Source organism: Xenopus laevis, chromosome 1S (assembly GCF_017654675.1).
Source record: "Xenopus laevis strain J_2021 chromosome 1S, Xenopus_laevis_v10.1, whole genome shotgun sequence".
Lineage (NCBI taxonomy): Eukaryota > Metazoa > Chordata > Amphibia > Anura > Pipidae > Xenopus > Xenopus laevis.
This window is the reverse complement of record NC_054372.1, coordinates 68,786,847-68,931,025: the sequence shown is the minus strand read 5'-3', so window position 1 is coordinate 68,931,025 and position 144,179 is coordinate 68,786,847. Positions and strand designations below refer to the sequence as shown.

Genomic DNA, 144,179 nt, shown 5'->3' with positions numbered 1-144,179 from the left:
GTAATGAAATTCAGTTGGTCTGCTGTCAAAAAAGTCCTGCAGTTAATGCTGGATTCATGCCGCAGCACATATGACAAACATCATTACTGATAAGCAGAATGCTATTCTGAGTCCTCTGCCAAAATAAATACTGCATTTCTTTCCTTCTATTGTGTACACATGGGCTTCTGTATCCGACTTCCTGCCTTCAGCTTAAATCTCCTTGCCCTGGGCATGAGCATGCTTAGTTTGTTCCCCCCCCCTTCTCTGCTGTAATCTGAGTACAGAGCTATAAGTGAGCAGGAAGCGATGTCACACCAAACTAATACTGCAGCTGCTATTCTAAACAAACAGAGAGCTTCTAGAGCTTTTTACTCTCTAGGTATGGTAAAACATTCTACAGTATAAAAATAGCATTCTAGCTTGCACTATTGCAGCTAATCTATTGGCAATAAAGGGGACCCGTCACCCAAAAAAAATTATTTCAAATCCTATTTTATCATGTTAGTCAAGCAAAATGAACTTTAATTACACGATATAAATTATGTTTCCATCAGTCTGGGACTCATAATTATAACAAGCAGGCAGGAGCCATTTTGTGGACACTGTTATTAAGACAAGCCTTGCATCCTCTCAGAGTCTTGTTTGTGCACCAGAATGGGGGACCCAATGTCCATTCCCATGCCCTGGCTACACAATTAAATGGTTAAGAGAACTGGGGGAATGTAGGGAGAGCAGTGACACCTAGGAAGTGCTGAATGGAAAGTGAAAGTAATTGCTTGCCCCGCCTCTATGCCTAGGCATAGAGGAGGGGCAGACAATATTTGATTGATAGCTGAGATTTTTAAATTAGTTTACAACAGCTATGAATGCTTTAATTAAAAAAAAGAAATTGGATTTCATATTTAATTTGAAAAGGACTTGTATTATACAGATTTTTAGGTCTGGGTGACAGGTCCACTTTAAAATGACTCTGTAGATTTCCTTCTCCTTTAAGGTGGGTTGAGCCACCAGGTAGAAATTCAAATAGGCTATTCTAAGTCACTCTCTGCTTCACTTCTTATAATTATGCATAATAGCCTAATAGTACATTGGTTTGGGATCTAAATTACCTATAAATACCTTTTATACCTTCTTCTGTGTGTATTGTGTATGCTTATGTGCGCCCATATATCTTTGTGTAAAAGTGGTTGTTCACCTTTAAATTAACATTTTTAATAATGCATGGCTTTTTAGTTATTTAGCTTTTAACTTAGCCACTCTCCAGTTTGTAATTTCAGCAACCTGGTTGCTATGGCCCAAATTACCAAAGCAACCGTGCATTGTTTTTACTGAGAGACTGGAATATTAACTGGAGAGGGTCTGAAAAGAAAGAGAGTAATAAAACATAGCAACAACAACAAATTTGTACCCTTACAGAGCTTTTGTTTTTTTAGAGCGGGCAGTTACCATTTGAAATCTGGAAAGAATCAGAAATAGAAGGCAAATCATTCAAAACATATAAAAAAAGAAAAACATGAAGGTCAATAGAAAAGTTGCCTAGAATTAGTCATTCTATAACATATTAAAAATTATGTGAAACACCCATGTAATCTGAGTTTGGCTGGATTAACCCTGTAATGTGAAATTGTATCATTCCAGTTTTTGGCTCTCCATATTTAGTTTGTATAGATTAAGATATATTAGTCTTCTTATTCTGGCTGCTTCTAGCATGCAGTTGAAAATGCTCTCTGCTTATTGGGGTCATTGCTATGGTTCACACAAACTTGATCTAATATGTTTATACAGCCTGTGTATACCATGCTATACAGGGATTACAGCTTTCTACCATATATGGCCATCTACTTAAAGAGGCACAGTACATTGTTTTATATGCCTAAAGACTATTGAGTGCATGCACCCAGAACGTTCATCTACTCTTGAGAACATGGGGAACGGTGGAAGCTGCTGGAGCCTAGGAAGCTATAAAGGTCGCAAATAGGACAGTGCTGCTTATACAGGTCTTTCATGTGCATAGGCATGAACACTGGCACTAGTGACGAGTCTCAGATGATTCATGCAAACCTCTGCTGCTCTACTAGGAACGTGACTGCTAAAATAAGCTGCACTCAGGAAAGCAAATAAATAACAATACAAGAAAGAAAAGTGACATGCTGCTAAGATAAAAGCACTACTAATCTGTTTTTATTTTTCTAATACTTTTTCTTGTTGATCACAGTTAATCTACTACTTGTATGCTTGAGATACATACATTGACACCTGCTTCCTGTGGGGAGCATTGTTTCTATCCTGAAAGTCATTATAGCACAACCAGAAGTGCTCAAATTTGACAGATCAGGTTGCATATTGCAAAAGATTGATTTAAAAAAAAGTGTTTGCAGGCCCAGATTTGTGGAAAGGCCACCAAGGCCTGGTCCTAGGGCGGCAGGATTTTAGGGGGCGACATGCCTCCCAACCACACCCACATTGGTTCAGAAACAATGGGGATGCGCAAGAGATAAAACAGTTTTTTAAGTTTCCCTTGTACCAATCACCATTGCTGGAGTCCCGATGATGAAAAGTTGCACAAATACAAAGGAGGGGAGGGGCGACTAACGTCAGTGGGCCTAGGGGTGCCCACTATGTAAATCCAGCCCTGGGTGTTTGCATTTGGGGGCTTTGCTGCTGTCATGAATAGGTACTGCCACATCTTTTTTTCTCTCATACAAATAATGCCCATGGGGAAATCAAGTGGCAAGGAGGACTACCACATACCATTTATACCAGGTTTAATTGGTATGTAAACACCAAAGAAATAAAATGCCAGTACATCACAGAAAATAATGCAGTCACTTACTGTATCATGTAATTTCAGGAGATGCTCCTTTCCTCTAGGCCAGAAACTGGCAGGGAAATGTCTGAGCCGAAATGGTACATAGGAAAAAAGTGAAATACGGAATACTGCATTTTCTCTGCTTGGCAGGATTCCCTAGGACAATGGCAGAAACTGATGCACATGCATCTTTTTTCAACATAACTTACTGTCTATGCAACTATGTATGTGTCACCTAGCCCAAGAACTGATAATTAATAAAAGGCAAAATCACATTCAACTCCTTTTAGATGCATGCTTTAATCTTGGCCTTGCTTTCCCCTCACATATTGTATCTCTTCTTCTCAGTCCAGCCGTCACCACTCCATTCACCAAGCACTTCACATGACAGGATATTTGCTAATGCATTATAAGAGAGTGTAAAAATACAAGCTCTCTGTTTACAAAAGAGAAACTAGAACAAAAGATCAAGTTGAATATTGAATAGGTAAAATGCAGGTCTCAGGGCAGTGTAAAATCACAACAGGACATGACAGAGTTAGTTCTATTGACAAGTGTCACAGAGCCAGACAGCACGGAGCCTCTGAGCTGAAAGAATATGAGAATTTAGCCTCCTGTCAATGTAAATTGTAATTTGAATATAAATATGAACACACACATTCATATAAACATAAATATAAAAAAAAGTTCAACTCAAAGCTATACATGTGCACTTTGCGCAGAGCCCTGCATATAACAGAATTGCCATGGAGTGCAGAGGTAAAACACTGACAAGCAACACAGACTAAACTAAGTGCCCCATAATTGTCATACAGAGTTATGGGAAATGCAATATCTATAATAGGCATAGGTGTCGACTGGCAGACATTACACCTGTCAGACCAGGTGTTTCACAATTGGACTGATTTGTCACTGCCAGTGGCTACAATAGTGGAACATTTCACAAGCCTCTGTATGGAAAGTTCTAATTCTTTTATTGCAAAAGAAAAAAATGCACCCAGCAAACAAATAATGAAACCTGTAATGAAAAATGTTCCACCATTAAAGGCATTGATCAGCTACAAAAATATGTTTTCAAAAGATGCAAAATGTAATTTATAAAGAATTAAAATGTAGTATACAGCATCTGAGGTGCAATAGAGAAAGACTATGCTGCTTTGGAAACAACAAACAAAATAATAACCCCTATAAAACTGCCTTGAAACACCCCTTGCTTATCTATGGGGGACAGATGCAGACCCTGAATCAGATTCGGGGGGTCTAGAAATGTAGAGAGTGGTGTCCTGTGTGTGGTTTTACTATATGTTTGTGAAACTGATAGGGTTGCCACCCAAGGCCGGGGCCGGTATTACAAATTTACCGGCAATATAGCTGCCGGTAAATTTGTAATACGATTAAAAAGAGCCCTCGGCCTGCCCCCAATCCCCTGGAACTTATCTTTTCTATTGCTTCTTTTAGCCTGGCCCCGCCCCTTTTGACATCACGGCACGCCCCTTTTGACATCACGGCCCACCCCTTTGTGTCCTCGCCCCCCACCAGCCGGTAAAGAATTTTTAAAAAGGTGGCAACCCTAGAAACTGACCATCTTCATTGTGAGTTTTGTGTAAGAATATTTTGCTGCAAGGCCAATTCCTTCTAATTGCTCTTCTCCTTGCTCACAGCTTTTGAGGAAGCAAGGATGTCCAAGACCACCACCAGAAGTGGACCTCTTCACCAAAATGTTGGTGGAACACTTCTCATTATCAGCGATATGCTGGCTTCAATGATCCTACAGAACAAAGATGTCCAAAGTACTACTTGTGTATCCAGTTTAAGCTTCAAATTGAATAAACAATAATACACTTATTTCAAAAAATGAAAAAACTATTTGGTTTTAATACCACTAATTACATAATAAAAATATCATAGAACATCAGCTCAATCATTAAGCTCATATAACTAAAGGATTAAAAAAAAAGACAATGTAGTTAAATATTCATAAAATTGATTGCAGCTCAGGTTGAACTGGTCTAGATCTTGGCAACAAAGTCCATCCGTCCATGGGAACCAGACAACACCCAAATATATTTCTTGCTTAACTGGATCATCTTTGACTTACCGTAGATGGATGAATTCATGAGAACTGTAGACATAAAATAGCACATTAATGTATTGGTGACTTATTTGCACATGAATTACTTAAAGTGATACTGGCACTAAAAAATTATTATTCAAAATATTAATGTACATCCAAAGTTACCTATATATCATGTTGATGGTTTTTCACCTATAGGGCTGCTTTTGTAAGTAAATGTTACTTGAAGTTCCTTAACCTGACTGTTTTGCCAACCTGACTGTCCGTTAGAGTTTCTAATGCTAACAGACTGCTGAATATCAAATATGGCAGTTCCAAAGGAACATGGGTAATGTAAGAGCATCTGTTAATACATTTACAGCAAAATTATGATAGATCTGACAAAAAAATATATATTTTCCTTTAAATTACATATATACAATATTTGATAAATAAATGAATTTAATTAATTAATTTAATTAATTAATTAATATTTGACAAAGGGCCTGAGAGAAATTTGGCATGATGCACAAAAAAAAGTCACACAGTTGACTCCAGGTCCAAGATGACCGAGATCAGCAATCTCCAAATTTGGTTGAATCCCCAACCTGTCCCAGTTTACCCCTTTACTTGTCCAGAGACATGGGCTTCTGTGTTCTCCTACACTGTAAATTCCTGTAAAAAATATTCCCAAAACACCATAGACAATCCTTAGGTGTGTCTGATCAACATAAGGAAAATGATACATTATGTACAAGCACAGGATGTGTAGCCGAGACACAGCACTGACAAAGAGGCTGCAACACCATTGCATTATGTTCCGCTTACATTATCTTGAGGATGCATACCGTATGTTGACAGGTCAGAATATTTATGGCTCTCCATCTGTCACTTTTAAAGATGTCTGAAATCTCCTTTCTGATGCAATAATGGAAAGGACCATGATGATGACATTCCTTTACATGGATTTTAAAGAGCGTCAGTCCTCATGCTCTTCTTCTTCTTCACTGTTTCCTGTTACACAATATTGGAACTACAAATGGATCTTTAGTGATAACTTGGAAATAAGCATGCAAGGCTCTGTCATATTTATTTACATTTGTAATTTCATAGACAAACATTAAAGAAAGAAACTGTGCATGCATGGGTGAGTCACTTAGACGGTACAGATAATTTTCAGTGCAATATTTGTGTAGCGCTACTGTAAATTGAATACACAGTTCTCTACTATGAGCTTCAATACTGTGCTCCGGGTGAGACCTTAAATATTCAGGGGTAAGCCCTCGCAATGGTCTGGAGGCAGGGTGCAGTATAACTGACACTTGGTGCAGGGTACAATAATTGGGCGCCAGTGGTTCCTATAAATTAACCAGAGAATATATTTATTGAACAGGATAGTCCACAAAGGAGTGTGCATATAGAGCAAGCAGGATCATACAGCAACAGTGAATAGGCATATACTCACAGCACCTTTGGTCAGTATCAGTCCCCACAGGGAAAAGAACATGTAGCCTTTTCCCTAAGTGCACCCTGAGGAGAATCTCTACATCCCTAGCTCTGTACACTTAGTCCCTACTTCTGGGCAATTAGTACCCAGGATCATAATCCCACTCAACTCCTCAAAGGAGCCTCAAGCTGCTCGGCTAAATAGCTTAACTATCTGTCACTCGTAGAGTAGCCTATCCTTACTAGACCTGACCTTTCTAGGTTCCACTTTACCCTGCCTGCCTGCTGCTCAGGCCTGGGCTTGTACAAAATGGACCCCGAGCACCCGGCTGCCCAGGAATAATACTTTAGCACAGTGCCATCTACTGGGTACTTTGTTGAACACCAAGGGCATAGCTTTAAGCAGGATAAGGAAACAGGTTCCTCTCCTAACTGTATTTTAGGACCCAGTTAGGCATCTATAACACGAGGGGACTGTCTGCTAAATAATACTGGAAGACATGTAGTCAGTTTCCCAAGTGCCTCCAGTCATTTGACTTCTGCTCTGATAAACTTTAGTCATTCTTTACTGCTGTACTGCAAGTTGAAGTGATATCGCCCCCCTCCCTTCTCCCCCCAGTAGCCCATTAGCAGAACAAAGGGAAGGTAACTAGATAACAGCTCCCTGGAACTAGAACAGCACTCAAAAGTAAAAATCGATGTCCCACTGCGACACCTTCAGTTACATTGAGTAGGAGAAACAATAGCCTGCCTGAAAGCAGTTTCATTGTGAAGTGCTGGTTCTTTCTGAAAGCACATGACCAGTCAATATGACCTGAAATGTCTGCCTACACACCAATATTCAAACTTAAAAAAATACACTAGTTGAGTTAGGAATTCAATTTTACACAGTAGAGTGAATTATTTGCAGTGTAATTTAGAAATTAAAAACAACACCATAAAAACCATGACAGAATCCCTTTGAGCTGCAGAGCGATATGGGAGATGTAATTCTCTAACCATTTGTTGCCACCATTTACTTATTGTGTAACATGGGGTCAGTTCCATGAGAAAATGTTAGCCGTTTCTTTGCTGAATTAAACACATTTTTATTGATCATAAGTCCTGTGAGTGTGTGCCTCTCTCCAGTCATTTTATATATATATATATATATATATATATATATATATATATATATATATATATATATATATATATATGTATGTCTATATATAAATACACACACACAAATACACAGTAGGGGGCACATTTACAAAGCTCGAGTGAAGGATTCGAATTAAAAAAACTTCGAATTTCGAAGTGTTTTTTTGGCTACTTCGACCTTCGACTACTACTTCGACTTCGAATCGAATGATTCGAACTAAAAATCGTTAGAGTATTCGACCATTCGATAATCGAAGTACTGTCTGTTTAAGAAAAACTTCGACCCCCTACTTCGGCAGCTAAAAGCTACCAAAGTCAATGTTAGCCTATGGGGAAGGTCCCCATAGGCTTGCCTGCGTTTTTTTGATCGAAGGATATTCCTTCGATCGTTGTATTAAAATCCTTCGAATCGTTCGATTCGAAGGATTTAATCGTTCGATCGAACGAATAATCCTTCGATCGTACGATCGTAGGATTAGCGCTAAATCGTTCGACTTCGATATTCGAAGTCGAACGATTTTAGTTCCTAGTCGAATATCGAGGGTTAATTAACCCTCGATATTCGACCCTTAGTAAATCTGCCCCAGGTGTATATATATATATATATTTTTAGGTGGGAACTGAAACATTTGAGTGAAGCCAGTAGTGCAGCTACAACTCAACTAAAGAAGACCCATTGTGCTAGGGGCAATTTAAAGCCTTGTTACCAGGGTTACTGATGAGGCAACCAAAAATTTTTTTCTAATGGCTTATCTTTCTGTCCAAACAGGAGAACCTACAGAACCAAAATTTACATAATTAAATTATGGATTGTCTCAAAATACCTTTTTCTAAATAATGTAATACATTTTCAAGGAGAACTACTTAAATAGAAATTCGGACAGGTGTTTAAAGGGCACCTGTTGCCAAAATATATTATCTCTAACCAAAGGAGAGGGCCTAAAGAGCCCACACTCCAGTTAGGGTTTTTTTTAAATATCCCCCTGCCAGCACTAGGCCACCCACACCCAGAGGGAGCTCCCATTCGAGCAGCGTTGTTGGGGCACATGCATGATGAGCGAATGCTGCAACTTGCTCCTTATTCACGTGATGTCAGAAGCGTGTTTTGGGCATGTGCTCTGATTGACATGGCGGGAGTTTCCTAACGCTGGCTACGGTTACCACCTGTCCGGTTTTGACCCGGACAGCCCGGTATTTTGAAGGGCCGCCCTAGATTGACACTGCGATCGGCCAGCACCTTTGGTTTGGGATAACATATTTTGGCAACAGTTGCCCTTTAAGGGCAGTTGTACACAACTGGTCCAGAAAATTAGCTTTGCAATAAATACAAAGCGGTTCTCTGTGTTTCTAAACCTTAAGGCGACAAAATCCTCCTAAATTGAATCTCAGTCATAAATTTTCACGTGATAAAGCATAAAGCAATGTTTTCTCATTGACTTGAATCTGGATTATAACATGTAATAACATAAAATTAATTGAAAAGAGGTGCAAAGTACCAAGGATATTTCATAGCTTATGTTTCTTGCTATATTTAGCCTCTATTTTACTCTATTTTTGTTTATTTTGCTATTGCCATTCAGAATTCCTTCAGAATGGTAACTAAGCATGTAAAACAGGTACATTAGTACCATCTGACCAATACTTACCTTATGTAAGTAATGCTTCAGTGATCATGTTTAAACATAGCCTATTGTTTGTATACCCTAAAGAACATAATCTATCGAAGCACATTCCTTTACAGTTTGGCTTACAGGTATATCTGTTTTCAGGGCCGCCATTAGAAATCACGGGGCCCCGTACAACAAAATTTGTGGGCCCCGCCCACACTGACGACCAAGCTCCACCCCATATCCCGCCCACTCCACATCGCAGTTAAAAGACCACACAGACATCAGCGCTAAAAAAGTAACCCCCCCCACACAAGTTGTAAAAAGCTATTGATGGTCAGGGCCCCCTTATAAAAAATTGGGGCCCCCAAAAAAAAAAAATTAAAAAATTTTGTTTTTAAAAAAAAAACATTGGTGGCAGGGGCCCCCTTATAAGTTAAAAAAAACTTGGGGCCCCAACAAAAAAAAATGTAAAAAAAACTAAAAAATAAACAAACATTGGTGGCAGGGGCCCCCTTATAAGTTAAAAACAAATTGGGGCCCCAAAAAAAAATTTGAAAAAAAAATTTTTTTTTGAAAAAAAACTGGTGGCAGGGCCCCCCTTACAAGTTAAAAACAAATTGGGGCCCCAAAAAAAAATTTAAAAAAAAAAAACTGGTGACAGGGGCCCCTTTACAAGTTAAAAAAATTTGGGGCCACCAAGAAGAAAATTAATTATTTTTTTAAAAAAAAAAAAAAAAAAAAAAACAATGGTGGCAAGGGGCCCCTTACGAGTTAAAAAAAAAATTGGGGCCCCAAAAAAAAAGTTTTAAAAAAAAGATTGGTGGCAGGGGCCTATAGAATATTAAAATAATACATTGGTGGCCAGGGGATTAAAAAAAAAAAACCACAAACTGGTGTTCAGTAGGATTGAACTCATGGCTTCAGTACTTCAACTTCGCCTCCTTTCGTGACTTCGGGTCTTTTCACCGCTTCAGGACATCAATTTCGGCTCTTTTCGTGACTTCGGGTCTTTGCGCTGCTTCAGGACTTCGGCTTCGGCTGTTTTCGTGACTTCGGGTCTTTTCGGCGCTTCGTGACTTCGGCTTTTTCCGTGACTTCGGGTCTTTTCGGCGCATCGGCTTCGGCTTTTCGGCACTTCCGCATTCGGCACGCAAGAGGCAAGACGTACGGCTCGGGCGCTCGTAAGGGGGGCCCGGATCTTCAAAAAATGCAGCGCTGCCGGGCCCCCCTTCATGCCGGGGCCCGGTACGCTTGTCCCCCCTGTCCCCCCCTGATGGCGGCCCTGTCTGTTTTATTCACAGATCTCCATCTGATTATTAGCCCCTTCTCTACAGTTAGGGGCAGATTTATCAAGGGTCGAATTTCGAAGTACAAAAAACGTCAAAATTCGACCATCGAATTAAAAATATCGAATCAAAGTTTTTTCAAACAAATTGGCAATCCTGCGGTCGAATAAAAATCGTTCGATTCAAACAATTTTAACAATCGATCGAAGGATTTTTATTCAATGTGTAAAGACTTAGAAAAATGTTGTATAAGGTCCCCATAGGCTAACATAGCACTTCGGCAGGTTTAATTTGGCAAAGTATTGAAGTCAAAGTTTCTTTAACGAGACAGTACTTAGATTATCGAATGGTCGAATGGTCGAATATTCAAAGATTTTTACTTCAAATCAAAGTTGAAGTAAATTCGAAGTCGTAGTATCCTATTCAATGGTCGAAGTATCCAAAAAATTACTTTGAATTTGAAATTTTTTACTTCTTAAATTCCCCCGAATTCACTTCGACTAAGTAAATCTGCCTCTTATTGTGTACCCATGCAGTTAACAAAACAGTGTGCTTCTGGGATTCTGTCATGATTTATATAGTGTAGTTTTAATTTCTAAATTACACTGGTTACATTACAATTAATTCACTCTACCATTTAAAATTTTAATCCTGAGCAAACAAATGTATTTTTTTTGTTGTAATATTGGTGTGCAGGTAACCATATCAGGTCATTGTGACTGATGCTGTGCTTTTAGAATGAGCTAGGAACTAACTAGGAACTGCTTTCAGTCAGGCTATTGTTTCTTCTACTCAATCTAACTGGAGGAGTCACAGTGGGCCTTGGATTTTTACTATTGAGTGCTATTCTCATATCTACCAGGGAGCTGCTATCTTGTGTCAAGGGGCTGTTATTTGTTATTTGTATTCCTATTGTTCTGCTGATAGGCTGCTGGGGGAAAGGAAGTGGGGTGATATCACTCCAACTTGCAGTGCAGAAGTAAGTCACGTGACTGAAGACATCTTGGAAACTAACAACATGTCTAGCTCCAAGTCAGATTTTAAAATAAAATGTAAAAATATCTGTTTGCTCTTTTGAAAAACGGATTAAAAATAAATATCATAACACACATCATCATGTACTACTAGTGCACTATAAAGAATACATTATGCATTAATATAATAGTGATAACAGCATTACACACACAAGTCCTTGTTGATGTTTCCATGAGAGATATGGAGAACACCCCAATGGTTGAGACATAAATCCTATACCTTACTGGATAACAGGTTTCCAGATAATTGAAATGATAATTCAGCAATAATTTATTTTTAATTAAAGGGAAACTATATCTGCATAAGTACAACGAATAGGACTTGTACTGAACTTCATTTTTTGCCTATTGATTTTATCACAAAACATCGATGGTTTGTGTTGTGTTCTTGAGCTGAAACAACTCTATACACACTGATTTTGATAATCCAATAACCACTATACAACCCCCTTCCCTTCACTCTTTGTTGTGACTGTTATGTGCTTCTGCCCTCAGTACGAATGACAGTTAAGAGGGGTTGGAACAGGCAGTTTATAAAACTGAAAAGGCCATGCAAACCAGGGTTTAAAAAAAAAGAAAAAAATTTCCTTCAAAAGTGCGCCCTCCCCATGATTGCTCTGCCTACCCCTAGCTTCAGCCCTGCACAACAGAATACTTCCATATAGTTGATATTAATTCTATGATTTGTAAAGTCTCTGGAATCCCATCAGTAACCAGAAGGACATAAGTAGAATGATGCATATAACATTGTGGGGGTTATTTATAAAAATCCGTTTTTTTTTTCTTTTAAAGGTGAAAGCACCCTTTTTTTGGATAAAAAATAAACTAAATCTTTTGTGATTTATTATACCTCGATGGTGTTAAATGTCCGAATGAAAAAGTACTCCAACTCAGACCTGCCGAGTTCATGTAGAAGTCAATGGCAGATGTCCCGCTTGATATCCTGATCTGCCCTGGGTTTTGTTCAATAATCCAAAGATTTCGGGGTTTCAGGTGACAAATCGGAAAAAGTTGAAGGATTCGGGATGTCAAATACAAAAAGTTGCCGTTTACGGCCACAAATCCGAAAATTTATTGATTAATAGAGAGAAAAAGTCTGTGCCGATTTGGTCGGAGTGGATTTTGAAAAATAAACCCCTAAATGTGATTATGTTGAACATCTAGAAGGATAACAACCCACTTCTTAAAGGAGAACGAAAGGCAAAACATAAGCATATTTCTACAATAAGACTGGTAGACTCATAACTTACAGAACGTTTTTAAAGTTGTCTCCCTGGTGTCTAGTAGAAGCAGCAGCGCTCTGCGGATATTATAGCGTTGAACTTAGGTGACGTCACCAAATTTTCAGGCAGCTTCCTCCCTGCTGCCCGAGGCAGCCTTGAGACGCGTTGGGCTCAATTGTAGCATAATGCGCATGTCTCAGATGACGCGCATGCAAATCTAGTAATGCGCGCATCATCAGTGACCCTGTAAACACGCCCCAGCCAGAAGCATCTCATAGCTATGGAGAAGCACGAGATGCGCAGCCAGGGGACAAAATAATTTTGCAGAGCAGTCTACATTGAGGCACAAATCCATGTATTTTTCAGTTGCTTTTTACACAAGTGGATTATTTATGAATTTCTCCTGATACGCACCACTAATTTTTAACTCACTTGTGCTGCTCGTGCTGTTAGTAATGAGTGCAATGTCATATGTGACGCTCTCCTGGTGTCAGGGATTTATTTTTTCCGCGCATGCGCAATACGGATTGAGAGGCAAAGGAAGCACCCAATACCTAAGCAAGATGGCTGCCGCATGAATGTGAATGAGAGCAAAACATGAAGATGGAATTTATGCGATTGGATTTGCTTAGGTGAGCTACAGCTATAGCGATTCAGGACATCTTTATGAGTACATCAGAGGAAGATAGCTCATGAATTTTGCCTTTCCTTCTCCTTTAAGGACAATCTTTATCAAGTTCTCATTTGAGCATTATTTAAGGCATATGCTCTTGATATTGCAAATGTGCACAATGTTTTAACTCAGTCAGCATGAAATAATGACTAACTATGGGATATATACTCCATTACACAGCACATAACAGACTTAAGTAACAGTACGTCAAGTGACAAAAATCTCATTTAGCCTGAAAAGGTTCCTTCTCCCACACATTCACTAATATTTTCTTTCTTTCATTCAACCACTGCACCTCTTCCTTTACTATATTTCTTTCTATATTTAGCACAAGTGGTTCACATTCTCCTGTTTCGCCTTTTAAAATCCATCTTTGTATCTTCCTGGCCTAGTTTAGCACAAGGGCTTATGTCACCAGCCTTTTTGATGGGTTTATATAGTTGTCAATGTGCAACATAAACATTAAAACAGGAAGCACAAAATGGAAAAAAAACACATGGGGGTATATTTATCAAAGAGTGAAGTTAATAGTGAAGTTCCGCCACTAGAGTGAAATTTCGCCACTTCCCATTCATTTCTATGGGGTTTTTAAAGGCGTATTTATCAAAGGGTGAAATTTCACTTTCACCGATTGATAAATACGCCTTTTAAAATCCCATAGAAATGAATGGAGAGCTGAGGAATTTCACTCTAGTGGCGGAACTTCACTCTTTGATAAATTTACCCCATGGAACCAACAAGTGTGGTTGTTTTTGTAGGTATTCAGAAATGGTTCCAGAGAGTGAGATTTGGGGGCCGATTCACTAAGGGTCGAATTTCGAAGTTAAAAATACTTCGAAATTCGACCCTCGGATTGAAATCCTTCGACTTCGAATATCGAAGTCGAAGGATTTAGCGCTAATCCTGCGATCGATCGATCGAAGGATTTTCCGTTCGATCGAACGATTAAATCCTTCGAATCGAACGATTCGAAGGATTTTAACCCAACGATCGAAGGAAAATCCTTCGATCAAAAAATCACAGGCAAGCCTATGGGGACCTTCCCCATAGGCTAACATTGACTTCGGTAGCTTTTAGCTGCCGAAGTAGGGGGTCGAAGTTTTTTTTAAAGGGGAAGTACTTCGACTATCGAATGGTCGAATAGTCGAACGATTTTTCGTTCGATTCGTTCGATTTCGTTCGAATTCGAACGAATTTAACCAATTCGATGGTCGAAGTACCCAAAAAATACTTCGAAATTCGAAGTATTTTTCATTCGAATCCTTCACTCGAGCTTAGTGAATCAGCCCCATAATGTCACAGTTGTTGTCACCTAAGTTCACAACAAAGATATAGCTATCCTGCTATTGCCGGTATAGGTGCTAAAAATATAGCGATTGTGTTTAAAAATGTTGACTTTCATTTGTTGTACAACAATATTTTCCCAAAACCTTTGGTACCAGACACCAAAGCAAATGTATTGCAAATCTGCATTTATGTTCTTTTTGAACAGGTGGATGGCTCTCTAATAGAAGGAACTAATATAACCACTGTGTGAACAGGTGTTTAAAACTTACATTTTTTAATTAAAGGCAAACTATATCTGCTTGTCCAACATAAGAACAACGAGTATGACTTGTACTGAACATATGCTTTTGTCTATTGTTTCAATCACAAAACATCTATGGTTTGTGTTGTGTTCTTGAGCTGAAATGACTCTATACACACTGATTTTGATAATCCTATAACCACTATACAACCCCTTCCCTTCAACCTTTATTGTGACTGGTATTTTTTTTAGCAGATGTCCATAATGCAGGGGGATTATCTGTATTATTATAATTTAATAATCTACCTTTCAAGGGACATGCAGTAGTTTGAGTTTCCCTGTTTGTCCTTTTTAGCTCAAGAAATTACAAATCCCATAGTTTTTTATCATTAAAGTACTGTATGTTTGGCACAAGCACTATTCCATAGACTCATTTTGAACATGGGTTGTTCATTTAAAGGATATATGAAACCCTTATCTAAAATGCTGCCATTTCATCCCACAGTATCCCTAAATATGTTTCCAAAATCAAATTACAGATGCAAAAGCTTGCTATTATTAAATAGGTTTAAATTTTTTGACAAAATGATATCCTAATTCTGTTAGAATTCAGTGGAGGTTGAAAAGCCATGAGATTAATTTTTTACATTGAACTGATTCTAGCCCTTAGGGGCATATTTATCAAGGGTCGAATTTTGAATTGAAAAAACTTCGAAATTTGAATTCAAAAACACCAACTGGAATTCAGTCAAAGTTTTTTTTATGGTCGATTCCCAAAAAAAACTTTTTCAAAGTCCACCAATTGACTACAAATAGGTTCTAGGAGGTCCCCCATAGGCTAAAACAGCAATTCGACAGGTTTTAGATGGCGAATGGTCAAAGTCAATTTTTAAAGAGACATGATAAATGATAAAGTACATGATAAATTTCGATATTAGAATTTTCGATTTTTTTTCAAATCGAATTTGGACTATTCCTTAGTTGAAGTACACAAAAAAATAGCTTGAAATTAGATTTTTTTTAATTCGAAAATTCACCTCGACCTTTGATAAATCTGCCCCTTAGTGAAATAGCTGCACACTTATAGCCAAATATAAAGCATAAAGTGAACATGAGAATGATGTCCTATGTTAGGGGCAGATGTACAAAATTCGAGTGAAGAATTCGAATGTAAAAAACTTCGAATTTCGAAGTATTTTTTGGGTACTTCGACCATCGAATTGGTTAAATTCGATCGAATTCGAACGATTCGAACGATTCGAAGTAAAAACCGTTCGACTATTCGACCATTCGATAATCGAAGTACTGTCTCTTTAAAAAATACTTCGACCACCTACTTCGGTAGATAAAACCTACCGAAGTCAATGTTAGCCTATGGGGAAGGTCCCCATAGGCTTGCCTGTGATTTTTTGATCGAAGGATTTTCCTTCGATCGTTGGATTAAAATCCTTTGAATCGTTCGATTTGAAGGATTTAATCGATCGATCGCAGGATTTGCGCAAAATCGTTCGACTTCGATATTCAAAGTCGAACGATTTTAGTTCCCAGTCGAATATCGAGGGTTAAGTAACCCTCGATATTCGACTCTTGATGAATCGGCCCCTTAGTGTTCACTGCTAGAGAAAAAATGCCTTGTGCAACTAATGCATAAAACATAGAATTCTCATTACATCCTTTGTAGACAGGGGCGATCCTACCCAATTTGCCACCCGAGGCAGCCATCGTTTTTGCCGCCCCCGCCTCCCCACAGCACTCACCTTCAGCACCAGATGGGGGTCGGCTGGGTGGTCCACGTTGCTAGTTCAGAGAGCGCAATTGCACTCTCTGCACTAGAAGAGCAGAATTTCCGGGTTTAAAACCGAAAATTCGGCTCTTAGTTATAAGGAGCGACATTTTTGCCGCCCCTGGCAACCAGGAGGGCGCTGCCGTCTGAGGCGAGTGCCTCAACTCGCCTCATTGGCGGAGCGCCCCTGTTTTTAGACTATAGATCCCAGCGTGTGTACCACTTTATAATATGTAGTAGCATACTGAAGTTGTAATACAGTAACATTGTTTATGTTCCCTTTACTAGCTTTTAAGATATCAGTTAAAGGTGATTTACTGAGTTTGTTCTGTTTGTTATTTCAGCATCTTAGAAATGTAAAGCAGTTTGGGATGCCTGGGTGGGTGTTGCCTGCTACTTTAGGTATGAGACACATTAATAATAACAGCTCCAATGGGGAATCCCTGAGAGCCGGAAATTTCTCTCTCAGAATTCCTTTTGGCCTAGGTAGATGTGCTGGCAAAACATATGAATAATACACAAATAAAGAAGAGCTGGTTTCCAAGTGTCACTTTCGGCCACTCCTTTATATATAGCATTCCTGAGAATTCACAGGTAGTTAATGATATTGTAAATACCACCATTTACTTGCATTCCATAGGTATATTATTACTGTTTTTGCATCCAGCTCCAATTTAAAAATGTCTTTTGATTATTGCTGAATACCCAGTGGATCATAACTCAGCTACAACAATTTCAAACACCATGGTCCTCTGATGCTCCAAGATGCTGCAAACATGTAGTAATGGTTTTATACTTTTATTCACCTTTGTAAAAACAGAGACCATTACAGAGAGGAAGAATTAACTGCAAGAAAATATCATTATTCCACACTGGTCCATCTCCTAAATCGATATCATTATAATTATTATTCTGACTCCAATTGCTGAGATAATGGCTGAATCCCCGTGAGACCTCCCTGCTGGGCCTGTATGGAGCTGTAACAACCACTGAGGGCAACCTTTGCCAGATAGCTGAACTCACCAGACACTTGTAGTCCACAAAGCTGCTTTATTTGAGGTGGATAAACAATGTAGCAGTGGATGTATAAGTGCTGCAGGTCAAAAAGAATATTTCCTTCCTAACCTCTGAGCTGTAGCTCCTCACTCATGGAAGGCAGGAACACAAGAGGATGATGGGAGGAACTGATGTCACACATAAGGAAGGAATAGGAGGAGGGTTTACAAACAAGGAAATACAGAGCTTGCAATACAGCCTTGGTCAGCAGGTGGCAGCATAACAATAGGTATGCATAAACATAAGCAATTAAACGTATATATTTTAACCCTGATAACTTTAACTGCTGAGGCAGCACACTCCCCGTCTGGTATTTTTAGATACCACTATATTATAATAAACATAACGACAGTTATGAAAAGGCAAAATAAACATTGAGCGGTTTTGCTTGAAGATCTTTCCTGTCATCTGAAAAACAAAGAGGAAAACAGGCATGCAATGCAATAAACATGGCATTGTAAAATAACCAATGTCCTTAGTAGGTTCTTAGTGGAAATTGGTGGGAGTCTCTTGCTTTAAGTGTTGAAGCAAATAAGAGTTCAATCCCCAAAGGGTAAGATGAGTACAAGTTCAGTGATAGGCCGACTGAAAGTCTTTGTGGTGCCATCTTTAACAATTTTGACTTCCACCTTACGTACCTTACCATCCTCACTAGGAAGGCACTTTGTGATGAGTCCCATTGGCCAATCAATTCGCTGGGCTTGTTGGTCTTTCAGTAGGATGAGGTCTCCTACCTTCAGATTAGGAGTCGGTCTTTGCCACTTTCTGCGTCCTTGCAAAAGAGTGAGGTATTCCCTCTTCCATCTGTTCCAGAAGCAGTTAGCCATATGCTGCACACGCTTCCACTGGCTTTGGTAGAGGTTCCCTGCTGCAAAGTCACCAGGTGGAATGGGGGCATTTCCAATTTTCTGGGTGAGAAGAGTGGCTGGGGTGAGGATGACCGGAGATTCTGGGTCTGCAGACACTGGAACCAGAGGCCTTGAGTTGATTATAGCAGACACTTCTGCAAGGAATGTGGAAAGAATCTCATGAGTGAGCCTTGTAGAATTCAAGTCCAGTAACATAGAGTCAAGTATTCTACGTGTTATGCCTATCATTCTCTCCCAGGATCCACCCATGTGGGAAGAATGGGGAGGGTTGAAAATCCATGAGCAACCATTACTGGATAAGTAGTCCTTGACAGGCTTGATGTCAAACTGCAACTCTCTGCAGGCTCCAGTGAAGTTAGTTCCACAGTCTGATCGTAACAGTTTCACTGGTCCTCTGATTGCAACAAATCGCCTAAGGGCATTGATGAAGCTTGAGGTATCCATAGACTCTATGACCTCAATGTGTACTGCACGTACACTCATGCAGGTGAACAATACTGCCCACCGTTTGTTGTGTGCTTCGCCACCCCTAGTCTTACGTGCCATAACTGTCCATGGCCCAAACACATCCAGGCCAACATGAGTGAAAGGAGGATCAGTGCTTAATCTGTCAGGAGGCAAGTCCGACATCTGTTGCTGTTGATACTTCCCCCTTAATTTTCGGCACTGAACACACTTGTGGATGATGTTATTTATCTGTCTTTTTGCCCCAATAATCCACAGTCCTGCAGCCCTTACAGCACCCTCAGTGAAATGTCTGCCTTGGTGCTTGACTTGCTCATGGTAATGGCGAATAAGCAACATGGCAATGTGATGGTTACCAGGTATTATCAAAGGGTTTTGTTCATTCTGTTGTATTGTGGCCATGTTCAAGCGGCCTCCAACCCTTAACATACTATCACTGTCAATTACTGGGTTCAGGTTGGCAATAGGACTATTTTTGGAAATGTTGTCCTTATTAAGAATGCACTTTAATTCTGAAGGAAAGGCATGTTGCTGTACACTGCGTATTATGATTAACTCACTTTGGGCAATATCTGCTACAGTAGTAAATTTATGACATAAGTGCCAGCCACGGCAGCCCATAGCATCATTGGATTTTGTGTGATAACAGCGTGCAATGTGGACTAACCTTGTAATGGTGAGCACTAGTCTTGTCCACTTGGAGAAATGTTCAAAGCGTTGGCAACCCAGATTGGACCCTTGGTTAACTCTTGTGACAAGGGTTGAAACTTCAGGACGAATCTCAGAGTCTTTGTCAGGATCTAAGAGCCGGAAGGCATCTGCAGTTGTTGTAGCCTCTGAGCAATCCAGCAAGAATTCAGGACCTGCTAACCATGTGGTACCTGCAAAAATAGCTGTGGACACAGGCCTGGTTGCATGATCTGCAGGGTTAAGTTCAGATGGAACATAATGCCACTGTTCTGGTTTAGTGGATTTTCTGATTCTCTCAATGCGGTTGCTAACATACACATAAAAACGTCTTGTCTGATTATATATGTAGCCTAGAACAACTTTACTATCTGTGTAGAATTTGACGGCATCAATTTGAATATCTAGCTCACACAATATAAAGTCTGCGATTTCTACTGCTAGTACAGCTCCACAAAGTTCAAGCCTTGGGATAGTGTGCTCAGGCTTTGGTGCTAACTTAGCCTTGCCAAACAGAAAACCTACATGAGGTTGGCCACAAGTGTCTCTTACCTTGAGGTAGGCCACAACCGCTATGGCTTCAGTAGATGCATCTGAGAAAATATGGATCTCTCTCTCCTGGTTGGCAGCAAGAGAATTTGAAGTATAGCACCTAGGTATGTGAAGCTCTTCCAGGGCCTTTAAAGAATGCTTCCATGACTCCCATTTTGACTGCTTATCAATTGGTAAAGGAGTATCCCAGTCCTTAACAGTCTCTGATAGCTGTCTTAGCAAGGATTTACCTTGTATGGTGATGGGTGCTACAAACCCCAGAGGGTCATACAGGCTGTTCACTATTGATAAGACACCACGTCTGGTAAATGGCTTATCTGCCACGGTAACCTGGAAGCCAAATGTGTCATGCAATAAGTCCCATCTTAAGCCAAGGCTTCTCTGAATGGGTGGCTCATCTGTTCCCAAATTTAAGTCTTTAAATTCTGTGGCATGATCATCAGAATGGAAGGCTTTCATTACAGCTGTACTGTTTGAAGCAATCTTGTGGAGTCTGAGGTTAGCCTCAGAAAGCATACACTGTGTCCTTCTGAGTAAGTCAATAGCCTCTTGGTCTGTTGGTAAAGATTTAAGGCCGTCATCCACGTAGAAGTCTCTCTCCACAAAGTGTTGAGCATCTGCACCATACTCACATTTACCTTCACAAGCAGTCCTTCTTAGACCATATGTAGCAACAGCAGGTGATGGACTGTTACCGAAGACATGCACTTTCATGCGGTATTCCATTACTTCGCTGTTGATGTCATTGTTACGGTGCCAGAGGAATCTGAGAAAGTTTCTGTGGTCCTCTCGTACGATAAAACAATGGAACATCTGCTGGATATCTGCTGTGATTGCAACTGGCTCCCTTCTGAACCTCATAAGTACTCCTACAAGGTTGTTAGTTAGGTTGGGACCAGTGAGAAGAACATCATTGAGAGAAGTACCTTGATATTTGGCACTGGAGTCGAATACCACCCTGATTTGTTTTGGTTTGCGTGGGTGATACACTCCAAAGGAAGGTAGGTACCAGCATTCATCGTGTTCTTGTAGTGGTGGGGCTGGTTCAGCATGATCATTGTCAAATATTTTCTTCATAAAGGCAATAAAATGTTCTTTCATTTCAGGCTTGCTTTTAAGGGTTCTCTGCAATGAGGCAAATCTGGACATGGCTTGCTCATGATTGTTTGGAAGTTTGATTCTTGTAGAGCGGAATGGCAAGGGTGCAACCCAACTGTTAGAGTTGTCTTTAAAGAATTCAGTGTCCATAATTTTTATGAACTCCTTGTCCTCAATGGAAGGTGCAATTTTGTTATCATCACTTGTAGTATGAAACACTGTATCCCCAAAGTTGTCATCACAGAAGATGGGAGTGACACTGGATACTGGGATCATATACTTAGGATTCTCCTTTACCTCAAAATGATGTGGGCATGGTGTGAAGTGAGTTGCTTGTCCACTTTGCAATACATGAGTTTTAAAGGAGTCAACTTCAGATGGCCTGTGCATTTTGTCTAGACAAACATCGCCCACTATTACCCAGCCTAGGTCAAGTCTTTGCGCATAGGGAGCATCATGAGGACCATTGCACTGTTGCCGTACCTTATGGACTCTAAGAATGTCTCTTCCCAACAAGAGCAGGATTTCAGCATCCTTTTCAATGGCAGGAATCTGACTGGCGAGGTGCCTTAAGTGGGGTTGGTGGCATGCAGCTTCTGGTGTGGGAATCTCTTCCCTGTTATTAGGTATCTCATCACATTCAATTAGTGTAGGTAAAGGCAGATGAATGTTACCTTTAATTGAGGAGATAATGTACCCAGTAGCCCTCCTGCCCAGAGTCTCTATATGACCAGCACAGGTATTGAGTGTATAGGGTTCTGCATCTCCCTTGATGTTGAAAATCTCAAAGAACTGCGGTCTTGCCAAAGATCTGTTGCTTTGGTCATCAAGCATAGCATAAGTCTTTATTGCTTTCTCTGGTCGACCTTCAGGATATACCCGGACTAGGCATACCTTGGCACAGCATTTGGGACTATAGCCTTCTCCACAGACTTCGGTACATGAAGTTGAAATCTTTGTTGAAGCAGGAACACATCCTTGTTCCTCCCCGCCATGATTTGAGATGGGGGTTGGAGACTGTGGACTATCAGGAAGAGGTGTTGGATGCATTGCCGCAATATGCTTGTCACTGCTGCACTCAGTGCACTTAATAACAGTCTTGCAATCCTTAGCAAAATGATCTGAGGAGGCACAGCACTTATAGCAGACCCCAAACTTCTGGAGAAGCTCCTTGCGCTCCTCTAAAGACCTTGCCCTGAACCCACGACATTTCTTAAGTGGATGTGGTTTCCTGTGAATTGGACACTGACGGTTAGGATCCTCGGTTTTCCCAGCAGAAGTTTTGTCAGCTAAAGAATTTGTAGCAGGAGGGATGTCTGTCTTTCTCACAGACACAGTGCCACGCAAGTCTCTGTGTTTAGTAGCTGTGTTGTCATGCCGTGCAGATGATGAGGCAGAAAGGTTGGGTTCACTAAAGCTGAAGCTTGGATCATTTTTGACCCAGGCATAGTCGCTGATGAATTTGCAGAAGTATGAAAATGGAGGGAAGGATACATTATATTGTTTCTTGTACTTTGAGCCCACTGTGGCCCACTTCTCTTGCAGCCCATATGGTAGCTTCAATACTACTGGGTTCACCCCATGAGCAGTATCCAAGTAGCTGAGTCCTGAGAGACGAGGGTCTGCCTTAGCTAACTCCAGCTCCATCAGAAGGTCACTGAGTTCTTGCAGCTTGTGATTGTCTTTGTTGGTTATTTTTGGGAAAGATTGTAGTCTCTTAAACAAGGCACTTTCTATGGCTTCAGAGCTACCATAGGTTTGTTCAAGTCTTCCCCAAGCAGCAGCAAGACCTGCATCTGGGTAGTCAACATGCACAGCTCTTAGTCTCTTAACACGATCTGCAGACTCTGGACCTAGCCATTTGATGAGTAAATCAAGTTCCTCTTTGGCTGTGAGGTTGAGGTCAGCAATTGCAGCTTTAAACGTAGATCTCCAGGCTCTATAATTCTCAGGACAGCCATCAAACCTTGAGAGACTAACGTTAATGAGCTCACGACGTATCATATACCTGGCAAAGTCAGACAGGTCTGATCTCTCACTCTTTGGTGCCTGGGTAACTTGTGGAACCTGGGGGTTGTATAAGCTTCCCGGTGTATAAAGGTGAGATGAACCAGGATAAAATGAAGTGGCGTAAGCATTCAGCAGTGGTTTGGTCTCTAAGGCACTTGCTGGCTCTAGTTTAAACTGAGGTTTGTCACTGGAATTCACCTGAGAGATGGTAGGGGGTATCATCTCATGCTGAGTGACTACGTCTGTGTAGTTGGTCTGTCGCTGTGTCAGCAGTGGCAGCTCCATGGTTTGGGTACTGTAAGGAACAGCAGTGTTAGTAGTAACAGGTAAAAGAGGCTGACCTGTGTTATGAGTTGCAGGAGTTATCCTTGGATTTTGTAAGATTGATTGGTTGTCATTAGATGAGTCCTGGTTTAGTACATATTTACTTGTGCGTTCAACAGGATCTTCAGACTCTGCTGGGATAGGGCAGTCTGGTTCATGCCATTCTCCCAGTGCTTGCTCAAAGACCTTTAACCTTGCAATAGCTGCTGCTTTTTCCTTTTCCATTTGAAGAATTTCTAATTCGGCTTCCATTTCTGCCCTTTTTCGTGCAGCTTCTGCTTGCTTTCTTGCAACTTCTGCTGCTGCCTCTGATTGCTGGCGTGCAGCTTCTGCCGCTGCTTCTGCTTGGTGGCGTGCAACTTCTGCTTGCTGCTTTGCAACTTCTGCTGCTGCCTCTGATTGCTGGCGTGCAACTTCTGCTTGCTGCTTTGCAACTTCTGCTTTAAGTTTAACCTCTCTTTTAGCATAGGAAATTTGCACCTTAACTGCTTCTGCATTAGCACGGGCTTCTATAAGCTTGTCACTTAGTGTGGATTTCCTAGAATGAGAGGTCTTGGAAGATCTTGATGTGAGCCGTGATGATGTGGATCTGTGAGACCTAGTCTCTTGCAGGTGTGTAATCTTGAGCTCTGCCTTATCCTTAGTGCTTTGCACCAAAAGGACTCTTTCTTGGTCTAAGGCTTCGGATCTGGTTAGCTCTGCTGAGGATTCCTCTATATTAGTGTCCTTTAAGAAGGTAGTATATTTAGCAGACAGCCGCTGATAACTTTCATAGTTAGCAGATAAGCGATTTATACAGTCTCTTAAATCGGCTGCGTCATTGTTAGAATGTGAAAGAACAGACATGCATTGCACAGTTCTATCCCATAGTTCTGATAAATTGCTTGAAAACTCATCCCTTGTAATCTCATAATTTTCTCTGGATTTTTGAGATGGTTTTATTATGCGCTTGGGCCTGACGCTTTGCTCTGCAGTATATATGGGGTTTTCTCCCTGGATGTCTGTGAGCTCTGGTGCATGGTGCACTTGCTTAGCTTCAGTTGAAAATGAATGCACAGAGCCTTGCTGAGACATTTTGCACTTTTGCTGAAAATGGTTACTGTCTCTTTAAGAAAGTTACAGCAGTGGCAGGAGTGTGGGGCAAACTGCAGCAGTGTTATAGCAGGACCCTGAGAGCAGTATATACAGCAGCTTGAGCAGCACAATAACACAATCCAATTGCATAAAACAGTCCTGAACATTCACTGGGAACAGCATGTGCTTGTAGAACCATGTGCTTGCAGGGAGTTGTTAGACTGCATTAATCTTGGCTGCAGATTGAATATAAATGACTTGCCAGTGAGTGGAGACTTGATGGAACATACAGTGTGACATCAGGTTATAGAATTACTATTCTTTTTGACTATTCTGACTCCAATTGCTGAGATAATGGCTGAATCCCCGTGAGACCTCCCTGCTGGGCCTGTATGGAGCTGTAACAACCACTGAGGGCAACCTTTGCCAGATAGCTGAACTCACCAGACACTTGTAGTCCACAAAGCTGCTTTATTTGAGGTGGATAAACAATGTAGCAGTGGATGTATAAGTGCTGCAGGTCAAAAAGAATATTTCCTTCCTAACCTCTGAGCTGTAGCTCCTCACTCATGGAAGGCAGGAACACAAGAGGATGATGGGAGGAACTGATGTCACACATAAGGAAGGAATAGGAGGAGGGTTTACAAACAAGGAAATACAGAGCTTGCAATACAGCCTTGGTCAGCAGGTGGCAGCATAACAATAGGTATGCATAAACATAAGCAATTAAACGTATATATTTTAACCCTGATAACTTTAACTGCTGAGGCAGCACAATTATTATTCTCTAAAACTGTACCATCAAACAGATATACAGTGCAGTTTTTAATTCTTACCAAAGATTTTATCAAATATATTGAATATTTTAAATAGAGATCCTCAGGAAAACTAAGGAACAGGGTTGGGACTCAGATGCAGTTAATGGTGGGACAAGAAAAATGGATTGATTGACAGGGAGAAAGAGTGAGTGGTGAGGAGCATGTGTATGTACCAAGTGGTGGGCATAGCTGTGCAGTCTGAATGTGCAAGTAGAGGGTGATCAGCGTATGGTGAAAGGGGGTTGTAGTTGGGGAGGACAAGAGGCCAAGTAGTATTACTTTTAGTAACAATGCATCTTGGCCCGTTTCTGCCAAAGAATATGCAATTCGAAATTTATACATTTTCTATCTTAATTATTGTATTCAATTCAATTATTCAATTCAACTAATTGATTAAAACATAAACAGGAAGCTTTGCTTTTATATCCTGTATTTGCCTTCTAGCACTTTGTGATTGTAAATGCAAATTATCTGAAATGCCCAAAAATGCCTTAACAAGAGCCAAAATAATTACACAAATCTTAAAACGACATCAATATTTGCTTTAGACCTTTCTGTAGCAATAAGAGCTGCTACATATCAGGGTACCTAGGAACTGTTCAGGACAGTGCATGTTTTACTTATTTTGTCAGAAGATCAAGTTCTTTAAAAATTTGCTGGGGATACCTGTTATCTGCAGTGTTCAACTATTGGATTCATGGTGGACCTTAACTGGGCAACTGGAGAACATTCAAATCCATTCCTTCTGATTTGGACTCAGGATAATTTCCTTGCAGAAAGGTGACTCTTCCCTTCTCTCTCTCTGCTCTTGTGGAACTGTAATTGTTCAGGTGCAGGGAGGGTGCAGGGAATACAAAGCTGCAGATGTTGTAGAACAGTATATGTTCAGGTGCAGGGAGTTGCAGAACAAACCAAGCTGCAGCTGCTTTTATGGAACAGTTCATCCTCAGGTGCAGGGAGTTACGTGACAAACAAATCTGCAGCTGCTGTTGTGGAACAGTATTTTATCAGGAGCAGGGAGTTACAGGAAAAACAAAGCTGGAGCTGCTGTTGTGGAACAGTATTTTATCAGGAGCAGGCAGTTACAGGGAAAACAAAGCTGCAGTTGTAGTTTGCTGGAAAGGACTGAGCAGCAACAGCATGAATAGTGCTGCCCACCTCTGCATGCCCAGTCCTCCCGCAGTGGATGCGGCTCTGTTACTGAAGTGGACAGTGCCAGCGGCATCGTAGCCATATGCTGAAGGCTCATAATCTGGAAACTCACAAAAGGGAGGGTCAAGCACAGTTTTCTAGCTGATACAGACTTACTGACCTACAAATAGTATGAGAATGGCAGTATTTTAAATTGAAACCAAAATAATTCAGTAGGTGAAATCTGGTTGGCTGTTGTTGGCTCCACCCAGTTTTTCTAACCTTGGACCCCAGTCAAATAGTAAAAACACTGCACAAACTTTGGGGACCTTGTTTTTAATTGTGTCAGAATGGAAGCAATTTCAATTTCCTATTTGAAAGTCAATGAGTGACATCTGATTGATGGTTGGTGGCTCTATCTTATCTAAACTGAAGCCTTATTCACCCAGCGACAAACTGCAAAGTTTGGGGACCCTGGCATCAAGCATGTAAAAATGGCAGCATTTTCCCTATTAAAATCAAAGAGTGAAATTGTCCCATGGCCCCCAAGTTTGCAGTGTGGGGGCCATGCCATTAATGCTGTGAGAAAAGCAACAGTTTAAATATAAACCAATGAAAATTTAAAAGGGTCAACTGATTGGCTGCTGGTGGCTCTTCTCATTTTTTCAAATCCTTAACCGTAGTCCCCCAGTGAAAGGTTTGGGGTGCTGTTGGTGGCTCCACTATACACCTTGAAATATTGTCAACCAGTGACTAACTCACTGCAATGTTTGGGGACCCTGGTGTAAATAGTATGAGAATGGCAGCATTGTAAACTTAAGCCAATAAAATTCAATAGGTGAAAGCTGATTGGCAGCTGTTGGCCCTGCCCACTTCCCGGCATCCAACAAATATCATCTTTTCATTCAGATTGACTGATTCAATTGATGTGATTCAAGTTTGCTGAGTGTAGCCTCAAAGCTGTAAGAATGGCAGCGGTTGAAATTTTTCCCCCATTACACCCATGACTACAGACCATTGGACCAACACTGTGGATGTGAATGTAACTGACCCTTAAATAGTTACTAATAGAGTGATATGAAATTTTGAGAAACTACTTACGGTGATATTTTATAAAGGGTGGCTGTGCAATTTATTGCATATTCTGAGAATCTACTTAGTCAGCAAAAGCTGGCGGTGCATGAGATGATGATAGTAACCAATTTCAAAACCAATAAAAAGAATCTTACCCCGCACACATGCGCAGTGATAGCATTTGGTAGATTGTAACTCCTACAAGGCATACTCTACCGCACCGCTCCTTGGGATCCATCTGTGTGTCCTCAAAATGCTTCAATAGTGCCCTTCGATCCAAATCTCAGTAAAGTATTTTCCAAGCGGTTCCTCCTCACGACTGTATTTAATCCGGGTGTAACAACCACGTTATCAGGAACCCTGTTCATCGAACGTACCCAAGGATGCACAGGTGGTCACCGACACCCTTTTGGGACCTGGGCTTTCTGCTGCGGAAGCCAACAAGGAAATGCGTAGCAGGAACATAAGTGAGGTACCAGCAGGGATGAAGAGAAGGCGTAATCAGAGTCAGGCCAATAGTTCAATAAACGTAGTCAATAATCAGGCAGAAGTCAAAACCAGGAAATCAAGAAGAAATAATGCTTGAGCAGGTACAGGTAAACTGAAGCCTACCTGTAGCTTGGGCACTTACCAAATCAGGCACATTAAAGAGGATTTGGCGCCAGGTTTGAATTTCACGCCTTCGGATGACGTCATGATGCCCATCGTCAATACGCCAGCGTCAAGGATTCCTAATGTGTGACAGCCGGAAGTGCACGCCTGCACACATGGAGCCGAGAGGAGACGTGCCGGGAGGTAAGGGAATGCAGCGATCTCCCGGTGCGTCTTACACCGGGATGTTCAATTGCTTCCTCCCACCATCGCCTACACGTGTTTCTCCATGACTAGCTTCCTCAGAGCGCGCTGAGGAAGCTAGTCATGGCGAAACACGTGTAAGTTACAATCTACCAAATGCTATCCCTGCGCATGTAACACAGGGACTGAGTCCTAAGTTGTCCGGTCAAATAGAAATTTGCCCATAAACATCTATTTCTCCAAAGAGGTTGAAATCTCACATAAAATGCTTAATATTAACTCTTAATTCTTTAATAGCGCTGTAGCAATTCCTCTGTAAGGGACAAAAACTGGGATGCTGCTATATATATATTTAAGCTATAATTTCCCACACAGGACGAAGCAATTGGAGTTTGAAACCTCTGAAATTCTCCATTGAATTTGGATCATTTTCAATATATTGGGAATCCTCAGTAGTTCAAATTCCGAGACATATTAACTCTTTTGTCTTCCTCCAGCATTTTTTAACAGGTTTTTTTATGGTATATGGAAATTATTAACTCCACAATGGATTTTAACTGAGCTCTAATATAAATTTACCTATTTATAGAATGAATTGATAATGAACTTGTAATTAATTGACTTGAATAATTTATTATATGTGAATTCATATATCGATTACAACAGTATTTAAAATGATATTTACATGAAATTGATGGTTGGTGATTAACCAAGTAAACCCTGATTGAATAAAATTGAATGAATTCAGTTATACCTACAGAGTGCAGGATGAGATTCTTTTTATTGGTTTTTAAATAAACTACTTTAGTGACAAATATACTGTTAGTATTAAAGGAGAACAAAGCCTAACTAAAGAAGTAGCTAGAAATGCTGTACATTATGTTTTGGGGTTCTGAACCAGTCCAAAGCAATGTCTATGATTAAGGGAGTGATTCCCGAAACGCGTATGGCGTTGGATCCTTACAGGAGTACAGAATAAATCTGTATTCTTTTGATTGGAGTGCCGTCCATTTTCTTGGTGTTCTTTTGGATTTCAGCAGTGGGGACGCTGCGGACAGAGCACCCGACTGGAGCAGCAAAAGGGAGGGTGAACTTTGAGCGGTCCTTTTTCTTTGAGCAAAGCAACCACATCCCTTTAGCAGGAAAGATCTGTGTCTCCAAAGATGCCCCAGTAGCTCCCGATCTTATTTTCTGCTGATTCACTGCACATACTGTGTACTGCTCAGTTACTCAGCTTAGGGACCCACTCACAATATATAGTTCACATAGAATATAAATGTCACAATACAAAGCTGATTAGTATTTAATACCGATAATTTCTACATGGCAGCACAAAAACCAGTGCAACTAGAATCAGAATTTAATAATCAGCCTTGTAGCATCAGCTTATATTACAGGCCAACCTCATTTTCTGCTTGATAATTTGCAACAACCCCTAAGCTTAGCTTCTCAACAGCTGCTCAGAGCCCACTGAGCATGTGAGTGTTCAGTGGGCTGAACAGATGGTGACCCCCTGTAACAAATTTGAAATCCTGGATCATTGCTGCTATGGAGAAGCTGAAACTTTAGGCTGGTGCAATAAGGTCAGTATCTAAAATATGGCTTTTTCTCCTTTAAGAGTATAGTTTAGGCTTCCTGGGTGCACAATTAATACAGTTATGATGTGGCAACAAAATAGGAAAGGCAGGAAAAACACATGAATGCATCAAGAGCAAATTTTGCTCAAAAAAATCCCCATTGGGCCTAACTGTTTGATAAAGCTCACACAAATGCATGGGTGTGTGTTGTTATGCACAATTAATACAGTAATGGTATATACAAATACAAAGTAGGTAAGGCTAAAATAACATATTCATACATTAGGTTCAAATGTTTGCTCAGATTGGGCCCAACAAATTCATGGGTGGAGGTGTTATTGTGCAAGTGTGTTTACATTGATAGACACATGCTGGTGATGGTAGTAGTGCCTAAAATCTACCTCTTTAAACTGCACAAAATGATAATATATCCATATGAATTTGTCATCCTCTGCCCATATTTGAAAGATGCAGAGTACTCTTGGATGTAGTGGAAGAATTCAATTTTCTTTGGAAAGGAAAAAAGGCTGGCTATGACGTATGTCCTTCTTATAGTGGTGCATGCTTAATCCTTTACTACTGTGAAAAAAAACATTATGGTTCTTTAGCAGAGCTGTATTTACACTTGGAGGAGATGGTATTTCCTGTCATGCTTTGACATTATGCAATCTCCCTAGAATTTACCATTGGAATCCCACAGAGCTCATTTTAAACAGCAATTGGAAGAAAGTTTGCAACAAATGCATTTGTGTACTTATATGGAATCATATCCAGAGATGAATACAGCATATGATAACTATGGTTAATTATCTTAATTTGTATAAATCATACAATTGTTTGTAGCTACACAGGTATGGGATCCTTTATACGGAAACCCATTAAACTACAGGAAGGTCATCTCCCATAGACTCCATTTTAATGAAATAATTCAAATTGTTACAATTATTTCCTCTTTCTTTGTATTAATAAAACAACACCTTGTAATCCATACTAAGATATAATTAATCCTTATTGGAGGCAAAATAAGCCTGTTGGATTTATTTAACATGTAAATGATTTTATAGGAGACTTAAGACATGGAGACGTAATAATTAATCCAGCACACGAAGTTTGCTCAAGGGTTATTACCCGTGTTTAATGTCAAGCCAAACAGGTTACAACGTTTCGGGGGCGTACCCCTTCGTCAGGTGATCTGTGCCTCCCACTTCCACCATTAAATAGGTAAAAAAAAAATTTTAAACAACACCCCCATATTAAGAAAAAATTTACATATCAATCTAGAACAATCAACAGGAATCCTTGGATTATAATAAAAGTCCAGAGTCCATCCAATATTCACAATAAAGTCCAAACCCCTGAAAAGTTTGAAAACATTTGTTCACACATTATTTTGTTATAAGTAGATCGTATCAAAAAAGAAAAAAATACTCAAAAGGATTCTTTAAACAATATAGGAAAGAATTAATCATACCTTTCCTTTTCTAACGAAAAAATTATCAATTTAGGAGAATCTGTAGAAAAATAGAAACAAATTAGCAACATAATCTCAAACCAAATGGTACATTGTTACAAGTAAGATCTCAGGCTAAATTCCTCATTTAACCCCCTCGGTGTCTGAGTTTGCAGCAGTGTCTGGGCGCCCTATTGTAAGTAATGTGGGCTCTTTGTTACAGCCTCTTGCTATTTATATTGACATAGCACTACAAGAAATAATCCCAATGTTGAAACATTGTGTACAAGACACAGGTGATTTCCTGTTACGTTTGGATGAGATTGTTGTACCTTTAGAGGATTACCTCCTATGTTCCCTTGACGTATGTGATTTGTTTACGTCCATCCCGCATAATGAAGGCATTGAGTGCGTTCGTTCTTATCTGGGCCTTACTAAAACACCTACACATCAGATTAATTTTTTATGCACTTTATTGGAGATGGTGCTTACGAAAAATGTTTTTTCTTTTCAGAACAATTTTTTCTTACAGACACAAGGCTGCGCCATGGGTGCTAATATGTCACCGGCTTACGCAAACATTTTTATGGATTATTTTGAAAACACTTTTATCTTTGCCAGCTCTGAATTTTCTCCTCATATTTTGTCATATTGGCGCTATGTGGACGATACTTTTTTTCTTTGGAAAGGTGGCAAAGATAAATTGTTGGAATTCCTTGGATATCTAAACACTGCACATAGCACTTTAAAATTTACTCTAGAGTACCATCCTACCAACATTCACTTTTTAGATGTTGATATTTGTAGATCTAACAATGGTTTTAAAACTACAGTTTTTACAAAACCCACTGATCGTAATAATTTATTAAGTCCTGCCAGTTTCCATGCCCCTAGCCTTTTTAATGGCTTACCTAAAAGCCAATTAATGAGGGTTAGGAGAATTACATCGGATGATGAATTGTATGCTTGTGAATCTGATAAGATGATTGAAAAATTTCACACAAGGGGTTATGACAAAAATAACCTATTAAAAATTCGTGAAGAGGTTAGTAAGATACCTCGAACTAAACTCTTACAAAAACAGATTAGAACTACTAATAAGGATAAACGCATACCTTTTATTTCCACATATGATATTAATGCGAAATATATAAGGAAAACAATTTTGAAACATTGGAAGGTCTTAAAAGGTGATGTTTCATTTGGTAAATTGTTCACATTGCCCCCTGTGTTTTCGTATAAACGTGGCAGGAATGTTGGTGACATTATTAAAAAGAAGGAGCAGAATCCCCATAAAGTACACACTGATAGGATAGGCACTTTTCCCTGTCTTTGTTGCGGCCATTGTACTGGTATTATTAAGGGAGATTATGTGGTACATCCCCAAAAAGGTACAAAACATAACACGAAAGGTTTCCATACCTGTAACTCTCAGGGTGTAATTTACTGCTTAAAATGCCCGTGTGGTTTGGCATATATTGGCCAAACGAGTAGACAGGTTAAAATAAGGTTAAACGAACATAAGGCTGCTATAAGAAATTTTAAACCACAAAAGGATGACATTAAGGGAGTTGGTGATAAAAAGAAAAAGCAGGAAACTTTTTTATACCAACATTTTTTTGAAGCAGGCCATAGGACATCACAACTACGATGGCAGGTGCTAGAAAAAATATATTCATCGAACCAAAATCTAAAGATAAGATTAGCACAACGTGAGGCTTACTGGATATGGCTGCTGCAAACTCAGACACCGAGGGGGTTAAATGAGGAATTTAGCCTGAGATCTTACTTGTAACAATGTACCATTTGGTTTGAGATTATGTTGCTAATTTGTTTCTATTTTTCTACAGATTCTCCTAAGTTGATAATTTTTTCGTTAGAAAAGGAAAGGTATGATTAATTCTTTCCTATATTGTTTAAAGAATCCTTTTGAGTATTTTTTTCTTTTTTGATACGATCTACTTATAACAAAATAATGTGTGAACAAATGTTTTCAAACTTTTCAGGGGTTTGGACTTTATTGTGAATATTGGATGGACTCTGGACTTTTATTATAATCCAAGGATTCCTGTTGATTGTTCTAGATTGATATGTAAATTTTTTCTTAATATGGGGGTGTTGTTTAAAATTTTTTTTACCTATTTAATGGTGGAAGTGGGAGGCACAGATCACCTGACGAAGGGGTACGCCCCCGAAACGTTGTAACCTGTTTGGCTTGACATTAAACACGGGTAATAACCCTTGAGCAAACTTCGTGTGCTGGATTAATTATTACGTACCTTTCGTTGGGGGTGCCGTCCTCCTATGATCCATGCACCGTGAACGTTGAAAGAGGGACCAGGTGTGCATCTGCATTTCGTTTGGCTTAAGACATGGAGATCCATATTACAGAAAGACCCCTTATCCAGAAAACCCCAAGCATTTTGGATAACAGGTCCCATACTGGGTCAAGTGCTAGAGCCCTAAGGGTACAAATTTGCATCCCTTAGTACCCATGTATGGAGCACTTGTTCACCTGAGATTTCAGTGTGGTTTGCTCTTTGCACCTTGGGTCCATTTTAGCACTTTGCAAAAATATGTAACACCAGCTCTGGCCATGGCTGCTGTTTCACCAGCTAGGCCTTCATGAAGGTCAAGGGGTGCAAAAAATAACTGGCAAAACCCCAGAGAAATTCACTGCTTTCATTAATATTCTGTGCCATATTCCACCATGGATGTGTTCCTCAACAGCAGTGAATATACAGTACTTGATAAGAAAGTTCCTCCTTACTCACTAAGTGTAAATTATTTAGCAATATTATCTTCAATATTCTGACCCCTTACCTTAAATTGTGCTGACTCACAATGAGATTTATTTTAACCAGTTAACATTCCATGGATGAATTAGTTCCGCATCAGTATAAACTAGGGCAAAGTCTTACCAAGGTACTTTGTGTTTTGTCATTCTAAAAAAATCTCAATTTATTATTTAGCAAGAAGCAATGTTTAAGTATTTGTGTCATCTGCTTCATATTACATTGCTTTAAGACTGAAAATAGCAAATAGCAAATGGGTGGGAGAAAAAGTCAGGAAGTTTATAACTTAAGGATGTAAATTTATTGTACTTATTACATGAATTACATGATCAATCAAAATGGCCTTATTACGGCATTGTGTGCATAACCTTTGCTACTGGAGGATGAGCGTGCACTAGAATGATGACATTGTAAGCAATTACATATTACAAGACTATGCTTCTAGTGAAGGTGGATGAGAATATTATTACATCTTTAGATGTCTTTGTCAGTCACATGTTTAATAAACATCACTCGAAATGACAGCTTATGGGAAAAACATGCAGTGATAAATAAATGTAATAGTCAATTTTACATTTGCCAAGGGGCCGGGTCAAAATGGCATAACATTCTGGGAAACATTTAATCTGGGACCACAAAAAATGGCATAAATTCCAGAAATATATAAAATCTGGGGACATATAATCAGGGTCCTGCTGTAGCAGATTCTATACCAGTTTATAATGACAAAAACAGCATTTATAAAATGAAGGTAATGAAACATGTTGTTAGGTGAAACTTAAAGGCGTTGTTCTGAAACCAACTTAAAAAAGTGTTTGAAGGTGAACAATCCCTTTAACACTATAAAAATTAGTAATTGACATAAAGAAATCTTGTCACCCCTGGGAACAAAAGATAGGAAAGATTTGTTCACTGGTTATTTTTTTTCCCCTGGTTATTTCACAGACCTTGAATGGGATGTTTTTCACAGACCTTTTCCTGCTTACCTAAAAATGCAATTTTTAAATCTGTAATTTAGACTTTGCTGGCGCAAGATGGAAATAATTTATCATTTTAAAATCCTAATTTGTAATGGAGTCCATCATGTTTTATTATATTTAGGGCCTCTTTTGTATTATATAACAAAGTAAGGAGAAAGCCTATATTATATGTATCCTAACAGGTGCAACAAGCATTTCCATAGCTTAAGGTACAGTAGCATAACTTTCAGGGTGTAAAGGTTCCCATCTTTTGCCTAGTCCTGCTGGTAAATAATCTACAAATTTATTTTGTGAGTATATTTTAAAGCAGACCTTTCTTATTTGTATGGGGGTGTGGGTAAAAGGGTTTTCAACATCTCCCTATATGCTGATGATGTATTATTATACTTGAGTGATCCTGAACCCTCGCTACAGTCAACGTTAGCAATTATAAATGAGTTCAGAGGATACTTGAGGTTACGCATAAACTGGGAGAAATCCAGTATCTTTCCGGTAGATGAAGGCATAGACCCTAATAGCTACCCCCCTTCCCCCCTAAGCTGGGTAAGCTCCTTCAAGTATTTGGGCATTACAATCACGAGGGATAGCACTAAATACACAGAGTTAAACCTTACCCCGGTCACAGAAAGCATGTCAATCAAACTCAAGCAATGGGGGAATTTACCCCTGACAATATGGGGTAGGATCAACATGATTTATCTGCCCAATTCTCCTATGTACATCTCCAAAACAGTATTCCAATATATTGAACAAATGCTGTCCTCGTTCATATGGGGTAATAAATCCCAGAGATTTGCCAAGTCCAAACTAAAGGCCCTAATTAACGAAGGCGGACTGGGCTTCCCAGACCAAAAATACTACTTCTTAGCCTCTCAATTGTACTATGTGGACTGGTGGCTAATGCCAGACCCCAACAACCCTAACTTCCAATTGTAGGCTACTCTGGCATGCTCAGCAGAAACCCTAAAACATATACCATATTGGAAAATAGCAGACCTGCAAGTGAGACACCCGATTGTCACCACCCCACACAAGGTTTGGACGGTGGTTCTGCAGATCACTCGCCTTAAAAACCCGTTACTCACAATTGATCTACCTATTTGGGGCAACTCACACCTTCCTCATTTCCAACAACTCCTGACATATATGAGGTGGCCAAGGGCCGGGATCAGGACTTTGGGCGATGCAGCGCCGAAAGGGCAGTTGCATACCAGAGAACAATTGTTACAGTCTCATCCTGGAGTCCAAATCAACCAACTAGTGTACCAACAATTTAGGCACGCCTTCATAGCACAATTCACATCAACCAGAGTGGAACTGGTTACACCCCCTTCTTAGAGGCCCTTAAGTCGCCAACCTCCCAAAAAATGGTTACCAACCTATATGGGAACTTACTCTACACAATTCCCTCACCATTCACCAAAGCATATGAGGCTTGGCATGCGGATATCCCCTCTTTAACAGCAGAAGAATGGGAAGAGAGTAAAGACAAAGAGTACCAGTACCTCATTGCTACTAGAGATAGGCTTATCCAGTTTAAGCTATTACATCAGATTCACATCACACCACTGCGCCTAAGCCAAATGGGTGAGATAGATAAAGCGTACTGCCCAAAGTGTCGACAGCAGGCGGCTGGTTATATTCATATGATGTGGAACTGCCCCCAAATCAGTTAATACTGGGATAGAGTTATGTCCCACATCCAGGACAAAACTACCTTCTCCACAAGTCTGTATTCTGGGGGTGATAGATGAGATTGTACCGCTAAATGCAAAGAGAGACCTATGGTGATCCCTACTGTTCTACGCCAGGAAAGCATTGCTAATTAAATGGATGGACCTGAAGCCACCTTCCCTCCGGTTTTGGCTAGACTTAATAAATAAAAATCTCCCACTCATACAGCTGACATACCTAGCTAGAGGGAGCCTGAACAAATATGGGAAAAAATGGGATGAGTAGACTGAGGCCAACTCATAGCAAATGCCAAGGTACAGTATACTAGGGCATCACTAGATGAACCCAAGCCCACCTCTAATGTACTGGTGTGAATTGCAACTTGAAATGTTGAATGTCGTGTCAGTTATTGAGAACTAATTGTACCTGAACCCCCCCTTCTCTTCTGTACCCCCCAAGTTTTGAAAATTAAAAATAAATACTTAAAAAAAAGGGGGGTTTCAAATGGATGAATATATGATTAGTTTTCTCTGGCTGAAGGTTTTTTTAGGCAGTGGTTTAAGTTGAGCTTAAACTTCCATTGGCCACAACTTGCACTATGACATCCTACATATGACATATGAGCAATATTATCGATATTATTAAGAATTCTAAACAGAAAGGGACTTTTATGTTTACTAATCAGATAGAAGTACATCTTTGTTTTTAGATGAAGTTTGTTGACCACATCTGCTAATTGACTGGTAGAGCATAAACAGGTTTCCCAAACAATATGTAGGCACCAGTATTGGAAGTAGCCGTTGCTCAAGTATTTTTTTCATGCAAAGTGCATTCAAATAAGTGAAAAATGTCAAGAAATGACTCAGGGCATGAGCTCAAATGACTGACAATGCTGAAGAACAAAAGTGAAAAAGATGAGTCGATGGTGACAGCCTAGGAGAGATGTCACTAGACTATAAAGAAACTATTCTATCATATATTCAAAACACCCAAAAGTCCCATGTGAATGATCAAACAACATGGACATCCCAGCATTCTATATGCAGGCTAAAAGGAAATGGGGTATTTAGCCAATGCTTGAATTAATTTGCTGGATGTCTCGGCTGCACCATTTTTAGTTGGAGTTTGCTGGTTTGCTATGATGCAAAACAAGAATAGTGTGACGAGAATGCTCATTGTGTGGAGATGCATTTAAGACAAAAAGAATGAGCTTCTTTTTGTCTTAAACTGCATCTCAATACAAAGCTTTTTGATTCAGGTTTATATTGTATTTAGAAGCAGGTTGGTAATCCTGACAAAAAACGAGTTATTATTATTTAACTGAATTTTACGTCAAAGGTTCTTATTATAGCCATTGGGAATTATCTAGGTAGTGACAAGGATTTACTCTTAACCCAAGTGAAAGAATAATGTCTTTAGGGTCAGAGTCAGTCTGGACACTGTCACTCTACCAACCTACTATTTAAGGCTATCACAGGATAAGGTTCATGTTAAAGATACTGTACACTCTACTTTAAATGATGCAGTGCTGGGTAAGAATAATTACTAATTATTTGTGGAGGCGTGTCAACTATACTCACTTTCTCTAAAACCACATCATAATTTTTTTTATAATAAAAAAAATTTAAAAAAACACTGAACGGTGCACTAAAAAATATGAATACCACTAAAACCTTCTAAGAACTTCTAAAATTCGAGTTTTTCTGACAATTCCTAGCCAAAAAAATAAATAAATCTGAAAACCTATAATTGATTAAAAACTGTCCAATAGAATCAGCACAGCCCCCACTGACTTCTTTAGGATCTCGACAACATTTTTTTTTTTTTTAACAATTCAAGTTTATTAAGTATATCAGAATAACGTCAGTATGTTTTACCTGGTGAATTTTTGTATTGGAATTTTTTGTGGTTTTTATACATAATGAATCTCGCATTTTTAGAGCTTTTAAAAAATGTAGAAAAACCGTGAGTTTGTGGAGATTTGTAGAAAAAATAGGAATTTGATTGTTAGTTGATAGGCCCCATAGATTGCAGTTCAGGGGTGAAAGAGAATAGACTAAAGTAATGCACACGGTATATTTGCATGTATTAATAATTATGAAATGTACTCATTATGTTTCATTTGGTGCCACCTGTTGATATTAAAAGGAATATGGCTACTGTTATAAAACCACACACGCACTACAACACTCTGTTTATGTATGCATGACTCTTATTATATCTAATGGAGTAATATTATCATGTATCGATGAAATTCTATATTTATTCAGTCTTACCAGCAAGAGAAAGAAGTACAGATCCTTAAGTACATTTTCTTGTGAAAAATACCCCAGAAAGTAATCTAGAATGACATCCAAACAATTTTCTTGAATTTTTATAGCTTTAGCCAAGTGACTGTTATAACCATACAGTATGTTCATATACCACCGCAGCACATGCTTAATGGAACAGTAACACCAAAAAATTAAAGCGTTTTAAAGTAATGACAATATAATGTATTGTTGCCCTGCATTGGTAAAACTGGTGTGTTTGCTTCAGAAACACTTCTATAGTTTATGTAAAATGCAAAAAGGAAAGGTTGTGGGAACATTCCATGGCTTAATAAAAATATACTAAAATACAATGGAAGTGCTACTGATCTGGCCAAATTAACTACAGACATAGAGAAAAAGAAGAAAAATTGATCAATGCACATTCCCTGGTCCCCTGTCATATTGGTAATCTATGCAGATGCATGTATTTACAAAGACAGGGTTTTTTTAGTTACAAAATTATGATCATAAGATTAATAAGCCACCATACCACTTCAAGGTAAAACCCATATGGCAGTCCCTATCTATTTACCTCTGGTCATAATTTCAAATGCTAAAGCCTCCCGGCATAAGAGCATTACCTGAAATAAAGGTCTCCCGACCTGGGCATTTTCATCATAGGGCTTAGTCCTCCCCCGCCATTAGCTTTCAAAGGGGAGTGATAACCTAGACCCCAGCATTGGTTCCATGAGATTAATCCTCCCCCACTTGCTACTCCCCTGGTTCTTCACATCTTTATCGTCATAATTAGAATGCTGTCCAATTTTGATGAATTTAGAATTTCAAAAATGTTTTACATTTTGACTATTTTCATATAACAGTAAATAGTAAACATTTGTTCTCTACTTCATACCTGTTAAAATCTATTTTTTATTGTAGACATCACAAAAGTATAAAAAAATAATTGCTTATTTTCTTTAAAGTGTAGACTACTCTTTCACTTTTCATTTATTATAACAGAGAATTTTCAACAATTTATAGAATGCAATGGAGAATGGTGGCTCTGTGGTTGGAATTATATGTTATATGTGCATCTGGTCATGCATCAGTGCATAAATGAAACTCCTCATTGTACTTCATGCCATACTCCAAATATTTCAAACATATAGTTAGTATAATTAGCTAGTTTATCTGCATATAACATAATCATTATTATTATTATTTTATAAAAAAAAGTATATTTTTATTTGTACCATTTTTCAGACACAAATATAGCAGTATTTTTTACATATCTGAAAGTACAAGTAACCATACGCAAACCATGTGTATATTTGGCTTATATAAAGTAGGAGATGGTCCCCTGATAACTTGTAGTAACAGTTCACAGTAAAATAAAATTATGCTGTTCAGTCCAGTGGTGTCACGGTTGGAACCCTAAATTCAGAACCGATGCTAAGCACCCTGTTCTCAGCTCTTGCTTCCGCCTTTAAAAGCCGCCTTTCACCTCGGGAGGAGCCCTCGGCTAGTCGGATGCCGCCAGGTCTTATTAAGAGAGGTGCAAAGCGAGGGGTTCTGAACAAGCAAAGGGGCACAACGTTAATGCAAAGTCTTTTGGGCAGAAGGTTGTGGTACAAGGCGTAAACAGAAAACAAAGTCAGATCAGGCCGGGTCGGGGCAGGCAGAGTACAAACGAAGTCAGGCAGGCAAGGGTCAAACCAGGAGCTCAATCAGAAGGAATACAGGATAAGTGAAGTCGGTTACCAGACAAGAGTCAGGATACATAAGTCAGAATCGTCCAAAAACAGGCAGGGATCACAACAGGATATCAGATCACAGAATAACAGAAGCTATATAGCACAGAAGCACCAGGAACTCACAATGCAGTCAGAATGCTCCTTTTATACCCCTTTAAATTTCGCACCATTGAGCGCTGACGTCATACGCCAGCGCAAATGTGCCTATAACAGATGCACAAAAAAGACACAGTTTTAGAGGCACCAGGATGTCCCGCCATTTTTGAATTATGAAACTCACCCAGAACCTGTTCCCTTAAGCCCTCAGGTACAAATAATCTCCCAGAAGGAGTATCTACAGGGGCAGACGATTGAGCTGAGGATAATAGTGTAGCAAGGTCTGATCCCAGAGCTGCCACAATCAACTCACTCGGAATGATGGGAACACACTCACTAGGTTCAGACAGGTTAGACTCAAAACTCCTAGAGAGTGCATTGGCCTTAGTGTTTTTGGAACCAGACCTATAAGTGAGAGAGAAATTAAACCGGGTAAAAAATAAAGCCCAGCTAGCCTGCCTAGGATTCAACCGTTTAGCAGATTCGATTGCCCATTTGATAGCCAACATTTCTCTATTACCAATGTCATAATTGGCTTTGGCTTGTTGTTTATCGAATGACTTTGAGAAAGGACTGCCCCTGCCCCAGCTTCTGAGGCATCAACCTCTACAATAAAAGGAAGAGTAGTATCAGGGTGACGGAGAATGGGAGCAGACACAAATGCCTTCTTAAGAAATTCAAAGGCTTGAATAGCCTCTGGAGGCCACATACTTGGATCCACACCCTTTTTGGTTAGATCCGTAATTGTAGACACCACCAAAGAAAAGTTTTTATAAACTGACGATAATAGTTAGCAAAATCTAAGAACCTTTGGGTTGCACCTAAGGAAAGAGGCTGAGCCCATTCCAATATGGCCTTAACCTTCCCGGGATCCATTTCTAGACCCTTACCGGAGATATTGAACCCCAAAAATTGTACAGAAGAAACCTTAAAGGTGCATTTTTCCAGTTTTGCAAATAAATTATTCTTTCTTAACCTAAGCAAAATCTGCCGGACATGTTTCTGATGATCATCCAAGTTAGAGGAAAAAATTAGAATATCATCAAGATATACCACAATGAATAACCCCAGCAGATCCCAGAAGATGTCATTGACAAATTCCTGAAACACTGCGGAGGCATTGCAAAGGCCGAATGGCATAACTAAATATTGGTAGTGGCCATCCCTGGTGTTAAAGGCCATTTTCCACTCATCCCCTTCCCTGAAATGAATGAGGTTATATGCACCCCTAAGGTCAAGTTTAGAATAGATGGTAGCATTCTTGACCTGATCAAATAACTCAGAAATCAGCGGAAGGGGATAGCGATTTTTGATGGTAATTTTATTAAGGCCCCTATAATCAATACATGGGCAAAGACCTCCATCCTTCTTACCCATGAAAAAGAACCCAGCGCCAGCAGGGGAACTAGAGGGCCTAATAAAAGCTCTTTCGAGATTTTCTTTGATGTACTCCTTAATTGCTTGGGCTTCGGGCAACGAAAGAGGATAAGTTCTCCCTCTAGGTTGAGTAGACCCAGGGATGAGATCAATTGGGCTATCATAACGCCTATGTGTTGGTAAAGATCCTGCGGCTTTTTTAGAGAAAACATCAGAGAATTTAGCATAAGCCGCAGGTAAACCCTCTAAGGATGTGACTGCCACCAATTGAGGAACACTTATGCAAGAGCCCTTACATTTTAAACCCCAATGAAGAATATCAGTCAATATGTGGGTTATGTACCTGTAACCAAGGTAAACCTAAAATTAGAGGAGAAGATGAAGAACCTTCGATAACATAGAAGGAAAACTCCTCAAGTTGTTGCAAGTTGTTGGTGCACATATACAATGCCACAGTTTTCTTAGTTACCAAACCTGACCCCAAAGGGCGTTTGTCTACGGCTAAGATTCTCATGGGATGAATAACGGGTATTAGAAGAATATTAAACCTTACTGCGAAGGCAGCATCCACAAAATTCCCCGCCGCCCCAGAATCCACAAAAGCAGAAACCTTAACAGAACCCATAGGCAAGGTTAACTTAACAGGTACAATGATCCTAGAGGAAAATTGGGGAGAGGAAACTTTTCGACCCAAATGGAACTCCCCATCTCCATTTAGGCTTTGAAGTTTCCCGGCCTCTTAGGACATTGGTTAAGAAAATGACCCTTTTCCCCACAGTAAATACACATACCCTGAGACCGTCTGCGGGCCTTTTCCTCAGGAGTTAAATGAGTGATACCCAATTGCATGGGTTCCTTCTGAGGTAGAGGCACTGACGGGTTAGATGACTTAACATTAGTAAACCCCGTAGGAAAGGAAGAACCCTTTTCACCTCTTCTCTCCCTCTGTCTTCTATCTACTTGGATGGTAAGAGACATCAGATCATCCAGATTGGTAGATAGAGGGTAGTTTACTAAACTGTCTTTTACAGCATCAGAGAGCCCTAACCGGAATAGACTCCGAAGAGCCATGTCATTCCAACCAGTTTCACAGCCCACCGGTGGAACTCAGTGCAATACACCTCTGCATCCCATTTTCCCTGGCATAATTTACGAATCGCAGTATCGGCTGAAGAAGCACGATCCGGGTCATTGTAAAGTATCACCATACTGTGAAAGATGGTTTCTAGGGAAAGCGGGCAGGGTCAGAGGAGGGTAATCTTAGAGCCCAAATTTGTGGGTCACCCTGTAACAGGGTCATTACAAACCTCACTTTTTCCTCACCAGTAGCGAAGGATTGAGGGAAAAAGCTAAGGTATAATTTGGAGATAGAAGACAAAGAAAGGGGCCGCTACTGCTCACCGCCACTCCTAGCCAGGTGCTCTGTCGAACAGTGTCCCAACTGCATACATCCAATGAACTCAGTACAAGCAGACGGCACTTCTGGGATAGGATTTATTGGGGTTACTGCTGTAGAACCTTACGCGTTTCGGGAGTAAATCCCTATGATTAAGGGATTTACTCCCGAAACGCGTAAGGTTCTACAGCAGTAACCCCAATAAATCCTATCCCAGAAGTGCCGTCTGCTTGTACTGAGTTCATAAGGTATAATTTGCATGCCTCCTGAAAGACAAAGAATGTTGTTCTGTCCCCACTAAATTTTTTGGGGAAAGAAATTTTGGGTTCATGGGATTTAGGAATATTACCCATCACGGCAGAAGAAGAACCCACTTGGACGGTAACTGGAGGAGAGGCTACTGGACTTGGCGACTATTGCGAAGTATCCAGTCTACGAGTCAGGTTATGGAAGCCTTGCATCAGGTAATCTTGCTTCCGCTCATGATCCTCCAAGCGCTGTAGCAGAGTAGTAAGGAGCGCTTCAGTGGTGGAAGGAGCAGCAGCAACGTGACCTTCTTCATCCATTTTCTGGCCTGTTATAATGTCATGGTTGGAACCCTAAATTCAGAACTGATGCTAAGCACCCTGTTCTCAGCTCTTGCTTCCACCTTTAACAGCCGCCTTTCACCTCCGGAGGAGCCCTCGGCTAGTCGGTTGCCGTCAGGTCTTATTAAGAGAGGTGCAAAGCGAGGGGTTCTGAACAAGCAAAGGGGCACAACGGTAATGCAAAGTCTTTTGGGCAGAAGTTCGCGGTACAAGGCGTAGACAGAAAACGAAGTCAGATCAGGCCGGGTCGGGGCAGGCAGAGTACAAACGAAGTCAGGCATGCCAGGGTCAAACCAGGAGATCAATCAGAAGGGATACAGGATAAGTGAAGTCTGTTACCAGGCAAGAGTCAGGATACAGAAGTCAGAATTGTCCAAAAACAGGCAGAGGTCACAACAGGATACCAGATCACAGAATAACAGAAGCTATATAGCACAGAAGCACCAGGAACTCGCAATGAGATTACCTATAACCGGCAATGATCTTATACCCCCTTAAATTTCGCGCCATTGCATGCTGACGTCATACGCCAGCGCAAATGCGCCTATAATAGAAGCAGAGACGCGCCACGCGCGCCCTAAGAACCGGCAGCAATGAAGGAAGAAGGACCATGTGTCATGCGTCCCCACGGAGGAGGCGGCATGCGTCCCTGCCGACCCCCTCCCACTAGACCACGAGGGTGAGTTGTTACAGATGGCATATCATAAATTCAGGATTGATTGTTTTACTAGAATGTAATACAATTGTAGATTGTGCTATGAGGGTTATTAATAAGACTTGAGAATGAAATATACGTTGAAAATTTTTTTTGGAACAACAACAATATGATACCAGAAAAAAAAGAAAATAAGCTTTAACTAAAACAGCCAAATAGAGACATTGTGGCCATCTTTTGTCTTCTGTTAATCATTGTTAGGCCTGGAGTGGAATGTTGTCATCACTGTTATATAGTTAGGAGTCTCGTAGGGAGTGTGGCATTAAATCTATAAGTGACCCAAGGATGCCATGTTTTTTGGACTGATTGAAGCCTGTCCGTAGCTAACCCAGTTAATTTCTCATTTATAAAAATCCAGTCAATTTTATTTTTAAACATATTGTAGTGTATATTTGGGGATTTCCAACATTTTGCTATAGTTTGTCTGGCCTCTAGGAATATATGGTTCAACAATTTACATTTTATTTTAGGGACTTCATTGGGTGGTGATCCCACTAGGGCTTCCTTACGTTTTTTTTCGTAGGTTCAGTTGTAGGACTGAAAAGGTCAAATTGCAAACTCTCACCCAAAACCTGATCATCCTAGGACATGTCAACCATATATGTCCCATAGAGCCAGGAGTTTCATAGCCCCAGAAACAAAGGTTTTTGGGAGTGTGGTATATCTTCGCTAATCCTACAGGAGTTAAATACCACCGCATAGGAACCTTATAACCTGCTTCTATTAGGATCAGGTTAGACCATACTTTCAACTATTCCTCTTCCGTTAGAGCACTTCCTAGCTTTTTTTCCCATATTTTGATATATATGAGGTCTGTGGCGACCTTTGGCGATATCAAGTTACGATTTATGGCTTTCAGAGGTATTGATTCATTCGAGCACCACCTTTCAAAGTAAGTTTGGGAAGCTGTGCCTGCATTTATCAGTTTCCAGCTCTCTTTAACCCAATGCTCTTAATAGTTCTGTCTCAGGAATGCCATGAGTGTCAGTTAAGTAGGCTATTGTACAAGGACCTCTAACTGTAAGTAGGTTAGCTAGTCTGATTAATGTCCTGGATATTCACCATGTAAAGGACTGGGCTTGAATCCCTGGTGAAAAAAGGGGGTTACGGTGATTGGTGCAGCTGGAATATGTGGGGATATTAAGGCAAATTTTTGGCATTCAAATCAAAAAAGTGTAAGTGTGTGGAGCAAGCTTGGGCTTTGTACCTGGGGTCGATCTTTCTGTGAGGTTTACACTAGAGCTTCAGCAGAGTGTGGATGGGTCAAGAAATGTTCTTTTTCAACACACGGTGGGGATAGGTGTTATATGTGTTGCATAGGGATCTGAGCAATTTGGGATGCTATAAAATATTGTTTTATTAATTTTACATGAGTCATGGGCATTTTGGATATTTTACATGAGAAAGGCAGAGGGAGGCAGACAGATAGAGAGAAAAATAGTGTGCAAGTGTAGGTGAGGGAAAGCTTTCAGTCTATTTCTGCATTCATTTTACTGGAATGTCTGGAGTTACTGGAATACTCAATGGCCATTTCTACAATCATTATACTGGCTGGTCTGGAGTTAATATGCTTCTTATTAATTTTTTGTAGTAATTAATATACTGGCAAGTCTGGGGTATGTTTTGGAATAAATGGGTGCAACATTTAGGGGTGTGTTTACAAAGTGCATGTAGCCAAAAATGTTTTTGTAGTGATGCACATGGCAGATTTTTATCTTTTATATAAATAGCCTTGGCACCTAGTTATTGTATGCAGGTTTAGTCTTAGAAAAACAGGTTGTTTTTGCTAAATTACTTTGGCCCCCACTGCAAAATGTTCTGCACACACCAATACTGGTTACATTAGAGATCCTCTGTATTGCACTTTTTTATTATAACTGTTTTATTATACAACGGTCTGGGCCAGACAGCTGGAAATTGTAACTGAAATGAGTAATAGGATAAGTCAATATGCACAAGGTTGGGGGCCATAAATTACTTTTCAGTTGATTTTGAATTTACCTTGCAGTCATTTGCAAGAAGGATATCCTGCTTTAAAAATCTATATCAAGAAACATAATTAAACCACTGACACAAAGTTAACACAAATACTGCAAAGTCCATCACTCAAGTCACCATGCATCCATGGGATTTTTAACATTGCTTTTTACACCAAACGGTAAAATGGTTTAACATTGCATTTTATGCCAAATGGTAAAGCACAGTGTCTAGTACCCTATTTTAGGTGGTAAATTAAAAAGTGACCTTGTGAAAGCAATCAAGCAACAGTGATTACAGGTATGGGACCTGTTATCCAGAATGCTTGGGACCCAGCGATTTCCAGATAACAGATCTTTCCATAGTTTGAACCTTCACACCTTAAAGGGGAACTATTGCGATAATGAAAATTTATATTTAATTTAAATATAATCAAGTTTATCTTCACTATTCCTCACTCAGGATCTGTCTCTCTTCATTCTGTTTCATGCAGCAGTAGGGTGTCAGATGAATGATCCAATAGATCTTATAGGGGGACTCCCTTTCCGATGTATTAGAGCTCACTCAAATAACTGATTCCAGCACAAACAAAATCTAACAAAATAAATTACTTTTGCACAAATTCTGCATTTAGAGAGACATTGGGCAAATTCACTAAACGACGAAGCGCCTAACGCTAGCGTGAATGCATTAGCGTGAATGCACCAGCGTAGCGCATTTTCGTTAATTCACCGATTCACTAATGGACGCTGGCGTAAATTCGCTAGTGTTACTTCGCACCCTTACGCCTGATGAATTTGCCCAACGGACGTAACTACGCAAATTCACTGACGCGCAAATTATTCTGAACGCTACATTTTATGCCAGACTTCCTTCGCCACCTCAGACCAGGCGAAGTGGGCAGAAACCCAAAAACTGGGGTGACCAAAACATTTGATTCAATATTTTTTTTTTATTTTTGTTTTGAAAATCCTGAAGAAGAGTGGTGATTTTTTTTTAAACTGAAATTTTTATTGAGCATTTGTCATATATAACATCATACACCTCGCTGTATAAATTATAAGAAAAGGATGAAAGGGAAGGGAGGAAAAGAAAGTAGGGGGGCAGGGGAGAGGGGTGAAATAAAGATTCATCAAAGTAACATTAGCAGAAAAACACAAGTGTTTTAGAAGTAAATTTTCCAAAAAGTGTGTCCATAGGTGAATACGTCCATTATACTGTATCTTTATGATGAGGGCATTGTTGAGGTTTTACCCCTCTTTACCTTGAGGTTTGCACAAAGGTTTAAGTTCCCGAGTGGTGATTTTTTTAAGAAAAGGCAATCCCTTATCCAGAAAGCTCTGAATTACAGGAAGGCCATCTCCCATAGAGTCCTTTTAAATCAAATAATTCTGATTTTAAAAAATGATTTCCTTTTTCTCTGTAACAACAGTGCGCCCCCCCCCCCAACCACTGCTCCACAGACTTGCACCGTAAAAAGTTAGGATGCAGCTAGGGAGAGGGGAATTCTTAGAACTGTAGAAGAAGCTGACCCTACGTAAAAATAATACAGTACTTGATCCTAGCTAAGCTTCATGAATACATATTGGTGGAAAAACAATCCTATTAGTTTTGTTTACTGTTTAAATTATTCTTAGCAGACTTAAGAAATGGTGACCTAAATTAAGAAAGATCCCTTATGTGGAAAACCAAAGGTCCTGGGCATTCTGGATAATAGATCCTGTACTTGTATATATGTATGTATATATAGCCACTGGAGGTGGTACAAGGCAAAACAAACTGCATAAGCATCTTTACTGATATTCAAATTATATAGCTAGATATAAATTTCCCCACCATACTTCCTCTTGTTATAAGATTATGCCAATAAAATATACCAGTGCCTAGCTCCTCAACATTCTTATGTGGCATCATCTTTCACATCATTCCATCCTCATTACAGCCTGGCATTATAAACAGAAAGCATCATAACCAAGTAATTTTTCCTTATAATTTACCTCTGGAATTTACATTTTTCTTAAGAAAGTATACAAGTGAGTGAGCCGGAGGAACGCTTACGTAGTCATGAGCCAAAACTAAACAAGTTTTGAAAGAAAATCTGCAAATTTCACTGCACTCAGAAAGATAAAACAATTTCATACATGCCTTTATAGACATGCTAAATGGCACATGACAATGTTATAGCAACAATGCTGCAACGTGTAATATATGTAATGAATTTGCCACCACGTTTGTACCTTCTGCATCACTATAATAATACAATATTCAGAAAATGCTTACCTCCCACAAGAAGATAAGATTAAGATGTGATTATTCTCTGGAAATGTAAATATTTGGAACTATTACTCAGATCATTTGCAAATAAGTAGGGAGTTATTTATAGGTTATATTGGTGGGTGGGTGGGTCAGCAGAAGAGAGCAGAAGCCGCAGCCAGTGAATTTTTTCTGTACAAGTTAACTGAGCGGATTGTGGGGGAATACATTGACAGGCAAGGTAACGAATATTACAGCATCAAAACCAGTGAAAAAAATGCATTTGCAATTACGAATAGCATTATAATCATTCCCAAAGCCTAGGAAAGATTATAGATTTTGACCATCGGTCCCCTTTAATACCCCTCTGAATTGTATCTGTAAGTTACCCTCCCATTTAGACTGTAAGCCCTAATGTAATTTTACTTTATATTTATGTAAATTGTATTTCTAATAATGCACTTATTGTTACTTTTTATTGCAATGACCCCTTGTTTGTTACTACTAATTTATTTTTTTGCTGTACAGTGCTGTGCCCTCAAGGAACGCTATTCAAATATACATACATATATACAAAAGAGCTAAAGGGAGTGTCCTCTATACCAAAGAGTGGTACAGAGCTACTAATTTGATCATATACCAAGCTCAGATGGTGGCAACAGTGGGTTAGTACAGTGTGCATCCTACGGTACAAACCATTTCGAGTATTTACTTAAAAAAATTCAAGGCACTGTAGGCGGTCATTTATCAACACTGGGCAAATTTGCCCATGGGCAGAAACCCATGGAAACCAATCAAATTGCTGCATTCATTGTTCTCCTTGCAGTTGGCTTTAAAAAGCTTTTCACTGATTGGTTGCTATGGGTAACTGCCCATGGGCAAATTTGCCCAGTGTTGATAAATGAGCCCCACTCTATGGGGAAAAGCCCCAACACCAATGAGAGGTCGGTCTAAATCATTGTTTTATTCATTTGATTTAATACTTTCCCTGGAAGTAAATAAGGTTCATTGAGGTTGCATTCTCCCTGTGTCTATGATTTATTGTGAATATTAACACACCAGACTAGATATTTTGCACTATTGCACTATTCTATTTCATAGTTAAATAGTTAAATCGGGTTGAAAAAAGACAAAGTCCGTCAAGTTCAACCCCTCCAAATGAAAACCCAGCATCCATACACACACCCCTCCCTACTTTCACACAAATTCTATATACCCATACCTATACTAACTATAGAGTTTAGTATCATAATAGCCTTTGATATTATGTCTGTTGGCACTGGTAATCTCTTTGAGTAAAAGTGTGACATTGCAGGTTCCCTTGGCTCTGACAACCCAATAAATCAAATCCTTGCCAACTTCCTGTTACTCATGTCTTTGACCCATTTGCCGCATGTAAAATATTATTCAGGAGATCATTGGAAGTAGATAAGGAGGAAAAGAAAATGACTACTATAGACAAGGCAAAATCTTTAAGCAGGGTTTAAAATAACATTCCAAAACCAAGGTAAAACTCACCAGTTTAGTATTATCATCACACAAACATTAGAATAATTAAAAAATGTGCGTCTGCCCCGCTGAATATTTTTTTGGCGGGGGGCCAAAGGCAATGTTGTTACGCCACTGACATATATGATGCATTATTATAATTACACATACCACCTCTTTGACATCGTCATTGAAATGTTCCTGTACTCTGACTATAGCATGCCAGACTTAAGATTCATTTTCATGCAATGCCTTTTGTGGCTATGGATTTCACATGAAGAAATCACATGGTGTAGGATTTTGCAAATAGACCCCATAAAAGTATGACAAAATACAAAACCATGAAAGTGAATGAGGCAGGTGTGGACTTGCTTAACTTGGCAAAGGTGTGCTAGAGTAAATGAAAATGCTTGTAGTTTTCATGTCTCCGGCTGACTAATGTGCAGTGTTATCTCTCAGTTACAAAATGAACAATAAAGGTAAGTGTTAAACAAACAGGTGAAAGGCACAGGCTTCCCACAACCTGCAAACATTGGCTCACATTCACACCACAAAAATGCAGGAAGAACCTTATATGGAATTTTGCTACTGACAGCTATCCTACTCAGTAATGTATCCATGGAATATTGGAAGCAGCCAGCTGTCGTGCAAAGTGTTTTTTTTAAGCTAAACATCTATTTTGTAATAGGAAATATACAATCTTCCCCTAATAAGGTAATGGATTTTCTTTTTTCTTGAATAAGGCATTGAACTGCGGTGACTAAAAGCGAACAAAGTTTGCCATTACCAAATACTGTATGTAATGTAGAGATATTCAATTTTCACATTTTTTTCAAATCGAGTTTGGACTATTCGCTAGTCGAAGTAAACTAAAATTAGCTCGAAATTCAAATTTAAAATTTTTTCCATTCGACCCTTGATAAATCTGCCCCGTTGTGTACCCTTTGTGTATCCATGATATAATCAAATAAATATCTCTTTCAAAGAGTTCCTGTATGAAGCCATAGACAAGATAAAAGGAGAACTGGTTAAAGGAGAACGAAAGGCAAATTACACTTGGGATGCCAAAAGTTAGGCACCACCAAGTGATTAAATACTCCTCCTATCAGCAGAAATCTGCAGCGACCAGGTTTCTCCCAGTAAGCACCACGGATCAATCGTCTTCTTGCTTCCTCTGTCTTCTCGCGGCTGCACATGTGCAGTAGAGTAAAAAGCCGAACTTTAACGAAAAAGCAGGCTATTTCATTCTACTGCGCATGCATCTGCCCCGGGAAATTTAAAAACCGAAGAAGAAGGAAGAGGATTGCTCTGTGGTGCTCACCAGAAGAACCCCCGGGCCGGTGCTCACTGGAGGGGGTCCCTATTTTGATAGCTGCTTGTTAGCCCAATAAACAAGTATCACTTGAGTGCACAGAAGTCAGGATTCTTGAGTGATACTCTATTGCAATACAGTGCGATAGGACTGCATGTTTCTGATTATTTGGAAAGGGAACAGTATCATACCAATGCAATTGACTTTACAATTGGACAGATAATGATGGCATATTTAGATGACTAGTTTCCTTTAATACCTTAAAAACATGCATAACCGCTGTCAGGAAGACATGGTTTGCTCTTCTTTACTTTAACTGGAGAATATTCACATTCATGAATATTCACATTTATGCTCAAACATAAAGTGCTCTAGAGGGCAATTATAACTTCTTGACAATATCTGAGGGATAGGGATTTCCAGAACTCATGAATAGCTGCATAAGAAATTTTCCAGATGTGTAAACATATCTCTTACATAAAACTTGTTTATACGTGTCGTCTATTCAGCTGGAGGTCTGACCTCTTTGCATTTCAGCAGCTGGAATTTTCCAGTTATTATATGTGTCTCGATTCAGTCACATACGTAATAGAAGCCCCTGGCACATTACTACATGAATGCTTGATCCGTGCATTAACTCCCTGACTTTGTAATAGTTCAAATGTTTAATGAGTTACGTCACTACACATTAAAACATAGGCCAGCTTGGAGGCTTTTTGGCTAAACACTATCCTCCAGGACATATTAATGGCCCACCATTTGTAGTCTGACTTCTTAATATGAAATTATTTTATTATTAATTGAGGGTTGTATGACTTTTTTGGTTCAAGGGTCCCTTGGAGGTCTAATATTTGGTAAGGATGGGACCCCTCTTAGTTCAACATAAATGGGAACACTCTGGTTTATCAGCCATATTTCCAAGAACATCCAGGACAGTGGGAAAATGTATGTCCTCACCAAAATGAATCTAATGAATCTTCAAGCTGGGTTCATATAGGAATAGAAGATCAATTATAAGCCTTCAGGCTGAACTACCCTCTGCCACTGCTTTAGGTTTCAACCAACATGATGTTATTGCAACTTCCTTTTTCCAGAATTGAATTTGCTTAGATATTGATGACTAAAATGCATGTGGTTTACATAATACTTACCTTTGATTATTGTGGTATGTGTGGGCTTATAACATGAAAGAGATTACTTCTGTATAATTGAACTTGTCATGTTATTAAGCTGTTTACATTTGCTGATAAGCCATTCATATATAACCAAGCTTTGCACACACAGACGTCTTTTGTGCTATCTCAGTGTGATTATATTTGATATCCTATGATATCCTGACATCCCTCCTTACACACATATAGGCATCACCAAAACAAAGCTTTGTTTATATCCATGCCCTGTTGCTTAGGAATAGATTTGCCAACTGTACAATATACAAACAGAAAAAAAGATTTCTGGTGACTATATCAAGCCCTGTAAGAACATTTAATTACTATAGTCCAATGATATGCACAATGACACAAGAATATATATTAGTAAGTATATTAGCATATAGTTAAAAATAAAGAATTACTTGTAAAAAAATAAAATAGAATTCATTTTATTATAAAAGAAAAAACAAAACTATGATACAGGTTTGGGATCCCTTAGCTGGAAACCCATTATCCAGAAATCTCCAAATTATGGAAAGGACGTCTCCCATAGACTGCATTTTATCTAAATAATCCATTTTTTTTTTAAATTATTTCCTTTTTCTCTGTAGTAATAAAACAGTACCATTTACTTGAGCCAAACTAAGATATAATTAATCCTTATTGGAAGCATAAGCAGCCTATTGGGTCTATTTAATGTTTAAATGATTTTCTAGCAAACATGTTATGAAGATCAGAATTATGGAAAGATCCGTTATCCAGAAAACCTCAGGTCCTGAACATTGGGTCCCATACCTGTATATGGACTAACTTAGAAGACTTCTTTTATTTTAATGGAGTACAACAAATCAAAAACAAAGAGCTTTATCATATATACAAAGTATCAGTGTAGGGCTGAACAACCTCTTTAGGGTGTTGATTGCAATTCTCTGTGTTGTGCATGATTTTTCCTAATGCCTTTACTACTATAAAGATATTAGCAGAGCATGGCTATATTTATAGATCAGCAAAGTAGTGCAAAATAAGCAGCCATGCTAAACAAACATCCTACCAACATAGAAATGTGAGATAACATCTCAATTCCAACTCAGTGGGAACCATTAAGGCTAATGTCTTTAGCCAGCCTAATTCTACCTTTGGAAAAATTCCAGAATCTGTCCATGGCACTTTCTATTGAGTATATGTTACCAGTGGTATATGGTTTTGGTCAAGCTATGCAGTAGGACATCACTGGCTGAAAAAAACTACCTGTATCAGCTGCACAAGGCAATTTTTGCTATTGAAGTTGGTGCAGGCAGTTCAGTGCATTTCTCAATCAGTGGTACATTTTAGTCTAATTCAAGCTTGAACAATGAATATTGGCCTTGAACATAATATTTGTACCTGGATAAAAAAAAAAAACTTGCATAAAGATTATAAAGAGTCGTGGTATAAGCAGAGTTCTGAAGGGGCCTTGCCTTTGGTCCTTTTTAATTTATTAATGACCTTGAGGTGGGCATTGCAACAGCTGTCTCTGTCACTGTATAATTGCTGATTATACTTAATTGTGTAAAAATTCCCAGCAGAATTTTTCCTTTTTGCAGAGAGGTTTGACTAAACTGGAAAGTTGGGGGAGCAAATTGGCAGATGAGGTTTATATGTTAATAAATCAAGGTTATAGAATTTGGTACAATTGAGGGTTGAGGGTCTCCTTAACTGAGAGAGTTTTGTGAACAGACTGTGCAACTCTAGACAGTGTCAGTCAGCATCTTCGAAAGTCTTTACTTTTCCTTTTTTTCTTTTTTTTACTGAACGTTTATTCCACAAGATGGAAAGTCTAAAAAGTTCTTGTTTTGTCTCACTTTGCATGGTGTACCTTGAAGTCTTCATTGAGAGCTAGTCTAGAAACTTTCTCTTCTGTAGAAAATACTAGTGGATTATCCAAAAAATTAGCCATACCAATAGGACAGAGGTACATCAGTGCTTCAATGCTCCATGGTCCCACAGCTCCACCCTCCTAATGTATTTTGATCCAATGGATACTTCATCAGAAGTTAAATTTTTAGAATTTTGGATAAATCCATGATTGTTTTATGCAACAATTAAATATTTCATTGTGAGACTTCGTTCTACGTATGTACTTTATTGTTTATTCAGGGTCTAGGGCAGTATTGAAATGTATCAGGTGGTTTACACATAAGTACTTGCTATAATTTATTGATATGTAGCTATGATTGCCACCTTAGTCCTCTGCAAAACCAGAACAAGAGGGTGGAGTAGTGGCATATGGGGATGGAGGCATATTTGTGCCATGTGTTGACTGGGTTGTGACATCGGAGGTGGTTTTTGGCCAGATTTTTGTTCCAGTTTCACAAGACTGAAACCAGAACAAGCTGTTGTGACCTGAACCTGAAAAATGAACTGTTTGGATCAAAACCAAACAGCTTGCAACCCTATATGTAACCCTATATGTAACTAATCCAGTATTTAAATTGTATGTGCATGCAGAAAAGCTACCTGTATGCTGTAAATACTGAAACATTTGTGTTTATGTTGGCTGGAAAATTTGGCCATATCAAGAGCACACTAGTGCCAATAGGGGTCTCTATAACAGACCAAGTAAATCTTTAGCTGTGCAAATTAAGGGTGGTAAAAAGTTACTGAAAAACACAGGCGTCTAAACTATTGAGAAAGTGAATTAAAAAGTATGGTTGACTACCAGCATTGCATGAGGACTGCCTTATTATTCAAATACTTTTAGTATCTAGCATTTGACCATAAGATCTTTTAGATCTTATTAAAATAACCTGTCATTATGTTCATGTTTATTGTTAGACTTTTTTTAAATGGCAAAGGAAGGAACATTTGTGATATGCTTGAATGTGTAGAAAAACAGTTGCAAAGAGTATGTCAAATTAACAGCTTCAAAATCAGTTAAATTGTTTTTTGTTGAATCTGGTGAAGCCTAATAAAACACTAACAAAATTAATTCATCCACTTAGGTAATTTCATCTGCTCACTTGAATCTTCTGTAAAATAAATCAATGTTGAACTTAAGTTTAGAATTTTTGTTGACTAATTATTGGCAAAAGAAAATGCATTTTATTATTGGCCTAAGTACCTCATGAATAATGTTTATAAATAAGCAATGCTGAATATGAGAATTTATGTTATAGCCTGTGACATGCATAATCTTTTGTAGATTTTGAAACATGTCATGGTTGTTACATTGAAAAAAAATAGGTGTAGGGACCCTGAGGTTTAGGTATGTTTGCCCTGTATTTGGACACCTAAGTGGTCCTTTGATTCACCCAGGCAGCTTTTCCTGGGTCCATTGTAGATCAAGGGTTTGCCCAGTAGGCGCCAGGGTGTAAAAGTTTAAAAGGAAGAGCAGACGTGCTCAGGGCTCTTTACCTGGATCCCACCTTGCAGGGAGGTGAGTACAGGAGTGGGTCTGAATATTGTCAGGCTAAAAAGCAGAGACAGTATTTAGTACCAGAAGTTTATGTAATAGTTGCTCTAGGAGCAAGAGATAGTGGAAAATCACCAAGACAAGCTGCACAACCTGAGAGGGATCTACTTGCAATATCAGAAAGTGTGAACGTTTTCTACTGAGTGTCTTGAATGTGCAGCAGGAGACACCCAGGGTCTGAGACCCAGAGAACTGAGGGGTAAGGTTCTTAAAGGGGCCAATAAACACTGCAGGGAGTTGCCCATAGCGTCAGGGTGCACACTTCTCAAGCACACCCATGGGTGGGGCTCATCCGAAATCGATTTGAACTGAAGTATACTGATAGAAAGTGTGTCAGGCACTGCAGTGACAGACTCCTGGGTCTCTTTTCTACTGAGTCTACACTGCAGCGCCTACTTCCTACTGAGTCCGGCACACTGCAGAAAAAAACATTTGTTTGTAATTGCTATGAAAGAATGTAGGTAAAAGAAATGTAAAATCTACTTAAAAAGGTAGTTCACATTTACATTCATTTTAGTGTGATTTAGACAGTGATATTCTAAGAACATTTGCAGTTGGTCTTTATTTAGCTTTTTGTTTAACAGTTCTTCAATAATTATTTGGTTGCTACGGTTCAATGTGTCCTAGAAACCAGGCAGTGGTTTAAAAGAGAGACAGGTAGATGCATAGGCGAGGCCTTATTAGTAAGTAACAATATTAATAAAAGTGTTGCCACATAGAGCAATAATTTATTGACTGCTGGGGTCAGTGACCCCTCCATTTAAAATTTGGAAAGAAGCAAAAGAAGAAGGCAAATGATTAAAAAACTATAGGAAATTGATAATTAACACCAGTTATAAAGTTGCTAAGAATAGGGCATTCTAAAACATACTGAGTGTTAACTTGAAGGTGAACTACCTCTTAAACACCTTAATGTCAGAAGAAATTTCTGCAAGAAGCTCCTGGTAAGTGCAATAACAGATATAACAACTAAAGAGATTGTACGATTGTAGGCCATATGTGAATACAGGCTTGGAATGCATGTACTCTTCACAAGTAAAAAAGATACTTAAGTAAAATGCATACAGTATAAATACAGTATAAATACAGTGGACACTGACAGGTTTATTGTCATGTCAGGTGTATTCATTTCAAAGAGGACATGTTAGTGGGAATAATGCTTTGTTCTTGCCAAATTATCTGCCATAAAATTGATATAAAATGCATGCACCTTGATTCCACTGGCAGTCTACTGAGTCTGTATTTACTAAACTAGCAAAACCAAAGAAAAGTAATTGGTAAGCAGGTGGACAAAAGCCCTGAAATAGATATTGCATAAAACTGACTCCACCAAGAGTTTTTTCCCTCTGCATTTATATAATAACCATAGGGGACTAATACAGTACATAAGTATATTTACATATTTCAAAAATGATATTTCGATATATATATATATAAAACAAGGCTAGTGAGTCAATATTTTAAAAGATAGTTGTTTTTATACTTGCAGAACCCTTGTGTAAACACTTCAAAAAAACATGCATTAGCATCACAAATTGAACTGGGGCCTAACTCTTCATTCTATGCATCTCCAGCTACACATAACGAGAACAGTTTGTGTTATTCAAAACTAGAGGTCGTTAGGTGCCAGAGAGCATAACTAAAATGTCAGCGGGATAAAGCTTTGATCTTTGACGTCACCACCCTTTCAACACACTACAAAAGAAGCTAATGTGCTATAAATAAGTCTTAAAGGTTTAGTACTGAAGGAATAAATTAAATAATTGGTGTCTGAAGATTAGGTGCCTGCAAATACGTGCATCCTTTATTATTTCTTATCCTACAAGATTTAATGTAAGACTTGTGATATCATGAAACTCATTTGTGAGGTCATATGATGGTCTTGAGGCATGTTCCCATTTTTCTGCAACAAACAGCTTTCATGTTGTCATGGCAGTAAAGCAGATTAAGCAGTTTATCTTTGTTACTCATTCATAAAACAGCAACAAAAATGTTGTGCTTTGCACACACAAGATAATAATAACACTGTAACACCATGGAATAGATATTTGCTTATTGCCATATTTTAGATTTTTCTGCAGTATCAGTGGTGTGGTTAAGGGATTGGTGGAAAGCAGTTTTTTGGGTTCAAAACCAATGTCTTTCAGCAAACTAAGATGTATTAAAAGGGTTTTTCAACTTTGAGTTACATTTTAGTATGATGTAGAGAGAGATATTTTGAGGCAATTTGCTCTTTGTTTTCATTTTTTATCACTTGTGGATTTCAAGTTTTTTAGCTTTCTATTCAGCAGCTCTTCAGTCTTAGCAGTCTGGTTGCTATTTTTTCAATTACCCTAGCAACCATGCATTGATCTGAAGAAGAGATTGGAGTGTGAATAAGAGAGGACCTGAATATAAAGTTGAATAATAAAAAGTAGCAATACCAATTAATTTGTAGCCGTACAGAGCATTTGTTTTATAAATGGTGTCAGTGACCCCTATTTGAAAGCTGGAAAGAATCAGAAGAAGACAAATAATTTAAAAGCTATAAAAAATAAATAATGAAGACCATTTGAAAAATTGCTAAGAATTAGCCATTCTATGATATAGTAAAAGTTAACTTAAAGGCGAACCACCTCTGGGTTGTCAATGAAATGTTTTTTAAATGGGCTTGTTTTGTACATAATTATATCTGCTATGGGCACTAAAAATACAGTTTTTTGCAGTTTATGCTTGTGCTGCCCCCTCTTTATTCAGAAATCACCATTTATTGTATTACCCTTAGATTTCTTACTGCTGCCATTACTTGCAGATGATATGCTTTACCATGTGTTTACAGTACAGGAGGGGGCACATTTACTTACCTCGAGTGAAGGATTAGAATAAAAAATACTTCAAATTTCGAAGTATTTTTTTGGCTACTTCGACCATCGAATTGGCTACTTCGACCCTCAACTACGAATTCGAATAGAACGACTCAAACTAAAAATCATTCGACTATTCGACCATTCGATAGTCGAAGTACTGTCTCTTTAAAAAAAACTTAGACCATCTACTTCGCCATCTAAAACCTACCGAACATCAATGTTAGCCTATGAGGAAGGTCCCCATAGGCTTTCTAGCCAATTTGTGATCGAAGGAAAATCGTTTGATCGATGGATTAAAATCCTTCGAATCGTTCGATCGTACTAAATGCGGTAAATCCTTCAACTTTGATATTCGAAGTCGAAGGATTTTACTTCGAAGGTCGAATATCGAGGGTTAATTAACCCTCGATATTCGACCCTAAGTAAATGTGCCCCTATGTGTGTTACTACCATGGATCGGAGCTACAAAGAGATTTAATTTGTTAGCGATGGACATCATCCCTTCTATCTGATTATTCACAGCCTTGGAAGCAGATACATGAGGATGAGGGAAAGGGTGGTAACCCAAAAAACACTTTGATCAGCAGGATAAAAAAAAAACTAAAACTGGAATTTCATCACTTTCAAAACACAGTCATTACTTGTCATGATTAAGGTGCCAAGGCATCATTTCCTTTAAGGAAAATTATTAATTGTCAAGCAAAGGGTGGGGATTGTGCACCTTCCGTGCCACTGTGGGGTACATTCCTTTGCTTTCAGGCATCATAGGTAAGCATTCCAGGGCACAGGAGACATAGGCACATCTACCAGCTAAAGGAATGAAATCAAATTCCAATTTGCTTTTTCTTGTTCCGTTTAAAAACTCCACCTGAATTAGTATCACGCTGTTCACTTTAGTATTCTCATTAAACAGGGAGAGGCTGCCTCCAGCCATACTTACAGATCTCAAGTGAGATTATAGGGCTTTTCATCCATTTCAGGAAGTTTACAAATGAAGAGCAGTTAGCAGGGACAGGATATTGGGCCTGTCAAAATATTAATGGAAGCTATAAAAACATTAAACGGGAAGTTTGCCTTAACTATCTGATATCAGAGCATGGCCACGGAGCTTTGGCATCAGAGGAAAAGTACACTATATATATGCACCCATGACCCCACCACAACATGACTTTGGCTGGAATAACTAACAGTGAGCACAAACCAGATGACAAAGGAAGAGTGAGGAGAGAGAAAGAGATGGTTTAATGACGTGAAGCTTATATAGTGTGCCTAAATTATGTGTATAGATTATTAAATATTTTTCTGGAATTGAACACCCATTTTCCAAATATATGAACTTAGACAGGTGCCTCTGCTACTTACCTAGTTCTTCTGGCTCTTGCTGATATGATGAACATTTGAATGCTGTTCATTTAGGTGTAGAATTTATCATTACATCTTCTTAGCATCTTGACCCCATGCTTTCAAAAGTATTAGCTTATGCATAATACCATTACACCATTAACTCAGCACTCAAGAGCCCAGGAAATATACAAGCATTAATCACCTTAAAGGGGGGGGTTCAACTTTAAGCTTACTTTTAGTATGTTGTAGAATGGCTAACTCTAAGCAAATTTCCAGTTGACCTTAATTTTTTCTTTTTTTACAAGTTTTTAATTATTTGCATTCTTCTTCTGACTTTTCCAGCTTTTAAAGGGGGGTCGCTGACCCCCATCTGAAAAGCAAATGCTCTGTAATGCTCTGTAAGGCTACACATTTATTGTTATTGCTTTTGTTATTATACTCATATTTCTATCCAGGCCCTCTCATTTCCATATTCCAGACTCTTATTCAAATCAATACATTTAAACTCTTAAACACTCCAAATAATAAAAAATGAAAGACAACTGCAAATTGTCTCTGAATATCACTCCCTACATCATACTAAACATCCATTTAAAGATGAGCAACCCCTTTAACAGGATGGGATGTTAACTGCTTAAGTATAGCTGATAATACTTATTAAGATGCTTAATACTGTTCTAAGATTATCACATTCCCATGCATTATTAATATAATTAAATCCAGCAATCCCTGTAACTAATGAACTAAGACTAAACCCTTCCCTCTCCACTCCTTAGGCTTTCTCATATTGGGACTATAATATATCAAGTATTATCTTGGGAACTTCCATTTACTAGGTGAAGAATCAGCTATTGAAGTTCAAATCTACAATATGAATCAGTAAGGTAGCGTTCTTATTAGGTGATTCAACCTACAGTATAACTTCCTCAACCTGTTAAAGCCTGAAAGAAAGGGAAGCGGGTATAATTATAATGAGTCACTGGGTAAATACACCTTTCAGAGTTACTTATAGATGAAGAATCTGTAATACATGCCACCCATTTTACAATTTTACCTGACACGAAGAAATCAATTTGAAGATCTTATTAAATGGTTTGATTAAAAAATTATCAGTATATCTTGTTAAGACATTTATTTTATTGGTTCCAAAATGCTCTTTCAAGTAATTATTTTGTCTGGGTTTTTTAACCTCTAATGAAAATAGTTAGAAAAATATTTTTCAAGACTAATACTATAGTGGGTGTAAGAGTTCATATAAATACTTAAGCGTCATTAAATAACCCTGTAAAATTATATTGCTTAATTATAGAAAATGTAAGTGCTAGTGTTGCTCAGTTGGGCATACCCTTATACATATATTAGATCTGAAGTGTACAGGGTTGCCACATGGGTGCTCTTGGCAGACAAAGAGTGTGTGGTGGTGTTTGGTTTCCCAGGTTGGCAGGCAGGTGAGGGGGCAGCATTGTTGCAGTTGGCCAAGGGAAACCCAGTTTAGAAATCCGGTATTGGTTGGATATTCCTTAGGTAGGAAAAGTCAGAAAATCATATTAAAGGGAAGTTTTATTTCAGAGACTGCAGAGTAAAAGAAACCAGATATAAATATAATTGCACTGAGAATTCCATTCTAATTGAAACGGAACCACAGTCATCCTTTGCAGAAGTTATTACACCTGACTTAAATTAAAAAATTTAAAAAGAATGACATTGTGCCAATACTAATGGCACACAATGAATTTTCCCTTCTGTCCAGTGGGAGCAGATACTGAGCAGAGGAGAAAATACATGTGCAACATTACGCTAAGGGGCATTTATTAACATTAGAGACAAATATGGTGTGATATTGCCCATGGCACCCAATTAAAGGAAAACGAAACCCTAACAATGAATATGGCTTAACATGCCATATTTTATATAATGAACTTACTGCACCAGGCTAACGTTTAAGCTTCTCTATAGTATTAATGATCCAGTTGTCCCAGAATTCTCTGCAACACTTGCTCTGTGTTTAAAAGCTAAGCTTAGGGGTTGTCACAAATTATCAAGCAGAAAATGAAGCTGGCCTGTCATGTAATCTGATGCTGATTGTTAGGGGTGATTATTACATTTTCATGCTAATTGCACTGGCCATGTAATGTGAACTAGAATAAATTACTAATTAGCCTTATCTTGTTATATTTATGCAATATATTTTCAGTATATTGTGTGTCAGCTCCTAAGCTCAGTAAGTGACAGCTGTACAGAGCATGTGCAGTGATTCAGCAGAAAAGTAGATAGGGGACCAACTGGGGCATCTTTGTAGGTACATATCTTCCCTGCTAAATGGCTATGGTTGGCTTGGAAGCTCAAAACATAATGTGCAACATTTCTACCTACTTCTTTAGTTCAGTTTTAATTCTCTGTTAAATTTGAACAGTCAACTACAAGTTAGGAAACAAAAGCAAAGATCTGCTTTAGGCAACATAACTGATGATGTTTGTGTACAATGTTAATAAATACCCCCCCCCCCTTAGATGGGCACTATACCCCCTTGATTGACATGAGTTCCATAGATATGTCTTGTGATGAACATACTTCTTTTGTCGCTTGTTTAAATCACAAAAAACAATGAAACAATGTTTTGGTTAATTTGTGAGCTGGAAGTTAACGGATCAAACATGCATGTTTTTTCCTTGCAAGGTAGATAAATCCTCCAGCATAATGAACTTTATTTATCTATGCATTGGTAATCTGAGCCCTTTCCTGTGAAAAAAATGACTTTCCCTCTGCATAAAACTGCTTCTCTGTTGGGTTCTCTGAAAGAGTAGTTTGGCAACACTTGCAGCTTTTAAAAGGCCTGGTCTGCTGGTAGTTTGAATTATTCTGATTTAACAGAAGGAACATTGAACACAGTCTGTTGGCAGCTTTTTAAAATAGACCAGGCACACCTTGTGGTATCACCTATGCAGTACAAGCTTTACAACCTCTGGCACACTCCTGTGTTAGAAAAACAAACAAAAGGCTTTCCGCATAATCTATTCTACCGGAATTCCTTGCTATCAGTTATTGAGTGACTGCACCTACTTTTGGGCAATGTTTAATACTTGAAATGTGATCCTACCCTTAGTTATTTGAACAGATTACAAAAAATGTTTCTGCTTTCACTTCCCAAAACATATTCCATGGTTTAATGAGGAAATTACAGGCGCTGTTCCCCCTTTAGATTAATTCCTCAGGTGTCCCGTTGTCTGCAGGGCCCATGAAAGCCGGGCCCTCTGTTTTTTTCCCAGTGTCCCGTTGTCTGCAGGGCCCATGAAGGTCAGGCCCTCAGGTTTTTTCCCTGTGTCCCGTTGGCCCAGTCCGACACTAGGCAACTAGGCTGTTCTATAAGCAGTCTTGCAAAACAATCTTACGTTGCATGGAGATACAATGCACCCTCTTGAGGCCAAAACAATGCACCCTCTTGAGGCCAAAACATCTTTGTCAACAGAAAGGTAAAATCCAAAATCAAACAAAGCAAGTAAAGAAAAAGTTTATAATTAAAAACCTAACTACAATTAGTTTTTTCAGTGTCTTCCTTATTACCAACCCACAAAAAAAACACCTTCTGTTCATTTCAGCTGACTAGATAATCAGTAGAATATAAAATAAAATATAAGTCCTCTAAACAAATGAATGTCAATGTTTGTGGTGCATGCCCCCACCCCCCTGGAATATTTCATATCTTCCAAATTTCCCTCTCAGATGTTTATCTCACAGCCCTCTGTCCTGGCTTTATGTTGAAATGTCCCTGTTTTTTTTCTGCTCTGCTCCATGAGGAAAATCCAAGATGGTTGTGTTAACAACAAACGGCCATCTTGGATTTTTGGAGAGATGCAAGCATCATGGGAGCAGCAGGAAAGAACTGTGCTGTTGGTATTCTGCCTGTGCAAGTTTAGAAGCGGTTATGCTTTCAATCTTTCCATTTCTTCATTGATGTTACTGGCATGTCTGGAGCTAAAGGAGTAATAATTTGACATTTCTACAGCGATTATACTGGCTTGTCTGTAGTTAATGGAGTGCTCACTGGGCATTTCTACAGTGAATTTCAGCATTTCACTGGCATGTCTTAGGTTTAATATGCTGTTTTTTTCCATTTCCAGTAGTAATTAAACATGTTTGAAGGTTATATGCTGATTATCCATTCTCTGTAGTAATTATACTGACACATCTGGTGTTACTAGGTTGATTATCCATTTTCAGTATTAATACTGACACGTATGTGGTTCATATGCTGATTTTAGAATTTTTATAAGTAATTATACTGGTACATCTGGGGGATGAGATGCTAATTATCCATTTTCTATAGTATATACTGCCACGTTTAAGGTTAATATGACTATTATCTATTTTAAGGATTTATACTACTGTATGGGTTGGGTACGTCTATCCGTGGCTGCTGCACCAAAGAAACCCACCACATCCCAGTCAGAGCGCATTCTGGTTAGTGATTTGCCGATTGATGTGGGTACATAAGTGACTGCTTTCAGTGAAATGTTGTCCAATTAGACTTTTACCTATTATTGTGTTATGTATAGTGTAGTGCATTCTAGTGAAACAGTCCAGGTCTGTGGAATCCATGGTTGCCCTAGAAACTCTTGGAACAATGTTACCATTTCTTTGTTATGCATTTGTTTCGTGTTTAAAAATTAAGGGAGGCCCTGACTGAAAATTGCATGTTAAAATGAGGCTTGGGCCAGAACACGAAGAATGGCTCTGCTCTGCTTTAAGGTTCTTTCCATTATACTCTGCTGCTGTGAGGTTGCTGAGAATGGCTTTCCTTTATAAGCTGCACATGTTGAATTTAGTAAAACAGATTCTGCTCTATATGGCATGCAACACAATTCTTTGACAGACATTGTACAGTTCCTAGTACATACCTATTCTTCAGCCTAAATAGCTATCTGTTTATCTTCATCTGCTAAGTACAAGGAATGTTGAGATGTTGGCTCAGCAACAGCCTGAGTGTCGTATGTTGTAAATCCCCATTATAAAACATAAAATTCTAATTTGTAGAGAGATGTATGAATATTTTTTATTTTATTATTGTTCCATTTCTGCATACAGCTCTAAATTGTAGTATAATAATTTTACAGATACTTGGGGTAGTGTATTTAAAGTGTATTTACATTTTTTTATAGGATAGGCATTCCAACTTCATGACGGCACTGCCATCTACTGTAGCAAAATGAAACTGCCACTTAAAGGGCTATCTAGAAAAAAAAATGTAAGGTTGTAGACCAGTGATCTCCAACCAGTGGATCATGAGCAACATGTTGCTCCCCAAATCCTTGGATGTTGCTCCCAGTGGCCTTAAAGCAGGTGTTTAGTTTTGAATTCTTGACTTGGGAGCAAGTTTTGGTTGCATAAAAAGCAGGTGTACTGCCAAACAGAGCCTCCTATAGGCTGCTACTCCACAAAGGGGTTACATAAATGGCCAACCACAGCCATTATTTAGCACCCCCGGAACTATTTTCACGCTTGTGTTGCTCATCGACCCTATTTAAATTTGCATGTGGCTCAAGGGTAAAAAAAGGTTGGGGACCCCCGATACAGACCTTAAAAACTTGTACTTTTCCACTTTAATGTTGCTAGACTACACTCAGAATTTTCAGCTATTATCAAGGATTAGAGTATTATAACTTTAAATTAGCAACTGTATGCTTACAGTAGATTCTTGAAGCAATGCTCCATGTTAAAAATGTTTCCAAGTTCTCCAGCTACTCTTCCTCTGGGATACGAGGATTGCTAAAGATTGTCGAGTTTGTAGGAATGATTCTTACCAAATTATTATAAATTTGGGAATGCTTTCTTGGAAAACCAAGGTTTCAAGAAAGTCGGTGTCAGGGAAGGTTTACAAATCAATATAACTGTCTCTCAAGCATATTTTGACCAAGTGTTTCTGGACTCCAAACCACAGCCTACTCAAACATCTTTATAAAGGAATTGTAAACCATCTAAACAAATGTAAAACTGCTCTTCTAATCACTGTTGCAATTTCAATAAAATGCATTTAAAAGTTCCATGATATAAGCAAATATACGGTATGTACTGGTAATATAATGAAGTTTGAACGCAACCTGCTGCTCAGATTCTCAACCATGATCCAGCTGGAAGCCCATGTCGGAAGATAGTAAGAGAACTATTCAAATGTTTCTCTGCTTATGAAAGACACTAGGAACTGCATATCTTATGTATTTATCAAAGGACTGCATTTTGTTTAACATAGAACCTATTTACACAAACTTGGTCCCATGCCTTTCAGCCTCCTCCCATAGACCAGGAAATTCACCCCAATATAGTCCTGCTTTCTTTACATTTTACAGTAGCCCCTCTGGCATTTACCAGAATTCCCAGATTACCTGTCCTTGTGTAGTGGAATAAGTGGTTCCCATCTCTGGCCACTTGACTTTCTCTTCCAGACTCAAGTGTAAATGATCCTAGCTGGCAGTCTCTGCAAAAGCTGGTGAGAGACAAAATCAAGAGACCAGAGATAGTGACCTCTCATGCCAGTGGTGCAGTATGGGATTTATGTAAATGGATTTTGTTCTCCTTCAATATATAAAAAATAGAAGTACCCCAGGAAGGTGCAGTTTTCAATTAACAGAAGCACTGACCTGGGGTCTCAGGTAACCTATTATAACCTATGGGGGATAATAGTATTTTGCCCCCCCCCCAATGATTATACATTTCCTTCTCAATTAACAGCTAGGGGCCGATTCACTAAGGGTCGAATATCGAGGGTTAATTAACCCTCGATATTCGACTAGGAATTAAAATCCTTCGTCTTCGAATATCGAAGTCGAAGGATTTAGCGCAGATAGTTAGATCAAAGGATAATTCCTTAGATCGAACGATAAAATCCTTCGAATCGAACAATTCGAAGGACTTTAATCCAACGATCGAAGGAATATCCTTCGATCAAAAAAAGTTAGCCAAGCCTATGGGGACCTTCCCCATAGGCTAACATTGACTTCGGTAGCTTTTAGATGGCGAACTAGGGGGTCGAAGTTTTTTTTAAAGAGACAGTACTTCGACTATCGAATGGTCGATTAGTCTAACGATTTTTACTTCGCATCCTTCGATTCAAAGTTTTTTACCTTCGAATCCTTCACTCGAAGTTAGTGAATCGGCCCCCTAAAGTATGCTGGGAGCTCTAGTCCAGCAAATTCATACATATAACTTCTAGGAGAGGTGTGATTCTCTGACTTGTTTTATTGTATGTACAGTATTAGTAAATGCGCACCCACATTGCTTTAGTGAGATGGAAAATAGAACATGATTGCAAACAAATCTTCTTCTTCACCAGCTAAAGCATGGTGAAAGCTACACTATTTCTTCATGTTGCAGATATTTATATAGCACTAATATAATCCACAGCGTATTATACATATTATAGATCAATCCCTGTGGAGCACCAGAGGAGCTTACAATGTAAAGTCACCATGGCACACACACACATTATGGTAATTTATATACTTACATATTTTTGCTATGGGTATCCTTGTGTAGATTAGTTTGAAATCAATTTCACCTTCATTAGCAACGCTGTTAAAACACATTAAAAATGGCCCTAAAACTACCAGAAATGTGTTCAAACTTTCATGACCTGCACAATTTGTAAACTGGATATGGTAATTGGAGAGTGTGGCCATAAAATAGGAGTTGTCAAAAAATGTTGCCTTGAATAGCACAGCAGATCTTTTTTTCCCCTCTTTAAATTTTTCAAATATTGCAAGGTATGTACTGTATATGCTATACATAAACTGGGGTGATATTTTGACAGATCCTTTTGGGCCTAATGATGTTTGTGTTATAACTCACATATCTCGATTTGCTTTTAGTGGTATGTGCAAGAATTAGTAGCAACGGTTTCCTGGCAATTCTGTGTTACAGGAAATAACTTTGAAAAATGCAAAAATGTATGTACTTTGAATTGAAAAACTCCTTTCTAATGTGTGACTAGAGAGTTCTGTCTTCCATCTACAGAGTGCAGCTAATGAGTAGAGTTGGCAAAAGAAGCACCAGCTTAGGACCCTATTATTATTATATTTCTCTTAAATAAATCTAGCTTTCTTAGCTCAAGGTCCATTATTCCAGATATCCCCCAAACAAATTTGAAGATATTTAAAATATTGTCAGTTGGACCAATATTTATTATTTCAGTGCCTCATTCTTGGCACAGAATTCTGTTAGCTGCTATGTATACTGTAGATGGCGCTGCTTATCTATGTGTTTAAAGATTGAAAGTTCATCAATAAAACTACAAAACTGCATATTTAAACAAAATAAAGAATAATTACATTCACAGAATATTTTTTGTAAATAAAATGTTTAATAAAATATTTTTAGAATATGTACTACAAAAATATCTCACTGAAATACACATTAAACAGTGTAACAAATAGTAATTTTAGACCTCATAAACATCTGGGAGTTTGGTTCTATTTTGACCAGACAGACTAGAATTGGATTAAATTGGAACCGCACAATCAGCATTGCATAGTCAGAACTCACATGAGACAGCATTGCATATTAGTGCTACTAGTTTGATCCAATGTCACTTAACATTGGAATGAAATCACATGAAACTAGTGGCCTATGGGTAGAATTACAGAGGGGGGGGGGGTTTGTTGAATGCTAAAAGATCTCATCCAACAAATTGAATTTAGTAGCACATTGCTTACCATAATGTAATCGATATCGAAATCTCATCAGTAGACAGACCTTTGCTATTGTGTTCAAACTTTTAGGTGACTGCTCAAATCTAATTGCTGACTGGTTGTGATGTTTGTTATTAATATACCCCCTAGTCTCCCATGTAGTTCACACCTTATCCTTACAATAGAGGTTATAAATGAAGAAGGCACATTGTGTTAATGTAGTTGATCATTTTAAACCATCTTGGGTCCTCTTAAAATTTTTCATAGTTAAGTCCCAGCAGAGTCAACTTAAAGGGGTGGTTCACCTTTAAGTTAACTTTTAGTTTGTTATAGAATGGCCATTTCTAAGCAATTTTTTAATTGGTCTTCATTTTTTCTTTTCTTTAGTTTTTGAATTATTTGTCTTTTTCTTCTGACTCTCTCCAGCTTTCAAATGGGCCACTGACCCTATATAAAAAACAAATTCTCTGTACAGCTACAAATGTATTGTTATTGCTACTTTTTATTACTCATCTTTATATTCAGGTCCTCTCCTATTCATATTCCAGTCTCTCATTCAAGTCAATGCATGCTTGCTAGGTTAATTGAAAAAATAGCAACCAGACTGCTAAAACTGTAAAGCTGTTGAATAAAAAGCTACAAATAATAAACAATGAAAACTAATTGCAAATTGTCTCAGAATATCACTCCCTACTACTAAAAGTTAACTCAAAGGTGAACAACCCCTTTAAGTGAGCCATGTATAAGTGAGCCATGTACTTTACATAAGACTAACAAAACCCATTTTGTCATTGGTTTAGCACACAATGGCATCACTGGGAATGATGATACTGTGGCTGATATATGGTCACAGCAATCACATGACTTTTTCCCCATGCTAAATTAAGCTGCTCTAAATTTAGCTCTGTGTTACCATTGCTATGGATTGCCAATAACAACACTGAGGTTCAGGTAATTTATTCTTCAATAATAATTGATGTATACCTCATTTCTATGTAATTACATGAAACCAAACACAAAGAATGTATAAAGAACTACAGTAGCTTATAAAAACACACAATCTGTAGTGTTTGAAGAACACAGAACTTTCCCTATGATGAACAAACCAAGACTACACTGGTCTGTGCAAGACAAAGAGAATAAAAAATGAATTTTTTTAAGGCAGAGAAGCAAAGTTTTTTACTTTCAAGAGAAGCTTAAAGGCCCACTACACCTTTAGATTTTCCAATGTATCTGTCTATTGGCACTATTAAGAGGAAAAGCTTTCTTTTGTGCTGACAGTTTAGACTTGTGTAACCAGCCCCATAGACAAAAAGAGAAAGCTCTTTCTCCACAGATGAAATAGCTGTAGTATGGATAGGCCAATGCACAATTCCTCAAGCTGCAGTTGAATCACAGTTCCCTACATCTCTATCCCATTGCTGATAAACAGTAACTGTGGTGCTACAGGTTTCTTGCACGTGTATTTGGCAACACAAGCTAGTGACAATCTTTTGCAATGCAGTACGTCAAAATATATATTTTAAAAACGACATTCTACAAATTGCTAAGCTCTTGTAATGTAATTGATAATGTATGGACCTATTTGCCAATATATCTCTAGATATATAAAGCGTGGCGTGCACAAATTCCATACCTCTTTGCACATGCCTGTAGGCTGTAGTCTGGCAGCCACAGAGATGGATTAGACGTATTCCAAGTCTTCCTGTGCCAGCAGATCAGTTGATGCAAGAGAATGCTTTAATAGGAATTCTCCCTGCTCTGTTTTACACTTGACTCTCTTCCTTCTTTGTTTCAAATGATCTTTTGAAGGTATGGGATCTAATATCCAGAATTCTGGGGACCACGGCTTTTCCTGATAATGGATCTTTCTGTAATTTGAATCTTTATACCTCAAGTCTACTAGAAGATCATGTAAACATGAAATAAACCCAGTAGGCTGGGTTTGCTTCCAATAAGGATTAATTATATCTTAGTTTGGATCAAGTATAATGTACTGTTTTATTATTACTGAGAGAAAGGAAATAATTTTTAAAAATTTGGATTAGTTGGATACAATGGAGTCTATGGGGCAAATTCACTAACCTGCGGAGTTGTGCTAGCGCAGGCTTCGCCGCACTTCGCCGCACTTCGCCAGGGGAAGTTTCGTCAGGGCGCCGTTAATTCACTAAAATCCGAAGTTGCGCTCAGGGAGGTGAACGGTAGCGAAGTTGCGCTAGCGTTAATTCGTCAAGGAAAGCGAAGTTATGCTAGCGATGCCTAATTTGCATACGGCGCCAAGTTTAAGTACAATGGACGTATATGTAGCAGCAAATACATTACACTACACAAGCCTGGAAAAGCTTCATAAGATAAAAAAGAGTTGTTATATTGCCCTACACATGTGCCCACTGTATAGTTTAGGTGCTATATGTTAGGAAATGTAGGGGGGAAGGAGGGTACTCCCAAAAAAATTTACGATCTTTTTCAGCCTATAACCCTTAAAAAAGGAAAAGATGCCAGCGTTTTTTGGGACTTAGAAAAAATGTAAACTTTTTTTGAAGCAATCCCTATCTACTCTATTGCACTTCACCTGGTCTGAGGTGGCGAAGGCAAGTCTGGCGCAAGAGGTAACCGTTCAGTAAAATGCGCAAGTTAGTGAATTAGCGTAGTTACGTCCCTTCACCATATCGCAACTTCGCCTGGCGTAAGGGTGCGATGTAGTGCTAGAGTAGGTCCACTTCGTTAGCGAATTTACGTCAGTACCTGTTAGTAAATCGGCGAAATAACGAAATGACGTCACGCTGGCGAATTTGCGCTAGCATTAGGTGCTTGCCCTTTAGTGAATTTGCCCCTATGGGAGAGGGCATTTCCGGAATTCGGATAATGGGTTTCCGGATAACAGATCCCATACCTGTACTACCATTTTCATGAAAAAATGTTATGCTATAGGCAGCTGTTTTTGCTGATTAAACAAAGGTTCTTCCATATTTGGTTCGGGGGTATGTAATAAAAGATGCAAGGTTTGCACCTGGTCTAGTAACCCTTTGCAGATGTGTGTTGTCAAACAGGGAACCAGTAAATATCATCTAGTATTGCTACTAACATGCTTTTTTTGTAACCCAAGTTTTCCATAATTTTTAACGGCAAAATCACTGAATGAAAAGGAACTTGAAAACAGCAAATACTTTGTTTTAATCAGCTTAAGTGCTGAGCAATAAGTAAATTGCTATATAACTTTATAAGCAAACCTCACACTTTCAGCTAATGTGTGGTAATTCATGAGCCTATTACAAGAGCTGATTTATGGCCCATCAGCCGTTTCCAAACTCCATATTCTAAAATGCTAATTTTGGCAAATGAAGTATTGCTCCTCTAAACAGATTTGTAAAAAAACATTTGCATGCTGTTTCCTGGTAAATGAAAAAAGTTAATGGTTATGGCTGTTTTCTTTAATAATACCCTCTTTTAGAGACAAGAAAGAATTCTGGCTATGACAAAGATATTTATACAAAATTAATAATTTTCTATTTATCATATCTGATGTATACCAATGTCATCATTAATACTGTTTTTCTGCATATAATTTACAAGTTGGGGCTTATACATAGTGTTAAAAAGCCTTGTACACAAACACATACACAAACATTTACAGACAGACATGACTGGAAGAAGCTGTATCACTCATTGATGAAACAAACTCTCTGATAGCCCATTCATTTTTCATCCTGAAAGTACAGCATCACTGATCGCCACTGGCCTTAACAATGTATAGCATTCAGCAAGCTTCACTGGGATTTGCTCTCCTTATGGTGAAACAGCTTATCATTTACTCTATAGCAGCAGCATAAAACCTGCCCGCAGGTACCTTCTTTGTGACCTGTGTAAGTAAAAAGAATATATGTTTGTTTCATTGATATGCCAAACCAGTGAGGAAAGAGGTTCCATAATGATTAAAATGTAATTTCGGGGCACAGAAACATTAACCTGCTCAAGGAATGGCTCAGAGATTACATTGATAGACTCGGTGTGACTAAGTTTAGATGTCTGTAAAGCAATAAATCAAGCAGCACTCCGATATGTGAATCAATTATTTATTCATGCCATTAGCAGATGTCTGTGACAACTCCTGTACTAACACCTTGTGTTCCTGGGAAGGTCAGTTCATCTGTCAGCATCAAACACTCACAACTAGATTGCAAGCCTCACTTTTACTATATCTCTATAAAGGTGCCCATGCATGGGTAGGCATTAACTTCTGGGTCAGCCATCCTTGACTGCCAATAATTGTATGGGCACCTTTATTTAAGCCCTCCTTAAAGTGGCTTGTTTATCTATGATGGGAGACCAGCAGCAGGCTATGGATACAGTCCAAGTCTTCACAGGACATCCTAAAACGATCAAAACATTGGTTTTATATTGGTTTTAGGGATGAATCATGGACATGGCCATACTAAGCAATAATCCGCTTACTTAGCCAACAAAGTGGATCTTACTATGTATATCCACACTAGTGATGTGCGTGTCAAGAAAAACCCAACCTTCACCATAACCCGCACCCAACTCTAACCCACAAAATGTTTCCACTGTAGGAGCTGTACCTGCAGATCAGTGGTGTGAGACAGAAAAACCCATATCTCGGAAAACACAGCCACCACTAAAAGAATTGTAGTACCCAAGTGTGATCCAAAACCCACCCAACCCACGGGTAAGCTGTTTGTCAGCCCGTACATCCACGCACTCTGTGTACATGTATTTCATTGAGCTATACTAGAATAAAAATACTTTCAAAAAATGCCACATCACATATGCTTAAAATTAACATTTGTTAAAACAGCACAGAACATTGCCTTCTTGGTGTCACTGTTTGGCTACATTTATTTACATAGTTAATTTGTGTTGAAAAAGACAATAGCGTATTAGGTTCCATCATCTTAAAGCCCTCCAAATGAACCCCGGTGCATATATACACATACATCTAGAGCCTATTGAAATACTTGCCTACATATATAAATATAGAAAACTAACTGTAGATCTTGAAATTACTATAGCCCTGGATACTGGATGTGCTGGTCCAATAAGTCAACCAGCAAATGTAAGTTTTGAGACCATGTGTTACATAAAAGAATTTGAAGAGTCTGCCTTTTCCTTGGCACCGTTATGTATATCACTTAGTATAATGTGTCATGCTAGTACACAGATGAAATACATCTACCTGTTATTCAGCTCATTGTATAGATAGTTTGTATCGCTATTGTAAAACCCCTATTGCAAAATTAATCATCTTAGCAACGTTATTTAGACAATAGCTTTCTTTTCTACTGCAGTATAAAATACGAAAACCTTTCAGTTGACTTTTAGTATGTTATTTTCAACTCTACTTCATTATTTAAATCTCTTTCAACCTTTCCAATGGGGGTCACTGACCCAATCTAAAAACAAATGTTTTGTAAAGCTACAAATGTATTGTTATTACTCAACCTTTTATTCAGGCCTCTCCTATTTATATACTGGTCTCTTGTTCAAATTAGAGCAAGGTTGCTGGGTTAATTTGGACCCTAGCAACCAGATTGCTTGAATAGCAATTGGGAGAGCTGTTGAAAAAACAGCTAAATAACAAAAAATACAAATAAAAAATGAAAACCAATTGCAAATTGTCACAGAATATCACTCTCTACATCATACGAAATGTTAACTCAAGGGTGAACAACCCCTTTAAGGGTCAGATTTAAAACGATTAGAACTCACCACAGAAAAACTCACCCACTTTCTATTCATTCTATTCATTTTTAAAATTGTACTAGTCAAATGCTGAACTTTAACTTTTATCCACTGATACATATGATTCTTAAAATCCCACAGGAATTAAAAAGAAAGTGGGTGAGTTTGTAGTAGAGCTCTAATCTCCCATTTTGATAAATCTTTCCATTTCATCACACTACTATTTGCTATATGGACCAATTTCTTCATGTGTTCCATCATGTACAGTATTTATTTACCTATACCAATTGAGTTTCTTCCATTTTGGTTGTGAAATTGTTATTCCGTCCTTCACCTTCTTTTTCTTTCCTTTTCTTCCTTTGAGTTTTTTTCCAAAAACTGTCAATTTAAGAATGCACAATAGATCAAGATTTCTTATAAAGACACAGTATAGACATATTTTCTACATTAGTTCAATGACTAGGGCTTCAACATACTTTTTATTTATGGTTTTAAATAAAAAAATCTACCTCAACAGCTACAATAAGAATGACTCATGTACAGCAATGCAAAAATGCTCCTTCTAATAAGAAATGGTTACACACAAAGCAATCCTCTGTTTCTTTTGTGCCAGTTAGTAGTTTGACTTAGATAATGATTAGCTAATGGTACCAGAACTATAAGAGTTGCCCAGCAGATAACGCAGGAGAAGTTGCAAGAGAATAACAATGAAACTTACTGTGTACAGATGCATATACCAACAATAAGAATGATGAGAGCCATCAAAGCAACAATCAGGCCAATCACTATATAGTGCCGTCTATCCCCTTTCAAGTAAAATAAGTCAAAGTATTCGCATCTTGCTCCTGTATAACCTAAGTCACATCTGCAAAGGAAAGATAACAAACGAAAAGTAGTCAGTACAACAGCACTTCAATTTCTCATACTGCAGGTTCCCCAATGGACACTTTCCACCAGTATAAACACAGAATTACAACATGGAACAGCACCACTTGTCATTTGAAATAGTAAAAAGCCTTTATTGCATTATTTTGTAGGGCATTACAGCAACGTTTCAGGCCGCACTTGTCCCTTTATCAAGCTTTTTCATAGCTTGATAAAGTGCAATGCCCTACAAAATTATGCAATAAAGGCCTTTTACTATTTCAAAAGACAAGTGGTGCTGTTCCATATTCTAATCCAAGGAAAAATAACAAGAAACATTAGATACCTTGGGATTCACATGCACTATAAGAGGACAAAGCACTAAAGATTATAGCAACCCAGCAAACACCTTTCCCCCATGAGTAACGTTATTTATTATGCAAAATCTACTGTACTGAGCATGCTTCCCATAAGCCCAGAAGTATTGACTTTGACTGGCCCTATAGATATTCAGAGCCTGATATTTAACTTTCATGATCTCCTTGATTGTAACCTGATTGGTCGCTACTGGAAAGTCTTCACTTCGCCTGGTGGAAGATTGTGTGTGGAAGATTTGAGAGCCTGCTCAACAGATATTTTGTTTCAATAACAATATAATGTAGTGTTACCATGCAAATGATTACTTCAGAAACACTTCTATAACACTACTATATACTACTATGTTAACAAGCTGCTGTGTAGCTATGGGGGCAGCAATTCAAGCACGATACACAATAGATACATTCAGAAGAATCACATTGTATATACAGAGTCTGTTATCTACTATGCATTCTGTGCCTTTTCTCCTTTTTCAACTTTGAATGGCTTGCCCCATGGCTACACAACTCTACTATGTACAGTTTCTGAGCAAACACCCCAACTTTACCAGTGCAGCACTACAGTACATTATATTTTCACTAAAACCCAAATATAGAGTAAGGTGAGTTGATTGCTAAGCTGAGTGAATTGACAGCAGTCCAGGGCATGCTGGGAATCAGTAGCATTTTCCGTTATGCAGATCACTAGCAGAGGGCAGTGATGGCCATAGGCTGAAACAGAAACCCATAACATAAGGTATATTAGCTTCATATTTTGTTGCATGTTAGATCTACTTTAAGGAGAATCAAATGCTTAATCTTAGCCTTTGGTAGCTCTGCAACACATTTGCTGTCCCATACTGTTCTGTCCCAACTGCTTGAGCCTCTCTGTTAGTCCAGTCCAACCTTGTTTGGTTTAGTGTAAAATTATTGCTGTCTTTAAAAGCAGAAGCATACCACTTTAATCAACATAAGTTCAATGAACAGGGCTTGTGCTGAAGTTACTACATTTGGTCCTTGCAACATAAATAATTTGATTACCAGTATACATCTTCTCTCCCCCTTTGTTGTGACTGTTTTGTTAGCAGGATTTGGTAATACAGGAGGATTATCTGTGCACTTGCAATCTGTTATCCACCGCCCAAGGACCAAACATGGAGTAGTTTCAGTTACCCAATGTGCCCTGTTAATCTCAAAATATAACAAATCCCACATATTTAACAAAACCCAAAGATTAAGTTATTAGGCAAAATGATGCTCACAACTAGCTCTATTCATTGAACTCATGCTGAACAAGGTGGTAAATTGTCACTTTAACAGATATTTAGTTTAAATGTAATTATGGGAAACAAACATATATATACTTTTTTAATATACAGTAATTCCACAAGTGAAATCTTTCACCTTTCCTTTAATTCCACAAGTAAACCAAGGAACTATTGGAAAAGGGCTGTGGCTTGGGTAGATTAAAAAGAGAGACAAGCAGATTAGGGGTATGGCCAGGATTTTGTCATTCAAAACGTTCTTGAAATACTGTAAATGCACAAACAAATCGGTGTATCCATTGAGTGGCAAATATCGTTATGGACACTCTACCTATGTTAGATGCTAGTATGTTAGATCTTAGTCTTTCATTTGTGTTTGATGTGGCTTTGGGCGGATGAAAGAATAGAGCTTTTAATATAGGCGTTTTCAGTGGCTGTGCTGTGCAGTTGCATATATAGCAAGCTGTTCTGTTTAAGTAGCTTTTCATTCATTTAACATTACAAAATAGAATAATATGACTGTATTTAATAAAAACATCTTGTTTTATTTATTTTACTTGATTAAATGCCGATATGAATCATTCATATCAATTTCCGCCCTAGTAGAGCTTACTAACTATTTAGTATCACCATCCTTTACAAAAGTTAAGTATCTAGGTCTTAGGTTAGCAAACCTAAGACCTAGTTAGGTCTTAGGTTAGCAAACTATATGGCTATAATCTAATAGGAAGCCCAAGAAATTCAATAGGGGACTTCACTCTGGGTGGAATTTCCCCCACGGTATCAAACAAGGAACATACATGTCCCCATTTCCTTGTTAAATGTAATGGGGCAAACAAACCGAATTATAGGATTTTTTTTTGCTAGGAATTGTCCAAAACACATGGATTTGTTAGAGGTTTAGAGGTATTGTATTTTAGCGCATTGTTCAGCTCTTTTTTTTTTGTGTTTTTTATTTTCAGATCTTTAATAATTTCCAATTAGTTTTTAGAGAATTGGTTTTAGAGAATGTGAGTTTAGTCATGGTTTCAAAAACCACTAAAACCACTAAGATGAGAATATTGATAAATTAGCCACTAAATGTCTGTACTAGCCCCATTTTCATTAAAATAGGTTTCTGTTGGAATGGAAGCCGTTCACTTACATACATGCAGGTATATTTTCCTCAGTAACAAATCGGCACTTCCCTTTAATGCAGTAGTGTCTGTAAGTCTTGGGGCATCGAGAAAAATGACCACTCCATTTTGATTGTGGAGACAGTTCTACAATGCAAAATCCAATATGTATTATCAGATATTTTAAATGCAAATCAATGGTATACTCTCACCATATAACTCTTCTTTCCCAGCCATATTTCCAAATTTGCAGACAACCTGTTTCGATCTTGTTAGATCTCATCAGTGCAAGATATTGGAACATGTCTTTCATGTGGGTAGAACTTGTGGCGTAGCGAAGCAAAGAACCTAGCCTGGTTAGGGTGAGATGGGCTAAAAGGAGCCAAAAGGCCATTCACGTGCAAAACTAAGAGCTTTCCAAGAAATGTCAGTGGGGAGGTGAGATGCGTATGAAGGTTAAATAGAATACAGAAAGCCTAGGTTGTAGCCCCAAAGAATGCCTCCTAATGGACACTATACATACTGTATAATATGATTATATTTCTCTAATTCCTTATGATAGGTGGTTATCACAGCCTTCAGCTACACTCAGCAGTTGCATAACGACATTTAGCGCATGCATGTTACATCAATTTTATGTAAGCAGCATGTGCCAATGACAGTGTAAAAAAAATTAATACAATCATATAATTTGTATATGTATATCAGGGCTAATACTCCACAGATCAGACTATTGTAACACAGCTATGGAACCTGTTATCCAGAATGCTCGGGACAAAAGGATAAAAGGTCTTTCTGTAATTTTAATCACCATACCTTAAGTCTGCTAAAATTAAATCATTTTATAAAATGTGAATTAGTTTATTAAAATCAAGTCTATGGGACATGGTCATCCAGTTTTCTGGATAACAGGTTTCCCATACCTGTATTAGGTGCAAGTTTCACCCTACCAGATTTGTGGAGGTTACCCTCCACAAATCTGGTAGGGTGAAACTTGCACCTAATACAGGTAACTCTCTCCATTAATAACGGAAAAGAGTTACAGGTGTATCTGCATGAGCTCACATTAAATAAATAGTGTCACCAGGAGAGGATGATATAACTTAGCTGAGCACATGAAGCTTCAAAAAATTGCTGCTGTTTTCTCAGTGTGTAATAGAAGAATTGGCCATGCATGCTTATGTTAATTTTCACCTTTTAAGATTCTTATACTCATCCTGTTAGCATGCACAATGCATCCAGGATCAGACTGGGCCGATCCTTCCCCAGTTCGTAGATCTCCCTCATCTGATGCGCTGATGGTACTTTAAATTTATGCGCACTCAGGGGAGGGCGGGTGGCGACAGCCCTATAGGGTGCAGGTGGAGCAGTGGGGGCCCCAAGGGGGTGGGGCAGCACAGTGGGGGCCATGGGGGGTGCGGTGGCCCTGGGATGGCAGCCCCAGTGGGCCCTGCACCCACCAGTCTGACCCTGAATGCATACATAGCCATTTAAGAACATTTGTCCTGTATTACACTACCATGTCTGTTTTACCTGTGCAGTCTTCTGTATACTGAGGACAAGGTGGGCTTGTTGTTTCAGGATGTGCAGTGGAATTTCCATCTGTATTCGCAAATGGCAACACAGTAAAACCTAAAACCAAACCAATGTTGAGAGCATATATGAGTTTTCCTTATTTTTTAATGCTTTTTCAATGCTTTGACTTCCTATCCAGAATGCAATTAGTCCAGGATAACCACACACACAACACAATTCACTGTATTGCTCACTTAGCTATGGGTGATATGCATAAACAACATGACACGTTGTTACCTTACAGACCTATCTGGGGCAGAAAAATGTAATCATGTTATTATTATTTATATTATAAATATGACTGAATGTAGATGCATTAATGAACTCAGAGTTATATATATATATATCTATAAGTATACAATACTGTGGTGTATAATTAGCCCCTTGCCAATCATTAAATTGGCACTGCATACAATACATCAAATATGTTATTTTTTCCTGTCATTACAATATGTTTGGAATAATAAAATCAAATTTTTAAAATTCTTATCATGGTTTAACAATCAATGATCCAGTCACTTACACTTCTAACCCTTTAGAGGCATCTTTTGGCTCACATGATGCAACATGTAACTCTTTGCCTCATTACCTTTTCACCAAGGAGGTGTGTACTGTTGGCTTAAGACAACAAGATGTGCGTTTCAACAGATGACCAGTGAATGCAAAGCACTGATTGGTTACTCAACTAGACAAAGTTTGAACCAATTATTACATAACCCAAATCAAAACAAATCTTTGTAGTATGATAACTATTAAATTGTTGTTTCTAATAACTTGAATGAACAATATACTAATGAATTATGATTATGAAGCATGTCTGTTGTAAAAATATGCATTGTTCTGCAACATACTCATAGTGGCAGATTTATCAAGGGTCAAAGTGAATTCGAGGGAATTTTTGAAGTAAAAAAATTCAAAGTAATTTTTTGGATACTCCGACCATCGAATAGGATACTACCACTTCGATTCAAAGTAAAATAGTTTGAATATTCGACCATTCGATAATCAAAGTACTGTCTCTTTAAAAAATACTTTGCAAATTAAACCTGCCGAAGTGCTATGTTAGCCTACGGGGACCTTCTAGAACAGTTTTCTAAGTTTTTTGAAGTCGAAGAAAAACCGCTCGATCGATCGCTGAAATCCTTAGAATTCAAAAGGATTTAATCGTTAGATCGAACGATTTTACTTCGACGGCAGGATAACGAAATTCGATAAAAAAAACTTCGACTTCAATATTTGAAGTCGAAGTAATTCAATTCGTTTCGAATTTTGAAGTATTTTCAACTTCAAAATTTGACCCATGATAAATCTGCCCCATACTGTACACTCCCAAAATCTGAATTGGGTAAGGCAAGCAGCCAACCTTTACGTAAGGAAGGATATGTCTGAGAGATAAATATCCTTTCATTTTCACACATGACACTAGTTTCCCACAACAGACTTTGTTTTAATGCTGGTAGCAGGTAGCTAGATAGAGTAGATGAATACTGAGAATTTTAGCTCTACAAAGGTTTGGAGAGCTGTTGAATAAAAAGCTAAATAACTTAAAAATAAAATTTGAAAAACAATTGCAAATTGTCTCAGAATATCCCTTTCTACACCATACTAAAAGGTAGATTTATCAAATGTTGAGTGATTACCTCAAATGACCTCAAAACACAAATGGTATATTAATTAATAAAAGCTTGAACGTCTAAATCTTGACAGACTGAAAATCGAATCTGAACGGAACCCGATTCAAGTTTTTTTCTCCGAAAAAACCCTGAATGTCAGGAAGGCATCAACATCTTCAAATGGGTCACTGGACCACTACCATTCACTTTTACATGAACTCGGCAGATTTTAGGGGGCGTTGTTCCCAGGGTCGAGGTATGATAAATTTCGAGTTTGGATTTTTCCCAACTTGAATTTATGAGTTTTGACCAAAAATCCAACTCAAAAATTCGAATTCACCATTCGAACCTTACTAAATCTGGCCCTAAACATTAACTAAAAGGTGAACAACCCCTTTAACGCACAGGATGTGCATTGAATCTTGGCATTCTGCATGAAAGAGTGTGATGTGTCTCATTTACCATATGCAGAGGAGAGTGCTGGTATAAAGTAAATCCTATTACAAATGTAACATGATTTGTACATTCAGAACTGCACAGAGTATTATTTCAACATATGCAGTACTGCAGTTTTTAAGCACGTCAATTATGTTTTCATCAGCTTTCAAGTAATGCCATTTTGTTGAGCATATTATTTAAAAAAACATTTTAAGGGTGAGATCTAAGCAGTTCATAAAATATAAATATGTAAGGAGAGGTAAGAAGGGTGTGGGGCCTGCACTGCGTTCACAGTATATTAACTTCATGGCATGGTTGCTTGTTATTGTCTGTAATGTTTCAGCTCCATGACTGCACAGAATGAGGTAACTTGATATAAGCATGAAATATCATTCCCCACGGAATCTATCTCACTATATTTTACAGTGTTTCTTAAGTGACATTACAACTGATGCATTAATATAAATGTCATATAGTTTATTAAGGAAGTTTTATTGATAATTATACATGCATGGTAAGTATTAATTAGCTAGCATGACAGAGCAGAAATAACTTCAGTCATATAATAATATAAGAACACTATATGGCATAGAGTTTGTAGCTGTTAGCACCAAAGGTACTAAAAGATGAAATAAAAATGCACTCCCAAGCACTTTTAGGGGGTTATTTACTAAAATCCCAAAATTTCCCATTATTTTCTTAAAACCACTTCAACCAAACTCCTGTCCACATTTTTTCCACTTATTTATCAATAAATTACCTCGAAAAAAATCTGGTGTGGGAAAAGACCTGATAAAATCATGAAAAAAACCCCGAATCCTACCATTTTTTTTATTTGACTCTCGAAAACCACAAATTCTGCAAATTATTGTACAAAGCCCAGCGCAGGTCATGATATCTTCCAACTGTAAATGGGGTATCTGCCATTGACTTCTACATGACCTTGGCAGGTTTGAGAGGTTTTTTCAGACTTTTAGCAGCCTATAGGTGTAATAAATGTTGAAAAATTATGTTTTTTTCTACCACTAAATTACGTATGTTTTTCCCTTTAAAACTCTAACCAGAAAAAAGTCTGATAAATAACCCCCTTAGATTTTTCTGTGTGACAATATAGTATTGATGAATGTCAGGCATTTTGCTATAAACCCCTTCTTTGTCTTGCTAAATGCAGAACCATCTGCCTATAACTCTTATAATCATAATGTAACTTTTTCATAACTGAATAGTGTATGAATTACTATATATTTATAGATTGAAATTGATAAATATGCACATTTGTAGATTAGTAATACAATGTACTTTGATAATACCATATACTGACACTAGGTATATATTCTACAGGAAAAGCCAGATGCCACTTTGACCATTGAGCTTCTCACTAAAAGATTATTATTCAAACTCAGGTAAAGCTCCATAATTTCTTTCAGCTTCCTTTGAGACCCTCAAAATGTATGCTCTAATAGGCCCTCTTAAAATGTAGTATTGCTCCACCTACAGCTTTGAAAATACCTTGTTTTGCCTTTACTGCATCTGCCAGTCTGAAACATGTAAACTATGGGAAATCAAATTTAAACTAGGAAGAAATGCTGAATGTTCTCATAATCATAAAGCAACATGTATTTTTAGTGGGGTTATATATATAAGGGGTCTCAGTCAGGCAATACTAGTACTGTACTAGGTTGTGACCTCTACAGCAATGCAATCTGCCTAGCTCATGCTTAGCAAAGTTGTGAAGTCAGAGAGCTAAAAATATACGGTACACATGCCTGTATTTGTTGCCAATTTTGTATTATAGGATATAACTGAATACATAGAATTGAAACCCCTACCTACCTGTAACTTCAGACTGTATAACTGATTAAAATTTTTATAAAAATAGTACATGATATTAGTTACAGTGACTCACTTGAAGTGCTACAGGGTAGGGTAGCAAAAATATTTTCATTTATCCTAGTTTGGACCATGATATATAGCCAAACAAAATAGTTTGACAGAAAGTGTTAAGAATCCCTCTACATTTTTACCTGCATTTGCCAGGCAGTGCATGTTTTATACAGAATTAATTAATTAAACTTTCTAAAAATTGCACAACACTTAGTGGCACAGGGTCAAATTTCGAAGTGCTAAAACTTCGAATTTCGACCATCGGATTGAAAAAATTTGATAGTCTAAGTTTTTCTTTTGATTAAATTTAGCAGTTATCGATCGAATTAAAATCATTCGATCGATCGAACGATTTTCAAAAAAAAAATTTGACTTCTAAAAACTTAGCCAAATGTTGGCTATAGGTTCTAGGAGGTCCCCATAGGCCAGGGGTGTCCAAACTACGGCCCGCGGGCCAACTGCGGCCCGCGATCCAGTTTTAATCGGCCCGCAGCCAGGGCCGGATTACCCACAAGGCACCCTAGACAGGGCCTCCCCATCCGCCCCCTACCGTGGCGCGTCGCTCTGCACGCACACTTCTAGGAGCACTCGGCGTGCACGCTGCAGAACAGCTCAACAGCACCTCTACTGCTGCGCATGCTTGTTGGCTATTGGGATATCGCATCACTCCAGGATGAGAGCGAGGTTACGTGCATGTCAGAGCCAGCCGCCCGTCAGCATCCACTTCCTGGTCCACGCTGCTCTAAATACAGTCTGGCTGGGCTGCCACAGTACTCCTTCAAGCATCGCATTTCGTGAGTGTAGAGCGATGCGGCAGAAGGGCTGGGCAAGCGGGCTGGGCAAGCGACAAGTGGGCTGGGCAAGCGGCAAGTGGGCTGGGCAAGCGGCAAGTGGGCCGGGCAAGCGGCAAATGGGCTGGGCAGGCGGCAAGTGGGCCCATTGGTACAGAGCAGCTGGTTCCTCTGGCACATAATGCAATTATGCAACTAGAGGGCCTAGGGCCCACCAATGCAGGGGCCCACTTGGTATTAACAGCTGTCAGGCTCGCAGGTTGGGCATCCCTGCTTCAATCCTATGCCCGGGCATAAAACTATGGCAGCATATATCAGTATGCTGTCCCAGCTGCTGTGTGTCTGGCCAATTGGGAATGCTGGGAATTGTGGTTGCACTGCTTTAGACTGGTACTTGTCGTTGTGTTACAGCTGCTGCTGGTTCAGTCCCAGTGTCTATAGTGGCTTCCCATTTCATATTGCCTGGGATCCAGCATGTCAGGCTGAATGGTCGGCCCTCACACATTTTCACCTCACCAAATCTGGCCCTCTTTGTAAAAAGTTTGGACATCCTGCCATAGGCTAACATAGCAATTCAGCAGGTTTAAGGTGGTGAAGTGTCAAAGTCAAAGTTTTTTAAAGAGACAGTACTTCAATTTTCGAATAGTCGAATATTCAAAGTTTTTCCAATTCGAAACGAAGTCGAATTTGGCCTATTCAATGGTCGAAGTACCCAAAAATGACTTGGAAATTAGACGTTTTTGAATTTGAAAATTCACTTCGGATTCACTTCGACCCTTAGTAAATGTACCCCTTAAACTGGCCAGACTCACAGATATAATCCGACGGCACTGAATTATCGTCCCAACAATCTTTGTACCATGTCGATCTTAATGTGAATGTTAGTTCCGAAGAATTGCATCAAATTGTACAAACGATATCTGAACCTTAGCTGTAAGGCAAAATCTGCAAGTCTATGGCCAGCTTTAGGTGTTCAGTTTACCACACAGATAGGGCCTTATTTATCAAAATCTTTACTCAAAAAGTCAGAATCCACAATTTGACCTTATTTATTATTATTAATCGGATCTGGGACAAACACAAAAAAAATGACAGAAAATCCAAATTGTACGAGTTTTTCCCCTGAATCGCCTTTTCTGCCTTTTTCCCGAAAAGCCCAAATTTTATTGATTTTTGCCCAAAAAGTCAGAGATTCAGTCAGAATTTCGGGGCTAATTACAGCACAGACCAAAGAAACTTCCAATAGGATAGGGACCTCTGCCACTGACTTATATACAACCTCAGCAGGTCTGAGAGGGAGGATTTTTGGATTAAAAATACAGATTTTCACGTTTTTTGCATTCAGACTTTAATAAATAACACCCCAAGGCTTTGGGCGCACAGGTTGTTGTCAGCAACTGTTCAGCGGCTGTTGTCAGTGGCTGTTGTCAGCCTGCATAATTTTGCAGGCTAAGAGAAGCAGATCTGTTCAGTGCACGAAATATTTTACATTTTGGATATTTGATTATAATGGAATCTAAGGAAGGCAGCCTTTCAGTAATTTAGAGTTTTCTGCACAACAGGTTTCATAATAGCGGATACCATACCTATAAAGGAAAAACTCTATGCATTCTATATTTATCAAATATTGAATTTGAACTTTCCCCCATTGATAAATACACTTCTAAAAATCCCACAGGAATTAAGAGAATGTGGGCAAGTTTTTCTGTGGTGTGCTGTATCTCACATTTTGGTAAATCTGTGATGAGCCTAGTGCATAAAAAGACCAGATCCGATAGAAAGCAAATGTAGATGAATATATTCATCTTAAAATCTCCTCTAGTGTGGGCAACATAACATCCAAAACTTTGAAAGTGATTATGTGAAGGCAAAAAAAGTTTCGCCTACCAGTAGGCTACAGTCACACTGGGCTGTTTCTTGGCCTGCATAAAGTGCAAGTCAACAAACAGATTCTCTGCTTTCACCTGAGGTCTTGTGTGTCAGCACCCGAGACACTCAGGGAAAGCACCATGCAGAGATCAGCCCAGAAAACATAAAATCATGTATTTTTATCCTTGTAGCGGCAGTCAAGCCGATGTTGTGTCTGTCAGCAACTATAAACAAAGGAGCAGAGCTAGGCCAAGCCAGCTGGGCACCTGAGACAACCCAGCAACATTGGTTCCCTCCTGCGTCCATGTACCAGAGTGCATGCTACTATCTTCAATGGGGGCAATGAGAGCCTGGAACAGGGTTAGGTACATACCCAGCACCCCCCTCACATTTGCACCCTAGGCATGTGCCAGTTCTGCCTACCCCTAGTTACGGCCCTGCACAGGAGCTCATAGGAGTGGATCTGCCTCTCTCCACTTGTCTACAAAACACAGGTGGAGATGCTACATGTGACTGTGCCCTTATACGCAGACCGAGAATTAGCCTTGTGTGAGAGCAACTATCTCCTCATGATCACAAGGTAACAGAAAGAATTAAGGTGGCAAAAGACCTTTTTCCGGCCAGCCTGAACGATGAGCTGACCGAAATCCAAGTCTTCTGCTGATATCGGTCGGGTGTCTCCCACCAGTTTTGTATAATATTATTGGTGGTCTATGGCCACCTTTAATTCTCTACTAAACAATAACCCAATAAACACTTCAGACAAATGATCAATACAATTCTGTAAGTTAGAATAAAACAATAGACACTGCAGACATATGCAGTCATTCAATGTATTCTTATTTATTAGGGACAAACCTCAGATAACATTGATGGTTCTGTTTAAAAATAAGGAGTAAAGTAATATCAGATGAAAAACCTTCTCCAGAGCTTAGTAGTAGTAGTAGTAAATCGTACCTCCTAATAGTTAACAGAGCTAAAAGTAAACTGATCTTCTGTTATTGCTTTGTCCCTTTGCAAGAATGCCTGTGGTTATATATAGATTATATATCACATTATAAATAACTTATTTATATATTTTTACATAGATATTTGCAATTAAAACAACTAGTAAAAAGCATGTTCAGCTGAAACTAGAAAAGGCCCTCTTTAAATAACAAGGAAAATGCAATAAAGCATTTAACTAATTTGAAAGGCATACCTCCAGTGTGTACTGCATTGCTATTAAATCTCCTCTATTTTCATTCATTTATCTGTTCAAATGCTGCATTTTTAAACAAAATCCCATGTTGCAGCTCTTCTTCACCAAGACTGGATCATTCTATTCTTGCCTCATTCCCTGGCTTTCCTGCAGCCTTCTGCACATCATAACATTGTGTATCATTACCAGCTCTGTGGAAGGAGGAATTTTCACACATGCGCATATCTTTTACGGCAGCCATTTTAATAAAGTAATGTGAGAAAACATGGCGTCCGTGACAGATCGGTATTACATTCTATTATCAGAAGGCACCACAGGAGATATAAGAGCAAGAGTTTGAAAAACCAAGTTAGCAATCAGGCACAATATATTAGATACTAGGGACTGGGGGCACAGCTTTCCTTGTCATTTAATGCAACATTTAAATGATGTTAAGACTAATTACTCAATTCATAGGCACATTGTTTTGTTGAAATTTCAACAATGGCAACATTTCAATTGTTGCCATTATCAGTCAATTATTTACAATACTACATATTCAAAGCCAAATTATAATAAAATGACAATTTCATCCAAAGATGTAAGTGAAGCTCTCGAGCAGTCTGGAGGGCATAAAAAATCCCTTGAAGGTTAACATCCAGACCACAGGCCACTACCTGGGTAGCCATTCTGTAACAGAATGCCCTGTACCAAATCTTTTGTCGTGGATTTGGTGTTCTTCATGTCAGGGTGAGTGTAAATCTATGCAGGATCTACAATATTGTATGGGAACTACTACAAGGGGCAGTGTAACATTTATTCAGATTTGTGTTTTCACAATTTTATTTTTGTTTTGAGCCCTCTTCAGACTTTTTGTATAGCTTTATACATCATTACAGTTTACAACAGCCTTTGATTTAAGGGATTCCTGCAATTTCACACATCTGTAATAAAAGCCTTTACATATGTAGGTTTTCTATTGGCCTCTTGAGAAATATTGGTAAAAGTGAATTTTTCCACTGGGTTTGTTCCACCATAATTTCTAAGGACTGCGCTTAGGCAGCAGCTCACAGGTTACCAGAGATGGCGAAAAGCCACCACTGGTAACTTATAGAGCCCAAATTCTGATTCTTAAATCAGTATTTTGGCTCTTCTAGTGCAGAGAGTCCCAATTTCCACAGGCTCATGGCAAGTCGGTGGGGTTTGGACAGAACAAACATCTTTAAATGTCAGCATGAATGCTCAATGAATGCTCAATGTAGGGAACCAAGCAGGAAGGCTTTTTAAAATTATGAAAATGTCAAAATTGTTATCATTGTTAAAAGTATTCTAATAAAGGTACTACAGTGTAATTTCCAAAATACTTGAAATTGTAAAGTAGAAAGTATCTTGGATCTTGTAAATAGTACTGGTATTTCTCTGAATGCCAAACCAAAGCCAAGTATTGGTGCATGCCTGCTAAGCACTGATAGTATCACTTAACTATTTATATTTGGATGTCCAGTTAATGGAGTGCTGTTCCTTTCATGACAGCATAGGAATATACACTGATAGATAATGATCTTGACAAAGAAGCTTAAAGGAAAACTATACCCCCAAAATGAACACTTAAGCAACAGATAGTTCATATCATATTAAGTGGCATATTAAAGAATCTTACCAAACTGGAATATATATTTAAGTAAATCTTGCCTTTTTACATCTCTTGCCTTGAGCCACCATTTCGTGATGGTCTGTGTGCTGTCTCAGAGATCACCTGACCAGAAATACTTCAACTCTAACTGTAACAGGAAGAAGTGTGGAAGCAAAAGACACAACTCTGTCTGTTAATTGGCTCATGTGACCTAACATGTATGGTTTGTTGGTATGTTTGTGAGTACAGTGAATCCTACGATCCCAGGGGGCGGCCCTTATTTTTTAAAATGGCAATTTTCTATTTATGATTACCCAATGGCACATACTACTAGAAAAGTATATTATTATGAAAATGGTTTATTTACATGAAGCAGGATTTTACATATGAGCTGTTTTATGCAATATCTTTTTATAGAGACCTACATTGTTTGGGGGGTATAGTTTTCCTTTAAGATATAGGTTCCACACAAATTAAAAAAACAGTAGTCAGAAACACAAACCCCATAGTATAACATGTTATAGCTATTGCAGTAAAATGCCAATGAAACATAAGGTATAGCCTGTATCGTGCATGTCTGACACAGAAGCAACATTCTTACTTACCTGAAATAGTCAGAATAATATAAACAGGCTTGAAAATATTGGCTTTATTATTAATATGCTAGACCCACTATGAACAATGAAGTTTACTTTGGGCTGCCATGCTTTTTTCAATTTAAAGTTTAACCCCCTGGCACAGACAATAGGCAAACTAGAGGTTTATCTACCAGATAGCTTTATGTATTTTGTAAAATAATAATAAATACATGTAACTACCACTGTACAATGCAGTGGTATATTATATTTGTGAAAATATCACACAAACACACACATTTATATTAGATAATTCTTCTGTTGACAAAACATGGATGCAAATATATGATAGATTTTGTTTTATCTTCTATTTACAGAGGCATATTACCATAATGTGGCAGCATTCAATTGTCACTCCGATACATGGTTGAAAAAAATGTAGTTTAAAAATTCCGAAAGGGAATTTATTGACAAAAAATATATTTAAAAAAAATGCTTCTCTGAAAAGCACATTAGAGGATTTAGTTTAATGTGACCAGTAATTACAAAAAAATTATAATTCAGTATAAATATTTTCCGGTTTATATGATTTTTATATGAAAATTGAGCAAGCATGGAAGTCAATATTCAAAGATGATTTATGTATCCCGGAAATTAATTCATTAATTCATTCCTAGTTGAAATAAATGTATAACCGCCTCCTTTTTTACTGCTCTTTTCCACATTTGTAAAAAGAGTTATATTGCAGAGACTGATCCCATAACAAACACCCTATGACAGAATTAAAGCACATGGGTTTATGTAAAGATTTCCAACTCTTTCCAGTTTAGGCCCTTGTGATTTAAGGCAGCGATGAAAGATTGCAAACCTCCGCCTAGCATCTAGCACTTAGTAATAAATAACATAATAGCTTGGATCATTAACAGTATGCCCTGCTATGCCTTCCAAGTACACAGAAAAACCCTCAGAAGAATGTCACAAAAGACCCATGATTATAAACAAAAGTATATCTATAAAAATGAAGCAAGCATGCAAAATAAAAATTGTATTAATTGTCATATTAAGGATTTTTATAATTTACATTTGGAATGTTGCCTCACTTGTGGCAAAGGTCTACATTCTGACACAATGCAGAACGATGACATATTTAATGAAGTCAAGATGTTTATTGGAGGTGCCCAAGAGAAAATATCTATTTCACTTTTAGGATTGTAAATTAAACTAAACTAAACATATTGTCTAATAAACAACATTTAAAACAAGGCAAACCTTTAGTATTTATTAAATTTTATATACCTGTTGTTAAATAAAACACATACATAATAGCCTTCTAGACAGGTTGTGGCCTTGCTCCATGTCAGGCAACTTAAAGTGGATTTCTGAATTTAAGACTTTAAAGGGCACCTGTCAAATTAAATAGACTTTCCCACCAGAGGTGCAGGCTAATAAAGCCCACACTCTGGTTGAAAGTATTGCACCCTCTAGCGCTAGGCCACCCACACTGGGAGATAGCTCCCAGTGCAAGTGGCCATGTTGTATAGCGCTTATGCACATAATTGGCATCTGATGTAGGCGCTCACTATCTGATGTCACATGTATGCAAATAATGAGCTATTTGCAGCATTTGCTCAGTATGCGCATGGGTGTGTCCGAACATGGCTGTTCAGATGTCCCCTCTCTGTGTGTGAAGCCAGGCACTGACGGGGGCAATTTTTCTTTACAAAGAAAGCAACCTGTTATTGTCACTTGCACCAAATGCAGGTGGAATGCCTCAGGTTTACAGTTGCCACTTGGCTGATATTTCACCGGGCTAGCCGGTAAAATACCAGCCAAGGCCGGGGCCGGTATTACAAATTTACAAGCAATGTAGCTGCTGGGAAATTTGTGATCACCAGTCAAAATGCTCCCAGCCTATCTCTGATCCACCCCCTTTCTTCCCTCTCTATCTACAATACTTACGGATGTCATTGCTCGGCTCCACCCATTGATCTCATGGCCCAGCCCCTCTGACATCACTGGCCCGCCCATTTATGTAATGAAACTCCCCCTCATGGACCCACCCCCCACCCTGGCCAGTTTTCCCAAAAAGATGGGTTGCATTCCTCCCCAGTTCAGCACTTAACTGCAGCACTGTGATTACAAGGTGATGGAGAAGAACAGGTTTCATTAGGATGGGACAGCAAGGATTATATGAATTAAGGAAAGTAAAGTAAAGTAAAGTAAGTAAAGAGGACAGAGAAATAAAGACATCAATGAGTTGGTAATATAACAGGTAAAGGATCGATTATCTGAAAACCTGTAATCCAGAAAGCTCTGAATTACGGGATCTCAAATAAAATAATTCCAATTTTAAAATATATACCATTCTTTTCTGTAACATTAAAGTAGTAGTTTGTACTTGATCCTAACTAAGATATAATTAATCCTATTGGGTTTAATTAATGTTTTAATAATTTTTAGTAGACTTAGAGGGATATTAACTAACACTCAACTCTTTCTCACTATAATAAAAAAAATTGACCAAACTCCCAAACCCGAATCCAAAATAGTGTATATAATAATTTTTTGAGTTGTTGCCTGAAAAACTTTTTTGGATTACCAAACAAAAACCAGCCAAAAACTCATAAAGATAAAAGAAACATTAAGTTGACCCTTGAATATCATGAAGGCAAGAAACATCTTTAAATTGTTAAAGGGACATCTGCCATTGACTTTTACATGATTTAGACAGGATGCTGTCTGAGTATTTTCAGATTCAGATTTTTAGCAGCTTTGGAGCTTAATAAAAAAAATCAATTTTTTTGTTGTTCCTTCTAAAAATTCCCGGTTTTCCCTCAACCAGAAAAAATTGAGGTTTAATAAATAGGCCCCCTAAAGTATGGTAATCCAAATTATGCAAAGTCCCCTTATCCTGAATACCCCAAATCCTGAGCAATCTTGATGACAATTCCCATACATCCCATACTTATGGCCAGCTTTGGTTATTTATTGGAAAACAAAATAAGTTACTTTCCAGACCTAAGAAAAGGTGCTTTGAAATAAGTTTTGCAAGCTTCACTAGTAGAGCAGATCCATACTGTAGCATACATTGTCCTCTTTATTGTTTGCGTCAAACACTGTTATTGTACTTTTTAATAAATAGCAAACAAACAAATATAGGGAGGAATAACAAATTAAATTTGGCAATAAGAGTGTTGAAGACAGGGAAACTGAAGCAACTCCATGTTTGGTTCTTGCAAGGGAGATAATTAACAGTGCACAGAAAATTGCCACTAATAAGACAGAGGGGAGAGGTTTCTATAAAGGTAATGTAAATACCCACCTTACATAGACCAATCAGTTTCATCCATATATTTTACATGATCAAAACAATAGCAGAAGCCCAGCTTATTTACTGAACCGATACTGAACAACATTAACAGGACTGTAAAACACTAATACAGGTAAGGGACCTGTTATCTAGAATACTTGGGACCTGGTGTTTTTCGGATAAAGGATCTTTCTGTAATTTGGATCTTCATACAGTCTACTAGAAAATCATGTAAATATTAAATAAACCCAATAGGCTGGTTTTGCTTCCAAAAAGTATTAATTATATCATAGTTTGGAGAAAGTACAAGGTATTGTTTTATCACTACAGAGAAAAAGTTAAAAGTTAAAAATTTGGATCATTTGGATAAAATGGAGCCTATGGGAGACAGCATTTTCATAATTCAGAGCTTTCTGGATAACGGGTTTCTGGATAACGCATCCCAAACCTATAGTACCAACATAAGCTCATATCATAGATACAGCATAGGAAAATCTGTGAATTCAGGCCACGTTTCTCAGTGGTTTATTACACACAAAAATGGAGGTCACAGACCTGGATAATGTGGTTTTCTAGAAAATTACAGTGTTATTTTGCAGGTAAACTGTGTTGTTTATTGTGATTTATTGTGCCCTCCTAAGAGATTATGAAATTAAGATTCAACTTTATGTACATGTAGGCAGAAGGAAAGATGTATGTGTACAAAATCATGATTTCCTATAAGTGAAATACACTATTTTTACTTTCCTCATTTCTACCAGGGAAGCAGAGAATATTTTTTTAAGAAATAAAAATCCAACTTCAGGAATTTATTTCTGTTTCCAAACAGCACATGCGGTTTGAATCTTTAGAAATAAATGAGAAGGCTGCTGCATACATGTACAGTCAGAGAATGGGTTAATTGAAAAAAATGACACTTTTTTTTTGACCAGCCATGCATTGCTTCAACTTGGCAAAGGCAAAAACAGGTTCTCAGCTGTTCAGCATGTAATAGAAGGGCAGGCACTGTGTCTGCTGCACCTTAGCATTCTAACATTAGAAGTAACAAACAGCAATAGAATGCACCCCACCCCCCAAACAATGGCATACATCTGCATACATGACTGAGTACAACACAGCAAAACAGCAGCACATTCTTATACACTTAAATATTGTCAGTCACTGTTAACTGTTTATTCTTTAATAGAGCTCTGCAATGAACTTTTAATATCCATGCCATTGCCTCTGTTTCTATATCTATTTTATGTTAGGCACACTACCTAGGAAGGCATTCGGTGCAGTGAATTCTCATCCTTCTGCTTCAGCAGCTCTGTGTAGTATGTGTTAAGCAATCATGAATATGGATGCAGCAGGGAGAATAAAACAGAGAAAATAAAAATTTCAGTGTGCACATAAATTTTGATTAAGAATAAAAATATATATATAGTGGGGCTTTACCAAAAAATTCCAATAAGCAAAGTATATTTAAAAGTGTATAGTAATTTATGAGGACAAAAAAAATGGCCTAACGCATTTCATGCCTGTTGGGAACTTACCTAATGCGTAAGTGCTCCAACAGGCACGAAATGCATTAGGCCATTTTTTGTCCTTATAAATTACCGTACTTTACACTTTTAAATATACTTTGCTATATATTTTTTTCTCAATTGTGATAAACATCCATAGATTGGGGTAAATTGTGGGAGATTTCTACTTTAAAACTAACTAACATACAAGGTGTGGTGCCCTAGCTGTAATTATTTTTGTTATGGGCCCATATGCACCATTTGTTTGCTTGCTGTTTTGCCTGCAGATATATTTTCCTATAGACACTGATAAAGTTATGCCCAAAAATCTGGGCACCTTTGCACTTTAATGATGCATCAGTACTATTGAAAATACAAATGCTATGGCACATTTATTGGTATTTGGTATGGCACATGGTATTTATTTTGTTTGCAGTAATGGAAGCCCTTTAAAACAGTTAAGGTTGGTCACCAACTTCTGCGCAAGTCTGCATTTAGGGTTAAGGTACTGAGGAACAGAGACCCTTAGGGCATTGGCATACGGGAAAATTTGTTGCCCGCAATTTTTTAGACGTGGCTGCAGGCGACACAACTCCCGAAAATGCCTCTCCATTGGCGGTAACTTAAATCACTGGTGGTGTGCCCGACTCATCGCTAAATTGACCAAAGATGCCTTTTTTTTGTTCTGCTTTGATGCATTTAGCATAGCTGCACAGAAACTAATCTATATTCCGCATCTAAATGAACTGCAAATTAGGTATACAGAATGTGGATTGAATATACAATTTTTTGTAAGTTTAAAAGGGATAAAGTGTAAACTTTTACATGAAAACTCAATAGCACTCTGTATCACCAGACTTGATAAAAGATGGTCTGAAACATTGCTGAGTGTTTAGGTCAGAGCCCATGTTCCAATAAAGGCATTTTAAAGAAAAGAAAGTCACAAATGGTGCTGTCTATGATAATACTGACGCCAACCTTGTTGACCAAAATGACCCTATTCCATCACTGAAGGCAATAACCTTCCATGTAAATGACAGGATTTAGTAAAAGTTACTTTTCCCTTCCCATCATTTTGCCCCTTTTGTCAATCACCCTCTGATGCCCCAATATAAAATTGAGGGGCCAAAATGGGATGTTGATTCAGCCTGCATTTATCTGGGTCATCAGGGACCCAGAACTGCAGTTGCTATTACTCTGTGTAATGTTGTTGATCATACAAACCAGTTTCCAAACCAACACAATTGATGAATCCAAATACATGAATGAAATCCTATCATATATTGGGCCTATGCTTGGCCAGCATTAAGAAAGCTATGCAATTATTCTCTATTCTTTTCAGGACTTCACCCACTCGAGACTCTGTTTATTCTGGGTTCATTAACCCTATTAAAGTAAAATTCATGGTTTCTAATATTAATATACCTGTAAATACAATATGTGTACCAAATAGGAAGGTGATTCTTAAAAACAGATGAATGGGTTCAACAGAGCAGTTTAAAGAGGGCTGTTTATCAACCACATGGCACAACAGTCATTGAAATAAATGGCAATCCCTCGTCACAAACAATTTTCTGCATACAATGCAATATTTTTAAAATAAATGGTAACACATGACCCTGACCCACACTGACCAGTACCTAATTTATGCCATAACTCCAACCATTATTCACCTCTATGGCCAGCTTAACTCAACTGAATGCCTTTGGCTACCTGATGGAACTGTAGTTGAAAACTAGCTTGGATGCTGCTGGTTGAATTCAGGAAACAGATGATGAAGTGGAGCCAGGATGGATGTAAAGCACAGTTAGAGCAATAAGCAATGGAATAGTATTCCTTCACATAATTGGAACCATTGTTCAATCCACAGTGAGTGTGGTCTGACACTTTGGGGCAAATTCACTAAGATTCGAAGTTGCGCCAGGCTCAACTTCGCCGCACTTCGCCAGGCGTAGTTTCGCCAGCGCTCCACAAATTCACTAAAATCCGAAGTTGCGCACAGGGGTAGCGTAAGGTTGCGAAGTTGCGCTAGCGCTGATTCGCTATGTAAAGCGAAGTTACGCTAGCGAAGGCTAATTTGCATGCGGCGCGAAATTCAAATTTCAATGGAGGAATACGTATCAGCACTACAAATGCCTAGAAAACCTTCTAATCATCAAATAAAATTTTTATTTTGCCCTACACATGTGCCCACTGTCTAGGTAAGTTGCCATGAGTCAGGAAATGTAGGGGGGAAGGAGGGGAGCCCCAAAAAAATTTTCGATCTTTTTCAGCCTATCACCCATAATGTAGAAAACACGCCAGCGTTTTTTTGGGAAAAAATTTTGACTTTTTTTGAAACAATCCCTATCTACTCTATTGCGCTTCGCCAGGTCTGAGGTGGCGAAGGAAGTCTAGCGTAAAAGGTAGCGTTCAGTACACTGCGCAAGTTAGTGAATTTGCGTAGTTACATCGCTAACGAAAATTCGCCTGGCGTAAGGGTGCGAAGTAACACTAGCGAAACTACGCCAGCGTTCGTTAGTGAATTTGCGCAGTAACGAAAATGCCAAACGCTAGCGAATTAACGCTAGTGTTCGGCGCTTCGGTGCTTAGTGAATTTGCCCCCTTGTTACTGCTGTAGGAAAATCACCAGAACCAAAGCCAGAGTAATGGCACCTGTGCATTTGTTGCACTCCTGGCACACATTGGTAGCCTTGTTTGTTTCATAGGACCCTGCACACTGTAGACTAACAAGCAGTAACAACTGCGCAGGCTTCTCTCATGATGTCCCCCTATTCTACTCTCCCAAATAATACCCCTTGCTTATATTTCCCTTTGACTCTTTCCATTACTCTCCTGCCCGTACCTGTTTTTTGCTCTCCGTTTATAATTTATATTCTGCCTTCCCATCAGCCACGCATTCCTGTTTTTTTGTTTTTTTTACCCTTTTTTGTTTCTCATAATTAACCCCATTCACTTTCACTTCTTCTGTCACTTTTCAATTTCCCTTCCGTCACCTCATTTCTGTGCAAAATGACATCAAATGTTCCTCTTGGACACCATGCTCTATTGTTGTCTTATTGCCCCTTTCCTCTTTAAATTCCATTGCGCCAGCATGTATGTAATGTTTTAGATCTCCCGCTTTCAGACCTGAAAGGAATACTTTGATAAGAGGCAATAAGCCCCTACTGTCTTGCACCTAAACAACAGAACCATGCTGAATTGCAATGTACTGTGATTTCAAACATTCTTATGGCAGCTCTCCTGTTGTTAAAGGCACTGCCTACAACAGAGAACAATAATTAACCATTTTATATACCAGCAGGGAGGATTGCAAAGGAAGAGGAAACAATGAAGGGAGGGTGCAGAACTGAGAGGCACCTGGATGCTGCAAAAATGCACCACAGACCACACTCTAAATAACCTGGGGCCTTTTAGCTACCCTTTCTGAGATCAAAGCCTACATATAGTTTTTTTTCTTTTGCATTCAAATCCAAGCCTTGGGCAATTCCAAATGAATGAGATGCGACATTCAAACAGAAAACACTTGTTATATGAATGAACTGCAGATAGGAAGGTAATCAAAGACTGCATGTGCAGTCTAGTTATGCCATGAGTTAACAAGAGGTCAAATGTTAGTAAACATGCCCCCAAACCTCTTAAAAGTCTTCACTGTTAAGATGTCCATAGACGTTATAATTTTTAAAAGATCTTTTCCTTATTGTAAGACCAAGCTCATCTTGGAACATCATTTAAATACATGATTGGTCCATCAACTAAAAAGACCATTTCAAGTGATATAGTCTAGCTGAAGCTGGCAAAACTGTGGGTAGCTGCCTGCTTGGCCCTGAAAACAATTGGACAATAGATACATTTCACTGTCATGAAAATTTTCTAACCTGCCCAATCGATTTTCTGATGAAAAATCTTAAGACGCATGATTGTTCTGTGCCCACTAACCTCACAATAACTTTTTGTGCTAAAATTGGTTGTTAAGGAGGAGAAAATCTTAATGTCTATGGTGAGCTTTAGTACAGGTATGGGATATGTTACCCAGAATGCTTGGGACCTCGGGTTTTCTGGATAAGGGATCTTTCTGTATTTGGGTCTTTACACCTTAAGTCTTCTAGAAAATCATGAAAACCAGTTGGCTGATTTTGCTTCCAATAAGGATTAATTATATCTAAGTTTGGATTAAGCACAAGTTACTTATTATTACAGAGATAAATGTAATAATTTTTAAAAATCTGGATTATTTGGATAAAATGGAGTACATTGGAGACGGCCTTTCCATAATTCTAAGCTTTCTAGATAACAGGTTTCCTGATAACAGATCCCATACTTGTGCTGAGCTCATTTTGTGTTAAAACAATCAGAAAAGGGCATTTCACATTCACACTTATTATAGAATGTTAAAAACAACAAGCAATCAAAAGGTAAAACTACCTGTAATAGTCTTATTTTTTAATAATAATCACATTTTCGAAAATATTAGTGATTACATAATCCTGGGAAGAAAATATCTGACAGAATAACGTCATGACTGCTTTATTACAAGAGTCAAAGTCCCCTCTCCCTGTAACTGTGACAATCCATGGCTCAGGCAGTTTTGTCTGCTCATTTGTTAGTTCCATTGCCAGACACCAACCAGTGCCGACCTCTCTCCCTTAACCCTTTTCTAGCAGGTTGGATCTCCCCATTGCACTCGTGTTTCTTACCTACAAAAAGAGGCAGCAGCAGCAGGTACTTGCCGAGTGTGAGCGAGTCCATCAATCAGTTTGCATCAGTCCCCCGACAGACTGTTAAATTGGTCCCCTACCTTCGCAAAACACATCAGGATCCCCCTGTCAGGATAATTGGTACTGTCCCCAGACCTGTTACACGTTGCTGACCGTCACTGTGTGCACTGAATGTTTTGGGATTGATGGGCTGGGCTATTTGGAGAAGCAGGGGTGGAGCCATTCTGGAGCTATATTAAACTGTGAGCTAAGTTAATATCTTAAAGTGGAGTACAATTCATCACATCCTTCCCCTTACTAATATTAATCATGCTGCCGCCCTCTTGTCTTGTCGATTGCCGAAGCTGCTCAATTCCAAATATGACAGACACTTCGTAGAGTTAGAAATTAGAATAGAAGCGACTCAGAAATATTCAGGCTGTTTGCTATTCTGCTGCCTGGACTTAGAGATAGAATCTTTGTGGCATGATGTATTTATTATTACAAGAGCTATTCGGTGTGTATTAAAAATACTGATCTTGGTGGCCCTTTAATTCTTCCTCCACTCGCCTCGCTTTTCTATGCTCCACGCCCATCATGAATCACACGCCCCTATTTTTACATGCGTCTTTAATCTTCCACTTCTCCCGTCTGACGCGCACCGCCGACTTCACAAGAGAGAGAGACCTCGGAAGGACGGACCAAACGATAATTATAAGGATGTGCTTTGTGTAAATACTTGTGCATGACTGCACTCCAGCCTACTCCACATCCCTACATATAGAGCTGGAAATAAGACTGTAATTGCAGAGACTAAACTGTAGGTGGCACTGCTGTAAAACTCGGCTAAATATAAATAAAACCATAATGCGTATGGGCGAGCTCAAGAATCACCTGAGAAGAGTTTATAAATGAAACTAAAATGCTTTTGAGTTATGCAATAGTAAAATGGAAGTTGATGTATTACTTGACATGTCTCCTTTTGTAGGATGCCATTGTACTAGGGTAGCGGCTAGTTCCTATCCTAGGAAAGGACCTGACGTCACGGTCATGTGATCCTACCACTAGAGCGCTCCCCTGCGGCTTACCTATTCGTGAGCGGCAAATTCAAACATGGAAAAGTGGTAATGGGTTCTAGTGGCGGGCTGCAGACTCTTGACAGAACCTGCAACTAAATTCCCAGGGTTGCCAACTTGTATTGTAGGTTTAGTACAGGTTGCAACCTCTACCTCAGGTTTTGGGGCAGTTCATTGTGTCGCTGGATGCAGGGCCGGGCCAGGCAACTCAGCTAGCCGTGACGCCCCCTCTGCCGCACATGCGCACTGACCATACACATAGGGAGTCTGTGCGCATGCGCACTGCCCGCACGAATAGGAGACGCGCACATGCGCACTAACCGGCTGCGTCTACTTCTCCAGGTACGCTCTCCCCTCATGTACGCGCATGTGCACAAACAGGCGCATGGACTGGAGAAGAGCGGCACTTACTCAGCCGGACTAGGGGTAGGTAGCAGTGAAAAGTACGTGCCTGGCGCCCCTCAAGCTTTGCGCCCTAGGCACATGCCTACTCGGCCTACCCCTAGTTCCAGCCCTGGCTGGATGTTTGTAGGGATTGAAGGGATCACTGCCTCTGAATTTCTGTGGGTTGAGGGGGGATCACAGTGAATTAATGTCAGGTAGACTGTATTCAATATTTAGACACCCAAATGCAGCTACAATATTGTTGTTGGAGCTGGGTGTTTTTTTTACCGTTACTCTCGCACAATTACGGTGCAAAAATGGCAAGATGAAAATGAAAGGCAAGACATACTGGCACAGCTATAATAATATTATATTCATTAACCATAAGCAGGTTTGCTTTTCTGCCATGCACTGAAAGTCTCCCAGAATAATGTAATGGACAACTTCGGAACAATAAATTGTATAGAAACTGTTGCCTTGGTGTTTCATGAGCTGACGAAAAATGTGGAGCGCCCAGTCAAGTAATAGAACATGGGATAACGGTCATGAGAGGGACTTGTATTTAAGGAGAGGATCATTGCCCCTAAACCTTTTTAAAGGACCAGTAACACCAAGTTAGCTTAACACTTAATTCCCCCAAACTTCTATATAAGTCAGGCTTACTCTCCCCTTTGGTTTTTGTTTTAAATCTTGAGCTTCAATCTGACTTCCAAAGTGCTTCATAACAGAATATGAAAAGGTGACGGCTGCTTGAATTCCTCTGTGTGCTGAACCAGAAGTCAGCTTCACATGGATGACCTAAAGCACCTAAGCTTTTTTTTTTTTTTAAGCATCTGCAGTTCAAATGTCTGTTTCTTTTCCTTCAGACAGCTTTCGGGTTAATATTGTGAGCATATATATTAAAGGAACAGTTCAGTGTAAAATTAAAACTGGGTAAATAGATAGACTGTGCAAAATAAAAAAATGTTTTCAATATCGTTAGCCAAAAATGTAATGTATAAAGGCTGGAGTGATTGGATGTCGAACAGAATAGAACAGAACCCAACTTCCTGCTTTTCAGCTCTCCAACTCTGAGTTAAGGTGGCCAAACACGGGCGGATTAAAGCTGCTGATATGGGCCCTTTAGACCGTTTCGGCTGCTTATCTGCACGTGTGTGGGGACTCCCAACGGGTATCCCCAATCGATATCAGGCCAAAAATCGGGCAGATACAGATCGAGCAAGTTTGATTTTTTTTCTTTGATACAGGATCGCATCGGCTAGTCGATGCGGTCCTGTGACATGTCGGCACCCATTCACAGCATTGTAATCTGATCGTTCAGCCCCAGGGCCGAATGTTTGGATTAACCTGATATCGCCCAGCCGTTAGTGGGCATATCGGGTTAAGATTCACTCGTTTGGTGACCTCTAATAGTGTATGGCCACCTTTAGTTAGTGACTCTCTCTGGACATGAGTAAAGGTGGCCATACACGGATAGATCCGCTCGTTTGGCGATGTCGCCAAACGAGCGGATCTCCCTCCGATATGCCCACCTTGAGGTGGGCAATATCGGGCTGATCCGATCGTGGGCCCTAGGGCCCAACGATCGGATCCTAGCGTTCGCCAAACGGGCGGTCGGATCGCGGGACCGCATCAACGAACAGATGCGGCCGCGATCCGACGGGATTTTTAACCCCATCCGATCGAGATCTGGCCGACTTTCGGCCAGATCTCGATCGGGGAAGCCCGTCGGGGGCCCCCATACACGGGCCAATAAGCTGCCGACTTGGTCTGTCGGCAGCTTTTATCGGCCCGTGTATGGCCACCTTAAGTGAGTGCTTCAGAACAGACCCCTGCAGCTTTCACTGTGAGCAGAAAAACCTCTGTACCTATGTGTCTCTCAAAAACTCACTAACAGCTGCTAACACTGGGGGTGGGGTAGGGCAGGGCCCTGAGACAGTAATCCCGGTGGGCCTGACCCTGACAACATAGCCTGCCACTAGAAATGTAAAGTCAAATGTGGTAATAACTAAACTGGTATGCAGGAATATGTGGAAGTGCCACAACAGGATCAAACTTTTTGTTTTATATGTGACATTTGGTACTAAAGTTACACTTCCTACGCTAAATGCAGCACCCCCTGTACCCCCTCAGTGGGGGCCCCCGTTACTGCCTTAGAGATCTCTGTATGTCTCTAGCCATTTGCTAAACTACCCAGCTGTCCCTGTGATAACTAGTAGCTGAGCTGTAGTTCAGTTACAAACAGAGATCTAAGCCATCATTAAATGGGGCCAGGGGGGGTCCAGTCAGGGGTCCCAGGAGATCGAATGGGGGACCTGGTTCTAAAGCTGCTGTTTATAGTTTATTAGTGTTGTTTCAGAATTTGCAAGTTTGATATGTATGCGATTGGCTGTCAGTTACTGGGATATCATGCCTTATCTCTGTGACATTACTCCCAGCTCAGCTCTGATTGGCTGAAAGCTGCAAGGAAGGTGATATAACGGCTCAGGTAGAGATGACCATTATTTCATTTCTGGATTCAGAGGTAAGTGCAGCAGATCCATACACAGGGAACAGGGGGGCATATTTAGAAGATACAAAGGGCAATTTTCGGTGTTTTGTCACCCATCATTTATAGTAGCTTGGGTAGTGGGGCCATCGCTCCCAAAATTGCCCCACTGCCTACCAATCTAATTGGGGAGCTGCTTGTCATGAAGCTGTTCCAAATGGCATCTGTGTGACAAGTAGGAATGGGGGGGGGGGTAATTTAAGGCAACTTGGCATTACATTCCTGCAATAAATACACTATGATTGTATAAGATACATTGTGCTCTCTGGGTATTACTTTCTAAACATGTGAAATTTCTGCAATTGTACATGGGAACTGCAGCACTGAACATATATTCAAATAAACTCAGCATTAATTGGATACAGATACCTAGATATTACACTTATACAGAGTATCACCAGAAAATGGGTTTCTGATGGCAGCCCTGACCCCCAATCAACTAACATGTGGGTGTCAAAGTGCCTAAAATCTCCCCATATGCCATCTCTAATGGGAGTGAGACCATAAAAACATATAGTTCTAAGGCAATGGGTGTTTGGTTTACTTGTTGTTGCATTTGAAGCATTAGACAATTTTTTCTGCCTCTGCTGTACATGGCAACGGTCATTTGCCAACTGTCATTTTCCAAGGGTCGCACTCATCCTAGCAACAGTCAGTGGCCTCAGCACTAGAGTGGGTGACAATTCAGAGAGGCTTAAGTAGAAATACAAGTAGCACAAATCAGAAGAATAAATGTCTGTAGTGCTGTTACAAGCCCACCCTGATCATGACATTATAAGCAATACAAATGCTACCTACCTCTTATGGCCACCCTTATTTTGCATCATGGGAGATGATGAAGGCCTTCCCACATGCCAGTGATAAAGAGCTGACTGCCATTTAGGGCATCTGGGGGCTCTAGAAGTGTCAGGGTCCAAATCCCCCATTATGCTCCTGCTCACAATCTCTTATTATTTCTCCCCAAAATAGTGTATATAATAATTGTTTGAGTTGTTGCCTGAAAAACTTTTTTGGATTACCAAACAAAAACCAGCCAAAAACTCTTAAAGATGAAAGAAACATTAAGTTGACCCTTGAATATCATGAAGGCAAGAAACATCTTTAAATTGTTAAAGGGACATCTGCCATTGACTTTTACATGATTTAGACAGGATGATGTCTGAGTATTTTCAGATTCAGATTTTTAGCGGCTTTGGAGCTTAATAAAAAAATCAATTTTTTTGTTGTTCCTTCTAAAAATTCCCGGTTTTCCCTCAACCAGAAAAAATTGAGGTTTAATAAATAGGCCCCCTAAAGTATGGTAATCCAAATTACGCAAAGTCCCCTTATCCTGAATACCCCAAATCCTGAGCAATCTTGATGACAATTCCCATACATCCCATACTTATGGCCAGCTTTGATTATTTATTGGAAAACAAAATAAGTTACTTTCCAGACATAAGAAAAGGTGCTTTGAAATAAGTTTTGCAAGCTTCACTAGTAGAGCAGATCCATACTGTAGCATACATTGTCCTCTTTATTGTTTGCGTCAAACACTGTTATTGTACTTTTTAATAAATAGCAAACAAACAAATATAGGGAGGAATAACAAATTAAATTTGGCAATAAGAGTGTTGAAGACAGGGAAACTGAAGCAACTCCATGTTTAGTTCTTGCAAGGGAGATAATTATCAGTGCACAGAAAATTGCCACTAATAAGACAGAGGGGAGAGGTTTCTATAAAGGTAATGTAAATACCCACCTTACATAGACCAATCAGTTTCATCCATATATTTTACATGATCAAAACAATAGCAGAAGCCCAGCTTATTTACTGAACCGATACTGAACAACATTAACAGGACTGTGAAACACTAATACAGGTAAGGGATCTGTTATCCAGAATACTTGGGACCTGGTGTTTTTCGGATAAAGGATCTTTCTGTAATTTGGATCTTCATACAGTCTACTAGAAAATCATGTAAATATTAAATAAACCCAATAGGCTGGTTTTGCTTCCAAAAAGTATTAATTATATCATAGTTTGGAGAAAGTACAAGGTATTGTTTTATCACTACAGAGAAAAAGTTAAAAGTTAAAAATTTGGATCTTTTGGATAAAATGGAGCCTATGGGAGACAGCATTTTCATAATTCAGAGCTTTCTGGATAACGGGTTTCCGGATAACGCATCCCAAACCTATAATACCAACATAAGCTCATATCATAAATACAGCATAGGAAAGTCTGTGAATTCAGGCCACGTTTCTCAATGGTTTATTACACACAAAAATGGAGGTCACAGACCTGGATAATATGGTTTTCTGGAAAATTACAGTGTTATTTTGCAGGTAAACTGTGTTGTTTATTGTGATTTATTGTGCCCCCCTAAGAGATTATGAAATTAAGATTCAACTTTATGTACATGTAGGCAGAAGGAAAGATGTATGTGTACAAAAGCATGATTTCCTATAAGTGAAATACACTATTCTTACTTTCCTCATTTCTACCAGGGAAGCAAAGAATATTTTTTTAAGAAATAAAAATCCAACTTCAGGAATTTATTTCTGTTTCCAAACAGCACATGCGGTTTGAATCTTTAGAAATAAATGAGAAGGCTGCTGCATACATGTACAGTCAGAGAATGGGTTAATTGAAAAAAATGAGACTTTTTTTTTGACCAGCCATGCATTGCTTCAACTTGGCAAAGGCAAAAACAGGTTCTCAGCTGTTCAGCATGTAATAGTATCTGCTGCACCTTAGCATTCTAACATTAGAAGTAACAAACAAACAGCAATAGAATGCACCCCACCCCCCAAACAATGGCATACATCTGCATACATGACTGAGTACAACACAGCAAAACAGCAGCACATTCTTATACACTTAAATATTGTCAGTCACTGTTAACTGTTTATTCTTTAATAGAGCTCTGCAATGAACTTTTAATATCCATGCCATTGCCTCTGTTTCTATATCTATTTTATGTTAGGCCCACTACCTAGGAAGGCATTTGGTGCAGTGAATTCTCATCCTTCTGCTTCAGCAGCTCTGTGTAGTATGTGTTAAGCAATCATGAATATGGATGCAGCAGGGAGCATAAAACAGAGAAAATAAAAATTTCAGTATGCACATAAATTTTGATTAAGAATAAAAAAATATATATAGTGGGGCTTTACCAAAAAATTCCAATAAGCAAAGTATATTTAAAAGTGTATAGTAATTTATGAGGACAAAAAAAATGGCCTAAGGCATTTCATGCCTGTTGGGGAACTTACCTAATGCGTAAGTGCTCCAACAGGCACGAAATGCATTAGGCCATTTTTTGTCCTAATAAATTACCGTACTTTACACTTTTAAATATACTTTGCTATATATTTTTTTCTCAATTGTGATAAACATCCATAGATTGGGGTAAATTGTGGGAGATTTTTACTTTAAAACTAACTATTTAACATACAAGGTGTGGTGCCCTAGCTGTAATCATTTTTGTTATGGGCCCATATGCACCATTTGTTTGCTTGCTGTTTTGCCTGCAGATATATTTTCCTATAGACACTGATAAAGTTATGCCCAAAAATCTGGGCACCTTTGCACTTTAATGATGCATCAGTACTATTGAAAATACAAATGCTATGGCACATTTATTGGTATTTGGTATGGCACATGGTATTTATTTTGTTTGCAGTAATGGAAGCCCTTTAAAACAGTTAAAGTTGGTCACCAAGTGTTTAGGTCAGAGCCCATGTTCCAATAAAGGCATTTTAAAGAAAAGAAAGTCACAAATGGTGCTGTCTATGATAATACAGACGCCAACCTTGTTGACCAAAATGACCCTATTCCATCACTGAAGGCAATAACCTTCCATGTAAATGACAGGATTTAGTAAAAGTTACTTTTCCCTTCCCATCATTTTGCCCCTTTTGTCAATCACCCTCTGATGCCCCAATATAACATTGAGGGGCCAAAATGGGATGTTGATTCAGCCTGCATTTATCTGGGTCATCAGGGACCCAGAACTGCAGTTGCTATTACTCTGTGTAATGTTGTTGATCATACAAACCAGTTTCCGAACCAACACAATTGATGAATCCAAATACATGAATGAAATCCTATCATATATTGGGCCTATGCTTGGCCAGCATTAAGAAAGCTATGCAATTATTTTCTATTCTTTTCAGGACTTCACCCACTCGAGACTCTGTTTATTCTGGGTTCATTAACCCTATTAAAGTAAAATTCATGGTTTCTAATATTAATATAAATACAATATGTGTACCAAATAGGAAGGTGATTCTTTAAAACAGATGAATGGGTTCAACAGAGCAGTTTAGAGAGGGCTGTTTATCAACCACATGGCACAACAGTCATTGAAATAAATGGCAATCCCTCTTCACAAACAATTTTCTGCATACAATGCAATATTTTTAAAATAAATGGTAACACATGACCCTGACCCACACTGACCAGTACCTAATTTATGCCATAACTCCAACCATTATTCACCTCTATGGCAAGCTTTACTCAACTGAATGCCTTTGGCTACCTGATGGAACTATAGTTGAAAACCAGCTTGGATGCTGCTGGTTGAATTCAGGAAACAGCTGATGAAGTGGAGCCAGGATGGATGTAAAGCACAGTTAGAGCAATAAGCGATGGAATAGTATCCCCACACATAATTGGAACCATTGTTCAATTCACAGTGAGTGTGGTCTGACACTTTGTTACTGCTGTAGGAAAATCACCAGAACCAAAGCCAGAGTAATGGCACATGTGCATTTGTTGCACTCCTGTTAAACATTGGTAGCCTTGTTTGTTTCATAGGACCCTGCACACTGTAGACTAACAAGCAGTAACAACTGCGCAGGCTTCTCTCATGATGTCCCCCTATTCTACTCTCCCAAATAATACCCCTTGCTTATATTTCCCTTTGACTCTTTCCATTACTCTCCTGCCTGTACCTGTTTTTTGCTCTCCATTTATAATTTATATTCTGCCTTCCCATCAGCCACGCATTCCTGTTTTTTTTTTTTTTTTTACCCTTTTTTGTTTCTCATAATTAACCCCATTCACTTTCACTTCTTCTGTCACTTTTCAATTTCCCTTACGTCACCTCATTTCTGTGCAAAATGACATCAAATGTTCCTCTTGGACACCATGCTCTATTGTTGTCTTATTGCCCCTTTCCTCTTTGAATTCCATTGCGCCAGCATGTATGTAATGTTTTAGATCTCCCGCTTTCAGACCTGAAAGGAATACTTTGATAAGAGGCAATAAGCCCCTAAGAGTACAGCATCACGTGCATATTACACTAGCATGGAATACTTGCACAGTATAGCAGGACACAGATGTTGGACCTGCAAGCCTCTACTGTCTTGCACCTAAACAACAGAACCATGCTGAATTGCAATGTACTGTGATTTCAAACATTCTTATGGCAGCTCTCCTGTTGTTAAAGGCACTGCCTACAGCAGAGAACAATAATTAACCATTTTATATACCAGCAGGGAGGATTGCAAAGGAAGAGGAAACAATGAAGGGAGGGTGCAGAACTGAGAGGCACCTGGATGCTGCAAAAATGCACCACAGACCACACTCTAAATAACCTGGGGCCTTTTAGCTACCCTTTCTGAGATCAAAGCCTACATATAGTTTTTTTTCTTTTGCATTCAAATCCAAGCCTTGGGCAATTCCAAATGAATGAGATGCGACATTCCAACAGAAAACACTTGTTATATGAATGAACTGCAGATAGGAAGGTAATCAAAGACTGCATGTGCAGTCTAGTTATGCCATGAGTTAACAAGAGGTCAAATGCCCCCAAATCTCTTAAAAGTCTTCACTGTTAAGATGTCCATAGACGTTATAATTTTTAAAAGATCTTTTCCTTATCGTAAGACCAAGCTCATCTTGAAACATCATTTAAATACATGATTGGTCCATCAACTAAAAAGACCATTTCAAGTGATATAGTCTAGCTGAAGCTGGCAAAACTGTTGGTAGCTGCCTGCTTGGCCCTGAAAACAATTGGACAATAGATACATTTCACTGTCATGAAAATTTTCTAACCTGCCCAATCGATTTTCTGATGAAAAATCTTAAGACACATGATTGTTCTGTGCCCACTAACCTCACAATAACTTTTTGTGCTAAAATTGGTTGTTAAGGAGGAGAAAATCTTAATGTCTATGGTGAGCTTTAGTACAGGTATGGGATATGTTACCCAGAATGCTTGGGACCTCGGGTTTTCTGGATAAGGGATCTTTCTGTATTTGGGTCTTTAACACCTTCTAGAAAATCATGAAAACCAGTTGGCTGATTTTGCTTCCAATAAGGATTAATTATATCTAAGTTTGGATCAAGCACAAGTTACTTATTATTACAGAGATGAATTTAATAATTTTTAAAAATCTGGATTATTTGGATAAAATGGAGTACATTGGAGACGGCCTTTCCATAATTCTAAGCTTTCTAGATAACAGGTTTCCTGATAACAGATCCCATACTTGTGTTGAGCTCATTTCAGAAAAGGGCATTTCACATTCACACTTATTATAGAATGTTAAAAACAACAAGCAATCAAAAGGTAAAACTACCTGTAATAGTCTTATTTTTTAATAATAATCACATTTTCGAAAATATTAGTGATTAGCCTAATCCTGGGAAGAAAATATCTGACAGAATAACGTCATGACTGCTTTATTACAAGAGTCAAAGTCCCCTCTCCCTGTAACTGTGACAATCCATGGCTCAGGCAGTTTTGTCTGCTCATTTGTTAGTTCCATTGCCAGACACCAACCAGTGCACTCGTGTTTCTTACCTACAAAAAGAGGCAGCAGCAGCAGGTACTTGCCGAGTGTGAGCGAGTCCATCAATCAGTTTGCATCAGTCCTTCGACAGACTGTTAAATTGGTCCCCTACCTTCGCAAAACACATCAGGATCCCCCCGTCAGGATAATTGGTACTGTCCCCAGACCTGTTACACGTTGCTGACCGTCACTGTGTGCACTGAATGTTTTGGGATTGATGGGCTGGGCTATTTGGAGAAGCAGGGGTGGAGCCATTCTGGAGCTATATTAAACTGTGAGCTAAGTTAATATCTTAAAGCGGAGTACAATTCATCACAACCTTCCCCTTATTAATATTAATCATGCTGCTGCCCTCTTGGCTTGTCGATTGCCGAAGCTGCTCAATTCCAAATATGACAGACACTTCTCAGAGTTAGAAATTAGAATAGAAGCGACTCAGAAATATTCAGGCTGTTTGCTATTCTGCTGCCTGGACTTAGAGATAGAATCTTTGTGGCATGATGTATTTATTATTACAAGAGCTATTCGGTGTGTATTAAAAATACTGATCTTGGTGGCCCTAATTCTTCCTCCACTCGCCTCGCTTTTCTATGCTCCACGCCCATCATGCAGGGCCGGACTGGGGGCAAAAAGCAGCCCCGGCAAAAAAAATCAAAGCAGCCCACATGTAAACGTGTGATGATCTTGTACACATCCACTTATATATTGGGGTAAAACTAAAAAAATGATGTGCATAATGAGCTGCCTTTCTTTCTTAAGTGTAATTCATGTAAAATATGTTAAAGATTCTGCAGCCTTGTGCCTTTATATGGTCACAGACCCCCCTCAGCGACTTCTAATATCCTTATCATTTACAGTAGGGGGTACATTATCCCTTATAATACATGAGTGATACTCAGAGTTCCCTGTATAACTCAGCCTGCAGCCTTGTGCCTTTATATGGTCACAGAACAACCCCTCAGTGACTTCTAATATCCTTATCATTTACAGTAGGGGGTACAGTATCCCTTATAATACATGAGTGATACTCAGAGTTCCCTGTATAACTCAGTCTGCAGCCTTGTGCCTTTATATGGTCACAGAACAACCCCTCAGTGACTTCTAATATCCTTATCATTTACAGTAGGGTATATGGTTACTATAGACACCATCTCTCCCTACTATACCTGCTATCCCACAGTCACACTCCCTTCCCAGAGACTATTATCCACTGTTACTATAGACACCATCTCTCCCTACTATACCTGCTATCCCAGAGTCACACTCCCTTCATATAACATTTGCAGGAGAAATACACCTGTCCCTCAGGTTCATCCATTCAGTCCCCACCCCAAGCATCACAGTTGAAGATGTATAGAAAGGAATTAGTAAGGATTAGGAGGGTGTTATTTTCTTTATATTAATGAGCAGCACACTAAATCACATATAAGCAGGTGACATTGCAAGCAATGTTCACCAGGGCACAAACAATAATAGCTGCCATTCCTAAAGATCTGTCCTTCCTTCATTTTTTGCATAAACTTTTCCTGGTATTTCCCAGAAAAAAACTTTATCCAGAACCATTTTTCACAGCATCCTATTTAAACAAAAAATACCTTATTTTTTCTGTAATAACAAGACAGAAATAGATGTTAATTAAGCCAGCATAAATCATTTTATTATGGGGTAGGATAAGACCAGCCCAAGAAAACTAAACAATCCCAAATATAATGAGTATGAAAGGTGGACAGCCCTCAGTACGATCCTCCAATTCCACACCCCTCCCCTCCCATTGCAGGGCCTTACTTACAGCACAGAGTACTTCCTGTTGGGCTGCAGGGACACTCACACAGCACGGCAGCAGCAGCAGCGTGAGAGGGGTGGGAGGGGCAGAGTCATGTGGGAGATAGGACGGAGGAGCGGTCCTAGAGCCCATCGGATGCATTCAAAGAGCTCCTGAGGCAATCAGTGCTGTGTTGAAGGTGAGGAGCGGCCCACTTAAATAAAATATAGAGCGGCCGTCGGGAGAATGCCCAAACACACAGATTGCCAGTCCGGGCCTGCCATCATGAATCACACGCCCCTATTTTTACATGCGTCTTTAATCGTCCACTTCTCCCGTCTGACGCGCACCGCTGACTTCACAAGAGAGAGAGACCTTGGAAGGACGGACCAAACGATAATTATAAGGATGTCCTTTGTGTAAATACTTGTGCATGACTGCACTCCAGCCTACTCCACATCCCTACATATAGAGCTGGAAATAAGACTGTAATTGCAGAGACTAAACTGTAGGTGGCACTGCTGTAAAACTCGGCTAAATATAAATAAAACCATAATGCGTATGGGCGAGCTCAAGAATCACCTGAGAAGAGTTTATAAATGAAACTAAAATGCTTTTGAGTTATGCAATAGTAAAATGGAAGTTGATGTATTACTTGACATGTCTCCTTTTGTAGGATGCCATTGAACTAGGGTAGCGGCTAGTTCCTTTCCTAGGAAAGGACCTGACATCACGGTCATGTGATCCTACCACTAGAGCGCTCCCCTGCTGCTTACCTATTCGTGAGCGGCAAATTCAAACATGGAAAAGTGGTAATGGGTTCTAGTGGCGGGCTGCAGACTCTTGACAGAACCTGCAACTAAATTCCCAGGGTTGCCAACTTGTATTGTAGGTTTAGTACTACCTCAGGTTTTGGGGCAGTTCATTGTGTCGCTGGATGCAGGGCCGGGCCAGGCAACTCAGCTAGCCGTGACGCCCCCTCTGCCGCACATGCGGACTGACCATACACAAAGGGAATCTGTGCGCATGCGCACTGCCCGCACGAATAGGAGACGCGCACATGCGCACTAACCGGCTGCGTCTACTTCTCCAGGTACGCTCTCCCCTCATGTACGCGCATGCGCACAAACAGGCGCATGGACTGGAGAAGAGCGGCACTTACTCAGCCGGACATGGGGTAGGTAGCAGTGAAAGGTACGTGCCTGGCGCCCCTCAAGCTTTGCGCCCTAGGCACATGCCTACTCGGCCTACCCCTAGTTCCAGCCCTGGCTGGATGTTTGTAGGGATTGAAGGGATCACTGCCTCTGAATTTCTGTGGGTTGAGGGGGGATCACCCCCTCAACCCACATATTTTCCCCCTAATAGTGACCTCTAATTGTGTATGACCACCTTTAGTCAGTGACTCTCTCTTGACATGAGTAAGTGAGTGCTTCAGAACAGATCCCTGCAGCTTTCACTGTGAGCAGAAAAACCTCTGTACCTATGTGTCTCTCAAAAACTCACTAACAGCTGCTAACACTGGGGGTGGGGTACGGCAGGGCCCTGAGACAGTAATCCCGGTGGGCCTGACCCTGACAACATAGCCTGCCACTAGAAATGTAAAGTCAAATGTGGTAATAACTAAACTGGTATGCAAGAATATGATAGAAAAAATGTTATTTCAGCATCCTCCCTGCTAGTGCAGGAATATGTGGAAGTGCCACAACAGGATCAAACTTTTTGTTTTATATGTGACAATTGGTACTAAAGTTACACTTCCTAGGCTAAATGCAGAACCCCCTGTACCCCCTCAGTGGGGGCCCCCGTTACTGCCTTAGAGATCTCTGTATGTCTCTAGCCATTTGCTAAACTACCCAGCTGTCCCCGTGATAACTAGTAGCTGAGCTGTAGTTCAGTTACAAACAGAGATCTAAGCAGGGCCATCATTAAATGGGGACAGGGGGGGTCCAGTCAGGGGTCCCAGGAGATCTAATGGGGGACCTGGTTCTAAAGCTGCTGTTTATAGTTTATTAGTGTTGTTTCAGAATGTGCAAGTTTGATTTGTATGCGATTGGCTGTCAGTTACTGGGATATCATGCCTTATCTCTGTGACATTACTCCCAGCTCAGCTCTGATTGGCTGAAAGCTGCAAGGAAGGTGATATAACGGCTCAGGTACAGATGACCACTATTTCATTTCTGGATTCAGAGGTAAGTGCAGCAGATCCATACACAGGGAACAGGGGGGCATATTTAGAAGATACAAAGGGCAATTTTGGGTGTTTTGTCACCCATCATTTATAGTAGCTTGGGTAGTGGGGCCATCGCTCCCAAAATTTAATTTAATCTAATTGGGGAGCTGCTTGTCATGAAGCTGTTCCAAATGGCATCTGTGTGACAAGTAGGAATGGGGGGGGTAATTTAAGGCAACTTGGCATTACATTCCTGCAATAAATACACTATGATTGTATAAGATACATTGTGCTCTCTGGGTATTCTTAACATGTTAAATTTCTGCAATTGTACATGGGAACTGCAGCACTGAATATATATTCAAATAAACTCAGTATTAATTGGATACAGATACCTAGATATTACACTTATACAGAGTATCACCAGAAAATGGGTTTCTGATGGCAGCCCTGACCCCCAATCAACTAACATGTGGGTGTCAAAGTGCCTAAAATCTCCCCATATGCCATCTCTAATGGGAGTGAGACCATAAAAACATATAGTTCTAAGGCAATGGGTGTTTGGTTTACTTGTTGTTGCATTTGAAGCATTAGACAATTTTTTCTGCCTCTGCTGTAAATGGCAACGGTCATTTGCCAACTGTCATTTTCCAACGGTCGCACTCATCCTAGCAACAGTCAGTGGCCTCAACACTAGAGTGGGTGACAGTTCAGAGAGGCTTAAGTAGAAATACAAGTAGCACAAATCAGAAGAATAAATGTCTGTAGTGCTGTTACAAGCCCACCCTGATCATGACATTATAAGCAATACAAATACCTCTTATGGCCACCCTTATTTTGCATCATGGGAGATGATGAAGGCCTTCCGACATGCCAGTGATAAAGAGCTGACTGCCATTTAGGGCATCTGGGGCTCTAGAAGTGTCAGGGTCCAAATCCCCCATTATGCTCCTGCTCACAATCTCTTATTATTTCTCCCCAAAAAGTGAAATATTCAGAGCGATTTGTGAGAGACAGATTTGAGAGAGAAAGCGATTGTGAGAGAGACAGCAAAAGAAGAAGAGAGAGAGAGAAGCAAAGAGAAGATAGAAGACAAAGAAGACCTTGAGTGACCCCCTGCCAGAGATTAATAACATCTTCTCATTTGGGATCCTCTGGACAAAGGTACTGGTCCTGTATTTCCCCCTCTATAATATTCGCTTGCAACAGTAAGGTTAGCTTATCCCTTGGCTGTATGAGTTGCCATGCTGCTCATTATAGATGTAGCTATAGCTTTTCTTCTTTAGTCTCACCTTTGTGTGTTGGGGGATTTATCTTTAGTCTGTCCCTGCAGTCCCCCTTGGTTGGTCCCAACCCACTATTGTCCCTGAAATTCAATGTACAGTCCCCACCCCAGCAATGTACTTTATCCCACTAGTATAAACTGGACTGTATGCTTTTCTGTTCCAGGGCACCCCTTGCCCTTGGGACTCCCTTGGAAAATTTCCATGGTGGGGCAAATTATGTATTATGTAATTTAAGGCAGGTGGGCAGCCAATCGGAGCATTTGAATTGTTCCAGTTCAACAGGTTCAGTAGAAGCACAAAAAAAGGGGCACAATATCATGGCAGATAAATCATATTAGTGAACGTGCTTTTTCCTGTGCTGTCCCTATACATATGGCACCTCTCCACATTAACCTTCCCAAATCTCTATTTTATATTGCATGGGTGTCGGAGATAGGCTTGTCTTCAAGCACGGACCACCTTTACATAAAAGGCTATCGCCAGGTAAGGCTGCTCTCTAAAGTGGCTGCTGACAAAGGTACCCAAGGGGTTAAACTGAATACTAACCCAATTATTAACATTGTGTATCTTTCATGTAAATGATATTAAATAGAAATATAACAGGGTTTAGTTTAGTGTTTGCCCTGAGCTTTACATTTCCCATATTTAGAGTTAGAACTTACTAGTGAAAGTTGCCATGTTATTTGCTCTGTCTGTAGAGATCATAGTTACATAGTATACATAGTTAAATCTGGTTGAAAAAAGACAAAGTCCATCAAGTTCAACCTCTCCAAATGAAAACCCAGCATCCATACACACACCCCTCCATACTTTCACATAAATTATATATACCTATATCTATACTAACTTTAGAGTTTAGTATCACAATTAGAGATGTCGCGAACTGTTCGCCGGCGAACTTGTTCGCGTGAACATCGGGTGTTCGCGCTCGCCGGAAGTTTGCGAACGTCGCGCGACGTTCGCCATTTTGGGTTCGCCATTGTTGGCGCTTTTTTTTGCCCTCTCACCCCAGACCAGCAGGTACATGGCAGCCAATCAGGAAGCTCTCCCCTGGACCACTCCCCTTCCCTATAAAAACCGAAGCCCTGCAGCGTTTTTTCACTCTGCCTGTGTGTGCTGAAGAGATAGTGTAGGGAGAGAGCTGCTGCCTGTTAGTGATTTCAGGGACAGTTGAAAGTTTGCTGGCTAGTAATCGTTTTGATACTGCTCTGTTATTGGAGGGACAGAAGTCTGCAGGGGTTTGAGGGACATTTAAGCTTAGGTAGCTTTGCTGGCTAGTAATCTACCTTCTACTGCAGTGCTCTGTATGTAGCTGCTGTGGGCAGCTGTCCTGCTTCTGATCTCATCTGCTGACTGCTGCAATAACAGTAGTCCTTGTAAGGACTGCTTTTATTTATTTTTTTGTTGTTTTACTACTACTACTACTACTACTATAAGAGCCCAGTGCTATTAGTCTAGCAGTGTTGGGGAGTGGGACTGGTGTACTAATCTGCTGCTCCTAGTAGTTCAGCAGCACCAACTTTAATTTTTTTTTTTTAATATTCATTTTTTTTTTATTTTACTTTTTTTTATTTTACTACCGCTGTAGTAGTGTATAAGTTGACCTTTTAGGCATTATTTGCCCTGTAGGCATTGTTTGCCCAGTTTTTTTGGCCGCAGCCACTGAAGCACAGAGGCCAGAAAAAATATGCCATATAAATGCTGAAAATAGTCATTTTTTGCCATACGTTGACTCAACGTATATGGCAAAAAATGACTATTTTCAGCATTTATATGGCATATTTTTTCTGGCAACTGTGCTTCAGTGGCTGCAACCAAAAAAACTGGGCAAACAATGTCTACAAGGTCAACGTATGGCGAAAAATTACTATTTTCAGCATTTATATGGCATATTTTTTCTGGCAACTGTGCTTCAGTGGCTGCGTCCAAAAAAACTGGGCAAACAATGCCTACAAGGTCAACGTATGGCAGTTGTTTAAAGAGAACAGTAGATTACTAGCCAGCAAAGCTACCTAAGCTAAAATGTCCCTCAAATCCCTGCAGACTTCTGTCCCTCCAATACAGAGCAGTATCAAGCAGATTACTAGCCAGCAAACTTACTATCATCTGTCCCTGAAATCACTAACAGCTCTCCCCCTACACTATCTCTTCCAAGCACACACAGGCAGATTTTTCAGATACATTTTTGCCCTTGATCCCCCTCTGGCATGCCACTGTCCAGGTCGTTGCACCCTTTAAACAACTTTAAAATCATTTTTCTGGCCAGAAATTTTTTTTTTAGATGTTAAAGTTCGCCTTCCCATTGAAGTCTATGGGGTTCGCGAACCGTTCGCGAACCGCTCGCATTTTTGCGCAAGTTCGCGAATATGTTCGCAAACTTTTTTTCCGACGTTCGCTACATCCCTAATCACAATAGCCTTTGATATTATGTCTGTCCAAATCATCATCCAAGCCACTCTTGAAGGCATTAACTGAATCAGCCATCACATCACCCAGCAGTGCATTCCACAACCTCACTGTCCTGACTGTGAAGAACCACCTACGTTGCTTCAAATGAAAGTTATTTTCTTCTAGTCTAAAGGGGTGGCCTCTGGTATGGTGATCCACTTTATGGGTAAAAAGGTCCCCTGCTATTTGTCTATAATGTCCTCTAATGTACTTGTAAAGTGTAATCATGTCCCCACACAAGCGCCTTTTTTTTCCAGAGAAAACATCCCCAACCTTGACAGTCTACCCTCATCATTTAAGTCTTCCATCCATCTGACCAATTTAGTTATGTGTCTCTGCACTCTCTCCACCTCATTTATATCCCTCTTAAGGACTGGAGTCCAAAACTGCACTGCATACTCCAGATGAGGCCTCACCAGGGACCTATAAAGAGGCATAATTATGTTTTCATCCCATGAGTTAATGCCCTTTTTTATGCAAGACAGAACTTTATTTGCTTTAGTAGACACAGAATGACACTGCCCAGAATTAGACTACTTGTTATCTACAAAAATCCCTAGATCCTTCTCATTTATAGAAACTCCCAACACACTGCCATTTAGTGTATAACTTGCATTTATATTATTTTGCATAACCTTGCAATTATTAACATTGAACCTCAATTTCCAGTTTGCTGCCCAATTTCACAACTTAGACAAATCACTCTGCAAAGTGGCAGCATCCTGCATGGAACCTTTAGTTCTGCACAATTTAGTATCATCAAAAATAAAATAGTACTTTCAATGCCCACCTCCAGGTCATTAATAAACAAGTTGTAAAGCAGGTGACCTAGTACAGAGGCCTGCGGTACTCCACTAACAACACTGGTCCAATTAGAAAATGTTTCATTTACTACCACTCTTTGTAGTCAGTTCTCTATCCAGGCACAAATACTATGTTCCAGGCCAACATTCCTTTAGTAACCTTTTGTGTGGCACTGTATCAAATGCTTTAGCAAAGCCTAAGTAAATCATATCCACTGCCATCCCAGAATCAAGGTCCCTGCTTACCTTCTCATAAAAAGAAATTAAGTTAGTCTGGCAAGATCTATTACGCATAAAACCATGCTGGCACACACTCATAGTATTATGATTTGCTATAAAGTCCATCCTTTATTAACCCTTTGAAAAGCTTTCCTACCACGGATGTCAGACTAACTGGCCTATAGTTTTGAGGCTAAGAACGGGATCCTTTTTTGAATAGAGGCACCAAATTAGCAATTCGCCAGTCTCTCAGCGCTATGCCAGACCTCAATGAATCCTGAAAAATTAAGTAAAGAGGTTTGGCAATCACAGAGCTAAGCTCGCTAATTAACCTGGGATGAATACCATCTGGGCCTGGACCTTTGTTAATCTTAACATGTTCTAGTCTCTTTTGAATTTCCTCATGTGTGAACCATGCATCATTAGTTATATTACTAAAATTGGGACTATTAAGAAAGAAACCTTCATTAACTGGTTCCTCATTTGTGTAGACAGATGAAAAATATGAGTTCAGAATCTGTGCATTTATTTTGTTTTCATCAACCAGCTGACCACCCTCTGATACTAAAGGTCCCACCCCTTCCTGCTTCATTTTTTTACTATTAACATTTAAAAAATAATTTTGGATTATTTTTAGCTTGCCTTATAGCTTGCATGATTTATTGGCCTCCTTGTACCTTATAAATGATTCGGCTATCCCAGCTAACTTGAAAGCCTTAAAAGCATGTCTTCTCTTACCCACCTCAACACCAACACTTCTATTGAACCAAAACGCTTTTGCTTTGCAACAACGATCAATGTAACAGCTCCCCTAGTGGTAATAAATACATATTGTTTTGCTTATTGTGCCTATGGGAAGAAATAGTCACTTTCATTATTACTGGGGATTAAACACAAACTGCTGGAAACCTTAATGTCCTCTTGTTTCTTACATTTCTCTAGGGCTCACAGTGGATCTACAGGAAGGAGGAGATGATCTGTAAGATCACTGATTTGGAGAGCATGAGGAAGGACATCATTGGCGAAATAAAATGGACAAGCTATGATTATTGTATAGCTAGAGACAGCCTGGAATTAACAAGGTGGTGGAAAATCAGATTATGGCTGAGGTCCTGCAGGACAACATGAAGGCCAAAAAGCCCAACTGAAATCCCTCTACAAACAACTAGAGGAGATAAACTGGGCAATTTTCAGGAAGTACATTGAAACATATCCAGGTACAGTATCTAATGAATTTATTTGTACAATTATTACTATTTTGTAATAGGGCTGATGTATTAAAAGCCATTGCAATGCTGTGATTTTGTGAAAAACAGCCACAAAAAGAACATATAAATCCTGTGCAGCTGAAACCTATTGAGATGCCATAGAAACTAATAGGAAGTGTATCTTCATCATGTTAGCAAGGAATTGGGATTGGGATCAAATGTCTTGAAAATGCAGAGAAACCTGCGATTTGCAACTTGCCCATAATCACAGAGGAAAATGGTACATTCGCATTTAGTAATGTTAATTTGCATAACTGACATATTTCTGATTAAAATCCCCGAAAATGTTGTAGAATTTCTACAGAGATGTCACTTGCTAAGGTAAAACCCTTGGGTACAATTTTAACGTTATTTTGTTTGGATTTGCAGAGAGCCCACCAGCCACCAGCACCATCACAGTTTACATGGTACCACATATTGATGCACCTCTGTGTAGGTGATCTTCATGACACAGAGGTGAGTGAGCCATTCTCAATTCCACCAGCGGTGCCTCCACTACAATACACCATGATTCCACCAGTGGTGCTCCTCCCTTACACCTAAAATATGGTTCCATAGACAGGAGAACCATTAGGCCACTTGGTAGACCCTGCATTCCTTTTCAATCCATCCCTCAAACTGCAGAAGCCGGGTCTGCAGGCTGCCTGGGGTCCAATGGAATGACGAGGAATGCAGGGTTCACTTTGTAGCGTAATGGTGCTCATATATATTCAGCCATATTCCCTTCTACTTTAGTTCCCTCCACCGCAATTCCAACCACAGTGTCCCCAATTATTTCTACCGTAATTCCACCAGTGGTGCCACACTAACACCTAAAATATGGTTCCATAGACAAGAGCACCCTCAAGCCACTCAGTAGACCCTGCATTCCTTTTCACTCCATCCTTCAAACTGCAGAAGCCGGGTTTGCAGGCTGTCTGGGGTCCAACAGAATGAAGAGGAAAGCAGTGTTCACCTAGCAGCTTAAAGGCACTCCCATGTATATGTAGCCATATTCACCTCTGTTTCAATTCCCTCTACCGTAATTTCACCAGCGTTGCCCCCTTACACCTAAAATATGGTTTCATAAACAAGAGCACCCTTAAGCCACTCAGTAGACCCTGCATTCCTTTCCATTCCATCCCTCAAGTCTGCTGATGCTGGGGTCCAATGGAATGGAGAGGAATGCAGTGTTCACCTTGTAGCTTAAAGATGCTCATGTGTATGCTGCCATATTACCTTCTATTTCCATTCCCTCCATCGCAATTCCAACCACAGTGTCCCTTCTTTCCCCCTAAATATGTTTCCATGGACAGGATCACTTTAAAGCCACTCGGTAGACCCTGCATTCCTGTCCACTCCATCCCTCAGCCTGCAGAAGCCCGGTCTACAGGCTGCCTGGGGTCCAATAGAATGGAATGTAGTGTTCACCTTGTAGCTTAAAGGTGCTCATGTGTATGCTGCCATATTCCCTTCTGTTTTCCTCACCCTGCTTCCCTTGATTTAATTTGGCACATTGATCCTGGGAGCAAATCCGATCGCCGTTAAGGGGTCAGGAAGGAATTTTTCCTTCTAGTAAGCAGATTGTCCCAAGCTTGCCAGAGGTTTTTTGCCTTCCTCTGGATCAAATAGCGCAGTTTATCTAATTATTATCAATAAAACTTTGATTTACACAGATTTAACATCAAGTTGCTTGTGTGTCTTTATTCTGGGTATTGGTCACATTTGGGAGGGGTAACATATAGATGGGGGTGGGTGAGGTGAGAATGGAACAAATAAGAAACACTAAAAAGTTAAAGAAGAAATCTACTCATGTTCTTGTTTTATAAGAAACCCAATCAGTGGAAACCAAGTGAGCTTCAAAGCAGGAAGTAGTTTTCTATTCTATTAAACATGCAGTCATTCCAATCTTTATACATTACATTTTTGGCTAACTAACCATATTAGAAACATGTTTTTTTTTGCACAGCCTATACTGAACAATTCCTTTAAGCTCAGAATAGCAGAGGAATTCAAGCTGCCGTCACCTTTCTGCTATGGAGAACTTTGAAAGTCAGATTCAAGCTCAAGGTTTAAAAAAAAAAATTAGAGTAAACCTGACCTAGTACTATAGCTATTTGAGGATGAATTAAGTGTTAAAAAATGTTGGTGTTACTGTTCCTTTCAAGGTAAAGTGTCCCAGTGTCCCAGTGTCTTTACAATAGAGACTTGACAGGGCTGGTAAACACTTGTAGGCTGCAGCTACATTTATATGGAAAATGTGTTTCAATAAGTGGGGAGAAGTTATTGTGGAAAGGGTTACTAACCAGGACAGGATATGGTTAAAACTTAGCTGCACAAGGGAGACGAAGGCAAATTATAGACTAAAACTGAAGGGAAAGGATGAAGTGAATGTATGTTTGCACTTTGTGGAGAACGTGAGATAACATGATATCTTTTCCCTCCTATAAGTGTAATGGAACACCAAAGGTTTTGTTGAGCAAAATGTTTGTCAATTCATTCTTATGGGAACAGCTTGCAAGTGCTAGCTAATGCAATAATGTATTTACAGGCACAAGCAATTTCCAAAGAAATGAATTGGGTGGGGGTGGCAATTTGGAGTGGTTGGTGTATGTTCACAGCACTGAAAACACTCAAGCGGCAAAATGCTGGGTCCATAAAGAGGGTACACATAAATGACTGTTCCATTAAAAGAGGCTAGTATGTGTATAGGATATATTTCATTCTTTAGGCTAATCAAAAGGCTAAAGAATTTGTTGCAATTTCCCATTGACTTAAATTGGAAGCTTGTGGTCTAGGGCACTACCAGACGTGTTCTTCCCACTGCTGCTACTTCATCTACTTACCTAAGAGAGCTGCAAAAAAAAGTGGCTCATCTTTTAGGCCAAACTGCTTGGCAACTTCCTGCATTAGAAACTGATTGGTGGTCAAATTCTTCCTATTCCAACTGAGTTTGAGAGCATGGTAGCTGTAGTATGAAGGGATGTTACAGAGGGTTTACTCAGAGTCATGAGCAATTAGTCCATGAAAACTATTCTCATGAAAGAAGGATACTACCTCCAGGTGATGGTCCTCCAAGCTCTGAAATACCTGGAATGCAGAAACAGAGTTTCAGTAAACATATTCAATACATGTTATTATATTTTAAGACTAGAAAGTAGTCTCTGACCCTCTCCCCACTCAAAATATAAGCCTTCATGCACATGATCGACACATTTCCCAGAAAGCACCAGCGGCCCTGTACAAGTGGAGAATGTGGAGCTTGGGTGGCACCAAGGAAAGGGCTGGTCAAAATAAGATATATGGAGCTTCACAAGGAAACATGGGCCTTTACTGCATTAGGGCTACTGGTTATATCACCCATAGCACGAGAAACATTATTTCTATTCCAACACTTTTTTATCCATAATACATCATTTAAAACCTGCTTACCAGGTTCAAGCTTTAAAATTCAGATTCTAAAAGCCTGCATAGTTCACACCTCTAATCCCCCTGCACTGTTCACACCTGTAACCCCTCTATTGTTCACACCCCTAAAGCCCTTTACTGTTCACATCTCAGACTGAAAGTGCCCACACTGTTCACACCTAATGCAAACTGCTGGAGGGGCACCAGCATTGTGTCACTGTATGTAGCACAGTATGAACTCTCAGGGCTGGATTTATAATGCATGTGCCTCTGGGCCTACTGCCACTCATCACCCCCATCCCCTCCCCTTCTTTTGTGTACATGCGGATATTTTCAGCATCGGGTCTGGAGTACTGGTGATTGGTGCACATGGCATTTTAAAAACTATTGTATCTCCTGCAAATTCCCAGTGCTTCCGAAACAATGCGGGCATGGTTGGGTGGCATGCCGCCCCTCTAAAATTCTGCCACCGTAGGCCCAGGCCTTTCTGGCCTTTCCACAAATCCGGGCCCGTGAACTGCTCATATTAGAGTCATCCTGATAGGTTTCCCTGTCTCCAGCTGTAGTCTGCCTTCCCTATGCTCCATGTATGTGCCATACTCTGCCTGCCCTATGCCTCCTGTGTGTGCAATTCTCTGCTTTCTCTATGCTCCCTGTGTGTGCCATACACTGCCTGCCCTATGCTCCCTGTATGTGCCAAACTCTGCCTGCCCTATGCTCCTTGTGTGTGCCATACTCTGCCTTCCGTATGCTCCCTGTGTGTGCCATACTCTGCCTGCTCTATGCCTCCTGTGTGTGCCATGCTCTGCCTGCCCTATGCGTGTCTGAGCTGTGTGTAATACTCTTCTTGTAATGTTCCCACCATAAAACCCAACTACAACTGCCACAGATATGGAGAAATGTTTTGTGCAACAAAGTATGCCCTTGGATTTCAAAGTCTTGTCAGTCTAGTGATGCAGTCACACAAGCAAAGACTGGCCTTAGTCCCCTACCAGGTCAGCCCAGCTGCTGATCCCCCAGTATCTGTCTATATCGCACTTGAGTACTTGTAATATACTTGTAAAGAAGAATTATTATTAACTTATTTGCCTTTTCACAGCTTTCAAATATGGGTCACTGACCCCATCTAAAATCAAATGCTCTGTAAGGCTACAAATGTATTGTTATTGCTACTTTTTATTACGGTATGGGATCCATTATCTGGAAACCTATCATCTAGAAAGCCTCAAATTATGGAAAGGCCATCTCCCATAGACTCCATTTTATCCAAATAATCCAAATTTTTAAAATGATTTCCTTTTTCTCTGTAATAATAAAACACTACCTTGTACTTGACCCCAACTAAGATAGAATTAATCCTTATTGGAAACAAGACAGCCTATTGGGTTTATTTAATGTTTACATGATTTTCTAGTAGCCTTAAGGTTTGAATATCCAAATTACGGAAAGATCAGTTATCCAGAAAACCCCGGCCCCGAGCATTCTGGATAACAGTTCTCATACCTATAGTTTCCTACTGTTAGCATTATTATGGTATATTGATTTACTCATTTTCTTACATTTTATTTTGTTTAGATTACAACCATTTATTTTAGCCAACACTGAACTGACTGCAACATCTTACACTGATAACAATTCTTATGTTTACGCACTTTAATCAAAAGGATTATAACTTAATATGTTGCAAAACCAATAAAAATACTGAAAAATATAGTAATGAGAAAAACCCCTTGCTAGCCCATTAGTTGGCATCAGAGATCAGAGAAAATCTCGAAATAAGCCAGCAGAGAAAGTGCCTTCAAGCAAACCTTACAATATATTTTAAATTTCCATTATGCAGAGTGAAATATATTCAGGTGTGGGATCCATTATTGGGAAACCCGTTTTCCAGAAAGCTCTGAATTACGGCATGGGCATCTCCCATAGACTTCATTTTATTTAAATAATGCAAATTGTAAAAAATAATTTGCTTTTCCTCTGTAGTAATAAAACAGTACTTTGTACATGATCCAAACTAAGATATAATTAATCCTTATTGGAAGCAAAACCAGCCTATTGGCTTTATTTAAGGATTAATTATATCTTAGTTTGGATCAAGTACAAGGTACTGTTTTATTATTACAGAGAAAAGGGAATCCATTAAAAAAATCTGGATTATTTGTATAAAATGGAGTCTATGGGAAACGGCCTTTCCATAATTCAAATCTTTCTGGAGAATGGGTTTACGGATAACGGATCCCATAACTGTACCATAATTATAGTAACTTACAATTCAATGGAGCACGTACATCTTACTATTATCTGTAACTTGATATTATATCTGCAGAAGCCCCCCCCCCAATGCAATTTGAAAACTCACGAATACCCAGGTATAACCCAAAAGACCAGGCCTAAACCTACACAAACTAGAGACCACGTTACTGTACAACACTAGGCATATGTAGCAAATACATTCCGTTTCACTGTACGAGGATGTCTTTGCTTCATTCGTATTAAAGCATAAGCTTATGGGAACATCAGACATTTCTACATCAGTTTTCATGGGTTTCCAGGTCACATTGTGCAACAGCATATTATAGCCACTTCAAATCAGGATGTACAGGTATGGGATCCGTAATCCAGAAACCCATTATCAAGAAAGCTATGAATTACAGAAAGGCCGTCTCCCACAGACTCCATTTTATCCAAATCACCCAAAAACTATTTCCTTTTTCTCTGTAATAATAAAACAGTATAGGTATGGGATCCATTATCCGGAAACCCATTATCCAGAAAACTCCGAATAACAGAGAGGCCATCTACCATAGACTCCATTTTATCCAAATAATCCACATTTTAAAAAGGGAGTTCCTTTTTTTTCTGTAATAATAAAACAGTAGCTTGTACTAAAATACAATTAATCCTTATTGGAAGCAAAGCCAGTCTATTGAGTTTAGTTAATGTTTACATGATTTTCTTCTAGACCTAAGGTATGAAGATCCAAATTAAGAAAAGATCTGTTATCCGGAAAATATCAGGTCTCAACCATTCTGGATAACAGGTCCCATACCTGTACCTTGCACTTGATCCAAACTAAGACATAATTAATCCTTATTGGAAGCAACACCAGCCTACTGGGTTTATTTAATGTTTACGTGATTTTCTAGTAGACTTAAGGTACGAAGACCCAAATTAAGGAAAGATCCCTTATCCGGAATACCCCAAGTCCCGACCATTCTGGATAACAGGTCCCATACCTGTACCTTGCACTTGATCGAAACTAAGATATAATTAATCCTTACTGGAAGAAAAACCAGCCTACTCAGTTTATTTAATGTTTACGTGATTTTCTAGCAGACTTAAGGTACAAAGACCCAAATTAGGGAAAGATCCCTTATCCGGAAAACCCCAGGTCCTGAGCATTCTGGATAACAGGTCCTATACCTATACTTTCCCTTTAGAACACCACAATGAATTGTGAAACACTAAGGGGCAGATTTATCAAGGGTCAGATTTTGAGGGTTAAAAAACCCTCAAATTCGACCCTCGAAGTAAAATCCTTTGAATTCGAATATCGAATTCGAAGGATTTGAGAGCAAAAGGTGGAATCCTTCAAATTGAACGATTCAAACGATTTCAAACGATCGATCGAATGATTTTTATTCGATCATAAAAAGTGCCCAAAACCTATCTACAATGTCCCCATAGGCATTCAACTCGGTAGCTTTTATTTTGCCAAGTATTGAGTAGAAGGATTTTTTAAAGAGAAAGTACTTTGAATGGTCGAACGATTTTTACTTCAAATCGTTTGAATCATTAGATCCGATCGAATTCGATCGAATTTGGCCAATTCGATGGTCGAAGTACTCAAAAAAATACTTCGAAATTCTAATATTTTTGCATTCAAACTATTCACTCGAGCTTAGTAAATCTGCCCCTAAATATTGTATGTAGGGGGAACCACTTGCTCTGCGGGTATAGTTTTTAAAAAAAATATGCATAGGGCCCGCAGGAATACAGAGGGTTCTACCGGTTATTCTACTCAGGAGGCCATATTCATGGTTACAAGGGACAGCTGCTAGTGCCAGTCTGATAAGAGACTCATCAGAAAACTCATATGAAACAGAATATCTATGTTTTACCTTTAGCACAAAGCAGCACTCAGGTGCGGGATTTGTGGTCGTCTCTCAGGCATGAAACTGGCCCATAAAACATGTATTATTGCCTAAATCTATAAGCTGTCACAATAATGTGCTTTAAGGGGCAGATTTATCAAGGGTCGAATTTCGACGTTTTTTTTAAAGAGACAGTACTTCGATTATCGAATGGTCGAATATTCGAACAATTTTTACTTCAAAACGAAGTCGAAGTAAATTCAAAGTCCTGGGGGCAAATTCACTAAGGCGCGAAGCGCCGTACGCTAGCGTTAATTCGCTAGCGTTTGGCATTTTCGCTACTGCGCAAATTCACTAACGAACTCTGGCGTAGTTTCGCTAGTGTTACTTCGCAACCTTACGCCTGGCGAATCTTCGCTAGCGACGAAACTACGCAAATTCACTAACTTGCGCAGTGTAGTGAACGCTACCTTTTACGCTAGACTTCCTTCGCCACCTCAGACCTGGCGAAGCGCAATAGAGTAGATAGGGATTGTTTAAAAAAAAGTCAAAATTTTTTCTAAGTCCCAAAAAACGCTGGCGTGTTTTCTACATGATGGCTGATAGGCTGAAAAAGATCGAAATTTTTTTGGGACTCCCCTTCTTCCCCCCTACATTTCCTGACTCATGGCAACTTACCTAGACAGTGGGCACATGTGTAGGGCAAAATAAAATTTTTATTTGCTGATTTGAAGGTTTTCTAGGCATTTGTAGTGCAGATACGTGTTCCTCCATTGAAATTTGAATTTCGCGCCGTATGCAAATTAGCCTTCGCGAGCGCAACTTCGCTTTATATAGCGAAACAATGCTAGCGCAACTCCGCAACCTTACGCTACCCCTGTGCGCAACTTCGGATTTTAGTGAGTTTGCGAAGCGCTGGCGAAACTACGCCTGGCGAAGTGCGGCGAAGTTGCGCCTGGCGCAACTTCGCATCTTAGTGAATTTGCCCCATAGTATCCTATTCGATGGTCGAAGTATCCAAAAAATAATTTGAATTTCAAATTTTTTTACTTCGGAAATTCCCTCGAATTCACTTCGACCTATGATAAATCTGCCCCTAATAGTTTTTTATATGACCCATGTAGGATAAGTCGAGCTGTAGGGTGCTGGCCTGGTTAGAAAAAGCACTCAGCAGTGATTATGAAATGAATAAAGGGGGAATCGAATATAATGTAAAATATGTGGAGCACAGCACATTTCATTTCATTTGGGGGTTTATTGAAAAAATAAGTTTTAGCAAATAGATCCGCTACACAAGCCAAGGGCAAAGGCACATACATAACAATGCCAAGTGCAGATTGGTCACTAAGATGTTAAATAAATAAAAAAAAAATTTAGATTGCCACTCAGATTAACCTTTCTCCAATCAACTCTTACGGAAGTACAACTCAAAACTGAAGAGGGTTACAGCAAGGCTGACATGCCCCAACTTTGAATCTCTGCAGAGCATGAGGACAGCAACAACAGAATAAGAGGTTGCCAGATCAATTACAAGCAGGCCTTACTAGCACCCAATATGCCCTGCCGTGGTTATAGAAGGTGCACAGAATTGATCTGGCAGCCCATTTCTGGCCCCAGCATTTAAAGGTGTTGTTCCCTGTTAAATTAATTCTTAGTATGACGAAGAGAGATTCTGAGACAATTTGAATTTGGTTTTCATTTGTTATGATTTTATATGTTTCCCTGGGTAAACTAAAAGACCCCCCACAGGAAAGGCCCTTAAAGGAACAGTTCAGTGTGAAAATAAAAACTGTGTAAATAGATAACATTTATTATAGTGTTTATATTCTTTTTGTCCCAACAGACTTATAATTTTTAACCCTGCTAGCCGATTTGTCCTAAATGCAAACATCTACTGCCAAGCATTTTTTAGACAATTTGTACTCTAAGGGCTTTAAAGGAATTGTTCAGTGTAAAAATAAAAACTGGGTAAATAGATAGGCTGTGCAAAATAAAAAAATGTTTCTAATATAGTTAGTTAAAAATGTAATCTATAAAGGCTGTAGTGAACAGATGTCTAATAAAACAGCCAGAATCTAACTTCCTGCTTTTCAGCTCTATAACTCTGAGCTAGTCAGCGACTTGAAGGGGGGCCACATGGTACATTTCTGTTCAGTGAGTTTGCAATTGATTCTCAGCATTCAGCTCAGATTTAAAAGCAACAGATATGACCCATGTGGCCCCCCCTCAAGTCTCTGATTGGTTACTGCCTGGTAACCACAGTAACCAGTCAGTGTAAACCAAGAGAGCTGAAAAGCAGGAAATAGTGTTCTGACTGATATTTTCGACATCAAATTACTCCAGCCTTTATACATTACATTTTTGGCTAATTAACTATATTAGAAACATTTTTTTATTTTGCACAGCCTATCTATTTACCCAGTTTTTATTTTTACACTGAAAAATTCCTTTAAAGCCCTTAGAGTACAAATTGTCTAAAAAATGCTTGGCAGTAGATGTTTGCATTTAGGACAAATCGGCTAGCAGGGTTAAAAATTATAAGTCTGTTGGGACAAAAAGAATATAAACACTATAATAAATGTTATAAAACAGCAATCCAGAAGGCAAAGAAAGGAAATGAAGAGAGCATTGCGGCTAAGACTAACCCCAAAACGTTTTTTAAGTATATTAATAGTAAAAATATGCAGGTTATTTGAAGGCTTGTTAAGGGATCATGTTCAAAATGTCCTAGTGAATGGCATTATTAGCAGCAATCAGCATGGCTTTATGAAGGAACGGTCATGTAAGACAAATTTATTTGCTTTTTATGATGAGGTTAGTAAGATGCGGGACAGTGGGGGGCAGTAGATGTCAACTATTTGGATTTTGCCAAAACATTTGATACCGTGCCCAACAAACTACTGCTTTCTAAACTAAGGTCTGTTGGGCTTAATGAAGTCGTTTCCACATGGATAGGAAACTGGCTACAGGATAGTGTACAGAGGGTGGTTGTTAATGGTACATTCTCTACTTGGAGTAAGGTTCTTAGTGGGGTCCATCAGGGTTCGATATTGGGTCCACTTTTATTTAACTTTTTCATTAATGACTTAGGGGAGGGTATTGTAAGTAATGTATCAATGTTTGCAGAAAACTATCCAATTAATTCCATCCAGGATGTGGCACTTGCAACAGGATCTTGACAAACTGTCAATCTGGGCAGCTAAGTGGCAAATGAGATTCAATGTTGATAATGTAAAGTCATGCACCTGGGATGTAAAAATATCCACTTAACAAAGAATTCTCCCCTCTATACTCACCTCTAATCAGATGGGTTTTCTCCAGAACAGGCACCCTGTACAAGCGATCAGGAAAGCTATAGCCACAATATATCAATGTAACCTGGAAAAAAGAAGACAAGATTTATTAATCAACTTAGATGCAGATAAAGCATTTGATAGGCTCTCACACACACATATGCGACAACTTCTGAAATTCAAACATTTTGGGATACACATGCTTAATCTTAGAAAAATTTAGAATTCAATAAGGAACTAGGCAGGGTTGCCCCCCTCTCCCCTCTATTATTTAACATAGCATTAGACCCTTTAATACAACATCTCCTTCTTAATAAAACTTTTCAAGGAATCCCTCTGGGACACTTAAAACAAAAAATAACAGCTTTTGCAGATGATATCTTATTATTTATTCAACATCCCCAAACAGAATTGCCCGCAATTTTAGATACCATCCAACTCTTTAGTACATTTGCAGGCTTCCGAATAAATCTGACTAAATCAGAAGGATATTGGTGTCGAAAGAACAAATAACAGGAATGACTTTCCATTTACGTTAGCAAGATCACATATAACATATTTGGGTATTAAACTACCAAAAAAACATACAGAATTATACTCTCTGAACATACTATAGATAATACACAACAAGAACTCAAAAAATGGGAGACGTTGAACTTAAAATTTCTAGGTAGAATTCATTTAATAAAAATGATTGTTTTCCCCAAAACACTTTGCACCTTTATATGGAAACAAAAAAGACCTAGGATAAGTTGAAACAAACTAAAGAGATGGGTGGGGTAAATTTCCCAAACATACGTGAATACAATGAGGCATCACTCTTATGTTTCGCAGGTGATTAGATCTACAATAGAAATGTATATACCTCAACAGAACTTGATCAATTACTGACAGGAGACCTGTCTCTTAATTTCTTACTCCACTTTCAGCTAAAAGACATTCCTCAAGATATTCATGAACATCCCCTATTCACAGACACATACAAAACCTGGAATACAGTAAGGCACAGATTTAAACTCACATCAGGCAAATCCATGGATGGGTAACCCAACATTTCCAATGGGGAAAAATAATAGAACATTACTGAACTGGTAAAATCAAAACTTGAGATTGATCAAAGAGGTTGCTACTGACAAATTCACCATAATTACCAAAGGAAATTTAGCTCAGAAATTCCCATTTCTATCTGAGGACTACCTACTCTCTATTCAAATTCTATATTTTGCTACAAAAGCTCTACATCTTTCTCAGATCGATAAAAATAACCCAATAAATACATTATGGCCCAGAGGCACTACAGTCAAGACTACATCTCAAATCTATCGTACAATTAGGATGACATTATTAATTGAAACTCCAAATAATTTTATAAGCAAATGGACCTCAGTAATTCCGTAAACAGAAGCTGCTAATATACTCCAATTTCACACAAAGACTATGCAAATACTTTCTACAACTAAATATCAGGAAATGTCTCTACAGATACTACATCAATCATAGCTGACACCACTTCGGAGACATCTTATAGGTACTTCAAATACAGACAAATGCCTGAGATGCCAACAACCTAGAGTTGACCTCGTACACTGTCTATGGCTTTGCCCTAGTATCCAAAAATGATGGGGAGAAGTTCAGGAATATTGGAAATCTCTAACACAACAAACTGCACCCTTTACATTAACATGGGCAATTTTTGGAATACCCCCCCACACAATTAAAACGTACACGTTCGTAGAGACTCTTAGCAGAATGATTAACTGCTACATCACTGGCTTTCTTCATCTGCCCCCCGTTCTCATTAGTCAAACAAAAACTCCATCACATTTTTCATATGGATTGGCTGGAATCTATGACAAATAAAGAACAGCATACAGAAAATTTTTTCTTAATTTGGATGAGTTACATAGCCTTCCTTCCCACACACATTAAACACCTAACTTTACTCATTTAGACACACTACCTGGTTTGACACAGAATTACTATCTAACTATCCCACCGTACAGGAAACAGATCTATACATCCAGAACCTTTCTCATTCACGGGAACAGAGCCATCGATCACCCCCCAGGAGTCGCCAGATAAACCGGATGTTACATTCAAATTGTTAATTATTTTCAAAATATGATATAAGGAAATATTGTTGTTTTAATTAATCCCATATTCAAGCTATACATATATATATATAAACATATGTTAAAAAAAAAAATATCCACTTATACCCTTAACGGGACTGCACTAGGCAAATCCATAATGGAGATGGAGCTTGGCATCTTTTTATATAATAAACTTGGCTGTAGCAAACAATGCAAGTCAGCAGCATCAAGGGCAAATAAGGTCTTGAGCTTTATTAAAAGGGGCCTAGATTCACTGGAGGAGGGGGTCATTCTTTCACTTTATAGAGCACTGGTAAGGCCCCATCTAGAATATGCCGTACAGTTTTGGTCTCCATCACTCAAACAGGACATTATTGAATGTCAGTACAGAGAAAAGGCAACCAAGCTGGTAAAAGGTATGGAAAATCTTAGCTATGTGGAAAGACTGGCCAAGTTGGGGATGTTGGAGAAGAGGCACTAAAATCGATCCTGACACAATCCTTTAAAAAATCATAGCAACGTGTCCGTATCAGGTGCTGCACCCGCAATAGTTCCCCTCAAAGCCACCGCCAACCCCGCGAACCTGCATTGTCCCGAGCCTTTGACACTGTTAAAATATCTTCTGTGCTGTTTCAGTGACACTGGTCTGGGGGCGGCACAATCCTTCCATAGGCTAATTACAAATGAAAACAGAACTTCAGCCTATGGAAGGATCACTCCGCCCCCAGCACAGCATCACAGAAGCAAGGCAGAAGATCCATTGGTAGTGTCAGAGGGTCGTCTGCTTTGAGAGGAACTATTCTGGGTGCAGCAACTACTTGATACTGACACATTCCTATGATTTTTATAGGAACTTGTCAGTATCGCTTTAAGGGGTGATATGATACTATGTACTTTATAAATATATAAGGGGATCATGTAATAGTCTATGTAATGCTTTATTTACAAGTAGGTCTTTCCAGCTGAAGAAAAGAGGTTCCGGCTAAATATTCGGAAGGGGTTTTTTACAGTGAGAGCTGTGAAGATGTGGAATTCTCTTCCTAAATCAGCTGTCCATGCTGATTTAGGGAGAGAGGGAGGGAATACAGGGTTATGGAAGATAGCTCATAGTACAAGTTGATCCAGGGACTAGTCCAATTGCCAATTTGAAGTCAGGAAGGATTTTTTTTCCCCTCTGAGGCAAATTGAAAGGCTTCCATCAAAACCGTTTTTCGCCTTCCTCTGGATCAACTGGCAGTTAGGCAGGTTATATATATATATAGACTTAAAAGGTTGAACTTGATGGACGTGTGTCTTTTTTCAGCCTAACTTACTATACTATATTATACCATGCTACTGTGTCAAAGATTTGTTGTCTGATCCTGCTACATGTTTTTTTTATTTTTCAATAAAATTATAAATAAAATGACCTTTTTGAGTTAATTTTTAGAAGTTTAAAGGTAACTTTACCTACTTGGCTTGAAATAGACCCTGCACAATGTTACACTTGTCAAAGTCAGCCTAAAGGTGGCCATACACGGGCCGATAAAAGCTGCCGACAGACTGTGTCGGCAGCTTATTGGCCCGTGTATGGGGGCCCCCGACGGGCTTCCCCGATCGAGATCTGGCCGAAAGTCGGCCAGATCTCCATCGGATGGGACAGAAAATCCCGTCGGATCGCGGCCGCATCTGTTCGTTGATGCGGTCCCGCGATCCGACCGCCCGTTTGCCGAATGCTAGGATCTGATCGTTGGGCCCTAGGGCCCACGATCGGATCTGCCCGATATTGCCCACCTCAAGGTGGGCATATCGGAGGGAGATCCGCTCGTTTGGCGACATCGCCAAACGAGCGGATCTATCCATGTATGGCCACCTTTAGTTGATAGTACAGGTATGGGACCTGATATCCAGAATGCTCGGGACCTGGGATTGTCCGGATAATGGATCTTTCTGTAATCTGGATCTTCATACCTTAAGTCTACTAGAAAATCATGTAAAAATTTAATAGCCAGACTAATGGCTTCCACTGATCACCTTTGGCCAGGTAAGGTACAGGGGAAACAGGCCATACCTACTTGCAAATTCAGGGATAGCAATATAAGTGAACCAGTACCATAGCTGTCTGTTCATTTAGAGTAGCGTTTATGGAAACTGCCAGATCATAGGCAGGATGTTATGTTACCCCCAAAGGGCTGCCTCTGGACCCTATAGTTGGTGTCTTGGAGAAACTTAAAGAAATGTGAATCACATTATTCATCCATTGGCAGCTCTAAACAAACCTTGACAGACTTAGAATTTCAAGGATTTTGTATGGACCAATAAACTTAGGTCATACTCATAACTGGGCAGAGGGAACCTGGAATCGGATATTTTTAGTAGACTGCTAAACCCTGGTACCTAGGAGCAGTCCTATGATGTATGTCAATGGCTCTGTTAGAGAAGGTCCATAGATAGGAATTACCTAGAATTATCCTAGTTTCTATCCCTTTACTGCACCTGTCAGGTATTTGCCTAATACAAATGGTTCCTGTACTGTTAGTGAAGGTCCTTAGACAGGATAGGAATTAGCTTGTTCTTATATGAACTGAGTAGTTTCTATCCCTTTACTGGACCTGGCAGGTAATTGCCTAATATAGATGGTCCTTGTACTGTTAGAGAAGGTTCTTAGATAGGATAGGAATTAGTTTATTCTTATATGAACTGACTAGTTTCTATCCCTTTACTGGACCTGTCAGTTATTTACCCAATACAGATGGTCCCTGTACTGGTAGAGAAGGTCCTTAGACAGGATAGGAATTAGCTTGTTCTTATATGAACAGACTAGTTGCTATCCCTTTACTGGACCTGTCAGGTTTTTGCCTAATACAGATGTTCCCTGTACTGTTAGAGAAGGTCCTTAAACAGGATGGGAATTAGCTTGTTCACATATGAGCTGACTAGTTTCTATCCCTTTACTGGATCTAGTGTCAGGTAATTGCCTAATACAGATGGTCCTTGTACTGTTAGAGAAGGTCCTTTGATAGGATAGGAATTAGCTTGTTCATATATGAACTGACTAGTTTATATCCCTTTACTGGACCTGTCAGGTATTTGCCTAATACATATAGTCCATGTACTGTAATAGAAGGTCCATAGACAGGATGGGAATAAGCTTGTATGAACTGACTAGTTTCTATCCCTTTACTGGACCTCATATGAAATAGCAGTAAAACGGTCTAACACAGATGATGGATTTCACACATCTTATATATGAATAACTAAGTACTATCTCTAAAAATGGCAGAAATATGTCCTTTAATGAGTTGCAAATAGTTCTATTCTATAGATCTATTTAACATACCATAAGGTTAATATATTGTGAGTAATAGCTAACTCTATTAGAACAGACTAGAGTCTACCCTTATTTGGGACCTTACTTTGAAGGTGCTTGTACTGGATGGCATTTAGCTTTGTCAGTATAGACTGGACTAATTCCTATACTTTCCTGGTACCTCACCACTAGAGGCATTAGGTCATTTCTAGGGATAGAAACTAGCTCACTGTTATATGAATCATCTATTTCCTATCCACTAGAGGGACGGTCCTTTCCAGGGATAGGAACTAGTCGCTACTCTTTAGAAATCTGGACCCCATGGGCGCCAAGCCCCACCCCAGATCCCACCGACACTACAGTTAAAAGACTACACAGACATCAGTGCTAAAAACAATAAACCCTCCCAGCACAAGTTATAAAAAAACATTAATGATGAGGGCCCCCTTATAAGTTAAAAAAAACTGTGGGGCGAGGGCCCCTCATAAAAATTATAAAAAAAATTGGTGGTCAGGGCCCCCCTACAAATTTGAAAAAGAATTGGTGACCAGGGCCCCCCTATAAGTTAAAAAAAATTGGCACCAGGGCCCCCCTTAAAAGTTTTTTTTATTTTAAAAACATTGGCACCAGGGCCCCCCATAAAAACTCATTGGTGGTCAGGACCGCCATAAATTAAAAAAAAAACATTGGCACCAGGGCCCCCATAAAAGTTTTTAAAAAAATAAAACATTTGTACAAGGGCCCCTTTAAAAAGTTAAAAAGAAACATTGGGACCTGGAGAATATTTTTAAAAAAAATCACCCTTAGAGCACCATTTGTGAATATGAACACAATGTGAAATGTGAATCTGAGCCTTTAATTAATTATTTGGTATAGTAAGAAGTAAATAAAGAAATGATCAAGGTATCAAAGTAAATTCACCTAACTCACCAAAGTTTGGTCGAGGCCCAGGTGCCCTGCCCGAGCCTTCAGCTAGGCGAGGAGATCAAAACTGTATTGGTGTAGAGCAGGCACCTCTATGTGTACCCAAAAAACTTTTAAATTATACAAATCTGTTAGAAAGACTGTTCTTTGAGTGCCTGCTTTACACAAAATACGTTTTTTTAAGCTCTTTATTTAGAATTTTCCATACACATTCACAATTCAAAAAAAGTACACAGTTTTGCGTATCAGACACATCTCAATTTCCAGGTGGGCAATAATGGGCAGTGCCCTTTAGGCTGTATGTATTTTTAAGCACACAGCATAATAGACATATGTCTACATGTAAACTGTATCAACGGGTAAACTGTATAAACGTGGAAAAGAAAATGTACTGCTAATCTGGGCTATCCAGACCACAGATAGTTAATGTCCAGATAATGGTAATGAGCATGGGTTACATTGCGACTCACACATCAGGATCAGGGCCTTCGCTAAGTGGAAGTTTCCCATAAAGGTGTAGTGGAACTACAACACTCAGGTTACTGTATAGTAAAATATGAATGATTGTAAGCCAGGAGGTTCTTATGGTGAAAAACAAATGGATGGTTTATTTAGCACAATCAAATGACCACAGGTTTACTCACGTATGAAGCGGTATTAACATATCACAGTTTCAAGTGGATAGAGGAGGATGATACAGTAATGAAGGATGTGACTCCCATAGCGCATAGAAGTCAAGCGTACATCAATTCCCTCAGGCAGATATACCTTTACGTGGTCCGGATCCCATCCAGTGGAGTGGTTAGGGAGAAGAAGTCTAACCTAACACCCATTCCACTGTGGTCCCTTCACTAAAGGCATACAATGAAGCCTTGGGGGAAGCTACTCCCTGCTATGGATTCTTGATGGAGCACACAACTGCTCTCGCTATATAAGCTGTCTATCTCACTCTCCTAGAGAGTCTATGAAAGAATCTATCCTGTGCTTGCTAACCTCATTCACGGGGTTTCCTGGTCCCTGACTTAAACACTAAAGGTGCTGTCCCTTTAGGCCGGTGGCTTTACTGGGCCTTGGTGTACCCAGGCTCAATGGGAACAACCTAGCTGAAAGGACACCAGGAGCCAAAGAGGAAGATACACCCCTTTCCACAAACTATATGGAAGTGTGGTAGGAAGCGGTCATTACACCCATTGGCCTTTAACTATTGGTTATTTAAATACTCAAATAGATACATAGGCTTTTGCCTAGTAACTAGAGTAGTAAAGGAGAAGAGTAGGGATTTAAAGCCATAGGAACATAGTAAAACCTATGGGTCCCTACAAAAAGGTAAGAGATGCAGAAAATAAAAAAAAGTGCTTCAGTAGCCTCAGCCAGGGGGTTGTAGTCTGTGTAAGGACACTGTAGTGGATCTATTGATAGCCTAAAGAGGCCTGGTAGTGAGGTGTCTACACCAGTATGGTAGCAATTTTGTGGGAAAAATTGATTTGTATAATCATTTTATGGCCTCAGGGTGAATACAATATCCTAATTAAGTAAAAGGTCTCCAGGATTCGGTAACCCTGTTTGAGGGTGCTGTGATTCCCACTGTGCCCATACTTTATGAAAAGCAGTTAGTTGAGAGACTGAAATGCTGCCAGGTATTCCAGGTGCCGAAAGTCTTGGATTAGCAACTTAAGATCAATTAAGGTGGGTGGTTGTATTTTCTTCCAATTGTGGGCTATTAGTCGCTTGGCTGCAGTTAGTGTCACGTTAACCAGTTTCTGTACATAGTTTTTGAACTTAGGAAATGGGATTCCTCAGAGAAATGTTAGTGGGTCTAGCTGCAAAGGTCTCCCCATCAAGGGTTCTAGTAGGGCCATTAAGTATTTCCGCAAACACTTCATTAGGGGGCAGGTCCAAAATATATGCTATAGTGTTCCATCTCCTCCCCATTGTCTCCAGCAGAAGTTTAGTGGTGTCATATACAATTGCATGAGAATTGTATAGTTTGTTTCTTTGTGGGTAACACATGCTAAGGCCTGTTTAAGATTCTCCCATAGTGAAGTCCATTTGGGAAAGTGCAAATCATGCATTAGATTTTGTTCCCATGACAGCATGTTCAGCAAAGGATGTTTCTTGGCATGTGTTGAGTTATCCATAGATATCTGATACGAGTCCTTTTCTGCTCACTCGAGTTGCCATGATAGTAATGAGGGGTGAGTGTTTTAAGGGCAGATGAAGGCCTATGACTTTCAGGGCAAAATGCTTAATTTGAAGATATTGGTAGTGCATTGTATTGCTCAGGCCATGTTTGATCTGGAGATCTTGGAATGTATGTAGTTTGCGATTCAATGGGTTGTAAAAGTCCCTTAGCTGTGTGAGGCCTATCCTATGCCAAGGCTGTGCAAAGGTATTAACCAGGCCTGTAGCAAAGTGGAAGTTTCAAAAGATACGAGTCAGTCTGTAATACAATTTATACTGATTTTTGGAGTAGTTTTAAATGGAGAGAGTTAGCTTTACAGAGTTGAGTGGGATGTCTTTTGCAATAGTGGTCATTTCTAGGCCCCACAGTAGAGCGGAAATAATATATGGGGATACAGTATCATTTTCCAGTGTTACCCATTTCCCACAATACGATCTATATGACCATGCCACCGCTTGGAGTAAATGTGCTGCTAGATATCAAAGTACAGCAGGGGCCCCTAGGCCTCCCCGTATGGATGGGAGTGTTATTATCTTCTGTGATATTCTGTGCGATTTGGAGAGTACCTCTCTCTCTCTCCTGTGTTTTTTTTTTCAACTAATCTACTGTTCTTTGTTAAGAACTGGTGTCTAAGCCTTTTTGTGAGAGCTTCCTCCATTACTTCTGCAAGGCTCCCAGTTTAAGTGACATTCATTTGAAACAGTGCTCTGCGCCCTTAAAAGTGCAGTCCTTTTACATTTTTTTCAAGCCCTAATCACTGGAATTTGCTTTACAGAAATCAACGTCCTGGAGGTGATCTTCTGGAGGTTTTTGGCCATGACCCTTAAACATCCTGACCACGTTCAGTTATGCTTAGACCATGCCATGTTAGACCTTAACCATACCCATAACTGTCCCTATATATCATTATGCCCCAGGTTTCTGAAATAAGAGGACCAAGCAATTTTGGATAATACAGCTAACAGACTTTAAATATTATGACGCCACCTAGCGTTAGTTTGCATTGATTACAGCGATCTGTACAATTATTACAAAGTAAAAGAAAACCAATCTGTAAATGGAAAATGTATGTACGTAAACATTCTCTGTTGTCTTAAATCAGTGTTTTTAAGTTCCCATTCTTTTTATGAAGATATTCTTCTCATGTTAAAAAAAAACTAAAGTGTTTTGAAAAATTTTCCCATATTTTTTTTTTTTTTCATATTGACCTTATTGATCTTTTTTTCAGGTTATTCAGTTGTTGGGATCCTTACCAAGAAATCAGCCGCCCAGAAAGCAATAAATAGGAACAGTAATCACACAGATAGATGCCAATGCTGCATCACTGATTTATTAAAAGTGTTGTTCACCTTTAAGTTAACTTTTAGTATGACGTAGAAAGTGATATTCTGAGACAATTTGCAATTGGTTTAGTTTTTTTTATTATTTGTGGTTTTTGAGTTATTTAGCATTTTATTCAGCAGCTCTCCAGCTTGCAATTTCAGCAATCTGGTAGCTAGGGTCCAAATTACCCTAGCAACCATGTATTGATAGGGATAGGAGACTGGACTATGAATAGGAGACGGTCTGAATAGAAAGATGAGTAATAAAAAATAGCAATAACACTAAATTTGTAGCCTTAGAGAGCATTTGTTTTTAGATGGAGTCAGTTTGAAAGCTGGAAATAGTCAGAAGAAGAAGGCAAATAATTCAGAAACTAGAAAAAATAAATAATTAAGACCAATTAAAAAGTTGCTTAGAATGAGGCATTTTAGAACTTACTAAAAGTTAACTTAAAGTTGAACCACCCCTTTAAGCCATGGATAGAAATATATAACAGTTTCATTGGAGGAACTAAGCAACTAAGAAGATGGTTCTCCCATGAAACAATAAGTCTGTCACTACCCTTTTCTCAATAAAGAGTAACATTGCTAAGTACATACATGTACTTCCATACAGCAGACCTATGGCGGGACGGTTATTTCATGTGGGCCTTTTTTTTTTTAATGTGCATAGGTGTTCATAGAAAATCTTCTAGCAGGGGGCAAAGTTATCTACCAAAAGCAACCTGTTTATCTAGACTAAGCCGGTATACAGGTATTAAGTAGTGATGAGCGAAATTTTTCAACGCAAAAATGGTGCCCATATTTTCGCCCAAATTTTCGTCATTTCGCTAATTTTTGAGCTGCGAAATGGGTCAGAACCGCCCATCACTAGTGTAAAAGGAGATGGAAAGTCCTGTTATACTTGGGGGTACCAAAAGTTAAGCACCAACAAGTGATCCTGTCCAGAGAAACCTACACCGGCCTGGGGTTCTTCCAGTGAGCATCACAGAGCGATCGTCTTCCATCTTCTTCTTTCTTTTCATGATTGTGCATGCACAGTAGATTGATAAGCTGAACTTTAAAGAAGTCAGCTATTTCGCTCTACTGCGCATGCATCAGCTCTGGGAAATTTGAAGAACGAAGAACCAGGAAAACAATCGCTCCATGGTGCTCGCTGAAAGAACTCCTGGACCGGTGCCGTTTTTTCCTGATAGCTGTGGTTACAGGTAATTAAATGCAATCACTTAGGGGGTGCCTTTTGAAACTCCCAAGTAAAAAGGACTTTCCTTCTCCTTTAAGGAAATGCCAGGTTTGTGGGTGATTCATTTACTGGTAAATCCCAGAAAGTCTCTTCCATAAATGTAACTGGGGGGTATTTAAATAGAAAGTATTAATTAAAATTATTCTTAATTAGTGATGGGCGAATTTGGGCCGTTTCGCTTCGCCGTTAAATTCGCGAATTTTGCAAAACGGCGCCGGCGTCTCGTTTTTGACGCCGGCGCCCGTTTTTTCGACGCCGGCGCCCGTTTTTGACGCCGGTGCCAAAAACCCGTTTTCCAAAATTTTCGCGGGCGTTTCGCGAATTTATTCGCTGGCGGCGAAACGTGCAAATTCGCCGTGAATTCACGCCTGGTGAATAAATTCGCCCATCACTATTCTTAATTATAAGAAATGGCTTAAAGCAGAATTCAGCTCCTACATCTAGAATGGCAAAAAATTGCCAATAGGCTAACAGAAACAATGGCAACCCGAGATGGGATTGACCACATATAAAAGTCTTCTGGAAAAGCATTACAGAGAGACTGGGCCGAATCGGGGGTTCGGCCGAATCCAAAATAGTGGATTCAGTGCATCCCTAATCTTTACAAAAGGATTTACACTTGTAACTTTTTGTTACAAGGGCCACCCATTCATCTGGCTATGGATTAAAGAGGAGTGCATGCTGAGTCTATTTCAAGTCTATATACTCTAGAATTACCTTTCCCCCCTATTCTCTGTTCAAACATTCATTTAACATGGTACTTTGCATGTGAAGCTGTATATTCCCTTGTGACTCTCAAATACAATGTGATGCACTTGATTTATATTGTTAGTGTCTCTAGGCAGTTACTGTATGGTTTTTGTTCAATTAAAAATGCTTTAATGCATTTGAAATGTATAAATAATCAGTATCATTTTCTTTGAAGCTTTGGGTATGGACTTCACTGAATGCCGACAGGATAACTGATATATTTGTATGACATTGCAATGCACTGCACTATGCTCCCTGTAAGTTCCTTCTTTGTGCTATGAAGAGCTGCACCTAGTTAAAGTCCAAACTAACAGGAAATGTAAAATGATTCACCACATACGGTAATTCAGTATTGTTAGACTAAAAATATTGTCAGGTTTTTCTGGTTTCATTTCTTACATATTACAATTGCAAATATTAACAGAAACTGAAAGTACATTACAAAACATTGTACGCATGCGCTTGTGTTTAATCACTTACAGGGCCAGAACTAGGGGTAGACAGAAGAGGCATGTGCCTAGGGTGCAAAGTTGAAGGGGGCGCCAGGCATAGGGTTGCCACCTTTGCCGGTGGCTAAACCCGAAAAAAGGGGGTGGGACAGATAGCATTGGTGATGGAACAGTGATATTGGGCTGGGCATGATGACATCAGAGGCATGCACAATGTTGTGGAGTTATGATGCCGGGTCAGGGTTATTGCATCACTTATATGCAACTGGCTAGATTTCTGTCCAGTTTTCGCAATATTTTAAAACGGGACAGAAAGTTTTGAAAGGACAGCCCTTTGCAAACTGAGATGTCCATTTG

The 144,179-nt window shown here is 39.2% G+C and overlaps 2 protein-coding genes and 1 long non-coding RNA gene across 5 annotated transcripts; 1 reads left to right on the top strand and 2 right to left on the bottom strand.

Moving 5' to 3' along the window:
- Positions 1–18,361: 18,361 nt before the first annotated feature.
- LOC121399321 lies at positions 18,362–25,141 on the bottom strand. The gene is made up of 2 exons (XM_041579700.1): positions 19,628–25,141; positions 18,362–18,629 (listed from the first exon to the last, which is right to left on the bottom strand). The coding sequence occupies exons 1-2, from the start codon at positions 24,703–24,705 to the stop codon at positions 18,503–18,505; spliced, it is 5,205 nt and encodes a 1,734-aa protein (XP_041435634.1). The 5' UTR covers positions 24,706–25,141; the 3' UTR covers positions 18,362–18,502.
- Positions 25,142–72,843: 47,702 nt separating this feature from the next.
- Positions 72,844–111,056, bottom strand: btc.S (betacellulin S homeolog). Of its 3 annotated transcripts, none has more exons than XM_041579699.1 (6): positions 110,852–111,056; positions 80,510–80,608; positions 79,006–79,123; positions 76,095–76,241; positions 75,655–75,754; positions 72,844–73,535 (listed from the first exon to the last, which is right to left on the bottom strand). In XM_041579699.1, exons 1-5 carry the CDS (start codon positions 110,901–110,903, stop codon positions 75,655–75,657), a joined length of 516 nt encoding a protein of 171 aa, XP_041435633.1. In that variant the 5' UTR covers positions 110,904–111,056; the 3' UTR covers positions 72,844–73,535. The 3 variants fall into 3 exon arrangements, with proteins under 3 accessions (XP_041435633.1, XP_018098936.1, XP_018098937.1); XM_018243447.2 differs by lacking the exon at positions 110,852–111,056 and adding an exon at positions 100,047–100,736; XM_018243448.2 differs by lacking the exons at positions 72,844–73,535; positions 110,852–111,056 and adding exons at positions 73,736–74,046; positions 100,047–100,748.
- Positions 111,057–113,948: 2,892 nt separating this feature from the next.
- LOC121399320 lies at positions 113,949–121,945 on the top strand. Its single transcript, XR_005964914.1, has 4 exons — positions 113,949–115,936; positions 116,495–116,541; positions 120,471–120,745; positions 121,166–121,945. It is a non-coding gene; the product is annotated as an uncharacterized LOC121399320 (long non-coding RNA).
- Positions 121,946–144,179: the final 22,234 nt, after the last annotated feature.

Bases quoted from the DNA above. Each gene is read 5' to 3' on its own strand.
- btc.S (XM_041579699.1), bottom strand. From the start codon at position 110,903: ATGGACTCGCTCACACTCGGCAAGTACCTGCTGCTGCTGCCTCTTTTT. The intron at 80,609-110,851 runs GTAAGAAACACG...GTTTGGTTTTAG, and splicing joins GCTGCTGCCTCTTTTTGTAG to GTTTTACTGTGTTGCCATTT. The intron at 76,242-79,005 runs GTAAGTGAACGG...TTTCCTTTGCAG, and splicing joins GAAAATATACCTGCATGTAT to ATGTGACTTAGGTTATACAG.
- LOC121399321 (XM_041579700.1), bottom strand. From the start codon at position 24,705: ATGTCTCAGCAAGGCTCTGTGCATTCATTTTCAACTGAAGCTAAGCAA. The intron at 18,630-19,627 runs GTTAGTCCACAT...CATTCCTTGCAG, and splicing joins CTAGTGCTCACCATTACAAG to AAGTGTCTGCTATAATCAAC.